Below are 144,179 nucleotides of genomic sequence, written 5' to 3' on the forward strand. Positions count from 1 at the left end.
ATTATCCTATTAATTTTTACCATCTTTATAAGCAGTAATTATAATTTTTCCATGTATTTATGGCTATATGTGTTATTATTTTGTGAAATGCTTATCTACCTTGATTTCACAACTGCCTGTGTTTTCATTTAATGGGAAAAACTATTAATAACAAGTAAACTGTTTTTAACCTAAGTTTCTCCCTATTTTGCTCTCGAAACAAGACTAGAAAAGGGCTATCCATGTGCTTCTCCAAAACAATCTTTTGTTCAGCCACTATTAATGAGCACCACCATGTATTAGGTACAATGTTAGGCACTAGGGTAAACTAATGAACTATAAATAAAGCGCACAAACAAAGAAACACAAATTCAACCTTTACAGAACAGTTAATATTCTAGCTTATTTTAAACTACCAAACAGCTTATAGAATGATGTGGTTTATCTCTGTGTCCTCACCTAAATCTCATGTTGAATTGTAATACCCAGCGTTCCGGGAGGGGCTTGGTGGGAGGAGACTGAATCACGAGGGCGGATTTTCCCCCTGCTGTTCTCGCGATACTTACCGAGTTCTCACAGGATCTAATGGTTGAAAAGTGTGTGGCACCTCCCCGCTCGGCTTCCCACTTCTCTCTCTCCTGCCACCATGTGAAGAAGGTACTTGCTCCCCCTTCACCTTCTGCCGTAATTGTAAGTTTCCCAAGGCCTCCCAGTCCTGCTTTCTGTTAATCCTGCAGAACCGTGAGTCAATTAAACCGCTTTTCTTCGTAAATTACCCAGTCACAGGTAGTTCTTTATAGCGGTGTGGAAACAGAATAATACTTAGACTGTGCAATCATATGTTAAGTGCTAAAAATAGAAATATACCTCCACACTTGCCTGTCCCTCAGTTCTGTTTTAATAATTGTGTAAACTAACTGTACTCCCTGCCTCCTCCCAACCAAACTCTTCTTCTTTTTGAGAATGATAAAGTACTTATTAAACAATTAATTCTGGAGAGACTATGTTAAGGTAAAATATTTTTAATTCCCCAAACTCACCATTGATTTATAGCCTGCGGTATTCACTTATATCTAAGAATTTTGCATCAAATACTGCATTTAACTGGGCATACATTTAACTGTAACTGCGACAAATAAAACTTGCCCTGCAAGTCTTGGAAAGCGAATGCAATGCTGAACTGTTTCCTAGTATTCATCAAAGCCCAAGCCAAACAAATAATATGTATGGAGCTGTTTCTCCCTCCTTTTCTTTTCTCTTCCTTCTTCTCCATCCTCCTTTTTCTTGATTAATGTGGTATACTACACCCGATTTTGTATATTTTTGTGCTTAAGTGTGTATGTGTGGAGATACATATCTCTATTGTTTTGTGTAGTGTTTTTTTCTTTGATTTTATGTAGGTCTTCTTGTATTTTGAAAAGTGCTTTTTAGTGCTTTGTAATAAAATTTTAGTATTATCTTTCTTGTGTTTGTAAGACATCTGTATACTTTTGTCAGTGAATTAGTCACTTTAAAAGATGCCCTTTAACTTCAAGATTTTGCATATGGGGCAATAAAGATTATTTCAATATCCAAATTTATTTCTCTTTTTATTATTTTCACTTAATTTCTTTTAACATTGTAAGATACATAACATTTATGGCCCATCTTATTATTCTTATTTTTACCTTGATTTTTATATTGGTTCTTCCATTATAAAATGAGAAATTCTCACTACAGTGTTTTCCCAGGCATTTTCCAGTTACTTCTTAGTTTACTGCAGTTTTTCTTCAAAAAGACTTCATATGTAAAATGTATGTTGCTATTCTATATTGAATACTGTTTTGTTGGTATTCTTTATACTTGGAAGACAGTTTGTTGAGTATAAGATCCTTGTATCACTTTTCCCTCCCGTAAGTCCTTTTGTAGATGTTGATCTATTGTCTTCCTGAAATGAACATTGCGGCCAGACTGATTATTTGGCCTTTCATTTTTAATCTGACTATCTGAATTTCTTTTCTTTATAAGTGATATTATCTTTTCACCCAGAAACCAAGCAGATTGTTTCCTTATAAATCCAATAGCTCTACGAGAATATGTTTTAGTGCATTTCTAGTCCCTTGCTTTGGTTTTCTCCTTCAAAACTCAACTTTACATAAACTGTGTCTTTGGCTCCTGTATTTTCGGTCACTAACTGTTCACTGATTATTTTAATTTGGTTTTCTTTACTTTGTTTTATTATTTCAGTACTCTATGTGCCTTACTGTACAGTTTCCCTTCTTATTGATCCGTCTATTAATTGGCCATTTTCCCCTGAGTTTCTATTGCTTTTCATAAAAAGTTGTGATTTAACCGTTAATATTTTTGTATTACTGTTGGAATATTTCGTTAAAATATTTATCTGCTTCTAGGTCTGAGTTTTCTTATATGTGTTATTCTTCTAGTGTGGAATTTTGTTGATGCCCCTCCCCCTATACATTTTCTTACATTAATATTATATGGATGCTTTGACTGTTTCTCTCTCTCTCAGCAGAATTTGATTTCAGTGGTATGCTCTGACAAAAAATTAGCAGGAGATAACAATGGCCATTATGTAATTTTTAAGTATTGCTTCTTAATATTATTTATCTAATTTCTTTTTAGATGTGTATCATTTTTATTGTTAATTATTAATATATATTATGCATTTTTTGTTATTGATTATTGATGGTAAAGGTCATTTTGTAAACAAATCAGCAACTATTTTGTTATATGCCTAATAATATTTTAATAGGTATAGTAATTTTTTACAAGTAGTATTATTTTATATGTCTTTAAGTCCTCAGTCACTGAAATTATAATCTTTTGTCATTGATGATTCAGATAGCCTAAGCCTCTTTAAACGTTGCAAACAGTATGGAGTTTAACACAGGAAATTAAATGCTTACAAATTCATTGAAAGGAGTGATGAGGAAAGGTCAAGGAATGCCACCAATATATCTCAGGTTTGTTGCTAGCTTTTGGGAAATCATAAAGTTGCTATTTTCAACCCAGCTCAAATAGTACAGGAAATTATTGCTGATGGTTACTGCAGTGCTGGCTGCAGCACCAAAATGAGTGATTCTTAGGGCAATAGACAATGGACACTAAAAAGTCTCACATCTATCCCATCTATGTGTCTGCCTGTTGTTGCAAGAGAAAGAATGATAACTGTGTTTCACTTCTGCCTTCCACATCTAACAAGAATCTCTTACATTATAATCTAATCGAAGTCCTGCCAGATGCATTCTGGAAAACTTATTTCCCAGACATCAGTTTCTAAGTTAAGAACAAAGCATAGAAGGGGTGAAAATGCTTCTAAGCACCAATAATCAATCTGGCACAGTCCTCCCTTTTGGTTCATCCATATCAATAGATAACCTTCTATCATGCTTGTCTGCAAAACAACAATGACAGCAACATCATATGACTACTTAACATGATGCGACTAACAAAAATGTCTTTCCTCTCTTCGCCAAATTCCCATCAGTCACTGCATGCAGAACTAGATAGTGTTTATTCTTTTTCTAATTCAATCACAAGTCTACTTCTACGTCTGGTAACAAAAGATTGAATAATAAAATTCACTTCTATCAAATCACTTTATATGTAGTTATGTGGAAAAAAGAAAGGCAATTGGTAAAATGCAAAACAATGAAGAAAATATGCATATTACTGTAATTCTTATTTAGTAATTGACATTTATTTATTTTAAAATGTGCAGTGCATTGTTGTTTATTATAGTTCCCATTCTGTTTAATTGATCACTAAAGCTTATACTTGGTGTCTAACTGAAATTTTGTTCATATATCCCCTTTCCCCATCTAATCTCCTCTCTCAACCTCTGCTAACTACCATTCTACTGTCTACTCCTATGAGTACAATTTTTTTTTTTTTAGATTCCACATATAAGTGAGATCATGTAGTAATTGTCTTTTTGTTTCTGGCTTATTTCACTTAGTATAACGTCCTCCAGATTCATCAAGTTGCATCATGTTGCAAATGACAGAATTTCCTTCTTTAAAGCTGAATATTATCTGTGTTTGTATATGTATGTTTGTGTACATATATGTACATATCATATATATATCACATATATATCACACATATATATGTGATATATATGTGTGTGTATATATATATCACACTAAAAAATCCATCCATATGATGATGGACACTTAGGTTGATTCCGTGTCTTAGCGATTGTGAATACTGTAATGAACATGGTAGTACATGTATCTTCTTAGCATACGGATTTCAGTCCCTTTGGATATATACCCAGAGGTAAGATTGCAGGATCATAAGGTAATAATATCTTTAGTTTTCCTAGAAAACTTCATATTGTTTTCCATAATAATTGTATTAATTTACATCCCTGTTTACAGTGTACGAGGAATCCCTTTTCTCCACACCCTAATCACTATGTGTTATTGTTTTGGTAATTGCCATTGTAATGTGTATGGGATCTTATCTCATTGTGGTTTTAATTTGCATTTTCATTATGGTGAGTGATGATGAGCATTTTTTTCTGTATACCTGTTGACCATCTGTGTATCTTCTTTTGAGTAATGTCTAGTTAGGTTCTGTGCTCATTTTTCAGTTGGATTGTTTGTTTTCTTGCTTTTGAGCTGTTGGAATTCCTTAAATATTTTAGATATTAACAACTTTTCAGATATACAGTTTACAAATATTTTCTCCCATTCCATGAGTTGTCTCTCCATTCTGTTGATTTTTTCCTTGCTGTGCTCAAGCTTTTTAGTTTGATGCAATCCTATTTGTGTATTTTCACTTTTGTTACCCGTGTTTTTGAGGTAATATCCAAGAAATCCTTGCCTAGGCAAATGTCCTGGAATATTTGCCCTCTATTTACTTCCAGTAGTATTACAGTTTCAGATCTTATGTGTAAGTCTTTTTTTTTTTTTTTTTTTGAGACGGAGGAGTCTCGCTCTGTCGCCCAGGCTGCAGTGCAGTGGCGCGATCTCGGCTCACTGCAAGCTCCGCCTCCCGGGTTTACGCCATTCTCCTGCCTCAGCCTCCCGAGTAGCTGGGACTACAGGCGCCCGCCATCTCGCCCGGCTAGTTTTTTGTATTTTATAGTAGAGACGGGGTTTCACTGTGTAGACCAGGATGGTCTCGATCTCCTGACCTCGTGATCCGCCCGTCTCGGCCTCCCAAAGTGCTGGGATTACAGGCTTGAGCCACCGCGCCCGGCCCTGTGTAAGTCTTTAATCCATTTGGGTTGATTTTGTATATGGTGAGAGATGTGGGTCTAATTTATTTTTCTGTTTGTGGATATCTAGTTTTCTCAATGCTGTCTATTGAAGTCTGTCCTTTTTTCTATTGTGTGTTCTTGGAATTTTATAAAAAATCAATTAACCATAAATGTGTGAGTTTATATCTGAGCTCTCTATCATGTTCCATTGGCCAATGTGTCTGGTTTTTTTTTTCTTCAAATGTATTCATTTTAAAACTGACATAAACAATGTATTTATAGCATACAACATGATGTTTTGCAATATTTACACATTGTAGAATGATTACATCTACCTAATTATCAAATGCACTACCTCACATAATTATCATCTTTGTGATAAGAACACTTAACATCCACTGTCTTAGCATTTTTCGATAATACAGTATGTCATTATTAATTATAACATCATCATACTGTACAATAGATCTCTTGAAGTTATTACTTTTATTTAACTGTAAAGATGTATTATTTACTCAACCATTGGTCAATGTGTCTGTTTTTATGACAGCACCATGCTCTTTTGATTACCATAGCTTTGTAATGGATTTTGAAGTAAGGTAGTGTGATGCTTTCAGCTTTGTTGTTTTTGCTCATGATTACTTTGTGTATTCAGGGTCTTTTGTGGTTCCATATGAGTTTGGTGATTGTCATTTATATTTCCATAAAAAGAAGCATTGGAACTTTGATAGAAATTATATTGAATCTCTAGCTTATTTGGGGGTAGTATGGACATTTTAACAATATTCATTATCTCAATTTATGATCATGGAATTTCACCTTTCCATTGGATTGTGTTGTATTCCATTTCTTTGTTGTCTGCATATTTTAATATACAGATCTTCCACTCCTTGGTTAAATTTCACTACTAAGTATTCTTCTAAACTGTTGTGAATGAGACTGATTCTTTAATTTCTTTTCCAGATAGCACATTGATAGTGTAAATAAATTATGAATTTTGCAGCTTGATTTTAAGTCCTGCAACTTTACTCAATTCTTTTATGAATTTTATCATATTTTGTTGGCCTGTAAGGGTTTTGTGTGTACAAGAAAGAACATGTCATCAGCAAATAGAGAAAATTTCACTTTGTTCTTCCCATTTGACTTCCTTTTCCCCCTTTTTCTTGTCTAATTGCACTAACTTGAACTTCCAATACTATATTGAATAAAATTTCCACCCTTCTGTGATTCATTTGTTCAGAGGTTTTATTATGAAATAACGTTGAATTTTTTCCAATGCTTTTTCTAAATCTGTTGAGGTAATAATAAGGCTTTTGTCCTTCATTTCCTTAATATGATGTATCACATTTATTGATTTGCATATGTTGAAACTTCCTTGCATCCTAAAGATAAATCACACTTGATTATGGTGAGTGATACTTTTAATGTGCTGTTAAATTCAATTTGCCAGTATTTTGTCAAGCATTTTTGCATCTACGTTCAACAAGTATATTATCCTGTAATTTTCTGTTCTTGTAGCATCTTTATCTGGCTTTGGTATTAGGTGTAATGCTGACCTTGTAAAATGAGTTTGGACATATTCTTTCTTCAATTTTTTGGAAGTGTTTGTGAAGGATTTCTATGAATTATTCTTTAAATGTTTGGTAAAATTCTACCGAGAAGCCATCTGGTCCTAAGCTTTTCTTTAATGAGAATTTTTTAATATTATGATCAGTTTAATCTCTTTACTAATTATTGGTCAGTTGAGATTTCTATTTCTTCTTGATGTATTCTTACTAAGTTATACGTTTCTAGGAATTTATCCACCTCTAGTTTACCCAGTTTGTAGGCGTATAATTGTTCATAATAGTCACTCATGATCCTTTGTAATTTTGTGATATCAGTAGTAATTTCTCCTATTTCATTTCTGATTTTATTTACTTGAATCTTCTCTCTTCGTAGTTAATCTGGCTAACGATTTGTCAATTATGTTTATCTTTTCAAAGAACCAATTCCTTTTATTGTTGATCTTTCTATTGTTTTTCTACTCCCTATTTCATTCATCTTTATGCACTCCTTCTAATGATTTTGAGTATGATTTGTCTTCATTTTCTAGTTCCTGGAGGTGTAATAGTAAATTGCTTATTTGAGATTTCTTTTCTTTTTTTATGTAGGCATTTATTGCTGTATACTTCCTTCTAAGAACTGCTATTGTTGCATCTCAAAAGCTTTGGTATGCTGTGTATATATTTTTGTTTGTCTCAGGATTTTTTCATGTCCCTTTCAATTTCTTCTTTCACCTTTGGTGTTTCAGAAGCGTGTTGGTTTATTTCCATATATTTGTAAACTTTCTAATATTTCTCCTGTTACTGACTTCTAGTTTCATTTCATTAGAGTCAGAAAAAAAATACTTGGTATGATCTTAATATTCTTACATGTGTTAAGACTTGTTTTGTGGCCTAATATATAACCTATCGTAGAAAATATTCCATGGGTGGTTGAAAAAAGATGTATTCTGTTGCAGTTGGATGGAACATTCTATGTATGTCAATTAGGTCTATGTCTAAAGTGTTATTCAGGTCCACTATTTTTCCAAAGATTCTCTGTCTGGTTGATCTATACAGTGTTTGATGTGGAGTATTGAAGTCTCTTACTATGGTCTGTTTAGATTTCTATTTCTTCTTGATGTATTCTATTATGTATTCTGTCTATGTATAATATTATTACATTGCAGTCTAACCATTCAGATCTATTAGTACTTGCTTTATATGTATAGGTGATCTGATGTAAGTGCATATATATTAAAAACTCCTTTTGCTAAATTGACTCCTTTATCATTAAATATTGACTTTCCTTGTCTCTGTTTACTGTTTCTGACTTAAAGTCTGTTTTTTCTAAGTGTAGCCACACCTGCTCTCTTTGGATTATCATTTGCCTAGAATATGTTTTTCCATACCTTCATTCTCAATCTATGTTTATGATTAGAACAAATATTTTTAAGAGATTGGATCTTGCTATATTGTCTGGGCTGGAGTTCAGTAGCATGTTTAGAGCTTACTGTAGCCTCAAACTTCTGGGATCAAGTTATCCTCTTGCCTCTAACTCCTGAGTAGTGGGGACTATAGGCATGCATAACCATGGCTGGCTAACTTAAATTTTTTTTGTGTGGAGATGGGGTCTTATTATGTTGCCCACACTAGTCTCAAACTCCTGGCCTCAAGCAATCCTCCTCTCTCAGTATCTCCAAATGCTGGGGTTATAGGCATAAGCCACTGCACCTGGCCTTATGTTTCTTCTAACGGCTAACGTGAGTCTCTTGTAGGCAGTGTTTTGATAGGTCTTTGGTTTTTCATTTTTTTAAATGTTTTATCCATTCAGCTTTTCTGTGGCTTTTAAATTGAGAATTTAATTCATTTACATTTAGACTAAATGTTTTGAAATTCTTTTGTTCCTTTATTTCACTCCTGCTGTATTTCTTTATTATTTGTTTTATTCCTGATGTGGTATAATTTCTTTCTTTCTCTGTATTTTGTGTATTTAGTAGTTTTGTTTGTTTGTTTGTTTGTTTTTGTTTTTTGAGACAGGGTCTCGTTCTGTCACTCAGTCTGGAGTGCTGTGGCACTATCCTGGCTCATTGCAACCTCCGCCTCCCGGTTTCAAGTGATTGTCCTGCCTCAGCCTCCTGAGTAGCTCGTATTGCAGGCGCACGCACCATGCCTGGCTGATTTTTGTATTTTAAGTAGAGACGGGGTTTTACCATATTGGTCAGGCTGGTCTCAAACTCCTGACCTCGTGATCCTCCCGTCTCGGCCTCCCAAAGTGCTGGGATTACAGGTGTGAGCCATCTCGCCCTGCCAAAGTTGTTGCTTTATGGTTACGCTGAGGACTACATAAAACACCGTCATATTATAATACCCGAATTTAAACTGACAGTGCCTTAACTTCAATTGCATATGAGACACTGCACTCTTAATTCTCCTCCTCCACAGGCTATGCTATTGATGTTGTATTTTACTTTAACATTTTATGCTATTAATGTCATGCCATTGATGTATCTGTTAACCAATCATAGTTTTTCTTAAAATTAATTTTGTTTTTAACTCTTATTCTAAAGAGTGATTTACAAACTATGTTTACAATATTAGAGTATTCAGAATTTGACTATATATTTACCTTTGCCGGTGAATTCTGTACTTTCATATGCTTCATATTGTTGCTTCTCATTATTTTGTCTTAATGTGAAAACTTCTTTTAGCATTTCTCATAAGAGTAGTCTCATGGTGATGAACTCCTTCAGTTTTTTGCTTGTTTTGATTTTTTTTTAACCTCTCCTTCATTTCAAAAGGACAGTTTTGCCAAGGATAACTTTCTTTTTTGTCTTCTCTTTTTTCTTTTAGCACTTCAAATATGTCATCCTATTTTCTCTTGGCTTGAAAGGTTTTTGTTGAAGATCTGCTGATGGCCTTATGAAAGATCTGTTACATGTGACAAGTTTCTTCTCTCTTGTTCTTTTGAAATTCTTTTTGACTTTTGGCAGTTTGATTATAATGTGTCTTGGAGTATTCTGTTTTTGATTTGATCTTGCTTACCATGCTTTGGACCTCCTGAATCTGCATGTCCATGTCATTTCCAAAAGTTTAGAAGATCTCAGACAATATTTCTTAGAATAAGCTTTCTTTCCCTTTCTATTTCTCTTCTCTTTCTAGTACTACAATAATTTATATACTTGTACATTTAATTATGTTCTGTAGGCCCATTTTTTTTTATGATTTGTATATCTTTTTTTCTTTTTGTTGCTGTAATTGGCTAATTTCAAATGACCTGTTTCTGAATTCACTAATTCTTTCTTCCACACTTTTGAGCCTGCTGTTGAAATTCTCTATTGAATTTTTCAGTTCTGTCATTGATTTTTTAGCTCAAGGGATTCTTCTGTTTTTTTTTTTTTTTCCTTGGGGATAAGGGGTTGGTTTCTATTTAATTATTAAACTTCTTATTTTGTTCATGCATTATTTTCTAATTTTATTTAGTTGTCTATATATTCTTGCATCTCATTGAGCTTCATTAAGATGATTATTTTGATTTTTTTTCCTGACAATTTGTTTATCTTCATTTCTTTGGAAATGATCATTGGAGCTTTATTGGTTTTCTTTGGTGATAATATGTTTGCTTGATTCTTTGTTTTCCATATAGTCTTGCACTGATATCTGTATATTGGAAGTAGCAAACCCTTCTTTCATTTCACAGACTGGTTTCAGCAAGGTAAAATAATCTCCTATTAGGTCTCTGGGCTGATGGGATTGCCTGTGGGATAGCAGTTGAGTGGGACTGCATCTGGGTCTCATGGCTGATGCTGTGTCTGCAATGGAGAATGCAGTGAGCAGGTCTGTTACCAGGGGCTCTATTGCATGTGGGACCTATCTGGTCCCTGGGTAGACTGAACTTTCTCCAGTCCTTTGGTCTATGGACCTGTGCTATAATTAAGTCCCACTTCAGGGTTTGCGAATGGCAGGTCTGTCACCACATGCATGATGGATGTGGTTATCACCTGGTCTCTGGAAGGGCTCCTGTTATATCACTGGATGAATCCTTGGGCTGGTTGTACTTTTCAAGTTGCTGGCTAAAATGGGCTGGAACTGAGACACGAGTTTCTGTGAGGCCATAGCTGAGACCGAAATCTTTAGGCCTGTCTCTGAGGGCATTAATAGGGTGTCTCCCAGTAGTTTCCCGAGTGAGCAGACCTGCTTTCATACTGCTGTTGAGAGTGATAGAGCCGATTTCCAGGGCCACCTTAGGATTCACAGTGGGACTGTGCCTCCTTCTGGGTCTCCAGGTGGACAGAACTGCTCTAAGTCTACAAACAAGAGGGCCTGGGACTGCAATCCAAGGTATTTGAGGATCTGCTGTGGGACAAATTGCCAAGCCTTCCACAGGAACTCAGGCATATCTCCAAGTAGGATTCTTCCTGGGCAAAACTACTCTCAGATTACAGTTGAAAGATGGTTAAAACTGAGCCTCTGGGTTATTTCAGAATTTTCTGTGGGACCAAAATTGGCAAGCCCAGCTCGTGTTACTGGTGGGCAAGACTCCTAGCATATCTCTACGTGGGCAGGATTCTCCCAGATTGCAGCTGTAAGGAGATGGAACTGAAATTCAGGGCCTTTTAGAATCTAATATGGAGTGAGGTTTGGCAAACCTGAGCAGGAGTCTCCCAGCAATTACCTGTATAGGCAGGATATTAGTTAGTATTTAAAACTTTTTTTCTTTTACTTTCCATTCTATTTGATGTTCCATTTGTCCACGATTAACTCCCCCCAAATTTACAATACATTGCTTAGTACAGTGACTCAATTTTTTATTCCCAAAGTGTTTGATCTTACCTGTATTTGATTGTTGTTATTTATTGTTGTTTATCACTAGATATGGAAATACTGAAAAACACCTCAGAGAAACCACTGGCTTAAAAACATAATCTTTTCAGACTCTATTGACTAACAGAAATCCTGCTGCTTCTTTATGAATTAGAATTAGAATTATGACTGTAAACAATTAATACATCTTCTTTTACCTATTGGTTCTGTTGTATTAGGAACTCATAATGGTGAGGTAGTTTTCCCAATTTCCAGTTAACTGAAATGCTCATTGTGCCCTTGTAAAAGGTTTTTTTTTTTTTCTCCCCCCACCTTAGGAACAAAGATCTCATAATCATCAAAACAGTAAATTATAGGAATGGGAATTTTAAAATTTTGGAGGGAAGTTTTCAGAGTTATAATAAAAGAAGTCATTCTCATTTTCAACAATCCATTTCCCAATCTTTTTGTTTTGTTTTGTTTTTTGTTTTTTGGCTAGAAGAGAAATAAGCACTTTTTTGTGTTTTTTTTGGCATCAGAGCATAAACTAAAATTTACAGAACATTTCTCCAAACTCACCACGTGTTGTTATATGGAAAATGCCATATGTAAGTCTTCTATAAGCTGTCCCACTGTATTATTAGGCTCACTTCTTCTTCTTTTCTTTCCTTTTTCTTTTTTTTTTGGAGAAGGAATGTCACTCTATCACCCAAACTGAAGTGCAGTGGCATGATCTCGGCTCACTGCAACCTCTACCTCTTGGGTTCAAGCAATTCTCCTGTCTCAGCCTCCCAAGTAGCTGGGACTACAGGTACTTGCCTTGACGCCCGGCTAATTTTTGTATTTTTAGTAGAGGTGGGGTTTCACCATATTGGTCAGACTGGTCTTGAACTCCTGACCTCAGGTAATCCACCTGCCTCGGCCTCCAAAATTGCTGGGATTACAGGCGTGAGCCACTGTGCCCCGCTATGCTCCCTTCTGGATGATGGGGTACAGAGTGATGTGAGTGATTCCGCTGAGTAGGAATCTATTGTTTCACTCCCTTGCTATACAGTGAATACCTTTGTATAAGCAACATAGGTTATCATAGCAGTGAATAATTCATTTTGTGAATTCATAGATGGGAATGAGGTCCAAGAATTGCAGACAGAGAAGTGGCGATACCAGTGGGGACAAGTTGTTGCCACCCCTGTGACTGAAAAGTGAAAGTTTATTAAACTGACACCAGAACTTACTGCTATACTTTCCTTCAGGAATATCAGGAATATATACCATATGAAGGGCTCCTCTTTGATTCTCGCTATGGGCATTTTGGTCATTAAGCAGTGGAGGTAGCCAGATTTACGTTGGTGAGGAGAAGCCTATGGACTTGAGGGTACACCACTTCTACACCAGTATTCATTCTCAGTTTGTTAATGAGCCCAGTGAGTAAGGTAAAGGTGACAGGTAAAGAGATTGATGGGCATTCACTGAATGAGAAATCTTTTCTATGTGTTTATTGCAGATTTCTTTCACAGCATTTGCTTTTGAAAATATTTACACAGACACTATATATCTTTACCTACTTTGTTAATTCTTGAGTTTTTTCTTAATCTACAGTAAACTTTCTCCCAGTCTTATACTTGTACAGCTTCTAAGGTATTTGTCATCTGCATAAATTATTAATCAACACATCTGATTTTAGTATGGATGAATTAAGGTTCAGATGAATTATTGGAACCTCTGGGCAATTCTTTTCTCAGATGAAGCGAACAGATGCCATACTCAATGGTCTGCCCCCGAGGGGATTTCCCTTCACTGTTATATTTTATGTTTATGATGGTCAATTTTATGAGTGAACTTGACTGGACAGCAGGGTGCCAAACTATTTGTCCTAACATTATTCTGGTCATGTCTATAACGGTGTTTTAAATGAGACTAACATTTGAATTGGTAGAATAAGTAAAGCAGATTGTCCTCCTTAATGTAGGTGGCCCTCATCTCATCAGTTGAAGGCCAGAAGAGAAGAAAAAGGCTCATCCTCCCCCGTTTAAGAGGAAACTCCTCCCACCTGACTGCCTAAGCTGAAACATCTGCTTTTCTTGCCTTTGGACTTGAACTAAAACTCAGCTGTTTTGGCTCTTGAGCTTGCCTATTTGTGGGCTAAAGGACCAAAACTTTCATCATTGGCTTTCCTGGTTCTCCAGCTTGCTGACTGCAAATTTGAGACTTCTCAGTCTCCCTCTCAATCAGTTTAGGTTGCTATAACAGAATACCATAGATTAGATGGCTTAAACAAGAAATATTTATTTCTCACAACTCTGAAAGCTGGAATTTCTAGACTAAGGTTTCAGAGTGGTTGGGTTCTTGGTGGCAACCCTCTTCCTTCCAAATTATGCCCTCACATGGCCTTGTCTGATGAATGCATGCTGAGACGGGGGGTGGGGTGGGTAAGGGGGATAGAGGAGAAAGGAAGAAAGAGAGAGTGAGATAGAGAAAGGGAGGAGGGGAGAGGGAGAGGGGGACAAAAAGAGAGAGAGAGAAAGGGAGAAGGGGAGAGAGAGAGCGCTCATCTACTTCACTTGTAATAAGGGTATTAATCCCATCATGAGGATTCCACCCTCAGAACCTAACCACATTTTAATTACATTTCAAAGGCCCTTCCACCAAATAAGATTACACTGTGGTTTGGAGTTTCAAGATATAAATGTAGGGGTTGGAGCACAAATATTTGGTCCATAGCAGCCTCTATAACCCCCCCGTAAGCCAATTTCTATCAGAATGGAATTTGTTTTCTTTACCAGTCAATTGTTTTTTATGAAATCCCCTGTGAGGCCATTGGATATGGATTGAAAGAGGTGGAAATTCAGGCAAAATAGGTCTCATGAGAGTCTGAAATATCTGATCATAAAACTATTTGTGGTATCAGAATCTGTAAAAGCCCCACTCTAGGGGTTTATGGATCTGAAAATAGCTAATTGTGATCATGTTGGATAGCTCAGACCATATGGTTACTAGGTAAGATGTCCCAGCAAATCTCTACTGTGGGTTTAAGAGCAAAATTGAAGTCTTGTTTTTTTTTTAAGGAGTTGTTATTTGTAGAAAAAGACATGGCTTTTCTCTCAAACCTAGACGTTGGCCAGGTTTTTATTCCCTGTATGAATTTGTACAGACATTGTATGTATGGTTGGATGTACTGAATCATAAACTAGCACTTCAGTCTTATTTTGTTATAGACACCAACAAAAATAGCAACCTATGTAATTCTTATGACATAGGTTAGATAATGATAATGTTTTATTTATTTATTTTGCTATTCTCCAACATGACAACTCAAATAAAGTCTCCAGATAGAGGATTTTATGACTTTTTTCTAAACATTACATAGCATGTTGGTATATTGGTTCATCTATTTCAGTTCTAGAGTCTTCATGATCAATTTGATACTTCCAAAGATACCCAATGTGAAAGCTATTAATACTGCTGTTTCAGTACTGCTGCCCATTTCAGTAGCCACATTGACTATTAAGTCAGTGTCTGTTAAGTGCTATAATTCGGCTTTTTCTACTATGGGACACTGGTATGCCTATTGACATCAAGGAGCCCAGTCCTTGTTTGTTAATCCATGCCTGATGAATGCATTCAATTCAGAATCCTTCAAGGGCACTGGTATTTCCCTCACAAATATATTTTCTATGTTTTCATGACATGAATGTCCTGTGAGGATCTTCCAAGAGATAACAGAGATAATAAACCCACTTAAACATCCCTATATTTTTTAGCTTTGGCATTTGTTTAGGGACATTTTATTAAGAAAGTTATACTACCTCAAATTCCTTTAACATAGGATACCATTTAGGTTGGATTTTGGTTATCCAATCAAGCACAATAAGACAATTAATACGTTTATTCCAGAATCCCTAGTTAGTGTGTTCATACTATTACATTCATCCATTTTAAATGCATTTTTCTTTCCTAATAGCTTTTCCACTTTAAGAATTTATTTACACACATATTCCCCCATATTCTGCTTGATATGAAGTGTCAAAACCTTGCACTTTGGGTGCAAATGCTCTCTCTTCCAAGTAGATTTTGTGCCCATTTCTTTCAGCCATGCTGAAATCTAACTCTAATTACAGTTCTGGAAGTAACAAGAAGGGATGAAATTGGCCGGGCGCGGTGGCTCAAGCCTGTAATCCCAGCACTTTGGGAGGCCGAGACGGGCGGATCACGAGGTCAGGAGATCGAGACCATCCTGGCTAACACGGTGAAACCCCGTCTCTACTAAAAAATACAAAAAACTAGCTGGGCGAGGTGGCGGGCGCCTGTAGTCCCAGCTACTCGGGAGGCTGAGGCAGGAGAATGGCGTAAACCTGGGAGGCGGAGCTTGCAGTGAGCTGAGATCCGGCCACTGCACTCCAGCCTGGGCGACAGAGCCAGACTCCGTCTCAATAAGAGAAAAAATAAGAAAATAAAAAAAAAAAGAAGGGATGAAATTAATATCATGAAGAATAGTGACTGCTTCTTGTGAGAAAGGTACAGGATCTTCAAATGAAAGGATTGTAGCCTCCTCATACAGAAGAAAAAATGGGTTAGGTAGGATCATTGAATTTAGGCATTCGGCATACTCATGTTCGCATAAGTCCTCTCAAATGTCCCCCGTATGATATTCAGGTTATTGCTATTTCCCTTTTAATGAAACATCTGGAGCAGATCTGAATTTAACTTGTTTGTAAATCTGTTATGCAAAATCATACTTTAGATCTGGTTTCAGAAACAGAATTTTTAAAATAAGAGATAAAGCATGCTTTCTGATAAACCACAGAAACATGGTGTCTGACTATGCCTTTAACTAAGTATTTAAAAGCCTAAACTTGTCATTTTATTTCTATTGTTAATGTTCCAGTATAGTCAGAAAAATCTAGTGTATCTATAGTCATCATTCCTCCCACAGCAATCTAGGGCAGCAGTTATTTGGTGTCTTGAGGCATTGTCTTTCATAGGCACATCATTTCTGGTCACTGCCAGTTGAGGTAACTTTTGTCATGACACTCCAGAGACCACCAGCATCCCATATTATATAAGAGATGACAGATTCTTATTACATTAAGATCCACAAATATCAGATAGCATAAAAACATTGAACACACACACACACATATACATAAAATTATATAAAATTATATATTTTCTTATTCATCATTCCAAGGAATACCAGTGCTTATAACTGCTTTTGATATTTCAATCCTAATCCAATAAATGCCACTAAGGATTATAGAAATAATAAATTAGGACTGTTTAATTTTACAGGTAAAACTATGTCAAGAGTTGACTGTTTTTATTAGGTTGCATTTGCTTTTAAGGCAGTAGTGTCAACAGTTCAAAAAATACAGGAAAGTTATTGTAAAGAAACACACACAGCAAGACTCAGGAAAAGTGGAATCCAGGGCAATTGTGAGGGTTTCAGCCCAAGAAATGCTTAGACCTTCACTGTGGTATTTTGCTAACAGTGAGATCTTAGCTACAATTTACTAAATCAGTACGTTAATACTCTTTAGTTCAACTTCCCAAATGAGATAACTATATTGTTTGTTGTATAGCATTTAAATAATTTTCCATGGGCCAGGGTGTCACATTTGAAACAATAAGCTATGATTGTGGAAAAAGAGGATCATGAGGTGTGACAGTGATCTCAGACCCACTTTTTAAATCAGGTGGTACACGTAGGTTTCAATTCCAGAAGAATAGATTATGGACTGAAACAGCAAAACAAAATGTATTTCATATACATTTTTTCCTCCTCCTCCCCCTCCTCCTCTTGCTCCTCCTCCTCCTCTTTCTTCTTCTCCTTCTCCTTCTTCTTCTTCTTCTTTCTTTCTCCTCCTTCTCCCTCTCCTTCTCCTTTTTCTTCTCTTTTTTTTTTTTGGAGCTACTTTGTTTAACATTCCCTAGGTTACTATAGTAAAAAATGAACATGATACAAATTGCTATGGCAGAAAATTCCATAAAACAGACTAATCCAGCAATGCGGTTTTGGGCACATGGCCCCAGCCGAAACTACACCACCAAGTGAATATGGAGCGGAAGTTAGGTGAGGAGACTAGAGTTCTTTTTGAGAAACAGAATGATTCCAAAATTCCTACAGGATTTCCTGGTGACTTCATGGGAATCTCAGGATAAGAAAAAACAGAATGAATTGTAGCCCATTAAAGCTTCCAAAAATTTCTGGAACTAACTCACCCATTTGATTGACCTCTAAATTTATTCCATAGTATTATTTATTCTTAACGACTACACAGGAGTGACTTGGAACAAGTGTGGTTCACCTGATACGTTATAAGTGGTGTGTTTCTGAAATAAACACTGAGGCTTGTGGTACTGGAGGGACCTTTGTACAAGGTGGCTAAGATTGATTAAAGGCCAGTGGTGTTGTGATACTCGGTAGCATATTATACCCACATACGCTATTTTTATTTGGTTTAACATGCCCAAAAGATGCAAAAATTTTTTACTCAGATTTACGTCCAGATATATATGATTTCCCCAGGTTTTGAATCTTATAGAATTTTATGTTTACTTAAAACTCAAATCTACTCTATACAGATTTATAATAATTTTTGAACTTTTTTATCATGAGGGGAATATTATGTCTTATTCACAATTGTATCTTTCATAGCATTTTTTATATAATGCTTTGTATATATTATGTCGACAAGATAGTTCCATTTACACTAATTGATGTATAAATATTAAATTTTCTGACAAAAGACATAATTCATTATCTTTCCCCTTTAAGAAAAAAAGTCATGTATTCTCGCAAATAATAATTAATTACAGTAAAAAATTATGCTATACCTACATATTTCTTCCCATAAGAGGTGTATGCAAACCAATCTGTTCATCAGTCCGTCTTAGGTTTTCAGTTCCCATCATCAATTCTGTTAGCATTACAAAAGGGACCTATATCTTAAAAGAAACCCTCATTAAGGAACAACATTCCTGCAAGTAGTTACTGTAGGTAGCACCATGGAAAGAATATCCTCTCATTCTCTGAAAGTCATACCTGTATCATTTTCCTACTAAAAGTTACCAGTCTTTCCCTACTGTCACAGGGAGTTTTGATTTATGTCGCTCACTGTGAGGATTCAGTGAATAAGTTGTGTACACATATAATAGTTTGTCTGCTACTGTCATTTCCCTTTTACATGACATTCCAAAATGACAAAAACCATTGGCGATCATACACACACACACACACACACACGATCAAGACATATTGATCTAGATCAGAAAGAATAAAAATGTAAAAATCTAATGCACTATAAAGAGTCAGTGATCAAATTATGCTTAATGAATCTTTAATTCATTTAATTTCCCCTACCCACAATTCTCCTAAATTGTACTTTTGTTGTAATTAGTTTAGAACATGGAAATTTGCAATGTATTTTTATTTTGAACTTACTGTCTAAGTTGGAACTTTCCAAAATTTGTCAAGAATCAAAATAAAGAGAAACATCTTGTGAGTTTCAAATATCTCTTCTAATAATACATGCTCAAAAAATAGATAATAAGATTACTTAACTGTATATGCACACACACATATCACTCACTATGAGGATTCAGTAAAGAAGTTATTGCATGTTCTTCTATACTCTCTGGTACATACAATAAAAAGTTTTCAACACAGACAATTTTTGTTAAAAAATTATCTTTGGGTGGTGGGGGGCAAGGGTAGGGAGAGTATTAGAACAAATGCCTACTGCATGCAGGGCTTAAACCCTAGATGACAGGCTGATAGGTGCAGCAAACTACCATGGCACACGTATATACCTGTGTAACAAACCTGCACATTCTGCACATGTATCCCAGAACTTAAAGTAAAATTTAAAAACATTATCATTTCTAAATATGCATAAACATGTAACTACCCAATGGATTAGATGGACATTTAAAACCAAATGACTACTATTTCTAGTAACATTGTCACAGGATCCTTGGGGTGTTGGTTTTCTGGCCAGAAATCTCTGTGGCTGGTGGCACCTTTTCCTGAGTTTTGCTGAGGCCCACTGGGCTCATTCTCAGTCTGGCAAGCTGACCTTGGCTTATGCTACTGGCCCGTTTCCCATGCCTGTCAAGGGCGAGCCAAGTGTGGAGTGGCCAGGGGTTGTGAGCGAGTGAGCATGGGGACTGGTCACTGTGTGCAGCCGGGCATGCCAGCTGTGGTGGGGTGGGCAGCTCCAGGTGCCATCATGGGGCTGGCTCCTACAAGGCTGCAGCTGGACCAGGCACAAGCAACTTCTATGACTGCCATCAGGGAACGTGGTTGCGCCCAGAACCTTAGAGACACCGGGAACCACAGAGCCCCAAAGACGGTGTCACAGCCCTGGCTCAGGGAGCTCCCAGCTCTGGGCTCCCTGAATGGCCGCAGCTCTTCTCTATTTCCCTCTTATCTCCTCCTTGTCGCCTGCAATGTGGCAAGCAAGGGGCATGTTTCAGCCCTGTTACAGTTCTTTCAGTCCCAGCATTTGATGGGTCGTGTGTTCTTGTCCTGTGTCCAGGAAGAATAAAGTATGTGGGCAGGTGGAGAGTAAGGCAAAGAATTGCTTTACTTAGTGACAGAACAGCTCAGAGGAGACCTATGGGGGTAACTCCTCTTCACGGTCAGGTGGTCCCAATGAGTGTCCAGCTCTCTGCAGAGAGGAGACCCACGGTGGGTAGCTCCTCTCCACAGGCAGACTACCCCGTCATCTGCCCGAGTCTAAATGAGTCCAGGGTGTTTTATGGGCTTCACAGGGGAGGAGGTGCATGCCTGGTTGGTCCGTGGGTGGCCATGGGCCGGCCCCAAAAAAGCACCATAAGTTTTCACTCTGGTCCACGGAACAGGCAGCCTGGAGCCCAGGTGTCGGGCCCTCCCTGGCTTGAAGGTGGGGTTTCACCAGGGACTTGACCCTTTCCACCCAGCATCCTGTTTGCTTCCTGCCACCATTAACCTGCCATCCACAGTGCCCCTGGCACCCAGGCTGTTGCTGCAGGGAGCCTACAGGTCCACGCCAAGCTGCCCCCTCTGCCTCCCTCCCATGCTTATTGGTGCCCAAAGTCCAAAAGGCACCAAGGTGGCAAGGAGCTGGCATTTCAGTGCTGCCCAGGCACGTGCACACCCCTCCAGGTTGTAACAGTACCTGGGCTCAGCCACAACTTTGCTCTGAAATGGGAGTGAGGACTGGGAGTGGGGAGAAACCAGGCAGTAGGAGCAGGCACTTCTGTGGCTGCAGGGGCAGAGGGCTTCGTTCACCTCCCACACCCACAAGGTGCAGGGATACACAGGTCCACAGCCAGGACTAAGCGGATGCAGCTGTGCCTGTGAGGGCGGGGCTCCCACCCCTCCCACTTGGAAGAGGGTGGGGCTACCACCTGTTCCCGGCTCCTGCCAGCTCCATGGAGCCGCAGTCCCAGCTGCACCTCCCTCACAGAGGTAGCGTCATGGCAGCGGCCACTCCAGACAGGCTGCTGCTGCCATCAACATCTCATTTTGACAAAATGCTTTATGTTGGTTAACCATGTGAGCTCTCCAACAGCCCGTTGCTTCTGAATCCTCGATATGTCACACACAAAATGCGGGAGCTTGGACTAATTAACATGATTCGAACTCAGTTTTTGTGTTTTTTTAAATGGGGTAATCAGAGTAACTACTTCATAAGATTGTTGTGAAGATTAGGCATCAGTGCCTGTACTGGCAGGCATTTAATAAATGTAAGCTATTGTTATCGTAAGTTTCCACAAATGGAAAATAGAGAATACGTAAATATCTGGCATAAAATAGTGGATTTGTTGAATTATTTCCTTCAATAATTCACAAACATGTTTCCAATTACTGCCTTCTTATGACACACAAGGATGAAAATATATCATGTTTGAATTTCCTGGCAGAGGAAGAGTATGTATTTCCGTCCGCAGATATGGGCTTGGTCATGTGATTTGCTTTGACCAATCTAAAGTAAATTAGTCAGAAGCTATTCAAGAAATATGAACCACACCAGCTGTTTGAACAGAGATATTTTCATACAAACTAATCTTAATAATTAGATACTGGTGACAACTTAATTAAAAAGCAAAAGGAAACACTGCATTTTCATGGAGTAGCTGTGGAAAGCACTTGCCATCCCCAAGGCTGGAGGTTAAAAAGGGAAGAGGCCAAAACTGTCAATAATATAAGTTTGGAGCAGAGACCTCATTAAAATGGAACCTGGACTCCTGATAAGGTTGGTACTTGTACCTGAAGGCCTGTGAAGAAAAATTCTGTAGAACTTGGTTGCAGAACTTGAGGAAAGGGCACAATTCATTTCATAATGATGCCCTAGGTCTGAAAGAGGGACTTTATTAAGAGTAGGAAATAAAATTCTGAGAAAGAGGCTTTGACCAGCTAGTGCTGGATCTTCTGAGTAGACACAATGAGAATGGTTTGGGGAATTTCAGAAAAACTACAAGCCACTCTATTTATTTATTTATTTATTTATTTATTTATTTATTTGAGACAGAGTCTTGCTCTGTCACCCAGGCTGGTGGGCAGTGGCATGATCTCAGCTCACTGCAACCTCTGCCTCCCAGGTTCAAGCAATTCTCCTGCCTCAGCCTCCCGAGTAGCTGGGATTACAGGCGCATGCCACCATACTGGGCTAAGTTTTTTGTTTTTTTTTTTTGTATTTTTAGTAGAGATGGGATTTCACCATGTTGGCCAGGCTGGTGTCAAACTCCTGACTTCATGATCCGCCTGCCTTGGCCTCCAAAAACGTGCCGGGATTACAGACATGAGCCACCGCACCCGGCCTCAACTGTCACTTTCAGGGTAAGGAAGTTTTACTAGGGTTATACACATGAGGAAGAAATAAGTCTCTTCTGCTTACTTCTGATTTTCAGTCACTTTTTTCTTTCTTCAGACTTTCATATTTCCCTAGATTTCTAGAGACTTCTATTGCTGTATCTCCAGTTGCCCAGCAGATTTTTTTTTTCTTTTTACCCCTGGTCCTCCTTATGCCCAGCATATATAAGATGGCATTTAATCTATCCACATAGATACTATCAAGAGAAACTAATGTTTTCCCTTTATCATTTAACATCTTAGCTTATGACCTTTCAAAAGTATAGCTCATGGTTATAAAATTCTGTCTTTGTTAAAACAGATTAGCTTTGTGACTTTTGACATTTTTATTAATCTATTTCTACTGCATATTTCTCTAGATGACCCTTGAATATAAAAGCAAGAATCTGATGACACATAATTCATGTACGGCACTGAGTTTTGGAACGGCTTGTTATTCAGTAAGAGCTAACTGATACAAGTGGATAGGTAAGCAGTTAGGTCCATGGATAGGTAGATAGATAAATAGATGCCCGTGAGGACGAGGCTTTCATTCGTCTTAGCACTACATCCTCCTCTTCTATTGGAATACTGCCTGATAAATTTTGATTAGTAAAATAGTCACTAAATGAATGAATATATTGATTATAAAGTTTTAAATCCAGCATATTTTACTTAACTTTCTCTATAAACAGTTTACAATGTCATTAAAAAATCCTTGCAAAATTTTTCCCAGGTGCTGCCTATGGATATATCATACTCTCCCTTACCGTCTCTTGGCAAGAAACATGATTTGGTGTCTAATTTGATTTTATTATAATGGTACTGTGGTTAATATTCTTATCCCTGCATGAAATCCTGAATCTCTAAATAATTTTATTTGGAATTTGTTAATAAAGGATAAATTTTAGGTCAAAGGTTCTACACACACACACATACACACTCCACACATACATAAAAAATTCCTACGATATCACCTATATATTCTTTTACTACAAATATTTCATGTCATGTATACAAAAGAGGGCATTCAATCTTTTCATGTAAGTATCATCTGGAACAACTTATATTTTCATGTATGATTTAACATCTTAACTGATATCCTTGTAAAACTATAGCGCATGATCATAAAATTCTTTCTTTAGTACAGATTAACTGTGATTTTGAGCATTTTAATTCATTTATTTCCTCTAGAGATTTATTCACCTACAAAATAAGGATGACAGTAATAATACTTATTTCATGGTTTTCTTTTATGATTAAATGTGTTAACTGATCTAAGGTGCTGAGCATAGTGACTGAAACATAATATTAGTTTTATTAATCAAGGGTTGAAATTTGAAACAGTAGTTTTAATAAACATGGGATAATATTCTTGTATTAGTCCATTTTCACGCTGCTTATAAAGACATACCCGAGACTGGGCAATTTACAAAAGAAAGAGGTTTAATTGGACTTACAGTTCCACGTGGCTGGGGAAGGTCTCACAATCATGGTGGAGGGTGAAAAGCACTTCTTACATGGCAGTGGCAAGAGAGAATGAGAAGGAGGCAAAGTGGAAACCAGTGATAAACCCGTCAGATCTTGTGAGACTTTTCCACTATCATAAGAATAGCGTGGGAAAGACCAGCCCCCATCACTCAGTTACCTCCCACTGCGACCTTCCCACAACACATGGGAATTCTGGGAGATAAAATTCATGTTGAGATTTGGGCAGGGACAGAACCAAGCCATATCATTCCACCACGGCCCCTCCCAAATCTCATGTCCTCACATTTCAATGCCAATCATGCCTTCCTGACAGTTCCCCAAAGTCTCAACTGAGACAATGCAAGTCCCTTCTGCCTAAGAGCCTGTAAAATCAAAAGCAAGTTAGTTACTTCCTAGATACAATGTGGGTACAGACATTTGGTAAATACAGCTATTCCAAATGGAAAAAATTGGCCAAAACAAAGGGGCTACAAGCCCCACTGAAGTATGAAATACTGCAGGGTAGTAAAATTTTAGAGTTCCAGGATGATCTCCTTTGACTCCATGTCTCGCATCCAGGTCATGCTGATGCAAGAGGTGGATTAATCCCTTAGATTAATGGTCTTGGGCAGCTCCACCCCTGTGGCTTTGCAGGGCTCCGCCTCTCTCTTGGCTGCTTTCACAGCTGGGCGTTGAGTGTCTGTGACTTTTCCAGGTGCACAGTGTAAGCTGTCGGTGGCTCTACCAATCTGCGGTCTGGAGGATGATTGTCCTCTTCTCACAGCTCCACTAGGCTGTGCCCCATTAGGGACTTGGTATGGGGACTCTGACTCCACATTTCCCTTCCGCACTGCCCTAGCAGGGGTTCTACATGAGGGCCCCACTCCTGCAGCTTTGCGTGGGCATCTAGGTGCTTCCATACATCTGAAATCTAGGAGGAAATCCCAAACCTCAATTCTCGACTTCTGTGCACTTACAGGCTCAGCACCACGGGGAAGCTGCCAAGGCTTGGGTCTTGCACCCTCTGAAGCCATGGCCTAAGTTCTATGTTGGCCCCTTTCAACCATGGCTGGAGTGGCTGAGACACAGGGCACCAAGTCCCTAGGTTGCACACAGCACAGGGACCCTTGGTCCGGCCCACAAAGCCACCTTTTCCTCCGGGGTCTCTAGGACTGCGATGGGAGGGGCTGCTGGGAAGGTCTCTGACATGGCCTGGAGACATTTTCCCCATGGTGTAAGGGATTAACATGAGGCTCCTTGCTACTTAGGCAAATTTCTGCAGCCATCTTGAATTTCTCCCCAGAAAGTGCGTTTTTCTTTTCTGCCGCATCATCAGACTGCAACTTTTTTGAACTTTAGTGCTCTGTATCCTGTTTAAAATAGAACGCTTTTAACAACACCCAAGTCACCTCTTGAATGCTTTGCTGCTTAGAAATTTCTTGCACCAGATACCCTAAATTATCTCTCTCAAGTTTCTCAAGTTCAAATTTCAACAAATCTCTAGGGCAGGGGCAAAATGGCACCAGTCTCTTTGCTAAAACATAACAAGAGTCAAGTTTGCTCCAGTTCCCAACAAGTTCCTCATCTTCATCTGAGACCACCTCAGCCTGGACCTTATTGTTCATATCGCTATCAGCATTTTGGGCAAAGCCGTTCAACAAATCTCTGGGGAGTTCCAAACTTTCCCATATTTTCCTGTCTTCTTCTGAGCCCTCCAAACTGTTCCAGCCTTTGCCTGTTACCCATTTCCAAAGTTGTTTCCACATTTTTGGGTATCTTTTCAGCAACATCCCACTCTACTGGTACCAGTTTACTGTATTAGTCCATTTTCAAACTGCTGATAAAGACATACCCAGGCCTGGGAAATTTAAAAAAGAAAGAGGTTTAATTGAACTTACAGTTCCACGTGATGGGGGACGGTCTCACGATCATGGTGGAAGGCTAAAGGCACTTCTTACATGGAGGCAGCAAGAGAGAATGAATAAGAAGGAAGCGAAAGCAGAAACCCCTGATAAAGCATCAGATCTAGTGAGACTTTTTCAGCATCACAAGAATAGCATGGGAAAGGCTGGCACCCATGATTCAGTTACCACCCACTGGGTCCCTCCCACAGCACGTGGGAATTCTGGGGAATACAATTCAAGTTGAGATTTGTGTGTAATACAGCCAAATCACATGAATTCTAACAATATAAAACATAATGTTTTATAGTTCTCATTTAATATTAAGTTTATTTCCATTACAAAGACTGTTAAAATTTACTTAAAATTTTTAGAGAAAAATCATGAGTAACAAATAGATTATTTAGATGATTTGTTAGCTATTTTCACTGTTAATAATAAGAAAATTTACTTAAAAGTGCATTTTTATATTCTTGCATCTTTTACTGAGAATAAAATTTCTCAATTCAACACATAAAATTGTAGGTGTTACAACTGGAAGAAACATCAAATATCTTTGTTCTGGAAAGATTTAGACTCAGATTTCTGGGTCGGGCACTGTGGCTTACACCTACAATCCCAGCACTTTGGGAGGCCAAGGCGAGTGGTCAAGAATTCAAGACCAGCCTGGCCAAAATGGTGAAACCCCATCTTAACTAAAAATACAAAAAATTAGCTGGGCATGATGGTGGGTGCCTGTAATCCCAGCCACTTGGGAGGTTGAGGCAGGAGAAACACTTGAACCTGGGAGGTGGAAGTTGCAGTGAGCCAAGATTATGCCATTGCACTCCAGCCTGGGCAACAACAGCAAAACTCCATCTCAGGAAAGAAAAAAAAAAAAAAAAAAAAAAAAGATATAGACTCAGATTTCTAAAGGTATCAAAGAATCTGAGCTGGGGGAAAGTGGGGAACCTCACTGGCCTCATAGTTTAAGCTATATTCTATCCTACAGTGTTGCTTTGTTGACGGATGCAAAGATAGGTGGTTAGCAACAAGTCTCTTTTACTTGGCCTCCCTGAGGCCCATTACCATTGCTCAAGCAGTTTATAGCCCATACATTTTGGCCTTCATTTGGCACATTTGTCAAGCAAATTTGAAACCTAATCTCATTCACTAAACAATACTTATTTATCAGACAGTGGGAAATAAAGCAAGAGTGAAATTTTGTTCATAAGCCTCCCTTAGTCTGCAAATTTTCACGCAGGCTGTCCTTTCAGAGTTTAAAGGAAGAGATGAATGGTATGACCAACTGAATGGTATGACCAATATGATGTGTCTGAGTGAGTTGAATTTTTACCTGTGTTGTACCACAGATAGATAGTATTGAGGATCACACAGAGTTCGTGTCTTGGTACTCCATATACATTTATATTGCCAGCAACTGACATTTACATCTTCCTCTGTTTTTTTTTTACAATATCTCTGTTTTTGATAGTGCTAGAAACAACTCCATCTTAAAAAAAAAAATGAAAAAATTAACTCGGCTTTTCCTGCCCAACACAAGTATTTACTGACCCAAATATGGAAATTATGATTGTGTCAACTTGTGACAAGATGATGGACATAGTTATTAATTTACAGTAGCACAGTTTTTACTGTATTATTCAACACATTCCTTCTATCACTATTCATTACAACTGGAAGGCCAGAATCATTTGCCAGGGACTATAGAAGAATGCTAAATTCTGCTTATGAGAGGAAAAGCCAAAGATTTTGATGTAAATTGGAGGAAATTTGAATGTTAATAGATTCTGGGAAAAATTAATGTTTGTATTGGCCTCAAATATGAAAAGAGCTAAAAATGGGGAGGCACAAAATTAGAGACAAGGAAACAGGTATAAGATATAAGATGGCACATTTTTGACAAAAGATTAACTTCATCTTACTGATAAGAACTGAATTGGGGACAGAAAGAAAAAAACAAATAAATTTTAGTGTCCCATAACTAAAGAAGTTTGGGGACAATTAGAAAAGGCAACAATAACATGTCATTTCCAGACTGAAGTTTGATTGCAGCAGCCTCAAAAATTATACCAGAAATAAGTGCTGAGGTTTCAGCATAGATGCTATTAACAAGAAATTAAGAATGTAAAAAGAATATTTGCTGCAACTGAGCCTATTTTTATTTTTAAACCCCTACTAATCTTGTCACAGATAACTTAATCTAGATATTTTCAAGTAAATCCATTATCAATTCATACTAATTTAATTATTTATGTCAGCTAAATTCAACATTCGCAAATCATTTCTAGTCCAATTTGCAAACACATTCTAAGCTTTTTTTGTTTGTTTTGTTTTGTTTTGTTTTAACTGCTACTTCAGGTCTCTTGTGAGCATAAATAGAGTAGATTGTTGGTGGCAGAAGGCACTCGGAAACAAGAGGAGCTCTTGAGCTCACCAAGAGTCCCATGGCCTAGTGAATAATGAAAAGTATGTACAAGTTTCTGATGTCCTTAGAAACATACTCATGAATAACTTGAAGAATGAAAATCAGGCAAACATCAGGAGTCTAACTGGAAGGGCAAAAATGTCCAACTATGACAAGAGAAATACAACAATATTTCCACGTTACCATTCATTCTATGTGATAATGTAGGCAAATGTACCACCATCAGAGCTACCACTGAGAATTACTTGTGTCAAGAGACAGTTTAGGAGAACATCAGCAGCTAAAGACAACAGGAACACAAAATTGAGCTTTGCTCTCTGTTTCTTTGTCTTTAACAGGATCAAATGATGTTAATGGCACCTCCACTATCCCTAGCTACCTTCTACTATTTGCACATATGCAGGACCTCATGCAGTGGTTGAACAACAACCAAAATTTAGAGGTGTTTGCAGGCTGCACTGGAACTGTGCTGTGAATCTTGAATTTGCAGAAATACATAATTTGATTTAATCAAATTGATATGAAGATATCTAGATTTAGTTACTTGGAAATACTAGGTACACTGAGGAACAAGATTGTCTACTTGCAAAATAAAATTTTTTTTTATATCCTTGATCTCAAGTTAACATCATTTATATCAAGACTGAAATCATTGATTTTGCCAGTTTTAAAATGTGCCATATTAGATGGTACTATTTAGAAAGTCAATTCATTTTTGAAGGACATTTTGCATCTGCCTCCTTATGGTAGACCCATCATATGGTCAAGTTCCATTGAATCTGGCAAGCTAAAGAGCCCATATAAATTGCATTTATTTCTTTTGTCTTTTTTTAGTGGTAAGAGGCCAGTATTATTAGAAGCCCTTATAGTTGTCTAGGCCCAGACCTTCTCTCCCATGATTTATGGCCAAGTTATTTGAGGTCTAGAACAGATCATTTCTCTACTTAAAATAGTTTATCTTCTTTGCAGGACCCTCAAACTTATGATGTGTCTTGCTGCTATGATCTCACTTAGTATAAATGAATAAATCAATCAATCGCTTTTTTCCTTTATTATCAAAACCATCTCACTTTACTGACTGTGAATCTGTGTATTGTCTCAGTGAACACTACATGTTCTCAGTGGAAAATGAAGGACTTCGTTTTAAATTCCAGTTTCTGGGGAAGATCCTATTAAGACAATTTATATTTTAAGTCATTTATTCACTAATGACTCTAAGTTTTGTGGGCTATATCATATGCTAAGATTGAAATAGTTACAGTTCTTAATACCTTTGATTTATCTCTCTCAAATTTTGACTGCACATAGTTCCATAGCTTTTTCAATCTGTTGTTGAAGGTAGCAAATACATTATAATGTAATGCTATTTCAAATGGAATCTTGCAAGAAAGGTTTGTGGAATTAACAAGAGTTGAGTTTTCACCATTCCCAGTGAAATCGCACATTTCACTTTATCGAACCATGAGTGTCATGTACCCCATTGTGTTTCCTCAGGTATTTGGCTTTTAAAAATCCCAAAGAAACCTTAATTTTAAATCACATATAAGTGGAGCTGGATTAAAAAATTGACTTAGCAGTTGGCAGCAGAATTTCTCTAAAAAAGCTAACTGTCTCTGTTCTAGGAAAGTGTTCCCTAAATGTTAATATTTTATAAATTTTTACAATGTTTTGCCATGAATTCATCATTCCTCTATTATTTTTACCTAGTATTTTGTAAATTGACTCATTTTCATTAAATTACTTTTATTTTAAAATAAAAATTTAATTTACCACAAATAAAAAGACACTCAAACAGAAACAATCAAGAACTTCATTTCATGAGATATATTTGCCTTTTAGAGCCCTTATCTGAAGCTTGTATTTTTGTTGTTAATAAGTTATTAGCTAATGTTAGAAAATGTATAAGACATAATAACCACAAACTGATAATTTCCTTCTGGGTTGAAAAGAAATATTGAAAGGAAGAAATTTCCAGTGATTGGATTTAATGCTAATTAATGTTTTAACATGGTATTGCCAAACATTCTGTTCTTTACCACCAGAAACGATACCAGTGCTATTGGAAAATGTTGTTAGCAAGAGTTGGTTATCATTAAGTGCTAAAAGTTCTGTAACAGAAATGCACTGTTGGGGGTGTGGTGAAGTTGCTAAGATGCCATGTGTCAAAGGCAGCAATAAGAGAGGGACTGACTGAATTTTGTGTCTGACTTTCCATTTAAGTTTGGATTGGTATGATAGTAGCCCCATTTCTCTCCACCAAAACTCAGTGAAGCTGTCCATACACACAAAGTTTATGTAGGCAAGAACATAGGTAATTTATTTAGGTATGCAAATCAGGACTGAGTACCATATCTGGATTGATATGGTACGGAAAAAGAATTGCACATTCATGCATGTGAGCCAACCCGTAAAGTGAACAGATTTGGAAGAGCGAATATCTCTGAAATAATGATGAAAATGAGAGGCTATGTTAACTATGAATTTATAAAGTATAGGAAAAACATTAGACTTTCCATAAATAGTGGCATAGATATTTCAGAAAACATTTTATAAATCTTAGCGAGCAGGATTGATTTAGTTTACACTTGGATTACCTATGCTAGAGTCAATTTTTAAAATGTTTTTCCTTCTTTCATATTTTTTTAACGTTTAAATTTTCCTGAACCTTTCAGTTAGTGTATATGTATTCGAGTCAAGTTTATTGACTTGAAAGAATTATATTTATCCCCAAGTCTTGGAGAGGAAATCCAAGAATGAAAATTTGATATTACTTTAAACAAATGAATACACCCCGTAAGTATATTATATTCCTGGAAATTTAATGTATAATTGTCACATATTTAGTTTTTTAATGAAAATTTTTCTACACCTTGTTTTACAGATTTTTAAAACTTTTTAGTTGTTAAGAACAATATACTATTCTTTTATATTTTAGAAATATTAGGGAATTATTATTAACACATATATAATTAAACAATTGCTATAACATCTCCACACTGGGGGAAATAGATTTAAACAAATTTTTAATTGAGTTCTAAGCTTACTTAGCTTAATGTGTTTGCATATATTTTAGAATACCTTCAAACTGTATTGCGTTTAAATATCAGTTTATCTCATAGTGTTGCCACACTATATCTAGCCTTTGTGTTTTGTTAGCTTATCTTCTGTTTTGTTAATTATTTATGCAAAGATCATCTAAACGTGCTTGGATATAAATCTTTCTCCCAGTTGATGTGACTTGGCAATATTTAAAACTTGAAAGCAAACAAAAGTTGTTTGTTTGGAAAATAAACAAGGTTTTGGAAATTTTTTGAAAGGTTCATTATTTTACAAAATTGCAGGACTCCTATTTTCCTTGATTAGTAACCGAAATTTTTGGCATTCTCTGCTGTTAACGTTTTGGGCAAAAATGCTGTATGTTAATTTATCATATTTAACTCAGCTGAATTTTTAGAATCTGGAACTCCAGAATATTGTATTTTTGTTTGTGTTTGTGTGTTTGACTACAAATGCATACATCGCTAAATAAATATTTTACATGGTTTTTGTTGAATCCATGTAAGTGCAATGGAAAGAAAAAAAAGGGTAGAATTTTTGCTTAGCCCCCAGAAACCAGTTTTACATATTCAAGGAAAAAGATGATTCACTGCATATACTTCTACTCCATCATATTGACACACCTAGAGCCTGGTTGCCTTTTCACATTCCACAGCATCCTTATACACCAAAAAGCAGAACATCTAAATAATTTACCTTCATTTATTTAGGGAAAAAAAGTGAAGAGATCATTATATTTTATTTTAAAATCTTCACCTTTCCATTTTGTGCCTTGTTCCAGAGAAAGTGTTTTATAAATAATTAAAAGCAAGGACTTTGAATCTGCCAGATAAAGGATCAAATCTGGGTTCTATCCTTTACTGAGTAAATTTGGAAAATACAAACAACGTTTCTGAACCTCATTTTTATTAACTGCAAAAATGACAATTATAAAAACAGTATCATAACATTACTATTAATATTTAATAAATTCATATACTTCACTTGGCACAGAGTTGGCACTCAACAAATTATAACTCATTATTTTATTTGTGACCTCCCATGTGATTTATTTTTTAAAAAAATTCTTCTCCCTGTCTCTGAAAGTTACAACTATTTTATGAATCTTTCATTGCTGTGGAAAATTATGTTCTTTTGCTTTACTGAAGTTTCCAAGTCCATTAACCGAATGGTTTAATTGCTTTTCTTTTTAATTTAAACTTATATTGAACATCACTTTTGGAACTAACAGCAAAGAAATGGAATGGATACGTTTAAGGGAGGAATCAAAATTATTCTTCTTCCTATCTTTGGTTCAATGGCTGGGTCTTGCACATTTGATTGACAGGTTGAAGGAGCAGCAATATGGCTGAATATGTGCACAGCACTTGCCTCCTCCAGAAGGAAGACCAAAAGTATCGCCTGACTGGATATCATACATTAAATGTAGTCTCTAAAAGAGAACTCTGGAATTCAGCAAAGGAGTGATGAAGAACCTCTCAGGGATGGAAATAAAGAGAAGCAAAGCAGCCAACCCATTTGGAAACAGCATGGAACTAAGAGAAACTCCCTGGTGTAGGGACAAATAAAAGCAAAAGATCCCCAGTTGTCAACATTGCCACTGCTGACTCTTACCATCCTAGCCACAGGAGAGCTTCTTGTCCTTTGCAGGCCCTGAGACTAACATTGGGAATTGCCTAGAATTCACTCAATGGCATTGTTTCAGAGAGGCAGTTCATACTGGGTTCCACCCCCCACCACCACAAGATCCAAGCAGTTGTAGCATGGTGCCAATTTGAAAACCCTGACCCCAGCAGATTACATCCTGCCCTAGGTCTGAGAAGCCTCTGAATCTCCACATCCCTGGAGCTTCACTGACATTTCCTCACATCCACACAAAGGGCTGCTCTATCATAATGCTGACTGGATCCAGTGACTTGACCTAGTGATCAGATCCCTAGCACTGTAGCACACGCAGTGAGGAACAGGTGACACAGTGCACCGAAGAGGCTGCCCTAGGACAAAGGGAGCTGGAGAACATGCTACTCAGAGCCTGAGAACTGCCTTCCATGGACCATTGTCACTGATGGCAGCCATCCCCCAGCAGCAGGACCATCTACATGCATGTAACTTCGGGGGGTCTGGATGCTGGTCCATCTAGACATCTTCCTGCAGCCTAGTATAGACCCAACCAGTCCACCACCACTGCCACTGTCATCAAGGGGACTGGCTATAGGACAGTTCTCCCCAGCACCACTGTTGTGCTGTGCCCATGTGCATGACCTGGGGACCTGAGGACAGGGTGGCCTTGCCCACTGCCATCAATGCACCTGCATGCACCATCTAGGGGCCTGGGGAATGACCCACCACACCTGTCCCCGTAGGCACCCATGCTTATTGTCTGGGGATCTAAGGAGAGGTCTGCCCCACCCGCCACTATCCCCAGGCAATACTGATCTGTCTGGGGGTCTGGTGCTTGACCCATCCTACCAGACTCAGCCTATACCCAGGCACATGATCAGAGTGACTGAGGGCAGGCTCAATTTTGCCTGGTGCAACCCCTGCCAGTGCCTGTTTGTGTTGTCCAGGAGCCTGGGGATCAAACTGCCCTATATCACTGCCTCTGGTACTGTGTGTACCATTGTAGGGACGTGAAGACAGGTCTTCCCTACTGTTCACTGCTGGCACTCACAGATGCCCTCTGAGTGAGGAAGGGCCTATCCAGATTGCTTCTGTCACCTTCACTGGCATCCATGTGAAGGTGTCATCTGGAAGCCTGGGAATTGGTTTGCTTAGCCTGCCACTGCCACCACTGTGCATGCATATGCAACTTAAGGGCCCAAGCGTTGACCTGCAAACCGTAACTCCCCTTACCCATGCAACACATGCCATCCAGTGACCTGAGAACCCACCTGACCACTCATCCCACCACTGCCACTGCCAACACTTAAGCAAGTGACCTGGGGGCCTGAAGATCAGCCTGTCCAAAGCTACATAATTTGTGCTTATGTATGCACCACAGGAGCCCAAGGACCAGCAAGAAAGGTCTACTACCTCCACCACAGATGCCCAATGACCAACCTACTTAGTGCTCCCATCCCCAGCAAATCTTCACCAGAGCCTCCTAATAACTGCAGCCTAAGCCACTGAAGAGCTCACAAACACACTGACACTGATTACAGCCAAAGAAATCATAAAGAGACGACACTACTTTTTCCACCCAGAATCAAGGCAAAACATCCTACCCAATCAAAACTACAGATACATCAACAGGAAAAAGTCTTTCTCAAGGAAAGTCAATCCATAAAATTGGAAGAAGTGATTGTTACAACAGATGTGCAGATATCAACATAAAAACACAAAAAATATGAAAAAGAAAGAAAATGTGATGCCTCAAAAGGGAGACAATCATTCTCTAGCAAGTTTCTCATGCAAAGGAAATCTATGAAATGCTTGTAAAAGAATTCAAAATAATAATATTAAAGATAGTCAGTGAGGGAGTCACTTCCAAGATGGCTGAATACGAACAGCTCCAGTTTGCAGCTCCCAGCGAGATCGACGCAGAAGACGGGTGATTTCTGCTTTTCCAACTGAGGTACCTGGTTCACCTCATTGGGACTGGTTGGACAGTGGGTGCAGCCGATGGAGGGTGAGTTGAAGCAGTGCGGGGCGTCACCTCAGCCAGGAAGCACAAGGGGTTGGGGGATTTCCCTTTCCTAGTTAAGGGAAGCCGTGACAGACTGTATCTGGACAAACAGTTCATGCCTGAATTCACAAATACTGTGCTATTCTCACAGTCTTCATGACTGGCAGATGAGGAGACACCCTCCCATGCCTGGTTCGGTGGGTCCCATGCCCACAGAGCCTTGCTCACTGCTAGTGCAGTAGTCTGAGATCCACCTGCCATGTTGCAGCTGGATGGAGGGAGGGGTGTCTGCCATTGCTGAGGCTTGAGTAGCTCACAGTGTAAACAAAGAGGCCTGGAAGCATGAACTGGGTAGAGCCCACCGCAGTTCAGCAAGTTCTACTGCCTCTATAGATTTCACCTCTGGGGGCAGGGCATAGTAGAACAAAAGGCAGCAGACAGCTTCTGCAGACTTAAACATCCCTGTATGACAGCTCTGAAGAGAGCAGTGGTTCTCTCAGCACTGTGTTTGAGCTCCAAAAATGGACAGACTTCCTCCTCAAGTGGATCCATGACCCCCATGTAGACTGACTTGCAAACACCTCTCAGTAGGGGCCAACAGACTTGTCAAACAGGCAGGTGCCACTCTGGGACGACACTTCCAGAGGAAGGATCAGGCAGCAATATTTGCTGTTCTGCAACCTCCACTGGTGATACCCAGGCAAACAGTGTCTGGAGTGGACCTCCAGCAAACTCAAACAGACTTGCAGCTGAGGGGTCTGACTGTTAGAAGGAAAACTAACAGAAAGGAATAGCATCAACATCAACAAAAAGGATATCCACACCAAAATCCCATCTGGAGATGACCAACATCAAAGACCAAAGGTAGATAAAACCACAAAGATGGGGAGAAACCAGAGCAGAAAAGCTGAAATTTCCACAAAATAGCACATCCCTTCTCCTCCAAAGGATCACAGATCCTCGCCAGCAAGGGAGCAAGACTGGATGGAGAATGAGTTTGAAGAGTTGAAAGAAGTAGGCTTCAGAAGGTTGGTAATAACAAACTTCTCTGAGCTAAAGTGCCATGTTCTGACCCATCGCAGGGAAGTTAAAACCTTGAAAAACGGTTAGAAAAATGGCTAACTAGAATAAACAGTGTAGAGAAGACCTTAAATGACCTGATGGAGCTGAAAACCATGGCATTGGAAATTTGTGACGCATGCACAAGCTTCAATAATTGATTCGATCAAGTGGAAGAAAGGATAACAGTGATTGAAGATCAAATTAATGAAATAAAGTGAGAAGACAAGCTTAGTAAAAAGAAATGAACAAAGACTCGAAAAAATACGGGACTATGGGAAAAGAGCAACTATATGTTTGATTGGTGTACCAGAAAGTGATGGGGAGAATGGAACCAAGTTAGAAAATACTCTTAGGTTATTATCTAGGAGAACTTCCCTAACCTAGCAAAGCAGGCCAACATTCGAATTCAGGAAATACAGAGAACACCACAAAGATAATCCTCAAGAAGAGCAACCCCAAGACACATAATTGACAGATTCACCAAGGTTGACATGAAGGAAAAAATATTAAGGGTAGCCAGAGAGAAAGGCTGGGTTACCCACAAAGGGAAGGCCATCAGACTAACAGTGGATCTCTAGGCAGAAATCCTACAAGTCAGAAGAGAGTGGGGGCCAATATTCAACATTCTTAAAGAAAAGAATTTTCAACCCAGAATCACATATCCAGCCAAACTAAGCTTCATGAGTGAAGGAGAAATAAAATCCTTTACAGAGAAGCAAATACTGAGAGATTCTGTCACCACCAAGTCTATACTGAGTCAATCAATATTGTAAAATAGAGAGCCTGAATTTGAAGGCTCAGTCATACCATCTATGAATGGGTTTGAAGTCTTAACTTTTTTCAGCTTCAGTGAAATTGTGATGTTATGGTTATATGTGTCTGACAAGATTAGGGTGAAGATTAAATGAGATAGTTAGTTAAGCAGCCCTTGCTAAATGATAAACATGTACTAACTTTTACTGCTATTGAAAAAGTAGTAATAGGAGATAAAATTTTCAAATCAAGTAATCATAATAGCATGTAGATTATTCAAAATGGAGGGGTATAAAAAGTTCAGGAAGAATCTATAATGTCTAAAAATGAAGGCTACTTTAACATGTTGTGACAGTTTTATAAAGGGAACGTAATTGAGGCATTACAAAGAATGAGGCAGATCTTTTCATACCAACATAGAAGTATTATGAAGGAAAATTAAGTTTTCTGTATTAAGGAAAATACAGAATTGTATGTGTAATATATGGTCTTCTTTGAGATGGCTCTATGTCTGTTTGTAAGTATATGTTTACTTGTATATGCATGTTTTGAAGAATATGTAAGGAATTGATTGTATATGTATAATATATATATTTTATTCTGGGCAAAAACATGGTTGGTTAGAAAAGGAGGAAAGAATAAGAATTTCTTTTACTATATATTTTGAACTTGTACACTGTTGTCTAGAGGTTAGCTATACATAATGCTGAATAACAAACCACCCCTAAATTTAATGGCTTAAATCAATGATCATTTATTCTATTTCAGGTACCTCTGGTTTGGCTGAAGTTCAATTGATCTAAGCTGGGCAGAGTCAGGCTTGAGTCCAAGATTCAGGTTGGGTTAAAGTGTATTCCCCATTTTTTTATTTTTTGTAGACAACCAGGCTAGTCAGCACATTATCTGCCTATGATGATGCCAGAAACATGAATCAATACCTCATCATGCCAGTATGCTGCAAGTGTTTGCTTGTGCCACACCAGTAAATATGTATTTGATTAAAGCAAGTGATGTGACAAAGCCTAAAATTTAGGAGATTTAATCTACTCACCATAACACAAAATAAAGTTACGTGGCCAAAACCAGCACCTGTTGGGAGGAGAAATATAGTCCTACTCTTTTCATGTGGAGGAGGGAATGATTAGTAACCTAAGCAATCATCTACTATATTTATGACTGCATCACCTATTCAAAATATATGTAAATGAGAATTCACAAGAAAACAAAACAAAAGGGGTGGAAAAGTGTGCATCTACAGGTTAAGCACAAGAAAGAGAATACACCTAATGGCAGCAGTATCAGAATAAAGATTCATTACGTAGTTTTTTCCAGAGATGAGAAAAGCATATTATTTAACAAACTCACCATATATGGACATTATCCAAGTATCGAGTATAACCTAAAGAGAAAATTAAAAAAAGAAGGGATTTTAACTTTGAAGATCCATTGTTTTCTTCCTCTGATCTTATAGAGAAAATTAACTCTCACTAATACACAGCTACAGAATGATTTTCGTCCTTATTTCTTTAGCATATCATTTATTATGTAAACCATTTTCAGCCTGTTTTTTGTAGGGCGTTCGTTTATTTATTTCATGTTTCTACAGGTGGACATTGTTCTAATGCCCAAATTTGCATTTGTTTGTTTCTGTTCTGTTTGCAATTAAAAACAAAGCAAGAACAATAGAGACACCCTGCAGTTTCCAGACCATTTTGTGTTATTTTCCTTCCACTGTGTTTTTATTAATCTTTATTAAAGATTAAACAAATAATGGATTCATTTCAAAGGTATCTTGATTTTCAGTATTTTAAAGTGTATATATTAGAATTAAAAAATCAGTCAATTACATCAATACCATTATAGTATTTACCATCAGTCTGGGAAATTTGTTTTCCCTGAAGGGAATTTGAACAAATTTTCTCCTGAAACCATGTTATGCTGAAGGAGCTCTCTCCTCCATAGCAACTCTATCAGAGGGGACAGAAAATTACTTTGTTTAAAGATGCAGAATACCACACATGAGGCTAATCTTTGCTCTATTTTGACCAAGTCACTTAGGTTATCTTTTCTGCAGCATCGTCTGCTAAATGAAGATAAGAAACTTTGTGTCCCTTCCCTAATTTTATATAAAATTATTTTTTAAAATGTGGTATATCCAGAAGGGAGTCCATATGGTAACCACTTTACCACAGTACATGACCCAGATTTAAAGTGTTAAATAGATAAGTAGGAGAGAAAAGGTACACCATGCTACCCATTGTGCAGCACAAATTTGTTGGCAAAATCTGGTGGCCATATGGACTTCTGTAAAGCTGTCAAAAGTATAAGTAGAAGATAAAAAAGAGTCACTATGCCCATGATATAGGCACAAATCATTCAAAACCTGTTGACCTCATAAATAGAAAGGACTAAAGAATAAATAGACTACCTTTTGGAGTTTGAATATACTAGATCCAATTTAAAAAATACACTAGATTCAATATACTAGATCCAATCTGTAGTCCCTCAGTATATCTGCCTATTCCCATATCAGCCAACAAGATGAAAATAGTCGCCTGTAATGGAAATTTACAGGAGGGATGTATCAAATACAAATTTTATCAGAGAGAGCGCAGAGGCAAGGAAGACTTTATTCAAGACTATTGCAATAGAGGAGAGAGATTGAACTCAACTCTGCAGAAACAAAAGACAGGAGGTTTTTAATCAATATGTAATCTGGTAGAAAAATACTGGAAAATTTTAATGGGAGGTTGGTCAATGTGTTTAGGCTGTGTTTGCAATTTTCCTTTATAGAATTTAGGTTCCTCCCCTCCCCTCCTGCTGAGACTAGGAGATGGGTATTATCTTTCTTGATCATTGCATTTCAAAGGAATGGCTTGAGGAAGGTCCTTCAGAAAGACATTCCTGGGTTGTAAAATTGTCAAGAGTCTGGGAGAAGATTTACATCTCAAAGAAGCAGAGATAGAATTAATAATTACAAGTTTTGTGAAGTAGATGCTCTAAAAAAGCAGATCAGGGACCTACAGTCAGGAACAAAAAAACTCTATGAAGTTCAGACAAGCTAAAGAGAATATTAAGGCTGTCTTGGTCAGATGATAGGGTTAGTTTGATTAATAAAATAGGATGGAAGAAATCAAGGAAGACTGAGGGTAAAGAACAGAATTAACTCATTTGATTATTTATTTATTTTTATTATACTTTACGTTCTAGGGTACATGTGCACAATGTGCAGATTTGATACATAGGTATACATGTGCCATATTGGTTTGCTGCACCCATCAAGTAATTGTTTACTTTAGGTGTTTCTCCTAATGCTATCCCTCCCCCAGACCCCCACCCACCAACTGGCCCTGGTGTGTGATGTTCCCTGCCCTGTGTCCAAGTGATCTCGTTGTTCAGTTCACATCTATGAGTGAGAACATGCAGTGTTTGGTTTTCTGTCCTTGTGATAGTTTGCTGAGAATGATGGTTTCCAGCTTCATCCATGTCCCTGAAAAGGACATGAACTCATCCTTCTTTATGGCTGTATAGTATTCCACGGTGTATATGCGCCACATTTTCTTAATCCAGTCTATCATTGATGGACATTTGGGTTGGTTCCAAGTCTTTGCTATTGTGAATAGTGCCGCAATAAACATACGTGTGCATGTGTCTTTATAGTAGCATCATTTATAACCCTTTGGGTATATACACAGTAGTGGGATTGCTGGGTCAAATGGTAATTCTAGTTCTAGATGTTCGAGGAATCACCACATTGTCTTCCACAATGGCAGAACTAGTTTACACTCCCACCAACAGTGTAAAAGCATTCCTATTTCTCCACATCCTCCTCAATATGTGTTGTTTCCTGTCTTTTTAATGATTGTCATTCTAGCTAGCATGAGATAGTATCTCAGTGTGGATTTGATTTGCATTTCTCTGATAACGAGTGATGATGAGCATTTTTTCATGTGTCTGTTGGATTCATAGACATCTTCTTTTGAGATACGTCTGTTCATATCATTTGCCCAATTTTTGTTGGGATTGTCTGTTTGTTTCTTGTAAATGTGTATGAGTTCTTTGTAGATTCTGGATACTGGCCATTTGTCAGATGGGTAGATTGCAAATTTTTTCTCCCATTCTGTAGGTTGACTGTTCACTCTGATGATAGTTTCTTTCGCTATGCAGAAGCTCCTTAGTTTAATTAGATCCCATTTGTCAATTTTGGCTTTTGTTACCAACACTTTTGGTGTTTTAGTCATGAAGTCCTTCCCCGTGCCTATGTCCTGAATGGTATTGCCTAGGTTTTCTTCTATGGTTTTTTTATGGTTTTAGGTCTAACATTTAAGTCTTTAATCCATCTTGAGTTAATTTTTGTATAAGGTGTAAAGAAGGGATGAAGTCAACTTGTTCGTGGTGGATAAGCTTTTTGATGTGCAGCTGGATTCAGTTTGCCAGTATTTTATTGAGGATTTTCGCATCGATGCTTATCAGGGATATTGGTCTAAAATTCTCTCTCTCTCTCCCTCTCTTTTTTTTTTTTTTTTTTTTTGTTTTTGTTTTTGTGTCTCTGCTAGCGTTTCCTATCAGGATGATGTTGGCCTCATAAAATGAGTTAGGGAGGATTCCCTCTTTTTCTATTGATTGGAATAGTTTCAGAAGGCATGGTACCAGCTCCTCTTTGTATCTCTGGTAGAATTCAGCTGTTAATCTGTCTGTTCCTGGTCTTTTTTTGGTTGTTAGGCTATTAGCTATTGCCTCTATTTCAGAACCTGTTATTGGCCTATTCAAAGATTCAACTTCTTCCTGGTTTAGCCTTGGTATGTGTATGTGTCCAGGGATTTATCCTTTTCTTCTAGATTTTCTAGTTTATTTGCATAGAGGTGTTTATAATATTCTCTGATGAGAGTTTGTATTTCTGTGGGATCAGTGGTGATATCCCTTTATTATTTTTTATTGTGTCTATTTGATTCCTCTCTCTTTTCTTCTTTATTAATCTTGCTAGTGGTCTATCAATTTTGTTTATCTTTTCAAATAACCAGCTCCCTGGTTTCATTGATATTTTGAAGGGCTTTTTTTGGGTCTCTATCTCTTTCAGTTCTGCTCTGGTCTTAGTTACTTCTTTCCTTTTGCTAGCTTTTGAATTTGTTTGCTCTTGCTTCTCTAGTTCTTTTAATTAGGATGTTAAGGTATCAATTTTAGATATTTCCTCTTTTCTCTTGTGGGCATTTAGTGCTATAAATTTCCCTCTACAAACTGCTTTATATGTGTCCCAGAGATTCTGGTATGTTGTGTCTTTTTTCTCATTGGTTTCAAAGAACATCTTTATTTCTGCTTTCATTTCATTTTCTACCCAGTAGTCATTTAGGAGCAAGTTGTTCAGTTTGCATATACTTGTGTGGTTTTGAGACAGTTTATTAATACTGAGTTCCAATTTGATTGTACTGTGGTCTGATAGACAGGTTGTTGTGATCTCTGTTCTTTTACGTTTGCTGAGGAGTGCTTTACTTCCAATTTTTTGGTCAATTTTAGAATAAGTGCTATGTGGTGCTGAGAAGAATGAAGATTCTGTTGATTTGGGGTGGAGAGTTCTGTAGATGTCTATTAGGTCTGCTTGTTGCAGAGCTGAGTTCAGGTCCTGGATATCCTTGTTAACCTTCTATCTCATTGATCTGTCTAATATGGACAGTGGGGTGTTAAAGTCTCCCATTATTATTTTGTGGGACTCTAAGTCTCTTTGTAGGTCTCTAAGGACTTGCTTTATTAATCTGGGTACTCCTTACTGGTTGCATATATATTTAGATAGCTAGCTCTTCTCATTGAATTATTCCCTTTACCATTATGTAATGACTTTCTTTGACTCTTTTGATCTTTGTTGGTTTAAAGTCTGTTTTATCAGAGACTAGGATTGCAACCTCTGCTTTTTGTGCTTTCCATTTGCCTGGTAGATCTTCCTCCATCTCTTTATTTTGAGCCTGTGTGTTTCTTTGCGCATGAGATGGGGCTCCTGAATACAGCACACTGATGGGTCTTGACTCTTTATCCAATTTGCCAGTCTGTGTCTTTTCACTGGGGCATTTAGCACATTTACATTTAAGGTTAATATTGTTATGTGTGAATTTGATCCTGTCATTATGATGTTTGCTGGTTATTTTGCCTATTAATTGATGCAGTTTCTTCATAGCATTGATGGTCTTTACAATCTCGTATGTTTTTGCAGTGGCTGGTATCAGTTTTTTCTTTCCATGTTTAGTGTTTCCTTCAGGAACCCTTTTAAGGAAGGCCTCGCGATGACAAAGTCTCTCAGCTTGTCTGTAATGATTGCTTGCTTGTCTGTAAATGATTTCATTTCTCCTTCACTTATGAAGCTTAGTTTGGCTGGATATGAAATTCTGGGTTGAAAATTCTTTTCTTTAAGGATGTTGAGTATTGGCCCCCACTCTCTTCTGGCTTGTAAGGTTTCTACCGATAGAGCCGCTGTTAGTTTAATGGGCTTCCTTTTGTGGGTAACTCGACCTTTCTCTCTGGCTGCCTTTAACACTTTTTCCTTCATTTCAACCTTGGTGAATCTGTCAATTATGTATCTTGGGACTGCTCTTCTTGAGGAGTATCTTTGTGATGTTCTCTGTATTTCATGAATTTGAATGTTGGTCTGCCTTGCTACGTTGGGGAAGTTCTGGATAATATTCTGAAGAGTGTTTTCCAGCTTGGTTCCATTCTCCCCATCACCACTCAAACCTAGATTTGATCTTTTCCCATAGTCCCATATTTCTTGAAGGGTTTGTTCATTTCTTTTCACTCTTTTTAATCTAACCTTGTTTTCTCACTTTATTTCATTAATTTGATCTTCAATCACTGATACCCTTTCTTCCACTTGATCAAACCGGATATGGAAGCTTGTGCATGCATCACGACACTCTCATGTCATGGTTTCAGCTCCATCAGGTCATTTCAGGTCTTCTCTACACTGTTTATTCTAGTTATCCTTTCATCTAATCTTTCTTCAAGATTTTTAGCTTCCTTGCGATGGGTTCATACATCCTCCTTTGGCTCGAAGAAATTCGTTGTTACCGAACTTCTGAAGCCTACTTCTGTCAACTCTTCAAAGTCATTCTCTGTCCAGGTTTGTTCCATTGCTGGTGAGGAGCTGCAATCCTTTGGAGGAGAAGAGATGCTCTGATTTTTAGAATTTTCAGCTTTTCTGCTCTGGTTTCTCCCCATCTTTGTGGTTTTATCTACCTTTGGTCTTTGATGTTGGTGACCTACAGATGGGGTTTTGGTGTAGATGACCTTTTTGTTGATGTTGATGCTATTCCTATCTGTTTGTTAATTTTCCTTCTAACAGTCAGGTCCCTCAGCTGCAGGTCTGTTGGAGTTTGCTGGAGTTCCACTCCAGACCGTTTGCCTGGGTATCACCAGTGGAGGCTGCACAACAGCAAATATTGCAGAATAGCAAATATTGCAGAATAGCAACTATTGCTGCCTGATCCTTCCTCTGGAAGCTTTGTCACAGAGGGGCAACTGCCTATACGAGGTGTCTGTCGGCCCCTACTGGCAGGTGTCTCCCAGTTAGGCTACACGGGGGTCAGGGACCCACTTGAGGCAGTCTGTCTGTTCTCAGAGCTCAAATGCCCTGTTGGGAGAATTACTGCTGTCTCCAGAGCTGTCAGACAGGGATGCTTAAGTCTGCAGAAGTTGCCTACTTCTTTTGTTCTGCTTTGCCCTTCTCACAGAGGTGGAGTCTAGAGGCAGTTGGCCTTGTTGAGCTGTGGTGGGCTCCGCCCAGTTTGAGCTTCAAGGCCACGTTGTTTATCTACTCTAGCCTCAGCAATGGCAGATGTCCCTCCCCTGTGTTGCAGATTGATCTTTGATTGCTGCACTAGCAGTGAGCAAGGCTCTGTGAGTGTGGAACCCACCAAGCCAGGGACTGGAGAGAATCACCTTGTCTGCTGATTGCTAAAAGTGCAGCATTTGGGTGAGAGTGCTCTGTTTTTAAAGGTAGTCTGTCATAGCTTCCCTTGGCTAGGAAAGGGAATTCCCACAACTCCTTGTACTTCCCAGGTGCTGCAATGCCTTGTCCTGCTTCAGCTTGCCTTCTGGGGGCTGCAACCACTGTCCAACCAGTCCCAATGAGATGAACCAGGTACCTGAGTTGGAAATGCAGAAATCACCCTTCTTCTGCATTGATCACGCTGGGAGCTGCAGACTGGAGCTGTTCCTGTTTGGCCATCTTGAAACACCCAGCAAAACTCATTTGATTTTTGAAATTCATTCTACGAAATAAAATTACTCAAAACTTAATTTGCTATGTACTTGTGTCATGCATTATAAAATACAATTGGATAAAGGAGAAGTGGTTCTCGTCTTTTTGGACTTTACTTCATAAAAAATGTGATACATGCACACACACACACATACACACACACACACACACACACCATACACCCCTATAACTTTAAAACCAGGTAAAACTGTAAAACTGAGTAAGAATTCTCCCACAAAATGATACAGAAGTAAAGGAATAATGGTTTTCAAGATCATTTCATGAAGTTGGGTAGATTTTTTATAAAACTGATTTGAACTTGGTGGTAAAAATGTAGGTTAGAGTTTCCAAAAGAACTAAATTACCTTCTACAAATATTTTTGAGAGTGAAACTTTTTTAAAAAGAAAAATTTTGAATGCAGTTTCAAAAATTAAGTGTCTATGCCAGGCATGGTGACTCAGGCCTGTAATCCCAGCACTTTGGCAGGCCTAGGCGGGTGGATCAACTCAGTTTGGGGAGTTTGAGACCAATCTAGCCAACATAGAGAAACCCTGTCTCTACCAAAAATACAAAATTAGCCAGGTGTGATGGTAAACACCTGTAATCCCAGCTACTCAGGAGGCTGAGGCAGGAGAATCACTTGAACCCGGGAGGTGGAGATGGCAGTGAGTCGAGATTGTGCCATCGCACTTCAGTGTGGGCAACAAGAGTGGAACTCCATCTCAAAAAAAAAAAAAAAGTGTCTATGAGGAAAATTTATTTTGGTGTCATCTTTTGATTTATTTATGTTTAAAAGTTCCTTGGAGTACCACGTGTTATGTATCTGTTATCCATTGTGTATTCAAAGATAAATACTACACTATCTCCTCAAAGTACTCATGGGTGCAAGTGATAACAGGCAAATGAACAAAAAATTACAAGAGAAAATGGTAGTTGTTTTGATAATGGTGAAAATCACAAGTAGTAACACATAAAAGGAGAGATCAGATGCCTTTGTATTACAGAAAGCTTCAAAGAAGTTAAAACATTCAGAGAAGGACAAAAGTGATTTTGTAGCACTGTGCTGACAAAGCAAACTAGCTAAGGATGAAATTCTGTTACTGCTCCATCCTAAACCATTCTGTGACTTTCCATTGTATTTAAAAATTTAAAAATTATTTTGTTGGTCTGCAGGTTCTCTGTTTCTCAACCATCCTACTATAACTCTTTTCTTCCATGCTACAAATTTCAAATTCACTGGCCTGCCCTCAGTTTCTAGAATGTGTCACACATATACCCTTGTCTGCTTTCTACACAACTGGATTTTTCTCATCCCTCCTCTCACGTGATTCATGTCATAATCCCTAAGGTATCTTTCCAGAACATCCTATCCAGGTATCTCCATCACTCATTATTCTCAGTAACAACAAAGTAACGTCTCTGTTCAACTTATCATCATTTATCTTTATTTTAGTTATTATTTAATTTTAACCATTAATTACTCCTTCTTCTGAAAGAGGACAGTTTTCAGTCTTTAATGGAGATTTCAGGAATAAATAAATATACAGCTTTGTGTGGTGTCCACAGGGGAAACAAAAATAAGAAGCAGAGTATTGAATATAATATAGTAACATTTGTGTTTATATTTGTGAAAAACAAAACAAAACAAAACTGGAAAACCAAAATGAAAACTAATAAAAACGTTTGTTTATACAGGTGGCAGGGAACAGAGGGAGAGGATAATAATGAAAGTAAGATGTTTCTGAACATATGTTGTTATTAATTCTGACTTAAGACATGCAAGATTTGTGTATATTAAAAATAAATTACATAAAAGTGCAAGTCTTAAAAATTGAGGACAAACTAAAACAAATGAACATATCAAGTTGGTGATGTAACCACACGGGCAAAAATGATTAATTTCCACAAGATTCAGAACATAGTATTGTGGCAGTACATCCTTAAAGGGGAAGGTACAAAGAAAACCTTAGGCCAACTTTATTCAGTTTTATTGCTCTAGTTAGGATATCACTATGGTTATTTAAATGTTATTTTAAGTGTTGTAGAATAAAGCAAACAAAAGTTTGTATTTTCAGAATTTTTCTTGTAGGAGAAAGGAGGTAAAAGTATAAAATTTTAAAAAGTTAAGGAAAAACTATAATATTGAATTTAATGTTAAGTATAAATTCATAGTTTGTTGTTGTTGTTGTTAAAATTTTTTCCCAATCTCTGTCCATTGAAAACGCATTGGCAACTCAGTAGCTCTGAGCACTCACCTGTACACATCATGTTCTCTAAATATTATTCCTTACTAAAAGTATTCAGGGCTGCTTGGAAAAATAACTTGTTTTCGGTCTAGGGCAGGATATGTGCAAAAAGATTGTAGAATAGTTTGCTGTGCTGGAAGTCAAGAAAGCTATCATAAGCTAGTGTTGTGCTAAAAAATCACTGTGACAACTTTAAGGGGATCTTGCTGCCAAAGATGGAATCATTTAAAAATAAAAAATAATAATAACTGTAAATAATTTTAATAACAATAAGTGGTAATTATTAATTATATATTTTATATCCACATAGCTGAAACTAATTTTCAATAATATAAAAAACTGAAAATGGCGAATCTCTTCTATCATTATTGAGGATAGCGAGTGCATTAGTTACTTTACTTAGAAGATCAGTAATGAAGAAAAAAAATTAAATGTTTTCCTCCTTTTTCCTCCAATAGGTGTATTTTAACTAACAGAATATCCTCGTTTGATAAAAAAGTTCTTTTTTATATTTGATTCAAGTTATTATTAGTACATATATGGGAAATACAGAAAGTCACTATTTTGGCACCACTACTTAATGATTATATTAAACAAGAATAATAAAGTACTTAAGGAAAACATTATTGTAAAAAGTTGATAGGGGGTGCTTACTCTCAAAGATGATAAGTTTCAGCCCAAGGATTATTTATAGATTTCAATATTTAAACCAACACCAACCAACCAACCAACCATGAGTTCACAATGGAGGGAACAAGCTGCCACTTCCTGAAATATGTGGTCAATCACTAATAATGTGACAGCCAGACACCATGTGTCTCGTGACGATGCAATGTGCTACCTAGAAGACCACCTCAAAAATGATTCTGCTAGAATGCTAATGTAAATCTAATCAGCCTTTAGAGCTTAAAGGCTTAAAAAGACTAAAGAAAGGTAACAGCCAAATACAATATGTAGAACTTATATGGAGCCTGATTTGAACATCAAGTATGAAGAGAGATTTTTGAGAAAACTGAGAAATTTTAAAACATGAAATTGGTATTATATGATATTGAAGACTGCTGTTTTTTCAAAACATGTCCTCAAATTTATTTTGCATTCCTTCCATACTCACTCCTCTCCTTGCATGTAGACTGACTTGTGGCTGCTTTCATCAATAGTGACTTCTGAAGTTAGGTCATTAAAAGTTAAGCATTCTTTGCCTAGTAGTCTTGGGTTACTCAGTCACAAGAGGACGAGCTCTATCTAGGAAGTTCAAATACTCGAGACTGTCATGCTGGTGAGGATACATGTAGACACTCCATTTGACAATCCAGATCGTCCCACCTAAGGCAGGGTGCATATAAGTCAGTCTTGAATAATCTAGACTGGCTCATCACCAGGTGAGTACCATTGAGTAACAATACAGAGCAAAATAATCACCTAGCAGAGCACTGCCCAAATTTCTGACCCAGAGATCCATGAACATAACCTGGCATTTGTTTCATAACGTGAAATATGGAATGCCTGTAATCCCAGCACTTTGGGAGGCTGAGATGGGCAGATCACGAGGTCAGGAGATCTAGACCATCCTGGCTAACACGGTGAAACCCTGTCTCTACAAAAAAAATACAAAAAAACTAGCTGGGCGAGGTGGCGGGCGCCTGTAGTCCCAGCTACTCAGGAGGCTGAGGCAGGAGAATGGCGTAAACCTGGGAGGCGGAGCTTGCAGTGAGCAGAGATCCGGCCACTGCACTCCAGCCTGGGTGACAGAGCAAGACTCCGTCTCAAAAAAAAAAAAAGAAAGAAATATGGAATGGATGTTTTAATGGAGTATAGATGACTGGAAAAAATAATTGTAAAATTTTTTGTAGGTGGGTAATGGTATTAGAGCTAGGAGAATGTATTTATTTGTGAGAAATGCAAATAATGTATTTAGGAGTAAAATAATGCCTGGGATTTGGATGAAGCATATAAAACTAAATAATTATAATTGCTAAATCTATGTATGTGCATAGAATAATTTATTGTATTATACTCTACTCTTTTTTGTTTGAAAAGTTTCTTTTTTGTTGTTTGAAGGACTCACAGGGACATGAGTAAAGATTTCTGTTAGAAAATTAAAGTGAGTGGGGGAAGGCTATAGCTTCCTGTAATTTTAATCCAAATCCTAGAAGAAAGCAAGAATTAACATAGGATTTGAAAAAAAAGTTAAAAGATAGATTTGGGAAGAATAAAAGGTAGACTGAAAACGAGGAGATCAAAGAACCTTGACAGATAAGATAAAATCACTTTGTACTGTAAATCTCTGTTTTATGTGGTGGTTCCTCCCACCACTTTGTAAAATCATTTTGGGCAAGGACATTATCTTCACCTCGTCCTCCTAGAGGCCAGCAGATTGCCTGGCATAATTTGGACACTCAGTAAAAGTCACATAAAGGAAATATAACGTTGGTGGAAATTGGAATTTTAAAAACTGTACCTATTAGTTCAAAACCTCAATACTGAATCTATGGGGGAAGATCTATCATGTGTAAATGTCTGTAATCAGGGCTCTGGCGCTGGCCTGTTGGCGTGGACACTATGGAGATTCTGGATGTGGCATTCATACTGTATAATGTGTAACTGGAAAGGAGAAATAGGGAGAGAAATAAACATTGTAAATTAAAGTAACCTCAGCTGTCATTTAAAACAAATACAAAATATATTTAAGCATATAATCACTTCTTAGCATTTTTTAAAAAAACAAATATTAAGAGATCATTTTAGCCCTCAGAATAAACAGTGAAAGATGAATCATGATAATTATAGTCATCAACAATGACAATACCATTATTTTTTGAATATCAGATACTTTATAATCATTGTTGCTAATATATGCAACATCCTCTGTAAGGGAAGTATTATTGTTTTTATTTTCCAGATAAGGAAATGAAAAGGGAAATGAAAAGTCAGAGATTTAAGCATCATGTGAAAAACCTCACATGCAATAAATAGGTCCGAAATGTGATAGGAACTACAGAGCTAACAACAGTCAGCAAAAACAAAGTTAATATTATCTCTATTTCTCCATGAGAAAAATGAGATACAGAATCATGCAGTTTATAAGTGGCCAGGATATGAGGTCTGCCTAATTTGCAAATACTTGTCAATAAAGTCAAATGTGTAACCCTATCTGTGTTACCAGATTGAAAGATACTCATTTAAATATACATGCTCATAGTTGCAAATATTCATGAAAAAGTCCCAGGAAAAGTGTGTCAAAGGAACTGATAGTACTTTTATACAAGGGAAAACAAAGGTTGTAAACTATAACCTGAAAGATGGTGGCTTTCCTGAACCTGCTATGGTAATAGCTGAAATTAATTTCTCAAAAGTTGCGAAATTTGGTAGAGTCTTTTAGAGGTTGAGAATATCCCTATGAGAACAAGAGGAAATTAAAAAATATAAGAGAGAGGATCAAGGGTAGAGAATCCCTTCTCACCTTTCCAGATGTCACAAAGTGGTGGTTCATGTTTAAAAAATGATATAGGCCGGGCGCGGTGGCTCAAGCCTGTAATCCCAGCACTTTGGGAGGCCGAGGCGGGTGGATCACGAGGTCAGGAGATCGAGACCATCCTGGCTAACACGGTGAAACCCCGTCTCTACTAAAAAATACAAAAACCTAGCCGGGCGAGGTGGCGGGCGCCCGTAGTCCCAGCTACTCGGGAGGCTGAGGCAGGAGAATGGCGTGAACCCGGGGGGCGGAGCTTGCAGTGAGCTGAGATCTGGCCACTGCACTCCAGCCTGGGCAACAGAGCGGGACTCTGTCTCAAAAAAAAAAAAAAAAAAAAAAAAAATGATATAAAGAACAGTCCCCAGGGAAGGAAGCAAGCCAACAGCTTTAAAGAGCAGAACAGCCTCAGAGACAGAAAACCAGGGTGAAGACTTGGATGTAGAAATCTATACAGAAAGAACAGGTCTGTAAAGATAGTCAGGGTGATGAGTGAAGAGAGAGGAAGCCAGACAAAAGTAAAAGCACTTCCCACAGACACCTGAGGTTGCACAAGGAAACAAGACAGAATAAAGAGCAAAAAAGGCACAGGCTAAGTTGGCACTAAAGAAAAACAATGGCAATGCTTGTGTTGTCTGAATAATGAAAGTGATATTTATAAAAGAACTTCAGAAACAAGAAAGGAGAAGAAACTGCGCTGATGCAGGGTGCCAACAAAAGAATAAGAAAGTGACTTATTGGAAATGATCACAGCTCAAGTAGCGAGGAACTCAAAGAAGAAATTGCTCTAATGACATATTGCAGTCAAATTAAGCACATTCTTAGATATTAATTATGACAATATTTGAAAATACTCATTACAGTGGAATTTCTAGTTGGTTATTTTTTAAGAATTGAAAAATGTGTTTTAAAAGTTGGAAATCTTTGAAAGTAGAAATTGATGTCAAGATTTTTTGAAGCATAGCATAGAAGACATGTGATAGGTATTGTGGCAGGAGGGAAAAAAGCTTAAGGAGGCTAAAGAGACAACATGATGAAGGAGGAAAGTGGGAAGAACATTAATTTTGTTGCAATGAAGCAAATGTTTGATCAGAAAAACAACAACACAAACAGTTTCTCTTCAAGACCATCTGTCTGAACATTATTGAAATATGTGAAGACATTTCCCAACACCACCATCCGCAGCCCATACTCAGTGGTGGGAGAAAGTGTGGAAGACTGTGTTCTTCAAGGTACCGGAGAAATAATACAAAACTACTTTTCTAGCTTCTCTGTGTGTGTATGATCTGAAAACTCTTTCTATGAAGATATTTATTTTATTATTATTATTATTTTGAGATAGGGTCTTGCTCTGTCACTCAGACTGGATTGCAGTGGTGCTCCCTCCCAGGCTCAAGCAATCCTCATGCCTCGGCCTACCGAGAAGCTGGGACTACAGATGCATGCCACAATACCTGGTTTTATTTATTTATTTATTTATTTTTGAGATGGAGTCTCTGTCACACAGGCTGGAGTGCAGTGGTGTGATCTTGGCTCACTGCAACCTCTGCCTCCTGGGTTCAGTGATTCTGCTGCCTCAAGCTCCTGAGTAACTGGGACTACAGGCATAGTTAGTCCCATCTACTAACTGGGACTTAGTAGCTGGGGCTAACCATGCCTGGTTAATTTTTGTATTTTTAGAAGAAACGAGGTTTCACCATATTGGCCAGGCTGGCCTCAAACTCCTAACCTCAAATAATCCACCTCTCTCAACCTCCCAAAATGCTGAGATAACAGGTGTGAGCCACTGTGCCCTGCCTTATTTTTTATTTTTTACTTTTTAATTTAAATGTTTTAAAATTAATTTTTAGAGACAGGGTCTTGCTGTGTTGCCTTGACTAGTCTCAACTCCTGTCCTTAAGTGACCCTCCCAGCTTGGCCTCTCAAACTGTTGAGATTACAGGTGTGAGCCACCACACCCAGCCCTAATTTTTTTTTTTTTTTTTTTTTTCTGTGTTGCCCAGGCTGCCTTCAAACTCCTGGGCTCAAGTCATCCTCCTGCCTCAGCCTCATGAGTACCTGGGACCACAGGCTCATGTCGTCATGTCTGGCTAAATACTTTTTATAAGGAGATTCTTAGGAACTTTCAGGGAAGTAAAATACAAAAATGAAAACAGGATGCTAACATTGAGTGTGAAATCAATTTTATTTTGTGCAGATGACACCACTCTTTGAATTATAGGAAGAGCACAAGGATGTACATAAACATAACTAATGTTCTCCAGAGACCTGAAGAAGAACATTTAAACCGATCAAAGCAGCAAAATCATAAACATAGGCACCAGATGCAAAAGTGGCACTATGACATGTAGAATTCAGAAGAGAGCTCAAGGAGAATTATTGGCCTGCACTTTATAAAGGAGACAATTATGCAAAATAAAATAAGATACAGAAAAGGAAAAGAAAAATCAGTGAAGAAACTAAGGAGAAAGTTGGTATTGGAAAATAACATTAGGCTGAGTGTATGGCTTCCAGTAACAGCTTTTGTACCTTATTTCTATAGGCTTACCTCACAGGTATATGGCACTTCTGGCACTGGATTTTTCAGATTCCATTGGAAAAGTGGGAAGGAGTTAAAAAAGGGCTCATATATCTGACTGAGGAAGAACTACACAATTTACTATTGTGTTTCTGTGTTTTAAAGTGAACAGTAACAATACAGTGCTTTGGGAAATAAACTTCAAATTCTACCAGCTCATGTGAAGGAATGAGGGAGTGGGGGTGCTTTACTAAAGATAAAATATTTTTGAAGGAAGAAAAGGGCAAATTATGAAAAGGATATAGTGAAGTACATGACAGTGTAGAGTATAAAGCCTAAGACTTAAAAAGGAAAACTAGGAAAGGTATCACACTTAGAAATATCAAAGGCGATCTATATGTATAAAATAGAAATTGATGATCTTGAGGATGAAGATGTTAAAAAAGGTTTTTAAACATCTAAAGGAAGTAGTGGAACTGGGTCAAGGTAAAGATGTCTTTTTGGAATGAAGCAAACTTCTGGCTAAAATACATATAAAGTTCTTCCCAAGAGAACTAGGTATAGAAGAGGCCAACAAACACATATTCACTAACTATCAAAGGCTTGGGAGTCAGATGGCTCAGGTTATACAAATGATAGTCATATTAATGGCATATACATACATATATGCATACACATGCATGTAAATATACATATGTAGGTGAACTACATACATCTTCTTTCACATATTGAATTAGTCCATTTTCATGCTGCTGATAAAGACTCACCCAAGCCTGGGTAATTTACAAAAGAAAGAGGTTTAATTGGACTTACAGTTCCACATGGCTGGGTAGGCCTCACAATCATGGCGGAAGGCAAGGAGGTGCAAGTCACATCTTACGTGGATGGTGGCAGCAAAAAGAGAGGGCTTGTGCAGAGAAACTACCGTATTTAAAACTATCAGCTCTCGTGAGACCCAATCACTGTCATGATAACAGCACAGGAAAGACCCACCCCTATAATTCAGTCATCTCCTACCAAGTCTTTCCCACAATGCATGGGATTATGGGAGTTACAAGATGAGATTTGGGTAGGGACACAGAGCCAAATTATATTGCATGTGTTGTTTGGTGTTTACATTAATCCTTCAGGCTGGAAAGACGATTACTTTAATTTCCATTTTGCACGTGAAAACACTGAGTTTCCATGTTATGTATCAACATTTCTAAGAAACAAAATAGCTATAATCCTCTACCTTATTAGCTTTGCCTACTTGCTGGCTTAGTCTCCCTATTCCCCAGGGAAAAGCAAATCTGGGAGTGTATTAACCCAGTAATCACACTTGAGTGATACTCTGGGGGTGTGTGTGCCCACAAAGCTGCAGCTCTTTCCTGTAACCTTTCCTAGGTTGATGAGTCTGTATTTGGGCCTCAGTCCCAGCTCTAATTTTCTCTCCAGTTCTGTGATGAGCCTAGATCCTGCTTGGCTGGGTGCCTGCTCCCTTATCCGGGTATGGATGGCTTCTTATCTTTTGAGGGCTGGGTCTTGCACCTGTCTACAAACTATTGTTTGAGGTTCTCTTTAACCAAGACAGAGTGCTTAGAACAAAGACGCTGGAACACAACTGACAGGGAGTACTGCTGGTCACCCAGTAGGCTGCACATTTTCATAGGGTCTACATTTGCCATGCCCTCTTGAACATAGCACATACATTTTGAGTTGCTGTCCTTGAGAGGAAGACAGTTCATCACCTTCCCCATAAATAGCCCATGAGTACAGTTTATTCTGTGCCTTGCTAAGTAAATGTCATTTATACTACAAATATGAGATAGAGACAATTGTAGTGGCAGTGGAGGGAAAAAATGGACAAGCAACCATGGTAGAAGAACGACTTGGATACTTTATTGAGAGAGAAAGATATATAGAGAAAATGATGTGGTGGGAACAAAGAATCCACAAGAAAGCAGGAATGCTAAAACAATGCTACTCAAAGTGGGGTTAGTGGGACCATGCTTGTTTGCTGTTTGTTACGGTTCATCAACTGGATAAGAAATTGAGAGTAAGTATTTAGAAATCAGTCAATCAAACTTAGATTGACTAAGTAAACAAGCAAAAGTAAATTCATTTGTTGCATTTAAACTTGAAAAGCTAGGCAATACCATTCAGGACAGAGGCACGAGCAAAGATTTCATGAGGAAAATGCCAAAAGCAATTGCAACACAAGTAGAAATTGACAAGTGGGATCTAATTAAACGAAAGAGCTTCTCCATAGCAAAAGAAACTATCATCCGAGTGAACAGACGTCCTACAGAATTGGAGGAAATTTTTGCAATCTATCCACCTGACAAAGGTCTAATATCCAGAATCTACAAGGAACTTAAACAAATTTACAAGAAAAAAACAAAAAACCCCATTAAAAAGTGGGCAAAGGACATGAACAGACACTTCTAAAAGAAGACATGCATGTGACCAATGAACACATGAAAAAAAGCTCAACATCACTGATCATTAGAGAAATGCAAATCAACACCACAATGAGATACCATCTCATGCCAGTCAGAATGGTGGTTACTAAAAGGTTCAGAAACAATAGATGCTGACAAGGTTGCAGAGAAAAAGGAATGCATTTTCACTGTTGGTAGGAGTGTAAATTAGTTCAACCATTGTGGAAGACAGTGTGGCAATTCTGTAAAGATCTAGAAGCAGAAATACCATATAAGTGGGTATAAACCCGAAGGAATAGAAATCATTCTATTATAAAGATAAATGCACATGCAGCACCATTCACAATAGCAAAACATGGAATCAACCCAAATGTCCATCAGTGATAGACTGGATAAAGAAAAATGTGGTACATATACACCTTGGAATATTATGCAGTGATAAAAAGGAACTAGATCATGTCCTTTGCAGGGACATGGATGGAGCTGGAAGTCATTAACCTCAGCAAACTAACACAGGAACAGAAAACCGGACACCACATGTTCTCACTTATAAGTGGGAACTGAACCATGAGAACACATGGACATATGGGGGTGAACAACACACATGGGCCTGTTGGGCATGGGGGTGGTGGGAGAGCATCAAGAAGAATGACTAATGGATGCTGGGCTTAATGCCTTGGTGATGGGATGATCTGCACAGCAAATCACCAAGACACGTTTACCTATGTAACAAACCTGCACATCCTGCAAATGTATCCCTGAACTTAAAATAAAAGTTGAAGAAGAAAAGATATTATATATGGATCTATATGGTGCTTGTTCAAAGTGTGAACAATATGCAAACTTATAACTCTTGGTTTAGTAAAAGTGGGAATCACGTTATGAGTATAATAATGGTTCTTTCAAATGAAGAAATTTTGCAAACTTTATAATTATTTTCTTTTTCCTAATGTTTGATATGATATTTATGGGAATGGATTTTGTGGTTTTAAATGAAATAGAAAAAGTTTGGGTTTGTATTTGGTATGTCTTTTTTAATATTCCTTTTTGTTTGTTTGTTTGTTTGTTTTGAGATGGAGTTTCTCTCTTGTCGCCCAGGCTGGAGTGCAATGGGACCATCTCTGCTCACCGCACACCCTGGCTCCCGGGTTCAAGCAATTCTCCTGCTTCAACCTCCCAAGTAGCTCGGATTACAGGCATGTGCCACCACGCCTGGCTAATATTATATTTTCAGTAGAGACGAGGTTTCTCCATGTTGGTCAGGCTGGTCTCAAACTCTCGACCTCAGGTGATCCGCCCGTATTGGCCTCCCAAAGTGCTGGGATTACAGGCATGAGCCACCGTGCCCAACCTAATATTCCTTTTTCTAATGATTAATTCTTACTATAATTTATGGAAGTATTGATCTACAATTAAATATAAATCTAGAGATAAAACAAACTTGTTCTTTACCACTGTATTGGGAGGCACTGAATTAGAATACAGATCTCGTAGGAGGAGGATTAATAAGAGAAGTAACTTACATTGTAAAAAGAGAATAAGTCAATTGGACACGGTGGTGTGAGTCTGTAATGCCAGCTACTTGGGAGGTTGGGACAGGAGGATCATTTGAGCACAGGAGTTCTAGGCAAGCCTGGGCAACAATAGTGAGACCCTGTCTCTAATAAATGAACAAACAAACAGACGATAGATAGATAAATAGAGAGAGAGAGAGAGGGATAGAAAGAAAGAACAGTAATAGGGAAAATGATGAAACTGGAGAGTATGAAATTTACAGCAGTACACAATTTTTAACATGTTTATAGAAGTATAATATACATATAATGTTCAAAACATTTTTTATGAGATGACAATGAGATATTGTACAGGCAGATCCAATTTATTGTAGATGTCTATTTTCTATATCACACCACTGCTGATGCTATGGCAAACATCATGAGAAACGTGAAACAATGAGATCATCTGTGTTTTCAGAAGTGAATAAAAGGAAGGGGATATCATACACAGATCAGAGGGTTTAGCTATAGCTAACCTGTGCATTTTTCATTTAGTTATTTCATCACTCTTTTATTAACTCACAACTTCTTTCAACAAATAATTGATATATTTAGTAATATTATATCTACTTATAAAAATTATCCATCATATTTATAGGTTTAGATGAAACAAAGAAAAACACAAAAAAGAATCAAATTTTCAATACCTCAGAGATAAATTGTGTTAACGTTTTTGTGTACCTTATTGCAGTTTTCTACACACACACACACACACACACGAATGTTGGTATATTATAATTTAAGAGGCTTTTTGCCAATTTATAATCATGAACAATTTCCTGATCATTTAATCATGCTCTATAATGCCATTTTAGTGGCTGCATATTTTTTTTCAGTGGATATGTGTGTGTTATCTGACACAAGCGTAAGTAATCTGATCATTTTTTCTTTGTTGGATATTTACATCGCTGACAATATATCATTATTTTGAAAATGCTGTGCTCGATATACTTGAGGTGAATATGAACATATCTGTAAATATTTCTTCAAATTAATTTCTGAAAGTCTAGTATTTTGCACAGTTTGCAGGTTTCTAATATGTATTTCTATTTATAATGCTAAATTGTAGTTGAGAAAAAAGTTTGAAACATTTTTTCCTGCTCAGCTGTTATAAATGAGTGTCCATTTCTTCATACACTTGTGAACAATGGGCACTATTAAATTGATTTATACAAGAACAAAGCAAAGACTAAAAACTCAAGGAGAATGCATGTGCGTACTTTTCAATCGTATTCTCACGGGCACTTTTCTCTCTCTCTCAGCATATTAGCTGCTATGTTCCGGGTGCTGGGCTCTGGTCTTTTGGGTACTCCTGGCCACTAGACTTTTCTGCAGTTGTCTTGGGGATTGAACAGAAGGTATTTCTGGGAAGAAAACGTTGGGGGTGAGGATAAGAGTACAGGATCCTGCAGGTAGAGATGATCTAGGAGGAAGGCTGGTGGAGAAGTCTGAGGAGGTGGCAAGTTTGGAAGATCACAGGCAGAGGTCAGAAACTGAGAGTCTGTGGTTGCTAGAAAGCCTTCTGTAGAAAGGGGAATTGGATGAGGAACAAGCAGTTGCAGACAAGTGGTCCTGAAGGCAGCAATACTGAAAACAAGTTTCCTAGCAGAACTCCTTGAACTTGAAGGTAACTAGGGCAAGAAAACAACTTCTGTATCTGCTTGTGTATTGTTGTTTATAGCATGGAGCAGTGCTTGGAATTTTATGAAGAGAAAATCTACCATGGCCAGCATGTACCTTATTTTCCAGTATAAATGAACAGAAACGGTGTGGGGATATTAATCAATCACCTATTGATGCAAATAAATGTGTGCCTGTTGCTTTTTTTTCTGATAAGAGATATAAAATAATTTAGTCTTAAAAAAGAGAAATTGTAATTTGGTCTGGGTTTACAATTCTTTGGGATATGGATTACACTGGAATATCAGAGTTCCTCTTTCTTGTTCCGAAAATAGAGACCTGAGGAAATATATTGGACATAGGGGAAGGAAAACACCAACATTTGTAAGAGGATTAGGGACTGGGTCTGGTATTGCCAGGTTGACATACCTTATTTCCAAATAAGGTTTTGCCTGAGGTTGTGACTTAGCAGAAAATGAGAAGACAACAGCATCCTCCTTAAACTCTCTGGACCGCTACTCCTACCACTCGAACTTCAGGTTATGACCTTTACCACATTAATTTCACTATAAATCATTTACATGATCTTTTTGGTGAAGGCTTAGTCTCTACCATTTGTAATAAGCATTCTATGGAAAAACACCTTCAAACATCACATCAACAGATACATTTTGTCTGTCCTTGCTATTTACAAATAGCAGTTCTAGTTATTAATGGCATTATAGGGAAAACAATTTAAAAGTCTCTTCCAATAAACAAGAAATTTTCAGTCTAACTTAGTGGCAGACGCCATTATAATACAACGCATACTAAAACATGGTGGGGATTTATAGGGGCAGGGAACACCAGAAAAAACTGTGAATACACTGGTTCACAAATCAAATCTCAGGATACCATTTCACCAAAAACTAGTGTCTAAAGTATTTGTGTATGATTTGAAAAATAGGACCCAACACTAATTCAGGGTTTAACTATTTTTATTGGAAGAATACAAATAAGTCATCTATTTTTTCAGCCATTACCAAATAATTAATTATTTAACTGAGAGGCATGACTAAGGATCATATTTAGATCATGTTCACACAAAGGTGTAGAAATTACCTATTTGCAAACAAGTCCAAGGTTCTTTCAACACACCACACACACACACACACAAACACACTTCCATTTTCTAACCACTTTCTTTGCCATTGGCTACAGCTGTTTTGAGAAATAATTTCTTAAAGTGAGTATCTTTCTAAAATGGGTTAAAAACGGAGGGATGATGCCGGAGGGGAATGACACGGATGAGCAATTATTTGAGAAGGGAGGCTTTGGCACTGTAAGTAGACACATACAATGCAGGGAAAGTAAAAATTTCAATGTCCTTTTGGAAAGAACATTTTTCATTTTGTGGTGTTTCCTTCACTGTGATCTTTATCCCTCCCTAAAGACTAAACCTATAAATAGATTCACAGGATGGTGGTTTCTGCACCAGCATCAAACTAAGTATGGGTTCTTTGTAATGACTTCAGAGCCACTGGTTATGATCCTCTCTATGTATGTGTGCATGTGTATCTGTCTGTGTGCTAGAGAGAGAGAAAGAGAAAGAGGCAGAAAGAGACAGGGAGATGGAGATGGAAAGAATGAGATTGTTTTGTTTATAAACTTGGAAGCAGTGGGTCTCTGGGCCCTAACATTTTATTGTTGTTTTATTTTTCTTCTTTGCCATATCACATTGTTTAATTGCTTCTTTTTTTGTCTGTGATACCTATAATACATGCCAGCATATCTATTAACACTTATTCATTTTCAAAGGTGGCAAAATTACTAAATAGGCAAGGTCTCATAGCTTAGATAGCAGCTGGCTTGTACTGCATCCAGCAAATTGACCTACACACCTGTGAGTACTGAATAGACTCTTTTCCCCCTAGATTTAAAAATCATTCCATACTAAAATATTTGGTATTTGGAAACTCATTTTAAGGTTACCCCTGAAAATCATGGAATCTATATGCATCACCTTCTGAATAAAATAAGCCAGGATGATTTATCATTTCTGTTAAAGTGGAAATCCCTAAGAAATAAAACATTTAAGATTTCCTTCTGTAAAACTGATTCATTGAAATTCTTGGGCTGAGTTTGCATGATTTAATTTCTTTATAGATAGACAAATAGATATTTATAATGATCCTCCTCTTTCAACTTCCCTATCTAAGGGGGAAAACTTTCCAGACAAGCATGTAAGCATATTGGTCAACCTGGCTTGATTGCTTTCCTCCAGCAACGGGCAATTTTAATTTCCTATCACATTTATAGTCATCATGTTTGAGAAAGGGCAAAATAGGTTAATGAAATCATTATAATTTCATTCAAATGATATATATTTTAAAAGCTCAATTAAAGAAACAGATACCAGGGTACCACATTTTATTTTGCCTTATGGAGACCATTGCTCTGTAGCACCTGTAAAGATACAGAAAAAACACATTTCCCAATGCTAAAATGAATGTAAAGTCATTACCATCACTGAACATATCTATGAAGTAAATTTATTATGAAGACAAATGATGTTTTATTGAAAATTCATTGCTTCCTTCTTTATTTAATGCATTTTTAAAATCAAATTTCTGACAGTTTTGAGGTAACATTACAAATGGTTACTGAAGAGTACTGTAATTCGACTGAAATATTACCAGTTACTTGGTTTTGAATAAACTAATAAACCTCTTTAATCAGTGCTTTCCTCATCTGTAAGGTGAACATAACGATATTACTAGCCCCACCATGATGGGGCAAATAAGTAATATAAAATCACACTGACTGACATCTATAATAAGACGTTAATACATTTTCTCTATTATCATTATTACTACTGTTACTATTATTATTATGTCATATCCTTTAGAAAAATGGAGCATTCTGGGAGGCTGAGGCGGGCAGATCACGAGGTCAGGAGATTGAGACCATCCTGGCTAACATGGTGAAACCCAGTCTCTACTAAAAACACACACACACAAAAATGAGCCGGGCGTGGTGGCGGCGCCTGTGGTCCCAGCTACTCGGGAGGCTGAGGCACGAAAATGGCGGGAACCCGGGGGGCCGAGCTTGCAGGGAGCCAAGATCGCGCCACTCACTCCAGCCTGGGCGACAGGGCGAGACTCCGTCTGAAAAAAAAAAAAAATTATGGAACATTCTGATATGAGTAAGACACTTACTTCTTAATTCCTTGGAGTCCAGGTGGGAAAACCCGTAAGACTATGTTAACATTGTACCAATCTGATCTGGTTCTAAACATTTTATCTATATTAACTCACATACTGTCAATGATTATGTTAGGTAGGTTTCACGAGTATTCCTGATGAGGAAACCTATCTAACATAATCATTGACAGTATAAATGAGGAAATACAATGTATAAATGACAGTATAAATGAGGAAGTACAAATGAGGAAATAGTGGCTTCATAGGATAAAGGGTTGCTCATCGTTACATGGCCAGCTAGAGTTTTGCTGGGACATGACTCCAGGCAGTTTTGTTCCAGAGTCATTTCTTTTTTCTTTTCTACGGCTCTACAAGTGTATAAACACTTCTAAAGAATATTTAAATCCTTGAACAAAATGCCACCTAAGAAAATACGAAATATTTCCATCTGTCTGTCAGTGCTCGCTTCCGGTCTAGAAACTTTCAGGTGAGGAACACGATTCCAGAAATGGTTGCCCTCAACTATGTTCAATTCTTTTCCCCCAGTAATAATTCAGGCATTAGGACATCTTCCTCTGTGTGCAAAACCTCTCATATTTTTCAGTGTGATAAGCAATTTCTTCACCTTGAACAATTATTCCAGTATTCTTTACCCAGGAGAAGCAAAATTACTGATAGCATTCAGCTATCATCTTTTCACAAAATGCTATTGTTCTTTTATGCTCCCACACAAATGAACCATATTCTTCTTCTAAGTCATTTATGGAACATCTACTTTGGGTTTAGCATCAGGTAAGATAAGAAGAGAAATTCAGTGCTACTGTCACTGCTATCAGGAAGTTTACAACCTTTTAAACAAATATGCAACCATAGTGTATGGCCCTTTTATGGAATTTTGGAAGATGAATAATATCTGTATATGAATAATGTCTGTAATGTATGTACATACATTTTTGTATACAGAAATATGTGTATACACACATATATATACACACACACATATAAATATATGATGTATATGTTTGTTTTGGAGACAGACATTATTCATCTTCCAAAATTCCATAAAAAGTTTATACATTATGTATGTACATTATGTGTATATTCACATACACACAATTATAATATTTGGTTATACATATAGTAAAGAATGCTATCCATTTTAAAATTATCTTCTGCCTTCCAGTCAATGATAAGAATCCAGACATATTCATTAAAATGAGGGGAAAGGGACACTTATAATTCCTATTTCACCTTGATGGATACAATGTATTTCTTTGGAATTGCCATGGGAAACAAAGTAAAGAAGAATGACACCCAAGAATCAAAAAACGTGAGAGTAAGACCCATCAAGATTATAGACAGATACATTCCTAAAATTAAACATTAAGCAGAATAAAAATAATCCCAGATTATATGGTATGACATGCCAGAAGAAATACAAAACTAAGGAATTAGTTAAAAACTGTGCAAAAAAAAAAAAAAAAAAATCCAACAACAACAAAAACCTATGACTAGAAAAAGCACTATTACTAGTAAAAATAATGTTAATGAACTCTGGTGTCTAAAATATTGAACCTAATACTTAACAATAGCATAGCATATACATCAAGAGAGAGTGATTGGGATTTACAGGTTCTTAATCCTGCTAATGTCAGGAGTAAGGTAGAGATAATGTTAGCAGAGATTTTGATAAATACGTACATTAAAATCTGGAGGATAATCACGGAAACCAAAACGGTGGATATAATTTATCAAATAATAGCAAACAAATCAAGTGAAAAATTACCAAATTAAGGCTAGACACTGTGACTCACACCTGTAATCCCAACAATTTGGGAGACCGAGGTGGGCGGATCTCCTGACGTCAGGAGTTTGGAACCAGTCTGGTCAACACGGTGAAACATCATCTCTACGAAAAATACAAAAATTAGCCAGGCGTGGTGGTGGGTGCCTGTAATCCCAGCGACTCGGATGACTGAGGCAGGAGAATCGCTTGCACCCAGGAGGCAAAGGTTGCAGTGAGCCAGGATGGTGCCACTGCACTCCTGCCTAGGAGACAAGAACGAAACTCTATCTCAAAAAAATAACAACAACAAAAAAAAAAATCAAACTATTCCATAAAAGGCTAGAGAGCATGAAAAACAAAAGAGAAAAAAAAATTAGCATTCAGCTATCCGAAGTTTGGGTCTAAAGTAAATAAATCTGTTAAATCCAGTAGTCAGACTCCCCAAACTTTGGCCTGCCTCTCACAGATGAGATTATACCAAAACCATCCTAATTATTACTAAATTATTCGGTCAATTTGGAATTGAAAGGAGGAGGAAGAAAACACAACTAAATGGAATTGTACACCCAACATTATACACTAAAGTCAATTGTAGTTTGGGATAAAGAAAAATCTAAAAAATGAAACTGTACAAGTTTTAGAAGTCATTTCATGGGGATATATTTATAATTTAAAGACAGCAAAAAAAAAAAAAAAAAAATTGACACGAAACAAACAAAAAAGAAAACCTCTACTATATGAGAATATAAATTAAAAGTTATTGTTTATCAAGGACCATGAAAAACAAAAACAAGAATTTCGAATTGTGAGAAATTATTTTCAGTGCATAAAAATGACAAGTGAGTATTATTCAACATGTATAACAAAAGCTTCACGACTACTAAGGGAAAGAAAAATATTATAAAACACAAACAAAGGTTTAAACTGCAGTTAACAGAAGAGGAAATTTGAATTTTTATCAAAAAACTAAAAATTACACTCAAATGTAATAGCAATATGAAAATACAAATTAAAATCATAATGTGGCACCATTTTGTAAGTAACCACATTGTTATAAAAATTCATAGCCTTCAAATATCAAATATTGGTGTGTGAAATGACAGAACTTTCATATATTACTCACAGGCGGGACTCCAAATAAGTACAAACACTTTGGAAAATTACTGATATTACCTTAAAAAGTTGATAACATATATGTACGAGGACCAGAAATTCTAATCTTCAGTCTTTATCTGGAAGAACCTCATGTATATGTATTCCAAGACATACATATTTTCATAGGAGTATGTATCAGCCCATTCTTACACTGTTATAAAAAGAAATACCTGAGTATGGGTAATTTATAAGGAAAAGAGATTTCACTGCCTCACGGTTCCACATGCTGTACAGAAAGCATGATGCTGGCATCTGCTTAGGTTCTTGGGGGGCCCTCGGGAAATACAATCATGGTGGAAGATGAAGAAAGGAGAAGCAAACACGTTTTATATGGCTGAGGCAGGAACAAGGAGAGGGGGAAGATGCTACACGTTTTTAAACAATTAGATCTCATGAGAGCTCATTCACTATCATGAGAACAGCACAAAGGGGGAAATCCTCTCCCATTATCCAATCATCTCCCACCAGGCCCCCCCTCCAACACTGGGGATTACAATTTGACATAAGATTTGGGCAGAGGCACAAATCCAAACCGTATCAGAGTACTTTTTGCAATAGCAAAAAATCCAAGAAAAATCTTAAATGTCCATCAGCAATAGAATAAACAAATGAATTGTGTTACAACCATACAATATAATACTCTAGCAATATAGATGAAGACTCAGCTACCTGTAATAACATCAAGGAGAGAACCTAAAGGTTAAGAAGCTTAAGTGGAGCTAAAAAAGCAAATTTCAGGTAAATATATACAATTTATTCTGTTTTAATAAATTTTAGAAGCATGGGAAATAAATGATTAGTTGTTTAAACACTTAAAATGAATAATAACATTTTTCTAAAGCGAATAAAAAATACATTCAAAACTTAAAATAGATGTTACCCATGAAGAGGAACGTGAAGAGATAAGGGGAGGAGGATTAGAAGAAAGATGTTAAAATCTATGAGACCCATCTTTCTCTTAAACTAAGTAATTTACATGTAGGAGTTTATTAGTATTCTTTGTACTTTGTTCCTCATTTTTTAATGAAGATGGCTTAAATAATACAAATTCACTTTAAAAATGACTATTTTCAAGTGACTAAAAAGAGAAAATAAAAAATGCCCTAAATGAAAAAGAAAATCTTTATATTTCAAGATTTAATACATTTAATGTAAAATATTATATAACTAAATTTATATATTTAATTTATACAGATGATCAATTCTACTACATTGACTGCCGAAATGCTACACAGCTATGAGAATGTATATATTTATTTGAAAGTTAATTTATGCAAATTCTGATAATGCATTTTTTATTACGTCTGTGTGCAAAAAGGAACTGCCAGCCTTTTTAGATTTTAGCTTAAGAAATACAAATTTTAGATAATGCCTAGCTTGAATCTGATTAACCTGGTTTTCAAAGACATTATGCCTCATTCCATGTAAACATTTCTAATACAGACGTTCTCATAATTTGTATAAAATTTAATATAATGCCCACTCTCAGAATTCTGAAATATCCAGGGTCAGAGCAATAATTTAAATTGTTACTGCTATAGCAACTGATTCGTTTTCTGACTGAACCGCAGCGCTGGGTGAAATCCCACTTGTAGATTTCATTTTCTCTAGTATTTCTCTACAGATGAACTAGTCTCAGTTTGAAATTTCTATCTTTCTCTCTGGTTATAACTCCATGAGAACAGGCTCTTTGCTGTTCTATTCACTCAGGGTCTAGCACAGTGTCTGAGAAGTAGTGGATATTTGAGAACTGCTTATTAAAGGAATAAACAGATCACTGATCACAAGTTAGTGTACAGAAAAAAGGCAAAGATAAAGGACAGCATTTCAAAAGTCATATAAAGTACTGATTATTTCTACTATTTAATGCTTAAGTGCCCACATGCTTTCAGTAAGATTCATTTATTTTGATTAAATTGAATTTTATTTTTTCTTTGATAGTATATTTACATGAGTCAAATCTCAGTAAAATTATACATTTAGAAAACTTGATTGTGCCCATTTCCTTCTCTACCAAATTTCTCCCCTGCTATTCCCTAAAATGATTTCTTTCCTGATGCATAAGAGTCTTCCAGTGTTTCATGAAACCAATATGAAAATATACTTTTTATTATCTCCCTTTAGATATGTAAAATTAGATATTCTATTTACACTCTTCCACTCCTTACTTTCATCTCTTAAAAATATACCCTGGGCATGGTGTGCACCTCTAGTCTCATCTGCTGGGGGACTGAGGCAGGAGGATAGCTTGAGCCCAGGAGGTCAAGGCTCTAGTGTGCCTGTGAATAGTCACTATACCTCAGCCTGGGCAATAGGCTTTGGAGATTGCTCCATATTGGCACAGTGAAAGCTACCTTAATTATTTTTATAAATATATAGCATTCCCTTGTGTGAATTTACAGCACCTAATTGAATTCATCCCTTTGTGTTTTTTCCAATCTTAAACTCTTAACAATGTTCTGGTGATATGCAACCTCATCCATACATCATTTTGGATGTGTGCAGACATGTCTAGCCGATAGGCCCCCAGAGGTGGAATTGCTGTGCCAAAGGGTATATGCATTAGCAATTTTGAATGATCCCACTCCACAGCAGTTGTACCATTTTGTGTGTCCACAGTGTGTTATTAATCCAAGTCTTCCAAGAAACAATTACCAAGATGGTATTAAACATGAAACGATTTTATTTGGTTACACACCTGAAAGTAAATACAGAGGGCACCAGCTAAGACTGAAAAAGTCTTCAGTGATACAAATTTTACCACACTGAAAGACAGAGAGGAAAAGTTCAAGTGGAAGCTCCTACTCAACCATGCTGTCTAAGGAAGATTTGGCAAAACCATCAGAATATGCTTGAGCCAAAGTCAGTCAACAGAAATCCCAGCTTTCTCCAAAGAATGGATCTGCTTTACTATCTTGCTTGATCTTGTAGGTAGGAAGCAGCCAGGGGAAACCAAAGAGCAGTAGCAGTAGAATGTCACTGGGTTCCTCCTGGTTGGAAGTGTGCTCTGTGTGTAAGACAAAGGCCAAGATAAAATCAAAGGCTTAATTCTTCCTGTTGAAAATGGGAGAAGAGGCTTCCCTCCTCTGCTTTTTCTTTTACAACATTATCTCCTTGGATGACTTTTAATTATAAATATTTTCCAATTTATTTGAAATGTATATAAATATTTTCAAAGACTATATTGACTTGTTTTGGCTTTGTGACCTAGTAATATCTTTCTCAAGTGCATGAAACATCTCAGAAATGTAAACATCAAGGAAGATAGTAATCCTTTCTTCCAGTTTCTGTGTGAGGGTAACAGCCTGACTTTGGTGGTGATCTTGCTCCAAATTATAGAACTACAACCTGTCATGAAGAGAAGTTTGTCTTCTCAGTAAAGCCAAGTAGCTAACAGAGATGGCCGCCCCAATTACCAGGTAAAGTTAGTATGAATAATGTGTGGCAAATGGTGTTGTCAAGTCCTCTTACTTGAAGACTAGTTATTGTTTATCTTGAAAACATGTCTGTAATTCATTGTATCTTCTTGGCTTAGGGTGAAATTTGTTTCTGTCTCTGCAATCACTTAGTGGACCGCCTGTGATGCACATCACATTCTGTTTTCATGCCTTCTCAATAGCGAAAGTGTTTTCTTTCTCTACTGCCTTTGTGGAATAGATTTCTGGGTAGAGAGATTTTACTTTCAATTATATTTCCTCAATAGATACAACAGGCAGGTATTGGTGTCAGTTTACCTGCAGAATCATGAAAGTGTGTTGTCAAACTTTTCACTTAACTGTTCTAAGTGCTCAGTTTTCTTCCCATTAGATGGGCAGAATTATACTTGAATGCTGACCTACAACATTGTGTGCTGTGGAGAGGCTTTGAAAATCAAACAACTTTGAAAATACAAAGCACTGCGTGGATGTAAGTTCATTAATTTTTGTTTTCATCAACATTCAGTTGAAGGTATCACTTCAGAAACATTATAAGATTTATTATTATCAATGCTCAGAATAGCATGAAATATACCGGAGAGATTTATATACGATAAGTTTAGCACACTATGTTTACAACATACTCCGAAGAAAGCACACTTGATAGCACTTCAATTTAACATGAATGGAATTTGCATGAATAGATCGGGGGAAGTATTGAGTCCCTAGTAGCAGAGAAATACCAGGAAAAATATTAGTGATTTTGAGCAGCTAAAGAGCTTTGCATGAATTAATAAATAAGCTATTTGGTGATGGTAATTATAGCATTGCTCTCTACCTTTGTATGATACAAATATATCTGGGAAGAGCAAACAGACATGAGTTGGAGAAACACAGTATTAATATAACATATCATGTAATAGATCTTAGCTGAAGGATTGCATTCACTTTAAAGAGGGCAAGTAGAAAATTATGAATTCCATAACTCTAAAACCTTTTTCTTTGCCCATTTGCCGAGTCCCAGTTTTGACATAAAACATTTTTCTTCTCGTTGAATTTACTTTCTTCACTTTGCCACGCTTAAACCAGCTTTAATGAAAACTATTTCCTATGATGTGACATAGGAGCTCTAGCAGAAGCTTGTTCACTTGTATGTAACATGAGTGTTGTGCCGAGCAAACACCATTTAGATACTACCATTATTAAAAGGCTCATTTAGATACTAGCACTACTAGGCTTAGCAATCAAATAAACATTTACCTAGAGTAGAGGCACTAAAATACATATTCACAATGGAAAATTCTCCATTCAAATTAACGCACAGCTTAAAGACCAAACCTGGCATTGCATTCTATATATCTAGACTGAGATGTGTGCCATTATCTTTATGCCTTTCCTGTTGTGTGTTTCCCTAGGGGTGCATTTACCTATTCTGCATTCTATCTTGGTTACTTTCTTTGACCTTTTCTTGCTTTCATTTTGCTTCTTTTGACTTACAAATCCCTTTCAATCTATAGTAAATGCAATGGATAAATAGCACGATTTTAACTTCTCACCCCTTTATTTTAAATACACTCTTTCTGCAAACTGTGGTAGTATTTATAGCAACACACCAATATTCTACTTTTCTATGAGTTAACAGCCAACACTTTTGAAATTTTTCATTTTTTCCAATTCTACACAAAGGAAAACTACTTTGATTTCCATTGAGTAGGAAAAATTCAAATGATAAGCATGTATATACAAACTTCTAAGACACTAAAATCATTTGTATTAATCGAGACAATTGAAACATGTTAATTATTATATGTGTAAAGGTTTCCTTGATTTCTAAAGAAATGCATTTCTAGAAGTTTTATGCTCTAAGGATGCTGGATGCGTAGTTTGACCAATTATGGCTCTTGATATCGACTGAAGTGGTCACTTGATTCCTATTAGCATAAGTGTCTGCAAAGACACTTTGTAAAGAAAAGCCTTAATTTGAAAACAACAACACAATAACGATGAATATCTGTCTAATATAGAAGTCTGCACATCAGAAAACAAAACTGTGTATGTATGTGTTGATTTACGAGGATCTGATAAAATAAACCACTTAATTCCAATTGTATTCCAATTCCTTCCTCCCTAAGAGAATGTTGAAAACATGACACTTACTGGTAAGTGACAGGTCTCCTCTCTGTCTTGGTTTAGATTCTATGCTTTTCATGCAACAGCTGAAGTGTTCCTCATCTGGAGAAACAGGATCTCTTGTGATGAGGCTTTTTTGTATCACGGGTCATATTTCACACTTTTTGTTTGTCAAATATTTTTCACAGTTTATGATGCTCAAACTTTATATTTTTAAAAATATTACGAGCACTACTTACTTGACTTTTTTGGTGTTTTCAGTTGGAAAGACATTTTATCCTTTTTTTTTTTTTTTAGACGGAGTCTCCCTCTGTCTCCCAGGCTGGAGTGAGTGGCGCCATCTTGGCTCACTGCAAGCTCCGCCCCCCGGGTTCCCGCCATTCTCCTGCCTCAGCCTCTCGAGTAACTGGGACTACAGGCGCCGCCACCACGCCGGGCTAATTTTTGTATTTTTAGTAGAGAAGGGGTTTCACCATGTTGGCCAGGATGGTCTCCATCTCTTGATCTCGTGATCCGCCAGCCTCAGCCTCCCAAAGTGCCTTGATTATAGGCCTGAGCCACCGCGCCCGGCCAGAAAGACGTATTTACCTACCGCTTCCTCTCAGGTCATGGTGAGCAAACCGCAGGCGTAAAGTCAGAGTTTGACGTTGCTCCTCCTGAGGAGGGGCGAGCTGGAGTTCAGGAAGCCTCTTTAGAGCTAACGCTGCTTTCTCATTCTGTGCCTTGGTATTAGGAACCTGATTCAGCCCCATATATATTATTTAATAGCAATTCTATCTGGTCTCCATATGACAATGACTTTGCTTTGTCTCGCAACTGGTTCAGTGTTTGGGTTTAATTATTGTCAGAGGCAATATTATTGGTACACCCTAAAGGTATCAGCTCAATGTATTTGCTGCATTCCCATTTAATACAACATGTTTGAAAAGTGCCTATTGCCAGTTACTTAATACAAGTAATATACTCTCTAATATTTTACAGTCCAAAAAAATTGTTTAGTCTTAATTTCATGGGGGGGGGGGGGCTTTCTGTTTAGACTACTGTGTAAATAATTTGATAATAAGTCAACATATTTTTAGTTTTGGTTTTTATGTTGAGACAGAGTCTCACTCTGTCGCTCAGGCTGGAGTGGTGCTATCTTGATTCACTGCATTCTCTGCCTCCCGGGTGCAAGCAATTCAGCCTCCAAGTAGCCGAGATCACAGGTGCGCACCACCACACCCTGCTAATTTTTGCATTTTTAGTAGAGATGGGGTTTCACCATGTTGGCCAGGCTAGTCTCCAACTCCTGGCCTCAAGTGATCTGCCTGCCTCAGCCTCCCAAAGTTCTGGATTACAGGCGTTAGTCATTGCGCCCAGCCTAGTAAACATATTTTTAAAATAAAAATGTTATTTTATCATTTACATAATATCAAAATCATGTCTATTGGATTCCACCAGCCAAATTCTTAGACTCTACATTCTATTTTCCTCCAATTTGACTCTACTCACTTGCTATTAGGCTCTGGATGAGTTTGATTCCAACTAGTTCAAAAGAAAAATGGAGCATCCTAGAAGAACATAAAACTAATAAAAATCAACTTGTTTATGAATCTAAAATGATAAAAAGTCATACATTTAAAATAAAGGTTACTTTAAAACATGATTTCATGTCTCCATTTTTCCAACTACTTGGAGATTTTTCTAACATTAACATGCCGTTATTATTAGGCTTGACTGCCTGCTGTGAACCACTGTGAAGCCCACAGAAGAATCGCACTACAGGCAAATGCAAATGCTGAGATTTTAATGGCTGTTAAGTAAATTTGAACTTAAAAATAAACAACAGGCTTAATAGAGCCTTAATTATTGTCAGATGCAGTATTTAAAAAAAAATCAAAAACAAAAAAAACAAAATTGATCTCCCTACCTGTCACGAAAATATATTTCTTCTGGGAGGAAAATCTTATTTGTATTTTAAAATATGAGACCTGCCAGGCAAGCAGGTACTTCTCTGTTTAATTATTGATTACTTTCCTTTAGATATAAGATCCGTCTTGTAGATGGGATAAAATTAGACCATCAAATTACAAAAACGTAACATTCAGACATACTCCTCTTTGTCATACACACTCATGTGTCCAGCTTCTTCTGACACTTAATTTAAAATATTGGTTGATTTAGAACTTGATTTTTGCCTTTATTCTATTTGCTTTGGTTTTTTACTTATTCCTAATCTTGTTAGCTTGCTTTTTTAGAACTAAGCTGCTGGATTTTTATTGATTATAATTTCTTATTGATGTGTCTTGAGTACATGTACAAAGACATAAACACATGAAAGAGCATAAATACCTTGTTTCACATTACTGTTTGATCGGTCTCTCTATATCTCTATCTATCCGTCCATCTAGCTATGTATATTGTCATGTGTATGTCTATGTATCTGTCATCTATGTATCTAGCCATGTAGATATGTATATAGGTATCTGTGTATGTGTGTATAAATGCGTCTGTGTATCTATGTCTCTGTCTGCTGTCTAGCTTGCTAGCTGTGCATGCACGTATGTACCTATCTATGTATGCATCTATCTACCTATCATCTTTCTAAATTACAATTGGCAAGAAAGACACTGAATTGGCAGAAAATAAATCTTAGTAGTTATTTCTCTCAATTTCATCAGTTTACAAATGAGGAAAACGAGGCACGAAGATATTAATAAACAGATGGTTTGTGATGTAACTACAGCCAAATGGAAGGTTTCCCAGTTCTAAGGATATGAAATCCTTACATTTTATCTTCCGCATAATGACCTCTGATGCCCAAATCAGAAGTTGCTTACCATTCTGGTGAGCATTATTTCCATGTAGCGCTAGGCAAAGCCAGAAGTTAGGGCAGATATCTCACTGCTGTAGTGTGCTAGGTATCTTCATTAGACCTTTCATCCATATTTTCCTTACCATTGTCTTTAAAGAAAATCCTCTTTTAAACATTTATTATAAAATACATACACAAAAGTGAACACGTTATAATCATTCAGCTTGGTAAATATTTGCAAAGTGAATACACCTGCATAGTCATCACTCAAATCAAGATATGGAAGATTATCACCACTTTTAATTGTATCTAACTTTGCATATGCTATGTTATATAAATAAATGTCATATAAATTAAAACACACTAATTTTTTTCATGTTTGACATTTTTTGCTAAGCATTATTGTGAGTTTATCCACATTATTGGATGTTTATTTTAATTTCATCATATAAATATGCCGCAGTTTACTCACTGATCCTACTGTTGATGGATATTTGGGTTGTTTCTGCTTTTGACTTTCGTAAATAGTGTTGTTATCAGTATTCTGTACAAATCATTTCTACACAAAATAGCACATTTCTCTATATATTGTTTGGCCTTAGGTTGTACCAGATAGGGTAGAATATAACAAAGTCATATATCAATTGGCACTCTGGAAAGTAGTATGTGACAGTTTAGACTACTTGATTTCCTTACCAATATCTGATCATATCAAGTTTTTGTTTTTGTTTCACTGTTTCTGGGTTTTTAAAAGCCATTCTAATGGTGTATGTTAAAATTGTGTCCGGAATTGGTGGGTTCTTGGTCTCGCTGACTTCAAGAAGGAAGCCACAGACCCTCGTGGTCAGTGTTACAGTTCTTAAAGATGGTGTGTCTGGCGTTTGTTCCTTCAGACGTTCAGATGTGTCTGGAGCTTCTTCCTTCTGGTGGGTTCATGGTCTCGCTGACAGGAGTGAAGCTGCAGACCTTCGCCGTGAGTGTTACAGCTGTTAAGGTGGCGTGTTTGGAATTGTTCCTTCCTCCCCTCTGGAACTGTTCATTCCTCCCTGTGGGTTCATGGTCTCGCTGGCCTCAGGAGTGAAGCTGCAGGCCTTCGTGATGAGTGTGACAGCTCATAAAGTCATCGTGGACCCAAAGAGTTAGCAGCAGCAAGATTTACCGTAAAGAGCGAAAGAATAAAGCTTCCACAGTGTGGAAGATGACCCAAGCGGTTGCCACTGCTGGCCCGGGCAGCCTGCTTTTATTCCCTTAGCCGACCCCATCCACATCCTGCTGATTGGTCCATTTTACAGAGAGCTGATTGGTCCATTTTGACAGAGTGCTGATTGGTGAGTTTACAATCCTTTAGCTAGACACAAAGTGCTAGGCAGAAAAGTTCTCCAAGTCCCCACTAGGTTAGCTAGACACAGAGTACTGATTGGTGTATTTACAAACCCTGAGCTAGACACAGAGTGCTGGACGCCGAGGCCGGGGAGGCACCAAGAGTGAGGGCTGCTAGCATATTGTCACCTCTCACAATGTTATATTCTTTAAAATATTTATTTCCTTGAGGACTATGTTGAATGCCCTTTCATTTTATATGCATATATATTTATGTGTGTATATGTGTGTGTATATATACTCAACCCTATCGAGATCTATTCTGTTACTCTCCATCCAGTTGTAGGTCCCTGCAGAATGCTCTATATAGCATAAATTTATATAACATAACATGTGTTAAGTTATGTAATGTAATATTGTTTTGAGTGGTGACTATGCAGTGGTGTGCTCTATGTTGTACTGACTATACCAGTAGACTCTCTTGTCTTCTGGGTTCCATCACTGAGGACCCTTTGCAGGGAATGAAAGGAAGGAAAGGAGATAATTAAATCAACATTTCCTCTCTCTACTCTCTCGGCTCTGCTGCAGTCTGTCTGACCTTCCACAGAATGACCTCATCTTCCGCAAGCAGGCTTGCCTCACGGCCCCCTGTCTGTAGTTTCCAGGTCAGTGTTGCCTCTCTCCCTCCAAACACCTAGAGTTGCTGTGGGAGCCATTCTAGCCCCAGAGATTTCACTGTGTTTTGTGGGTTTGCTATTCCTCGCTACAACTATGCGTATGGTTCTTTTACTAAGCCTCTTCAGTTTATTTAAATTTGAATGTGCTATCTCTTTCCTGGTGGAAAGCTATATAATATGCATGGTTATATCTGAATTGTACTGAATATGTGTGGAAAGATGGTATTTGCGAGAGATGGAAATTTTAAAATTGAGCGAAGGGTATTTAGTAGTAAACACAGTGTTTTAAAGCAGACTTCTCATCAGGACCTTAAGTGGTGAATGTAGTTTGCCAAGGTATCTTGCAATATTTTAGCAAATGGAAAGATAGTCTGTTACACTGACATCTAAGGTCAAATCCTTAAGAGATTCTGGTTGCTTTTAAGATTTCATCTTTGTTTTGTAGCAACAACAAAATTGTATTTCATACATATTGTGTGATCTCAAATGTGTGCACACCAGATTTGCCTAATAATCTTACCAGAGTGCCTTCTAGTTCTATTTATTACTTATCCATTTGTAATAAAGTAGGAAATCTGACATTTTGTAATATTATCTTCTGAAAGAGGTGTACCGTTGTCTTTTTATGTACTTTTAAGGCTTCCATCAGATACTATTAAATACATTGAAATCTGAGTGAAGTAAAATTCTTCCTTTTCATGAATAATAGCTTCCACTGTAAGTATCAAAATGGTATACAAAAACCAAACCATTCACATAGAGGAGAGGAATTACAGAGATTAAAGTTTACACATTTCCAGGAAGCGTGAGAGAAATAGTTGTAATTTCAGTTTTAAATATCTTTAAGCCAGGAGATTGATCCCTTTTAAGCATTTGTTTAAAATGGGGCCCATAGTTATGAAAAAAACACTGCCTAACAGCAGTGCCAACTTGGAGCCAACTCAAGATGAAGTATAAGAAAGTACTCCCATGATATAGTTTAACAGATCTAATACACAAGATAACAAGTGGAGACAATTCCATGAGCTCATGCGTTCTTCACCATTCAGTTTAATTCCCCTACCCAGTGTAATTTAGTGTCTGCCTAAATATTCCTCCAAAAAATGCTCAAAAAGTCCACAGTGATTTTTTTTAACAGTGACGTCCTCTCCAAATGTCTGTAGCAATTTTTAGTGTAAATCATTTCACTCATTAAACTCAATAGTACAAAATCTAGTCCCTTAATTCTGCTTTCTCCTTTCTGGCCACTCTTTTTTCCTTCTTCCCTGGTGTACCTTTCACTAACTACCTCTTAAATAATTGTGTAATGCAGGGTTCAGTTTTTGGAACTTATCTCTGCTCATTCGATATGATTTTAGAGGGCTAAGTTAAGCCCTTCATAAGAGGGATCTTTTATTCCAGTGAATTTAAAAAATCTGTATTTATAATAACCCCCAATCATATAACCTGTGTTGTAATATAACCTGTATTGTAAAATGGTTACAAGGTATGTTTTACATAGACTTTAGTTTCAATACATACAGGCCAAAGTCCTTATGGAGAGGCCTTTCCTCTCCAAAATCGCTCTTTCCTCTTTAGTTTTCCTTTTAGTTAACGAAATCACTATTCAGCGAGTCACCCAAGCTAGGAAACCTCATTATGATCCTCAACTTATTCATTTATCTCATCTCTCACATTCAATCAGTCAGTACATTGTGTTAATTCCATCTGCTGAATAGCTTTGGAATCTGTCTTCTACCTTTCATGCCCACAACTACCTTTCTTGTTTATAGGTTCATCATCCCCTTTTTAGCTTCTAACCATGGCATCCTAACGAACTTCCCCAACTCCTATGATTGGCTTATGATGTCCTGAACTTCCACTGACCTTTGGCATTACTACAACTGTATAATTCTGAAAAATAAATAAATCATATCCAACTCCTACTTTAAAAGCTTCAGTTACAGAATTAAATACATGCTTATATGGGATCTGCCTTAGGATAAGCCAGAATTCCAAATGGTAATATGCTCTTTCAAAAGAAAATATAAGAGAAAGTTTCCTTTCACAGAACATAGAACATGCATAAAGAGAAGTATCCTTATTAATTTTTAATACAGTGTTGAATTTTATGGCTTTTAAAATTATACATTGTTTATATTTAACCCTCAAGGATACAATACAAATTAATTACACTTATTGTTCACTAATGATTTTCTCTTTAAATAAAATTATTTCATGGTCTCTTTCTCTCTCTCCCTCTCACACGCACACGCACACACCTTTATAATTTATACAATATGTAAATATCTACACATGTGTATATACTGCTTAAGCAACAATCTCAGAGAAACAATATTTATGAATTCATAAAATATATGAGTTCATTTAAAATGATTCTAAACCATCTAACTAGAAACATTTTTTTTTAGAAAGAAAGAACTCTTGGGGTGCATGGAAAAAATGAAAATTGTTTCTAATCAGCACTTTTCCCCTTAATGAACAGGGCCAATGAGTTGGTATTAAAATGTGCATTTATAAATAGGATTCTGCAAGCATGTGATATTACACACCTGCCCGATAGCTTTAAATTGCAAATGCAGTTTTTTCTTATCTTTTTCTATTTTGTATTTATTTATAGTAATTGATCAGATTATTTTTCTAGGTGATAAAACTTCTGTTACTTCCTGTTATTTAACATTCCCCGTGCTCTGCTTAGTAGCAGTGTGCTGGCTAGTTTTTGTTATTAATAAATTATATCAAATAAAAAGAACATGGTAACTTGCAACCTTATGAATTATTATTCCACTATATGTCTAGAAAATGCTTTGATTTAAAGAATCTGTTATTGCTAGAAAAGTTGCCTTTGCTCCTCTTTTTCTTTGTAAAATATTATAGTAATTTTAGGTTTCTGAATTATGCTTCTAGAGAGGCTGAAAACTCAAGAAATGTGGACTAAGTGTGTGGGCAAGTGTGTCACTGCTGACTAAAACTATGAACAGTTTTGTTTACCATGATTCCCTTCTGTTAGGCAGCAATGTGTTGCAAATTAAAAACTGCACGATTGATAATTACGAAATAAAATAACCGATAGTATTTTTTTTTTCAGTGTCCTCCTTTTCTTTGACTCTATCAATAAAAGGAAGACTATTTTGAAGTTCTAAAGAAAAGTTTTGTAGCATCTCATACCTAAGAATGCAGCATCCTTATGATTATCAGTTGACTCTCAGAGTAATAGGAACTAGAACATGAACATATTATTTGATACATTTTTGATTTTGAAATTGACAATCAAAGTATAAAGATCTCACTACAATGACTAAAATACAATCTAAAATCAGTGCTTTAAATTATCATAATCAATGAACAATAATCCTTAGATATGTGTTTAAACTAATGAATGGAAATGGGTAGATACTTTTATTTTGACATAGTTATAGATAATGCTTAGAAACTTAGAAGGGTTTTTCTGACTTTTTCAAGAACACAAAATGAAGTAACATACAGCCAAAATCACAGTTCAGGTAACCAGTGTCTCATTTCTGCATTTGTTCTATGAGGGCCTGAATCTGGCCAAATCTAGTGATGTTTATCAACTTAAGAGCTTCCGTGATGGAGGAGATGAAAAATTCTTCATAACATTACATTGAAGAATAAACCTTAGAACATATTTTTACTTGCAGCCAAAGGGAAATACACTGCTCCACTTGGCATAGTTTATAGACCCAACATTTAATTACTATCTATGGCTGAGCTTAATTTAAAGTCTAAGATAACCAGAATGTTTGCCCAACATTCCAAAATCAAGGAGTATTATAGATTCGTGGGTAATAAATGGTTCTGCAATAATGGGATGCCCATCTCACATAATGCACAAAAAACAATTTCAGGTAGAATTTATGTTCACCAAAAGACACTTAGAAAATGTGAACGTTTGTCAACAATCCAAAAGAAGAGCTTACAACACATAAAGTTAACATAGCATGTATCCACAATAGCTAATGAATAATTCTTATGATCAATAGTTCATTATTGATCAATTCTTTGACTCTATCAATAAAAGGAAGACTCTTTTGAAGTTTTAAAGAATACTTTTGTAGTATTCCACACATCAGAATGCAACAGTCTTATGGGTATCAGTTGGCTCCTAGAGTGACAGAAACTAGAACAGAAGGATATTATTTGATAATTTTTTGGCTTGGAAGCTGACAGCCATAGTATACAGATCTTCTAACTGTAATGACTAAAATACAATCTAAAATTAATGCTTCAGATTATAATAAATGAAATGATGAATAACATAATTTCATAAATTTCACTGAAAAAGCAGCACAACTAGCCCACAAAATTTATAAAAAGATGTTAAGTTAATGAAGAGTCAAGGAAATGAAAATTAAAACCACACTGATTTTGGTGTGGTTTTTGTACTCAGCAGATGGGCAAAGTCAACTAATATCATGTTTGACATGGCTATTGGCTGGTGGGAATTGTTTACTATTTTAGCTACCTTGGAAATCAGTTTAGTGTGACCTAGTAGAGAAGAATATGTATGCATATATTCTATAATTAGCAATCCTACTCATAGTTAATCCTCCAGAAAAATTCTTGCACATGTATATTAAGATATATTTACAAAACTTTATCAGCTTTGTAAAAAACTGTTTTGTACAAAACTCTCCTCAAGACCTACAGATGGTATGATAATTTACAGTATATTTGTACAATCACTTAACCCAGCAGTGAAAACAAAGACCTGGAGCCATACACATCAAAATAGATAAATGTAAAATCTAAATTTTGAGCTAAAAGAAGCACCTCACAAAAAAATTCAAAATAATATTGTATGTCTTGGCCTAAATGATGGCTACTCAGGTATTTTTAAAGACGTTTTTGCCTATGCTCTTATGCCCACTTCTTATGTATGTTATATTTTAGATTTTAAGAAATCCAGTGTCCACAAATGCAATACTGTTTATGAAGGAGAAGAAAGCATAAAAAGGGAAAGCATTTGGGAGACTTTTTTCATGGAGTTTATTTTTAACTTCCTTCCAGCACCCTAGAATTTTGCTTTCTTTTCATGTCTAACTTACAAAGCCCTCTATTACCTTAGATCTCTTTCATATAGCTGTGAAAGTTTTAATAAAATAATTAGGAAAAGCAGGAATGCTAGTTCTTTATCATCTCCTTGGAAAATTGAGCTTATAAGGTATCAGTGTTATTAATATTGGTAATCGTGTGTGAACTGTTGATAGGAAGGCAATATCAGCAACGTTGACCTGACTGATATTGGTGGAGGACCGAGTGGTGACAGAAATAAGCTAAACCTTGAAAATAAGTAACTCTAACTGAAGAAGCAATGCTGTTGATGGTTACTGTTGGTAAGGCTGATAACATAAAATAGATGTATGGTGAGAAAAGGAGAAAAATAGCAGATAGTCTAGAGTAGATACTACATAAAACATTTTAGGATTATTTCTTAAGGCCCAAGTAAAACAGTTCTTGGGGACTCCCAGTACAATAAGAAATTTGAAATTGTTTTGTTAAAAACAAACTGGATGGAGTAGCATCAGGTTTGGGAGGAGCTGCTGCTAATGATTATATATATATATATTTGTTAAATGTATGTATTTTCTTACTACTTATAGATTGCTTACATCCAAGTCACCATAGTCTTAGAAATATAACTTATAACAATTTAGAAAGATAAATGCATTTCCAGAGTAAACGTGTTATAATGGTTTGGCTCCATATAGCCAAATAATATTGTTCGAAAGTTTTGACATTGGCTTGATTCTATATATATAATTATAATGTTGTTATCAGAAATAATGCATTTTGGGCATTAACTAAATTTATGAATGAACATTTTGAAATATACCATATTTACAAATTGGGAGATGACCATACATGAACATGGAAATTTACCTAGGGTATAATTTGTTGATAAACATTAAATAGAAAACTGGTGAAGCAGTAATGCATTGTAGCAGGACACAAAAATAAAGCAATGTGCTGGTTGAATGGAGCTTGTCATAGTCAGTTTGGGCTGCTATAATAAAGTATCATAAACTTGGTAACTTATAAACAACAGATTTATTCCTCACATTTCGGGAGACTGGAAGTCCAAGATTATGGTTGCAACTGCTAACTTCTTGTTATATCCTCATATGAGAGAAAGAAAGTGAGGCAACTCTCTGGTTCTTTTATAAGGTCACTAATCCCATTAATAAGGGCTCTGATATGGTTTGGCTCTGTGTGCCCATGCAACTCTCATGTCAAATTATAATCTCCACATGCTGAAGGTGGGGTCTGGTGGGAAGTGATTGGATCCCAGGGGTGGTCTCTAATGATTTAGTGCCACCACCCTGGTGCTGTCTTGTGATAGAGTTCTCGCAAGATCTGATGGTTAAAAAGTGTGGCACCTCCCCCCTTGCTCTTTCTCTCTCCTGACATCATTTAAGATATGCTTTGCTTCCGCTTTGCTTTCTGCTGTGATTATAAGTTTCCTGAGGCCTCTCAGTCATGATTCCTGTCAAGCCTGCAGAACTGTGGTCAATTAAACATCTTTTCTTCATAAATTATTCAGTCTCAGGTAGTTCTTTATAGCAGTGTGAGAATGGATTACTACAGAAAATTGGTACTGGAAGAGTGGGGCACTGTTATACAGATAACTGAAAATGTGGAAGCAACTTTGGAACTGGATAACAGGGCAGTGGTTGGGACAGTTTGGAGGGCTCAGAAGAAGACAGGAGGATGTAGGAAAGTTTGGAACTTCCTAGAGACTTGTTGAATCATTTTGACCAAAATGCTGATAGTGATATGGACAATGAAGTACAGGCTCAGATGGTCTCAGATGGAGAAGAGGAAATTATTGGGGCCTGGGGCAAATCTTGCTATGCTTTAGCAAAAAGACTGGCAGCATTGTGCCCCTGCTCTAGAGATCTGTGGAATTTTGAACTTGAGAGACATGACTTAGGGTATCTGGTGGAAGAAATTTCTAAGCAGCAAAGTGTTCAAGATGGAGCCTGGCCACTCCTAACAGTGTACAGTCACATGTGTTCAAAAATTTATGATCTGAAACTGAAACTTATGTTTAAAAGGAAGCAGAGCCTAAACGTTTGGAAAATTTGCACTCTGACCATGTGGTAGAAAAGAAAAACCTATTTTGTGGGAAGAAATTCAAGCCAGCTGCAGAAATTTGCATAAGTAATGAGGAACCAAATGTTAATAGCCAAGAAGATGGAGAAAATGTCTCCAGGACACTTCAGAGTTCTCTGAAGCAGCCCCTCCTATCACAGGCCCAGAGGCCTAGGAGGAAATAATGGTTTTGTGGGCCAAGCCCAGGGCCCTGCTTCTCTGTGCAGCCTCAAGACATGGCACCTTGTGTCTCAGCCACTCCAGCTCCAGCTGTGGCTAAAAGGCACCAAGGTATAACACAGGACATTGCCTCAGAGGATGCAAGCCTCAATCCTTGGCAACTTTCATGTGGTGTTGGGCCTGTGGGTGTGTAGAAGGCAAGAGTTTGGGAACCTCTGCCAAGATTTCAGAAGATCTGTGGAAATGGATGAATGTCCAGGTAGAAATCTGCTGTAGGGGTAGAGCCCTCATGGAGTACCTCTACTAGGGCAATGCAGAGGGAAAATGTGGGGTTGGAGTCCCCACAGAGTCCCCACTAGGGCACTGCCTAGTGGAGCTGTGAGAAGAGGGCCACAATCCTTCAGACACCAGAATGGTAAATCCACTGACAGCTTGCACCATCTTACTGGAAAAGACATAGGCACTCAATGGCAGGCAGCCTGTGAAAACAGCTGTGGGGGTTGTACCCTGTAGAGCCACAGGGGCGGAGCTGCCCAAAACCTTGGAAGCCCACTCCTTGGATCAGTGTGGACTGGATGTGAGGCATGGAGTCAAAGGAGCTTATTTTGGAGCCATAAAATTTAATGACTGCCTTGCTGGGTTTTGGACTTGTAACCCAGGAACCTGTAGCCCTTCTGTTTTGGCCAATCCCTCCCATATGAAATGGGAGCGTTTACCCAATGTTTATCTCTCCCATTGTATCTTGGAGGTAACTAACTCATTTTTGATTTTACAAGCTCATAGGCAGAAGGGACTTGCCTTGTCTCAGATGGGAATTTGGACTTGGACTTTTGGGTTAATGCTGGAATAAGTTAAGGCTTTAGGGAACTGTTGGGAAGGCATGATTCTGTTTTGAAATGTCAGAAGAACTTGAGATTTTGGAGGGGCCGGGGCAGAATAATACAGTCTGACTTTCTGCCCCCATCCAAATCTTATGTCAAATTGTAATCCCCATGTGTTGAAGGTGTGGCCTGGGGGGAGGTGATTGGATCATGGGGGTGGTTTCCAATGGTTTAGTACTATCTCCCTAGTGCTGTCTCAAGACAGAGTTCTCACAAGATCTGATGGTTTAAAAATGTGACCCTTGCCCCCTTGCTCTCTCTCTTTTGCTGCAATGTAAGATGAATCTTGCTTCCCCTTTGCCTTCTGCCATGATTGTAAGTTTCCTGAAACCTCCAAGCCATGCTTCCTACTAATCCTGCAGAAGTATGAGTTATTTAATCCTCTTTTCTTCATAAATTACCAAGTCTTAGGTCATTCTTTATACCAGTGTGCAAATGAACTAACACTGGCTCCAACCTCATGACCTAATTTCCTCCCAATGGTTGGGGATCAGGATATCAACATATAAATTTGGAGGGGGATGATAGACAGACCAATATTCAGTCCTCAACAGCACACCTTCTGAGGAATGGAAGTGATTGCCTCCCATTAAAAAGGGGAAAAATGAGACATTTACCTAAAAAGGGAGAAGAAGATGTGCTGGATGTTGTAAACTTTCCACCCCCAGATGAGATGAGGAAGTGTTCACTGACACAAGTCCTGGATTCAGAAAGAGAGACTCAAAACCAGGAAGCTAAGGCAGTATAGAACCCACAAATGCTGAAACAGCAACAATTAAAAAATCAGTAGTGATTCTGAGAGATATTAACTGTGATGAAAGCTTTGTTGCTTATTTTTCTTTTCTTCTTGTTTATTTGTTTTTATTTTAAAGAAGTCTAAAATAATTTCTCACATAACCAACAATGGTTAACTTCACATTTTATAGACTCTCGTAAGATTAGGTACTTGACAAAATGACAGCAGTTAGCTTTGCCAGTTTCATAAATGCAAGTCACTGAAAACACGTTGCTTCTGTTAATTAAGTTTATTAATACAATTTCATGGTAAGAATACCTGTTCTGAATTTCAGATTTCTATCACTACCAGAGAGATAGAGGGTTTTAGAAAGTAAAAAGATATGCCAATTTGGCAATGTTTCATGAAACTAAATGCCTGTGTAAATGCAGGAAAATAATATACTAACACAGGAATGATCTATGTAGACACATTAAAATTCAAGAAACATATTAGCACAATTACATAGGACTAATTAATAAGCATCACACAAATACAGAGAATAGAAGTGAAATTAAAATAGTATTTACTATGGCTCTTATGCATAATCTTACAATATTAAAATATTCATATTTAAAAGTTAATATGGTTATGTTATCCAAATATTTTTAGTTTCCTAAACAGCAACAAAATAAGCTACTTCTTTTAAACTATCTTCATTTAAATGGTATTGATTATGAAGCAGTTTTATCTCATAATTTATTATTTACTTTGTAAAACAAGTATGTCTGTATCATATAGATTTTAATGTAGATCAGAATTCAGATTTATATTATTTGTGGTTAGTTTTTATTTATTTATTTATTTTTGAAACGGAGTCTTGCTCTGTCCCCCAGGCTGGAGTGAGTGGCACGATCTCCGCTCACTGCAAGCTCCACCTTCCCGGTTCACGCCATTCTCCCGCCTCAGCCTCCCGAGTAGCTGGGACTACAGGCGCCGCCACCACGCCCGGCTGATTTTTTTGTATTTTTAGTAGAGACGGGGTTTCACTGTGTTAGCTAGGATGGTCTCGATCTCCTGACCTCATGATCCGCCCATCTCGGCCTCTGTGGTTAGTTTTTTAATATAACTGTGAATGTACATTTGTTAACAAAATTATTTCTACACGTTTATTCCACAAGTGTATACGTAAAATCAGACATGATTTTGTATGTTCATGATAGAGTAGTGAATGAAATAAATTCCCTCCCTTGTATATTTTATACTCTATTTTAAAATTTTTCTTAACTTGTATTTTCTTAAATTTGTAGTCTTCTATAGTGTTTAAAAATTGCAAGTAACAAATCACCATCTATAACAAGGAAAAGTACAGAAATGTTATTTTTCATTGTTAGCATTAACATAAAGAATAGCAATCACAATTTGCTCTTACATAGTCACTTTTATTCATGACTCTCAAATAATAACATTTTATGGCACCCAAGAGAGACAGGGAGGTATTATTTCAATTTTACAAATGATGAAAATGTGTCATGAAAGCTGAATTCAGAGTTTCCTCCATACCTCAACAGAGCTCTTAAGAAACCACATAGCTATGACAAGGTTTCAGTTTATGTATTGTTGTGTATCTCTGTGGCTATGGCACTGTTTTCATTGCTCAAGGTAGACATTCTTAGGTAAATAAAACAGAGCAAATCTTTATGGGAACTGGGTTTTCGAACAGTGGTATACAGTTGATGGAACCTTCCCAGCAAATTGTATAGTAAAGGTGGACTGACCCATGCTCATTTCTTATGTCATTTCCACATAGAAATGTAAAGCCAGATATACATTTGGTTCAGAGAAAACAAGATCATTTTGCCCATGACCTTCTGATTTCATAACTTGGAAAACCCAAATAAGATTTTAAATACAATTTCCTCAACACAACACAAAATGATAAATAGCAACCAACAAAAGAACAAATAAGCAAAAACAACTAAACATTTTTTACAATAAACAAATACTTGCTCTATCCTAAAGAATATACTAATGCTCAATTAACTCATAGTATAAAAAGGTAACCAATTATATTAGTGAGCAGACAGAGACTTCAAAACAAACAGGCAACAAATAAACATACCAGGTGATTCAATAAAGAGACTATTGTAGCAACTATTATAATAATGTTAGAACCGCTGAAACCAACCACGTAGGATGGAGAGGCAAGCAGAAGTCATTGAAAGAAGCCACTAAATCAAGCTCTGGAGGGATGCTGGGAGGAGGTTGTATAAAAAGCCTGAGCTGGCAGGCTGAAGCCATGGAAGAGACACAGCCAGTGCTGTTTGGTAACAATTCAAATAGGACACAAATAGCTTCATACTCTGTCCTCTTTCTGAGAGGTCAAAAACAAATGCTTCTCCAGATCTCCTTGACACAAATCTTCTAACTGGGTTTCTCCAAGTTCCTCACAAATTAACCAAACGATTAGCCAAATCACATGAATAAGTACTATGGAATATGTTTCCTTTCATGCCAGATAAACAACTAGATGTGTTGTTGAAATTTCACCTCGCTGGGAGAATTTTCTTTTAGGGACACATTGATTGGGTTATTGAAATACGGTTTCAACTATGAACTGGTTTTCTCCAGATGGTGCCTCATATGTCATTTTTCCTCCTTGATTTTGCTTTGTATCCTTTCACTGTATATGTCTTTCCTGTTTTTACCTCTTTGTCTTATTCTCCACATGACAGCCAGAGTCATCATTTTAGGACATAAACTATATCATGACAGTCCTGTGCTCACAACTCCAGAGAAGTTCCCACTTAATTAAAAAAAAAAAAAAAAAAAAAAAAAGCCCGAATCCTGACATGGTCAAAAGACCACTTGTAATCTCACCTTTCACTATCACTGAACAGTCTCGTAGCACAGGCATACCTTGGAAATATTGCAGGTTTGGTCCCAGACCACCACAACGAAGTGAGTGTTATCACAAAGTGAGTCACATCATATTTTTTTTGTTTGCTTGTACATATAAAAGTTATGTTTATACTACACTATAGTCTAGTATAGCAGTCCCCAACATTTTGTTACCAGAAACTAGTTTTGTGGAAAACAATTTTTCCATGGATGGTGCAAGGGGGATGGTTTTGGGGTGAAACTGTTCCACGTCAGATCATCAGGCACTGGATTCTCATAAGGAGCACACAACCTAGATTCCTCGCATGTGTAGTTCATGGTATGGTTTGCTCTCTTTTGATAGTCTAATGTCGTGGCTGATATGACAGGAGGCAGAGCTCAGGTGATAATGCTTGCTGGCCTGTGGCTCACCTCCTGCTGTTGAGGCCCAGCTCCTATTAGGCCACAGACCAGTACCCATCTGCTGCCCAAGGGTTGGGGACCCCTGCTCTGTTAGGTGTGTAATAACATTATGTCTAAAAAAGAATGTACATACCTTAATTAAACAAACTTTGTTGCTAAAAAACACTAGCAATCTTCTATGCCTTCAGTATGTCATCATCTTGTTGCTGGTAAAGTGTCTTGCCTCCAAGTGGATGACTGCTGACTGATCAAGGTGGTGGTTGCTGAAGATCTGGGTGGTTATGGCAATTTCTGAAAACAAGAACGATGATGAAGTTTGTCACACCAGTGGACTCTTCCTTTCACAAAAGACTTCTCTTTAAAATTTGATGCTGTTTAGTAGCATTTTACCCACTGTAGAACTTCTTTTCAAGTCCATCCTTTAAAGCCTTGCTGCTGCTTCAGCAACTAAGTTTATGTAATAGTCTAAATCCTTTGTTGTCCTTTCAACAATGTTCACAGTATCTGCACCAGGAGTAGATTCTGTCTCAAGATACCACTTTTTTGGTCCCTCATAAGAAACAACTCCTTATCCATTCAAATTTTATCATGAGATTATAGCAGTCACATCTTCAGATTCTGCTTCTAAATCTAGTCCTTATGCTATTTCCACCACATCTATAGTGACCTCCCCCATTGAAGCCTTGAACCCTTCAAAGTCATCCATGAGGTTTGAAATCAACTTCCCCCTAATTCCTATTAATGTTGACATTCGGATCTCCTCCCCCATGAAACATAAAAGTTCTTAATGGCATCTGGAAGGATGAAATATTTCCAGAAGGTTTTCAATTTACTTTGCCCAGGTCTATCAAGAAAATCACTATCTATGGCAGACATAGCCTTGCAACTTTTATTTTTTAAATAACAGACTTCAAAATAGAAATTTTTCCCAGATCCTTGGGCTGCAGAAGGGATGCTGTGTTATCAGGCATAAAAAGGACATTAATCTCCTTCTACATCTCCCTCAGAGTTCTTAAGTGATGAGGTCATTGTCAATGAGCAGTAATATTTCAAAAGAAATATTTCTTTCAGAGCAATAATTCTCAAGGGTGGGCTTAAAATATTTAGTAAGCCATGCAGTAAACAGATGTGCTATCCCCAGGCTTTGTTGTTGTATTTATAGAGCACAGGCAGAGTACATTTGACATAATTTTTAAGGACACTAGCATTTGTGAAATGGCAAATGACCATTTGCTTTAACTTAAAGTCAACAGCTTCATTAGCTGCTAATAAGAGAGACACCTTTTCCTTTGAAGATTTGAAGCTGGATGTTGACTTCTCCTCTCTAGCTATGAAAGTCATAGATGGCATCTTCTTCAAATAGAAGGCTGTTATATTTGTTTTTAGTGTAGCAGTGTTCATTAATAATCTTAGCTACATCTACTAGATAACTTGTGACAGCTTCAACATCAGCAATTGCTGCCTCATCTTGCACTTTTATGTTACAGAGACATTTTTTTTTTCCTTAAAACTCATGAAGGATCCTCTGCTAGCTTCAAACTTTCCTTCTGCAACTTCTTCACCTCTCTCAGCCTGCATAGAATTAAAGAGAGCTAAGGCCTTCCTTGGATAAGTCTTTGACTTAAGTGAATGCAACTTCTTTAATTTTCTATCCTCACCATTAAAGCTTTTCCCATATCAGCAATAAGCCTTTTTCACTTTCTTATCATTTGTGTGTTCACCAGAGTAGCATTTTCAATTTTCCTAAAGTTTCTGCCTTTGTATTCACAACTTAGCTAACCGTTTGGCTCAAGAGATGTAGCTTTCAGCCCATCTTGGCTGTTGACATGGCTTTCTTACTAAGCTTAATCATTTCTAGCTTTTGTTTTAAAAGTGAGAGACCTGCAACTCTTCCTATTACTCAAACAGTTAGAGGTGATTTTGGGGTTATTGATTGGCTTAATCTCAATATTTTTGTTTTATAGAGAATAGGGAGCCTAAAAAGAGAAAGTGAAATGATAGAAAGGCTGGAGAGGGGAGCAGTCAGAGCACACAGCACTTACTGATTACGTTTGCTGTCTTAAATGGGTATGGTTTGTTTTTTCGCACCCAAACAATTAAAATAATGACATTAATCACTGATCATAGATTGCCATAACAGATATAATAATAATAAAAAGTTTGAAATATTGCGAGAATTATCAAAATGTGACCCAGAGACATGGCAATCGTGTGCTGTCAGAAAAAACGGCACCAATAAATTTGCCAAATGCAGGGTTGCTGCAAACCTCAATTTGCAAAAAATACAAAATTTGTGAAGCACAAGAAAACAAAGTATGCCTGTACTGTCAAAGTAAAACTTGAACTGGACAAAGTTAAATAGACAAGGAAGATTTATTTTATCTTATTTTATTTATTTTTTTTGAGACAGAGGCTCGCTTTGTCACCCAGGCTGAAGTGCAGTGGTGTGATATCTGCTCACTGCAACCTCTGCCTCCCTGACTCAAGCGATCCCCAACCTCAGCCTCCCAAGTAGCTGGTGATACAGGCTCACATGGCCATGCCTGGCTAATTTTTGTATTTTGGGCAGAGATGGAGTTTTGCCATATTGCTCAGGCTGGTCTCAAACTAAGCTCAAGTGATCCACCCACCTCGACTTCCCAAAGTGTTGGGATTACAGGCATGAGCCACCGTGCCTGTCTGGAAGACTTTATTTAACACTCCTGCAATAGGTGACAGTGAACTCTGCTGAAACAAAGGTCTGTAGAATTTTTAAGAGCTGAGGTAGGTGGAATCAGAGACTACCTGTGCTTACTGATTAGCCTTACCCAAAGGAAAAGTAAACCTTCATCTATTTTCACGACAGGAGGTAGTTTTACAATTTGGAGTAATGTGCCTGCCCACTGCAGTTAAGCCCCTGTTCTTCCACAGAAACTCAGAAGTAGAAGTGTTGCACCCTTCTAAGTTGACACATCAATGAGATGGCTCCCAGGTCCTTGACAAAGACATTTCTTGGGTTTTAAAACTGGCAAGATGCTGGATGAAGGTTTACCTACATTTCAAAGGGGCAGAAAAAGAATGTACAACTGCATGTTGTTTTAGAAAGAAATGCTCTAAGAAAAGTCAGGGGCCTTATGTCGGAAAGAAGCCTGCCTAAAATTTAGTCACGTTGAGAGGAACATTAAGGTTGTATCTTGATCAGTTCTTACTGTTTTTATAACTTCAGACTCAGAAACATTAGTTTCCTTCCTGTTCCTCAAAGACACCAAGTATATTTCTGCTCTATAATCTTTGCATTTGTTGGACTCTCTGGAACAATATTCTGCCAGCTTACTACATGTTTTATTCTCCTATTTTCTTCTGATGTATACTCAAATGTCAACTTACCACCAGAGTGGTATTTCATGACCACCCTATTTAAAAGAGCAACCTTTCTTGCCCTCCCTATATCCATTACTATGCTTTATTTTTCTATATATCATTCAATAACATCTGATATAATATATATAATTGAAGTGCTAAGAACCTAATGATATAGCCTGAATTATTTTCTCATATATTACTAGAACTAGCATATCATAGGTGCTCATGGTAGGTGCTTGATATGGTGTGGCTGTATCCCCATCCAATTCTCACCTTGAATTGCAATAATCCCTGCATGACATGGGTGGGGCTAGGTGGAGATAATTGAATGATGGGGGCAGTTCCTCCATACTGTTCTTGTGGTAGTGAATAAATCTCACAAAATCTGATGGTTCTATAAGTGGGAGTCCCCTTTCACAAGCTCTTTCTTGCCTGCTGCCATGTAAGACATGTCTTTGCTTCTCTTTTGACTTCCACTATGATTGTGAAGCCTCCCCAACCATGTAGAACTGTGAGTCCATTAAACCTCTTTCCTTTATAAATTACCCCGTCTTGGGTATGTCTTTATTAGCACCATGAGAACAAAGTAATACAGTGCTCAATAAATTTGTGGTAAATACATGAATTAATGAAGTAGTTACATTTCAGTTTTCAAAATGAAGAAAGTGAGGCATAAATATATTAAAGTACTTAGGTTCATAGAGGCATTCAGTGTCAGAGTTATGTATTAATCTACACCAACTTTGCTGACCTTAAATCTAAATATGTAGCTAGCAATTAAAAGACATATTAGGAGTTGTAGTTTTTGAACAAATTCATGGAAATGATTTAAATGTGTGCAAAGCAGAGTGGCCATTCAGCCCAAATGTGATTTTTGCATTGTTTCAACAAATTATCCATAGCACCCACTACAGTGCCTAGCCCACGATTAAAACTATGTAAATAGTCAATGAATGAATGAATAAATCAATGACTGGAGTTAGCAGTCTAGATTTTTGACAATGGTTATGTAAATTGAGATATTTGACTATTTTTTTAAGCCTGAAAATTATTATTGGCAAATTGAGAATAGGCTAGACTGTCTCCTTAGTACTGATGACATGCTAGCCACCACAATCATACTCCCTCTTTCACACAGAGAGAGTTGTTGCTGAGAAGTAGCTACCAATCAGAGACAATATTTTCCATATTTGCATCTAGGGCACGTTCCATTACAATATAGTTGAAAGTCAGTTACATCACTTCTGAGCTGAAGTTCAAGAAGAAAATGTGTCCCTTCCACATTTCCTTTATTTATTTGCTGGATGAATTTAGAGAACTTCAAGGCTGTAGTGGGGAATACAGCTAAAAGATGAAAACAGCTCATTTCTCTGAATTACCATGTGGAAGAAAGCCACTCACCCACCAGCAACAAACACCTAAGCAGTTATTTACCTGAGTGTATAATAGTAATCTGTGGTATATAGTCCATAAAACAGTTGAGTTTAATTATTATAGCAGCTAACAATAGCCTTAATGTTATAACCACAAATGTTTATTTTAAATACAAAATTCCATGTTCTACACTCATATCAAATTAGTAATTTTTTTCAGACATTAAACATAATTTCCCAGATATAAGGCAGAGAACAATAGTAATGTACTAATTATTTTCCGTTTTCAGGGCTATAACCCTAATTCTATTCTTAGTTAGCTAACACTTTTAATGACCATATCTTTTCCAAGTGGTCTGCTTTCTTCTATTTTATTCTCCTTCAAATGATCATTATAAATGTTGTTTCATAGTTATTTTTCATTCATTCATATATTGACCTTTTTATATAATATAAACTCAAATGTTCACTTCTGGCTTTTAATCTTTTTCTAAAATTCCTATCTAGGGTTTATCTTCTAGTGGTACCCAATGTAAATCTGCTTTAACCGGATCTCTAGCCCACACCTCTTTCCATCAATTATGCTTAGTTGAGTCTCTAAACTTTTACCATTCTTTCCCCTGGGTCACTTTGTGTTTATCTGTATTACTAATCTTTTAAGATCTATCCAGAAGTTATTTTTCTTGAAAACTTCACTTTTCCTTCTGTCAGATTAATGTTAATTTCATGTGTGTACACTTTGGTTCTTAATATTTTATGTCAGGAATGGAAGATGCTTAACTTATTTTGTCGCCTTAGACCTAATCCTGTTTCTGTAATTATATTGTAACAATCTTTCCCAGTCATTTTATAAAAACACTTTGCACAGGAAGGGTTCAGGATGAAGACTTTAATTAGATCAATTGACCCTTTCTTGTTTTGAAATACAAGCTTATATCATTTAATTATATTAAATTTTCTTTCATATATATGTACACACACATATACAAAATAGTTCTATTAGACTACAATATTATTAAGAAAAGTAGTTTCTATAATTGGGCAAAACACAGAGTAGGGTTTTTATTTTTAGCTCTTAGTGATGGTTAATATTAAAGAATAATCCCTCAACATCTGAAAACAAACACGAAGTAGAATGTAAGAGTCCAAATTTGCAAATTACAGCTCTAATAGTAAAATGTTCAAAACAAATCAGCCTGGCAGCAATGTGGTATAGCATTTTATGTTCTCTGTACTGTGCAGCATAAAAGTAAAAGATTTGAAGTTTACATTTAGAGGCAATACATTTGTCAAAAAGATGCAGAAGTTCCTGTTAAATGTTCACAATATAGAAAACATGTTTTTACTTTGGTTCTATTTAGTATGAAATTTTTAAAACAGAGAAGGCAGAGCAGAGGAAAATTATGATATTAGGGTAATGTTATTTATATTTTTATTTTAGAAAAGCAAGATAGGTGATGTTTAAGTGAAGCAAAAATAATAAATTATAATGTTTAAGAAATGCTAATGGCATTCATGATCACTTTGGGGGCTGAGGTGGGTGGAGCGTTTGAGGCCAGGAGTTCCAGACCAGCCTGGCCAACATGGTGAAACCCCGTCTCTACTAAAAACACCAAAATTAGCCAGCTGTGGTGGTGTGTACCTGTAATACCAGCTACTCAGGAGGCTGAGGCAGGAGAATTGCTTGAACCCAGGAGGCGGAGGTTGCATTGAGCCAAGATGGTGCCACTGCACTCCAGTCTGGATGATGGAATAAGGCTCTGACTTTGTTTAAAAAAAAAAAAAAAAAAAAAAAGAGAGAGAGAGAGAAATTGGGTGGTAAATAAAAGAGGAAGTAAATTATAAATCAAGAGTAATTTCTAAAGTTTGGCAAATTTCTTCAGGCATAGGCAAAATAAAAGTTCCTACAAAGTTCATTGACATTTCCTCTCAGTTACACCATAACAAGGCAGTATTTCTTTCAACAAAATAATCTTAAGAAGTTAGAAAGAAATGGTTATTAGGTTATGGCTTCTTTCTTACATTTCTTCAAATTTGTTTGATGCAACAATTTTTGCATAATTTGATAGAGGAGTCTAAAATTACGGATAAGCAATGTATGTGACAAAAACTAAGCAATACAAAACTATTCATTATTATAAACATAAAACATAAATTTCAAATCTTTTTTGTGTTAAATTTTCAAATATGTAATATATATTTTTAAAACCCTGTTACTAACATTATCTATTCAATTATTAAGAAAAATAAATACAGTTGGTTTAGCATAAAGGTTTGAATTTTTTAATGAAAGCTTTTCAAACTAATATTTGAAATTAAATAAAAAACTAGCCTTTATTATTTACATAAAAAAATTATTCAGTGATTTAAATTTTTCTCTTCTAAACATGTACAGAAATGCCAACAGCAGATAAAGGTATAAATACAGTTTATTTAGTGTTTATCTTTTCAGGCAAGTTCAAGTATTCTGTCAATTAGAACTTAAACGAATTCCAGACATCTGCATAGTATGTTCTTATTGGTGCTGTAAGAGGAATCAGGGTTGATAGATTCAGGAACATAGTGGCAGGATAAAAATCAGTTATGCGACCAGGTGGTATGCAAGAACGCTAGGCTTAAATTGGGAAATTTCCGAGATGTTTTAGTTATATAGATGGCTATGATTAAAGATTTGCATTAGAAGAGTAATTTGTAATAATATGGCCTGGAAGAGGCCTGCGACTTGAAATAAAGACAATACCTACCAGTGGAAACACTCATCTATTCTCACTGGTCTCCTTCAGACTCACTTGTTTACAAAGCTACTGGTTGGGGAGGGGTAGAGTAGACTGTTTAAAATGTAAATAGCTCCTCCAACAAATTGGGGAGATTTCCATTACTTGCAAATTGTTCTAGTTCCCTGGAGTTGGCAGGGAGCCAGAGCAGCAGGTTGAGGAGCCTGTTATATAGTCACTTCCTTAGTTGCTGCAGCTGCTGAGTGCAGATCCGGTCTATTTACCTGGTCCCCATGGGATTCTCCCTCTTGCTTACCCACCTGGCCAACAACAAACCAATGAATCCTAGCCTCCATTTCAAGACTTTTCTAGGGCTGCAAAGAATTAATACCTCTCTGAAAGTACTTTATATTCAGGGAACACCTCATTAAATCATGAGGGTCAAGCATAATATATGAGATGGTCCATTTGGAAGGACCAGATCACCACAGACATATCTAGGGATGGGAGTTCTAAAAGGTTATGCCTATCAGAGCGTGCCTTGAGTGTGATTAAATGTGTCTAACTAAAGGGAGAGGGGTCAGCACACCCTATTGGCCTTTGCTCTCTGAATTCCATTAGTCTTGAGGTCAGCAACTGGACTACCTGTACATCTCTATTATGCATATGTGATGTGGTTATATTCCAGGCAGCCAAGAAAAGCTAATCTGAGACCAATGTAGATATATTATCCTGACTTCCACTACTCCTTTTGTATTTACCCAGAAAACTTTTCTCTTAAATAATAAAATATAAAATTTCAAGGTTGTCCTTGAAAGAAGGAATGGAGTAGGTAATGCCCACTCTTAGTTTTTATTGTCCTTAATGTCTTCCCTCATCACAGAAGTTACATAAAATTTATCTTGTTTCAGGTATTGTGCTGTGACTTGCTTTTTTTTTTTTTTCATTCAACATTCTGCATTTAAGCATATTCATGTTGGCTTATAGAGAGTCTACATGGCTTCTTTTAAATGCTCTGTAGTATTCCATTGTATAAATAGACCACAGTTTATGTATCTATTTCTCGACTGATGGAGATGTTTGGATTAGTTTCAATTTTTCGCTCCAAAAATTATGTCAGGGCTTATAGCTCTGCATGTGTTCTTTGTAGGAGAGACTTTCAGTAGGGTATATAATAAAAGTGTAATGGTTCCATCACAGACTATGCATGTGTTCAATTATCCTATAAAGATTGAGACTTTTATCCCAAATGATTTTACTAATATACCATTCAACAAAAGGTGTATGGGAGTTTTCTTTTCCCAACGTCTAACAAATGCTTAATGTTGCCAGATTCATTTTTATTTTGGTAATCACCTGAATATGAAAAGAATCTAATTATTCAAAATTTGCATTTCCCTACAGAAATGCAAAATGGTTGCGAGCCTTTTCATATGTTTATTGGCCATTGTGCTTCCTTGTTTATTAATTCCTGTTTATAACCTTTGCACATATTTCCTTTTGAGCTATTTATTTCATTATTGATTTGTAATAGTTACTTACATTTTCTCAGTACTTTTTCACTTATTATAAATGTTCAAGTAATGTCCTCCAAGTCTATGGCTAGTACTCTAGTTTTATTTGCAGTATACTTGTCAAATGGAAAAATTTTAATGCCATCATATTTAACCAGTCTTCTGGTTTTGCTTTGTATGTTTTGTATCTTGTAGAGTGCTACAGACTGAATTGTTTTATCTTCAAATTCATATTTTAAACCCCTAACCTTTAATGTGACTGACTATATTAAGACATAGAAGGACCTCTGGGAGGTAATTAAGATTAAATGAGGTGAAAACAGTAGTGGTTTAATCTGCTCAGGCTGCTATAACAAAATAACACAGACCTGGTGGTTTAAACAACAAAAGTTTATCAGAATTCTGGAAGCTGGAAAGCCCAAGATCAAGGGGATGTCAAGATAAGGTACATTCCGATGCTTATCCTCTTGGCTTGCAGTGATAAAGACTTTTTGCTTGTCCACATTTTAATCAGTCTTCTGAGCTTCTCCTAGGTCCACCTTTGCACTTCCTTGTACAATTCAGTTTTAGCAAAGAACCCTGCTAAAATAGTTCAGCTAGAGTCCCATATCCTCAGTCTCTGATTAGGTTCCTTATCCTCCACTATCATCCCAGATGATGTGTGATTACCCTGGCCTGTCTTTGGCAAGAATCCTGTTAGGTTGGTTTAGCCAGAATCCAGCTCACCCCTGATATTTCCTCTTAGCAATTTCCCATTTACTGGCACCCACATGGTTCTTTGACCATAAATTCCCATTTGCCAATACTATATTCAGAGTTGGGCCTAATCTTTCCCACATCCCATTGCAGTGGTCTCTGTACCTATTGTGATGGTCATGAATTAAGTCTTCTTTACCGTGTTTTAACAAGTACCACTGAATATTTTGTTTTTCCTCTAACGGTAGGTGGCTTACATCTCACTGTGCGCTCCTCATATGACCTCTTGTTCACAGGCAGAGAGAGGTCGAGCTCTCTGATGTCACTTCTAAGGACTCTGTTAGATTAGGGTCCAGCTCTTATGGCCTCATTTAATCTTAACTATTTTTGTAAATGCCCTATCTACAAATAAAAGTCACTGTTATTTGGTGGTAAGGACTTCAACATATGAATTTTGAGAAGAAAAAAAATTCAGTCTATAGCAGGTGGGACCATAATTTGATAGGATCAGTGACCTTATAATAAGAGGAAAAGACCTTTCTGTCTCTCTCTCTCTCCCTACATGGGCTAAGAGGAAAGGTCGTGTGAGGCCAAAGAGACTGTGTGGAAGCCAGGAAGACAGCCCTCATCAAAAAACTGAATCAACTGAAACTTTGATCTTGGACCTCTTGCCTACTGTACCATGAGAAAAGAAATTTCTATTGTCTAAGCCACCCAATATATGGTATTTTGTTATGGCATCCTGAGTTGAGTAAGACATATAGTAATCTCGCCTTCTACAAAGCTCATAAATAATTGCCATTATTTATGTAATTACTTATAATATGGCATTTGACCCGTCTGGTATATATAAAAATATATGCATATATGAAATGAAAATGCATTGGCCCAAAAACATTTATTCAATGGATGACTCTGTCACCACAGATTTGTAATGCTTCAACATTACATTGGGTGGGTGTGTCCCCACCTAAACCTCATCTTGAATTATAGCTCCCATAATTCCCATGGGTTGTGGGAGGGACTCTGTGGGAGATGTTTGAATCATGGGTGCAGTTTCTCCCATACCATCCTTGTGGTATTGAAAAAGTCTCATAAGGTCTGATGAGTTTATAAGGGGTTTCCCCTTTCACTTGGCTCTCATTCTGTCTTGTCTGCCACCATGTAAGACGGACCTTTCACCTTCTACCATGATCTTGAAGGCTCCCAACCTTGTGGAACTGTGAGTCCATGAAACCTATTTTTCTTTATAAGTCACCCGGTCTCGGGTATGTATTTATCAGCAGCGTGAAAAGGGACTATATGGCCGGGCGCGGTGGCTCAAGCCTGTAATCCCAGCACTTTGGGAGGCCGAGATGGGCAGATCACGAGTTCAGGAGATCGAGACCATCCTGGCTAACACGGTGAAACCCCGTCTCTTCCAAAAAATACAAAAAACTAGCCGGGCGAGGTGGCGGCGCCTGTAGTCCCAGCTACTCGGAGGCTGAGGTAGGAGAATGGCATAAACCTGGGAGGCGGAGCTTGCAGTGAGCTGAGATCCGGCCACTGCACTCCGGCCCAGGCGACAGAGCTAGACTCCGTCTCAAAAAAAAAAAAAAAAAAAAAAAAAAAAAAAAAAAAGAAAAGGGACTATATGTAAAATACCGTTATTCTAATTGTCTATTTTGGTCAATTTGTCTGTTTTGGTTTATTGATCATCTATGTAGTGTATCAAGGCCACTTTGCCTTGGCTGCCATCCAGGTAATAGTGAGTCTTGATATCTGGTAGGTCAAGGGTCCTCCTTTTGTTTTTGTTTTTTTTTGAGAGTGTTTTAAAGGTACCTGTGATCTAGGTGATTTAGTAGGTCTGGAATGGAACCTAGATTTTGCATTTTATTTACAGCATGCAGATTTTGACACTGAACAACAGGCTTTTAGTAATAAGTTTGTAACAAGTTTTGTTGAATAAAAATAAAGTTGGAAGGCTAATGTAAATGCAATAATTCATGAAATAATCTGTTAAGAATTAATTGTGATTTAAAATATAAAGTCCTCCCATAATAGAACATAGTACTTTTTTCAGATATTTATGTCCTTCAACAATGTGTTTTAATTTTCTTTATAAAAGGGCACTCTATGTTAGGTTTCTACCCAGAGAGCCTAAACTTTATATTGCCTTTATAAATGGTATTCTTTTTCCCTGTTCAATACTGAAATAGAGAAAATTGGTGGTATATGTGAAAGCTGTTCATTTTTATATGCTGATCTTGTATTCAGCAACCCCAGTGCATTATCTCATCAGTTCTAGTAGTGAGATAGATAAAATTTGCTTTCTTTAAAAATAGCTTGCCTGAGTTAGGATGGAGCACACAGGGTCCTTACATTCCGTTTTTTCTATTTTCTCCAAGTTTTGGGTTGCCTGTTCTTGATAGATTGGTAACATTTATCTAGATGCAGTGTATTCCCTGTCCCCGTTCCTTTTGTGGGTGGGATTGGCCCCAGGTTTTAATTGCTGACTTTGTCCTTTAATGGTGACAGATTTAGTAATGTTTTCTATTTTTTCTTGATTCAGATTTGTTTCTATTTTTTATAAAAGATCTTGTCTCAAATTGTGGTCCAGAAACTCCTGTGGTTCCTGGAAAAACTTTCAGAGAGTTTATGAAGTAAAAAATATTTGTATAATTGCACTATACTGAAATATTATTGTTTTTACTCTCACTCCTTCACAAGTGTACAGTGAAATTTTTCAGAATTTCAAGGATTAAGGTGTGGTATTGTAGTAGATTTAATGTAATATCAAGTGAAATTTTAAAGAAACAAGACACTATTCTACTTTTTTGTTTGTTTTGTTATAGTTATCTCGTGTAGTTTATATTTATATTAGCATGCAATGAGCTTATTATTGTTATATTTTAAAATGTATCAATAAATGCATATTTTGAAATTGCTTTAATTTTTAAGTGATAAATGTTGATGTATAAACCTTTATAAATACAAGCTCTTTGAGGTCCTCAATTTTTAAAAGCATAGAGTTCCTGAAACCAAAATGTTTGAAAACTACTATTCTAGAAAACTTTTTATTTTATCTAAAGTGTCAAAGTCATTGATATAAGAGTGTTCATCACTTACACATCTTTTAAAAATATTGATGTACTAATGTATGTTTATACTGAATTCCATTTAAAAATTTGTTTATTTTCTTACAACTTTCAAATAATCATATCTAAATGCTTATTTTTTTCATTCTTCTGTTTATTGAATATTAACATTTGCTGTTTCTGTATTCTCTTCTTTTTGTGCACCTTTGGCTTACTTTTATGTCATTAATCTAGTTCTTGAATAGTTGCCAAATAAGCAATCTTTTTTTAAAGAAAGACTGCAAATATATATTTTTTAAGTATCACTTAAACCTTGTGTCACAAGTTCTCTGATGCAGAATTTGCTTATTACTTAATTCTAAGCATTTAAAATTTGTCATTCTTTTAAAATTCCATTTTTACAAGCTTTTAATTGTCGGAAAATTATTACATGGACATTCAGTGCAGTATGCATGGTTTTAATTCATTTAGTTTTGTTTTAAATTTTCTATGCATCCTAGTATGTGGCTAATATTTGTAAATATCCAGATGCACTTCAATATTGTTGATTACATGAGTACATAACCATGAACATGTACAGTAGCTTTGGCTATCTTTGAATTTTTTTGATTAATCATTAGCAAGTATTAATCAGCTTGATCTATCAGTTTCTGAGATGTGTACATTTAAGTTTTATTATTGATAATTTATCTGTTTCTTCTTGATACTCTGTCAGTATTTTCAGTATATATTTCAAGGCTATATTATTGAGTGCATGTATGTGTATTATTGCAATGTATTATTGACTGGTTGTGTCAAGAATTGTAAAGCAACTAAAATTTACTGTACATGCAAGCTCAAAAGTTATTGTTGTTGAAATCCAGAAGACACAAGACTCCTGGTTTAGAGCAAACAGACAGTTTGTTATTCACAACAATAGCAGCAGTCATAACATTTTCATATTCTTGTGCCTGTTCTCAGATCTCAAATTCCCATACAGTGATGTTACAAGGGCCCAATAATGCCTACATGAGCAGTAAAATGTGTTATAAGAGAATTTTAAACTTAAGAGACCCTAGTCTTTTATAATGTGCTGCAATCAAATAAGTCCAAATTCTTCTGTAGAGGGAGGTATTATTTTTCATTCTACTTAGCAGTAAACAAACCTACCTCTGCTCTGGAAAAATTAAGCCTATCTCTATTTTCCAAACCTGTTTTCTATGCAAACTTCTTTAAAAAGATAGTTGAGAAAAAATGCTCTGAGAAAAAATACCTCTGTCCGTAGTTGTGCAAAAATTCAAGAGACCCTTGGTGAATTGTCTTCTAATAGGTTGTTTTTATTTATCATTAGAAACAATCTAATTTGTTACTAGGAATATTTTTATTTATTAACTAAAGGTAATGAATATTGCATAATTGTTATTGGTAACAATTACATCATTGGTATAATTGTTATTGGTAACAATTATGTATTGGTAACCAATAATTTGTAATAATTGCATAATATTCATTCTTTTTAGGTAATAAATATTATAATGTGGTGTGAATATTTCCATACCAGCATTAATTGTTAAGTGGTTGACAGATATACTTTTTCAAAACTTTTATATTATTTTCAACTTGACTTTTTATTTAGATTTGAAGGTAGAAGTGTATGAATTTTAAAAATCCAATTAGAAATATTTGAATTTTCACAGCAAAAAATTATACACAATATTAAAATATAAAGTACAGTTTCTGCTGTACTTTGAATGTGTCCCCTACAGTTTGTGTGTTGGCAAGTTAATCCCCAATTTAACAATGTTCATAAGTGGGACATCTAAGAAGTGATTAAGTCATTAGGGCTCTGCCCTTATAAATGAATTAATGCCTTTTTTTTTTTTTTTTTTTATGGGAGTGGGTGAGTTTTCATGGAAATGTGTTCCTGATAAAAGATGAATTTGGTCCTCTTCCCCCTTGCCCTTTTACCTTCCACCATGGGATGACACAGCAACAAGGCTATTGCCAGATGCTAACACCTTGATATTAGACTTCCTGGTGTCCAAAACTTGATAAATACATTTCTTTTTGATAATAACTTACCCAGTTGTGGTACTCTGTTATAGCAACACAAAATGCACTAAGTCAGTTCTTGTGTATTGTATACAGTTGTCCCTCTGTATCCATGGGTTCTCATTCATGGATTTAACTGAACATGAACTGAAAATACTGGAAATAAATTGTGTCTCTACTGAATGCCTACAAAGTTTTTCTTCTTGTAATTATTCCCTAAGCAATGCAGTATAACAACTATTTACATAGCATTTACATTGTACTAGAAATTATTAGTAACATAATGGTACTTTAAAGTATATGGGAGGATGTGCATTGGTTATATGCAAATGCTAAGCCATTTTATTTCAGGGACTTGAGCATCAACAAATTTTGGTATCCAAGTGAGGTCCTGAAACCAATCACTCGTGGATACCAAGGGATGATGACTGTACGATATTTATATTTATTTTTATCATTTAAATTTAATTTTATGTTTTCCCTCCTTTGTCTTTAATTTTTTGCCATTCAATAATGACATTTTAAATGGCCCTTCTATCTGTAGTTGGTTTCAAAAAATATATTTTCATATGTCAATTCATATGTCAATAAGACTTTCTTTTTTTCTCCAAATCTACTTAACTGTGCTTCCTTAGACAAACGATAACTCAGGAAATCAAAACTCTATCTCCTTACCTCCTCGTGGGTAGTGATGTTAACGTTATTCGCCTTGGTTTTATGAAGTGGTTCTCTTTGGTGATCATCCAAGGGAACTATTTGGGTGCCATTATCCTAATGGAGGAAAATTCTTAGCTACCTCTTCATTTCCAATTTCAGGTCTCATAAGTCTCATGAGAAGTTAAAAATCTTATAAAAAATCAGTGAAATCTGGAAGAGTTATCACTGGATGTGTAGTTATTGTTGTCATAGACCAGGGAATGCCAAGGAGATAAGGTTTCTGAAGGGCAAACCTCAATCAGCCTCCCCTTCTTAATTCATAACTCAAGTTGTCATGATTTTTGAATAATTAAAGTGAGCAGAGGAAACAGAATGGGGTGGATGATAAAATTGAAAATGGAGACTGCACTTAGTTATAAATATTTTCTGATTTCTTTTTCCTTTGGTCAGGCTTGACATAGAGTTAAGCTTGCTTGTTAAGATTAGGCTACATGAGATTAAAAAAATTCTATACAATTTGGGAGGCCAAATCGATTTTTTTTGCTTTATTATTTTGACAAAATTCTAAATGGCTGTAACTATTGAGAGGAGGGTTTTGCTGCTTCAGTAAGTATTATAGTATCTTGGCCATTGCTGATTTTATTTTATTAATAGACATTTAATCACAACTGGTGACAACAGAGACATTAGAAATAAATTTTAAAGCACACTTTAGAAAAATGAGATTAGTCAAGTTATGTCTTACCAGAAAAAAAATGTTTTTTTTTTCTAATAAAACTAGCATCATCATTAGATTTTCTATTCAGCAAATGTGTCAAAAGCATCCAGAAATGCACTGGCAGGGTGCTATATATCTTCAGAGAAGTAGAAAAATCACTTTTAGTTTGAAACCATCTGTGATAGACAGACTTGTAATATGGCCTACAGTGATCCTCCACCTCCTAGTTTTCAAACCATTCTGTAATTCCTTCTCCTTCAATGTGGCCTGAATATCGTGACTTTCTTCCAACCAACATACGATAGCGAAGGTGATGAGATGCTACTTTGATGATTGCTACAAAGATGGTGACTTCTACCTTGTTAGCAAGACTGTCCCTTGCTGGCTTTGATAATGCAAGCTACTATATTTGAGAAGCACATGTGGTAATTGTCTGAGGGCTACTTTTGGCCAATAACTACTAGCAAAAAGATTTTCCATTCAACATCCACTGAAAAACTGAATACTACCAACAGCCACCTAAATTAGCATGGAAGGAGACCTGTACCCAATGAAGCCTTGAGATGACTCCCCATCCCTGGCAACATAGACATGCACATTCATTGCAGTCTTTTAAGAAACCTTGAAGTAAAAGACTCAACAGGGCAGTACCCCGATTTCTGATCTGTAGGAATGGTGAGAGAATAAATGTGTGTTGTTTTCAGTATTAAGGTTTAGGTTTAGGGTAATGTTTTGCACATTAATAGATAACTAATATAAATTCTATGAACTTCAACATAAACATCATATTGTTTTCTTATGAGTGCTACAGGGCTATTTATTTATAATACTAGTATAACTCTTGTCATATAATATTATGTCCCCAGAGTACTCAAGTTGAAGTCCTGGAGACTTGATTAACATCCCAGCAGCACAGCCCTAAATCTAGCAAAAGTTTTATTCAGATTTTGGATCCATTCTCCTCTTTATTTGGGAGAGGAGATACATATGAATCAGTCTGGGTTCTATATGTAAAGATGATTGCTATAACCTAGACTAGTACCCAGGATAAATATCTATTAAGCCGTATTTCCTTTCATAAATTTATATATGAATTATGTAATAAACACGAGTTTCACTTGATTGTCACTGTTGGTTGGTTGGTTAGTTTTTGTTTTTGTGGTGCTTTTGAGATTTTGGCCTTAATTTTTCCTGATCAGCTTTATAGGGATTCTTATTTTTTCTGTGTCATTACTTCTTGGGAATATGTTAAGCCACAGAAGGAAAAAACTCTTTAAAAATGATTAAAATATAGTTTCCACCAAGATACCAACTTTATACATTATTTAGGCATTTCTATTCTGGCTTCAATTAGTTGATTGTGCCAGAATCACAGTCAACTTTTAAATCACAGTTTTATAAATGACATTCCTGTATCTAACAATTTGTGATTAATTTTTTTCTGTGACAGAAACTGAAGCCTGAAACTACTCCCTGTGGTTCCCTTTATTTGTTACTCCATGATTCTGTCAGTGATGGGTACACAGAATTGAAAATGTTCTAAGCTAACTAAACCTGACTCAGCAGGGTCTGGGGAATCTAGCCATGAGGGATAAAAGGGAAAAAGCTGGAGACTCTGTATGCCTATAGGAAAACACCTGTTTGAATGTCTCTTCTTAACTGACTTTGTCTGGTTTTATACAATAATGAAAGCCATTTGAATGCAAAAATCCTAGCCTAAAAAGCAAAGAGAAGAAATTCCTGAGACTGTCTTATTTGATTTTAAATAAATAATACAAGCAAACTCTCTGAACTAGAAAAAAGTGAGATCCATGAAAATGAGGCCAGTTGTGGGTTACAATTTGTTTTCTTTTACACACAGTGTTGGAAACTTCGAGAAACAGGATCTTGGAGACAGTGTTCACTTCATCTGTTTCTCTAATACTAGATGAATCCACAAGCAAATCTACATGTTTATTTTACATTCAACACCAAAGTTGTCACATGATTCCAGGTGATTTGCTCTAATAACAATTACCTATTTTCAGCTACAGAGACTTTTTTTCTGTTGCTTTTTCATCTTTTAATGCCTTCATCTTCAATTTATGCTTTCTGCCACAGGTGGCGGCAGAGTCTCATGGGTACAGGATAGTGAGCATGCTGATGTGAGATCCAAATTTATCAACTCAGCTCAAACTTATTTTTAAACACACTTTAATTTCATTTCATTTTACCTTTAAACTTGGTTTTAAATTGTGAAAGTAACACATAATATAAATATTCATTTAGAACAGCAATTGGTGGTAAGTAGAAATTACTTCACAATGGCACTAGCAGCATCATAAGACCATTCCCTGAATGTAAATACTTTAAAACGATTTCTTAAGCATCTTTTCAGATAATTTATTTGCACGTATCAAGGTTTCCCAAATAAATGAGATTATATTGTCATACTGTTGTGCAACTTGATTTTAAAAATTAGCAGCATATTAAATGCTACCTCTTTTTCCATAATATGGTTAATACCTAATATATTTAACCATTCTCCTATTATTTTAACTTTCCTTCTTCTCTTCCTTTTTCATTCTTCGTCTCCTTTTATTTATTAAAAGAACTATGTAATGAGTATCACTTCCCATGTATCTTTGTGTATATGTTTGAATTTATGGGTGGATGAATTTCCAAATATGAAGTTGCTAACTCTTACGGCACATGCTTTTAAAATTTTCATAGAAAGAAAAGATTGAACAAATTTAAACTTCCACAAAAATGTTTGTGAGTGCTTAATTCTTCTAGAGTATTGTCAACATAGGTTATAAACTCTAGCTTATTTGGTTAGTGTTTCAAAAAATGCGTATATATCTCATTGCTATTTTAATTTGAATTTTGTAAAGTGAGTAAAGTTGAGCATATATTCCTCTGTTAACTGGCCATTTTATTTCTCTTTGAACTTGGAGTTTGAAATAATATAAATCAGCTTTTACTGTGGTAACAAACAATCCCACATCTCAGTATTTTCTGATGAAACACATTTGTTTCTTGCTCATGTTATACAAATACATGGTCTACTCTGGCTTTGTTGGGCTCAACTCTGTAAGTTTTCTCATTTTGAAACACAGGTAACAGGCACAGTCACTATCTAGAATTTCCAGTTCTCATGATTGGGGAGCAGAGCAAGAAGATACCTGTCAAGATATACAATAATATCTAAAGCTTCTGTTGTGACAATATATCCTTTTACATTAGATTGAAAAAACGGGTCACATAGCCAAGACCAAGTTCAATGGTGTATAAAAGCATGGAAGAAACATGGAGAGAAAAAAATTACTGTGAAAACATAATGAAACTTACAATTATGGTCTTGACTTATTTCTCTATTGGTTAATTTTCTTGCTTATGTATTTATTAAAAACAATATTTGTATATTGAGGAAACCATTCCATTGTTGTATTTGTAACAAATGTTTTCGGATGCAAATTTTCACATGCGTTTGGCTTCTAAAGTTATTTTTATGCTATAAATGTTTAGAATATTACATATATTTATTATATACAATAAATGTATAATATAAATAAAATTCCATAGATATATATATTTTATATAAAACATATATGAACTTTATATATAATAGTTATTTATAATATTGTTATCTATTATATATAAATTATATATATAATTTATAAAATATAAACTTTATTTAACACTTACTTTCATGGCTTATGGTCCTATATTATGTTAGAAAGAAAATCTCTACTCCATGACTATAAGAAACAGCAAAATGATGAAGTGTTAAGTAAAATAAATCTACACACACAAAAAAAATCTACACAAAATATATCTTGATTACAATTTGTGCAGAATTTTTTTTTTGGAAAGCATTTAAACCCAAGTAATTTCTATCTCTCTATTACATCTGAACTAAACTAATTAGAGAAAAAGTTTCTCTCTAATCCTCATTTGTTAAGATGACTTAATCAAGTTTAATAAATGTTATTTTCTAGACTTTTATATCTGTTTCTCTGCGTCGATATGTTTCTTGTTTTTTTTTCTATAGAAGTTTAATACGATTCCTAAACATGCTATAAAGTTGAAATACCTAAGTCACTCCATTTGATTTATTTTCAACAAATCTCTTCTTGACATTTTCTATTTTCCAGAAAAATCATATTTCCTTTTTTCCCCTGGATCTGTACATATATGTATGTAAAAGCATATATATGAAGAGGTAGATAGATATTCATATCCACATTATTAATCACATGTTTAACATTCTAAAACTGAAGTACTATGGTTGACTTGATTCACATAGAATAGTTCAATGATGTTTGACAAAGTCATTCACGTCCACGTACTTTCATCTAGCATAATTCAAGAGAAGTTTAAATCATGTCCTCACATGGAAAGGGCTTATAATTGAATTCAGGTAACAAGTACATATATCAACAATTAGTGAATTATATAGAGCTTTAAATAACAAAATCATATTATTATATAAAATGGAATGTAATAAGGATATGAGAATCAAAACCAGCACAGATTAGAACTGTCAATCGAAGCTTTGCTGGAGGAAAAGGCCCAATTTTAAAGATGGATGAGATCTAGGTAGATGTTAAAATGGGAGAAGACTAAATATAAACATTGGGCAGAAGGATAGGATAAGCAAAGGTAAGGTAACGCGACAAAGTTTAGTCTTTTAGATACAATAAATAATGTCCACACTAACTTTGCCTACTAATGTCTGCTGCTTGCTGAAGACTGGAAATGTATAATATTAAGAAACAGTAGATACAGACCAACTTCTGGCATGATGACGTGAGGCGTTCTGTGGACCTTCTCCCTAGTGAAACTGATAAAAAATATTTTTTAAAAAGATATAACAATTTAAAGCCGTGGACATGATTGTAAAAGCATACAATAAATGAAGAAACATCTAGTCAAGAAAATTAACAAAAATTTGGTAAGAAAATCAGAACCAATGGTATTTAAAACAAAATTACTTCTTCCCAATCCCCACCCGCAGCTGATAACGCCACCCCTGACCACTGCATTGGAGATCACAGTGCTTTCTTTATACCCTGCTCCCCATCAGAGTTTTTTTTTTTTTTTTTTTTCCCCTCCCTGGGAAGAGCAGGATGTCAGCATTTCTCATCCTTCCCCAGTGCCTGCTCAGTCTGAGTTTCGGGAAAGAGCACTTGAAAAGTGGGGGCTCCTTTCCTGTAACTCTCCCTCCCTCTATCTTGGGCACAATATCACGAAGAATACTGGGGCTGAAACTGCTTTTGACAAAATTATAACAGTGAGAGAAATTTAACATAACACTTTACTGTTCTTCAAAACTCGCAGGTTGACCACCGTGCTCATTGCTGTACGCAGACCAAGCTAACTATGGGCGGAATTTGGTTTCTAGTTTAATTTTAAAACAAATGTAGTAATTAAATTATTTATCCTCAAAACTAGTCCCTTCCTTGCTTTAGGACTGAAACTGTCTATATAGTATTAATGAAAGCCCACAAAGCTAGAATTGTGGTAAAGGCCTGAATTTTGTTAAGACATAGACAGAAGTTTAGCGATAACCAGCCGTTGTTTGTTTGCTTTTCCATAATTGCTTACAGCTCAGAAAGTCACCTACCTAGGGGTTTCAAGATTGATAACTTCTCCAAATTATGGATGGCATCAGTGTTGCGAAAGCTAAGACTGGTGTTCAGGTTATTTTTCAGACCTTGCATTCTGATGAACCAACTGACACCCACCAGACTTGTGACCCACACCACGAAACTCACTCAACTGGTCCTGTGAACCCCACCCAGAAACTGACTCAGTGTACAAAGACAGGTTTGACACCCCTGTGATTTTCTCTACGACCCAACCAGTCAGCATTCCCCATTCCCTAGCCTGTCAAAATATCCTTTAAAGAAAACTTAGGAAGGCAGATTTGAGAACTATCTCTCATGTTCTCATTTAGCTGAATCTGCAATTATTAAACTTTTTCTTTACTGCAAACACCTGCTGTCTCTGTGTATTGGGTAATTCTGTGCAGTGGGCAAGAAGAACCCATCAGGCTATAACAGGGCCCTGATGATGCTTTTCCTTGCTTGTGAAGTGGTGAATCTATGCCAGGAGAAGCAAAAAGAGAAGACCTCAGACTTCTGCCTGCCCCTAGTGAGTGCCCAACTCCTGAAGCATGGGTATCGCTTAGACTGAAGAGTGGCATTGTCCCCACCCTCAGCTCTAGGGCCCTGAATGAAAGGTTTTGCCTGGGGTAAGAAGCAGGACCTAAAACAGATAACCGCTAACTTCTTTCCAAAGTCCTGACTTCATTTGCAGCAAGATGTAAAGGTCAAGCCAATGGGTACTCTTAAGAACAGTGGACATTGAGGTTGAGCACCACTGAAAAGTGATTCGTAGATTTGGTGAAGATATGGTCTAAATTTGTGCCAACAGTTTGCAAGAGAGAGTGGGAAAAACCTACTGGGAGAAGTCCTTCTAGGGAGAGCACAAATATCAAATGTGGACCTATAGAGTTGTTCCTTCAAAGGAGTGTAAATTTGATTGAATTTGTATCTAGAGCAATTTAGGCTTTAGAAAATTCTTGAAAACAATAAAACAATCACTCAGCAATTAGTGGAGCTTCACAGCTGGTTGCAGTCAGGGAAAGCGGCAAAAAGAGCCCTGCCAAAAAATGGTCATTTCAGGGTGACTAAGCTGCAGTTTCCCGAAGAGCATCATCCCAGGTTAAACATAGCCATGGTAGGCAGTGGGGGGGGGGGGGGGGGGAGGTAAGGGGGAAGAGATAATAGACCAGTTCAGCCAGTCACTAAACAGACAAACATACAGCAATAACAAGCCACCCCTCTCAGTGGGGTGAGGGCATTCCAAGTGTTGGTGCAGTATAATATCTAAAAAGCCTACTTTCCAACACAAAATTATGAGACATGCAATAAAACCAGAAAATATAATAATACATTTAGAAAAAGCAGGAGATATTAGCTGTTGGTGAGAGCAACCAGATGTGGGATTTAACAGGAAGAGACATCTAGCCATTATAAATATTTTCAAATAACTAAAACTAAAAAAATAATGATTAAAGAAGCAAAGGAAGATATAATGACTATGTTGCCTCAGATAGAAAATAAAAAGAGAGGCCGGGCGTGGTGGCTTATGCCTGTAATCCCAGCACTTTGGGAGACCGAGGCGGGCGGATAACCTGAGGTCTGGAGTTCGAGACCAGTCTGACCAACATTGAGAAACCCCGTCTCTACTAAAAGTACAAAATTAGCTGGGTGTGGTGGCGCATGCCTGTAAACTCAGCTACTCGGGAGGCTGAGGCAGGAGAATCACTTGAACCCAGGAGGCAGAGGCTGTGGTGAGCCGAGATTGTGCCATCGCACTCCAGTCTGGATGACAAGAACAAAACTCCATCTCAAAAAAAAGAAAATATAAAGAGAGAGAAATTATTGGAAAAACATCTGGAGTTGAAAGTATAGCTAAAATAAAATATTTACTAGTTTTGATTAATAAATAATGGGAACTGGTGGAAGAAAGAACTAGCAAAATTGAAGATAGATCAATAGAAATTATGTAATCCAAAGAATGGAGATAAAACAGAATGGAGGAAAATGGACAGAGCCTCAGAGAATCCTTTAAATGCTCCAACATACATAATATAGTTTGGCTGTGCCCTCACCCATATCTCATCTTGAATTGTAACTCCCACCATTCCCGTTCCCGTGTGTCATGGGAGGAGCGCCACGAGAGGTGAATGAATTATGGGGGCAGGTCTTTCCCACGCTATTCTCATCATAGTGAATGAGTCTCTCAAGATCTGGTGATTTTAAAAAGTGGAGTTCCCCTACAAAAACTCTCTTTGCCTGCCACCATTCACATAAGATGTGACTTGCTCCTCCTTGCCTTCTGCCATGATTTTGAGACCTCCCCAGCAATGTAGAACTGTGAGTACAATTAAACCTCTTTCTCTCGTAAATTTTCCAGTCTCTAGTATGTCTTTATCATCAGCATGAAAATGGACTAATACAACACACATAATAGCAGTACCAGAAAGAGAGAAAAATGAACAGAGAAAAAAAATGTGAAAAAGTAATGGCTGAAAATTTCCCAAAGATAAATTAGACAATATTTTGATATAAATAAAACTGAAGACACAACATGTCAAAATGTATCAAATACAATCACAGCAATACTTAGAGGGAAATTGATAGTTACAACTAATTATATGCAGAAAAAGGAAAGATCTGAAATCAATAATCTAAATGTCTACCTTAAGGCACAGGAAAAAGAAGAGAAAACTAAATTGAAAGCAATTGGAAGAAAGAAAACAATAAATATTAGAGCAGAATTTAATGAAATAGATAATAGAAAAACAGACAAAAAATCAATGAAACCAAAGTTGTTTCTTTTAAATGATCAATTAAAATAAACCTTTAACAGGATTGACTAAAACAAACAAAATGAGAGAAGGCACTTAAAGTACTGACATGAGAAAGAAAATTGGGAGAGACATTATTACAGACATTACCCAAATATTATGAATACTGTATATGTTGAAAAATTAGATAATTTAGATGGATTGGACATATTCCTGGGAACCTGCAAACTGTAAAACTGACTTGAGAAAACACAATCTGAATAAAAGTAAAACAAATAAAGTGTTTGAATCAGTAATAAAAGGATTACCCACAAAGAAAAGACCAGGCCCAGATCCTTCATTGTGAAATTATTCCAAATATGTAAAGCAGACTGAATATCAATTCTTCAAAAAATATGTAAAGCAGACTGAATACCAATTCTTCAAGAAATCTTTCATAATAGAAGGAGAGGAAAAAGTTTTAATCCTTTCTGAGGCTAGACATACCGAAATCATAAAAAGACTTGGCAAGAAAAAAACCATTCAGACCAATATTTCTTATAAATATGGACATAAAAGTCTTCAACAAAATAATAGCAAATCAAATCCAGCTACAAACAGAAAAGATTATACCTCATGATGTGAACCAAAAGTATCTGAGAGAGCTCTCGATCAATGTAGAAAGTTTATTTTGCCAAGGTTAAGGACAAACCTGTGACAGCCTCAGGAAGTCCTGAGGACATGTGCCCAAGGTAGCTGGGGCACAGCTTGGTTTTATACGTTTTAGGGAAACAGGAAACATTAATCAATATGTGTAAGATGTACATTGGTTCTGTCCAGAAAGATGAGACAACACGACTCAAAGTGGGGGAGAGGTGACAGGGGCAGGACTTCACTTCATAGGTAGATAAGAGACAAATGGTTGCATTCTTTTGAGTCTCTGAATAGCCTTTCGCCGAAAATACAATTTACATATGAGGAAGGTAGAGGAATAATCACTTATGCCTTAGTCTGGCTTAGTGAATCTGCATTTTTACATAAACAAGAGGGCAGAGGAAGCAATCAAGCATATATTTGTCTGGGTGAGCAGAGGGATGACTTTGAGTTCTGTCTTTGTCCTGTACCTGTGAAGATAAGCTATCAAATTACGTTGCCAAGGGGAAATTTAACAGATCTGTTTTAGGGTAAAGTTTTTGAGCCCCCCAAAGAATTTCCTTCTTGACAAATTGTGAGGGAGATATGGTAGCTTATTAATTTTTATAGCTGTCTCGTTTAGAAATAAAATGGGAGGCAGATTTGCCGGAGGCAGGTCCCAGATTGACATTTCCCTTTGGTTTAGTGATTTGAGAGTCCTGAGATTTGTTTTCCTTTCACAATGACTAAGTTGGATTTATCTAAGGAATGCAAGGTTGGCTTATCTAGGAATCAAGTAATGCAACATATATCAACAGATTAAAAAGCAAAACAAAACAAAACAAAAACCTGCGTGATTTTCTCAATGAACGTAGGAAAAGTATTTGATAAAATCAAACACTCTTTCATGAAAAAACTTAGCATAGAAGAGACTTTTCTCAACATGGAAAAAGGCAGATACAAAAAGTCTGTAGCTAACATCATGCTTAATGGTGAAAGCTGGATGCTTTTTTTTTTTTTTTTTAAATAAGAGCAGGAGCAGGATAAGGATATTTGCTCTCAGTAGTTACACTTAACAGTACTGCAAGTTCTAACCAGGGACAGGGCAATTAGGCAATGAAAAAAGTCATTCAGATTAGAAAGGAAGGAAGCAGAACTATCACTATTTGCAGATAATGTGGTATTTTATATAGAGAAACCTAGGAAATTCACTAAAAGTTTTTAGAATTAATAAATGAGTTCAGCAAAAGAGTAGCATACAAAATCAATATGCAAATAAATAGCATTTTTAAATTGTGATGACTGATTTTATGTGTCAACTTGACTGGGGCATGGGATTCCCAGATATCTGGTTAGACATTATTTCTTGGTTGTCCCTGAGGCTATTTTCAGAGGACACTAGCATTTGAATTGGTACTGAGTGAGGCAGGTGGCCCCCCCAGTGTAAACGGACACAACCCGATCTATATGAGGACCCAAGTAAATCCAAAAAGTTGAATTTTCTCTGCCTAACTGCTTGAACTGGGATCAGTCTCGTGTCCTAAGTGCTCCTGGTTCCAGGCTTCAGACTCAGACTGAAATCTATACCATCAGCTTGCTGGCTCTCAGGTCTTCTAAATATACCACAGACTTTTCTAGGTCTCCACCTTGTATATGGCAGATTATGGGACTCTTCAGCCTTTGTAACTGTGTGAGCCAACACCTTATAAAAAATATCTTCATCTGTCTTTCTCAATTTATTATCATCCACAGAAACCACTGTACTCATCAATTGCTACCTTTGACCAACTCAAAATCTGCATTTTAATAAATGGACAAATTTCCATTTCTTTGGAATTTTTGTTTACTCTTTTGTAGGTATTATATTTGTATAATTTATTGAGGGCATATTAAAAGTCTTTTAAATTAATATAATTATATAAGAAACTTTTAATAAACAGCGTTATAGCATACACTACTTGACTTGAAAATTGCTCCTGTGTATCACTGGCCACTTTTAGTTGCCTAGAGCTAACTGAACAGTTATTAAAAATTCCCAAAAGAAATGAGCTATAGCAAGGAATGCGTTCCTTTATTTCCAGCTATTGTTTTCTGTTTGTATTGGTATAGGGATTCGTTTATTTTTGTCAAGGATATTCTAGGTATGTTTGTCCACCTCATTAAGCTTAGGAGGTAAGACATCTACTCATTTACCACCTAGTGCACTCTGACTACATGAAGTAGGAGCTCTTTCCTTCCCCCTCTCCCAGTCTACTTAGGAATTCGAAATGTGAATCAGGAAGCATCATGTATTTTCAAAAAAAAAGAGCCTGGTTTATCAAAGAAGATATTAAAGATGAAGATGTGTAGTTTAGAGTTTCATTCCATCAGTGTGGACTGAGCAGCTATTTGAAGAATATCGTCAATTACTTTCATTTTTTTTTATTGACAAAGTGATTCTAAAAACAGTTTTGAAACAATTGTGGACAGATAAAGAATCACTGGATCGTTTATCTAAGTAAACCTATGCATGGCATGCCATTGTATTTCATTTAATCTTAAAATGTGTTTATTTGACTGGTAGACTTGGGTTGTGTCAGTACCTTATGTCAAGCTCAATTCTTCTCCAGACACAGACAATAAATAAAGTTTAAAATATTTGGTGGGAAAAAAGATTAATTTTATACAACTTGATTGAATATTTGATATTTGATATTCTTTTTTTTTTTCTTTTTCTTTTTTTTTTTGAGTTGGAGTCTCGCTGTGTTGCCCAGGCTGGAGTGCAGTGGTGCAATCTCAGCATGCCTCCTCAGCCTCCCAAAGTGGTGGGAATACAACCGTAAGCCACCATGCCTGGCACTAGTATTCTTTATTAAAAAAAAACCTCATAGCTCTTTGGGAGGTGGTTGTATAGGTAGGTATGTTTATGAGTGTTAAGACACTCTAAGACAAATGTTCAAGTGGTAATTGAGAAGGAACTTAAAGTGGCAGCACATTTTACCTTCTGTTAAGTGAGTATTCATTATCTGTGATGGAATAAGTTCGTAATAGTCACTTTACTGGGTATATAAATGGTGCTTGATACTATTTTGTTTAAGTGAAATTACAGCCAGCAAATATCCCTTGTATGTTAATTTTTATTAATTTACACTTAGCTTATATTTCTACATTTGAAAAGTAGATTTTTTGTTTTTTACTATGTCTATAAATTATAAGGTGAAAATATGAAATGTAGTAAATAAAATAAGCTCCAAAAAATAACATTTTTGATATGACAGATATAACGACAAGGGTTTTTAAATTATCTGCTATTTCTTTAACTACTTATAAAATAGCCTATGCCTAAGATTAATTTGAACCTACTGAGACTTATAAAATAACTGAATGTGCAACCGACTTTTTAAAGGTTACAGAGAATTGAAAGGAATAGATGAGTAAGATGGTTAAATGCCTTTTTTTTTTTTTTTTTTTCCTGAAGTATGAGTTTTTCTGTAAAGCCTTAGAGAGACCTTTGGCCCAGAAAGTAGTTGAGTAGGGATTAAGTTCTTGCAGGAGAAAAAAAGAAAGTTTGTTCCCTGAAGGTATTAGAAGGATCCCAGCTGTTGGGCTACATACTCCCTGGTTATGATTGACACTGAAATGTCAAAGCTCAAAATCCCAAGCCACTAAATTGTCTGCTTTAATCAGTCAAGGCCTGTCTACCCCCCACAGCTCCGCATCAGCCAAAAGCTGCCTATCTTCGTTTCTTACAATCTTTTGACTGAGGAGACACCTCCCCATGCCCCTTCAATTATGTTTCCCTTTTTTTCCCAAAGATAATTTTTTTCTACTATACTCCTTTAACATATTGTTTGACTTATAAAACATTTACTTATACAAATTATAAAACTCTTTTACTTGTTAGCTACATAGAGAATAAGAAAATGATACACGGCCATTGAATCATTCATTTAAAGAATATAATTTGATTTTAGGTATCTAGATTTGTCAGAGGACACATATCTAGATGCATAATAATTTAATAGTGATTAGTAATAATAATAGTTTTGTATAATGTAAATATATTAATTTCATATAGACATATATCCTTACACAAAATAAAAGTGTGTGTATACATATAGAGGTATGTGTGTATATATATACACCCATATATGTATGCATGTGTGTATATATGCGTGCATATATATGTGTATAGACAAAAACAAAGCCAGAGAGAGAATTCATAACATTGCAGGAAGCCCTTGAAAGGTATTTACATGGAATGTCTTTCTTGTTCGAGTTGATTCCTCACTAAGCAGATATGTTTTACATTTCTAAAAGTTTTGGTCTTTACAGGCAGTCTGTCCTGTCATTAAAAAGAAAAACAAAGAAACAGCTTCACCAATTAATTCCGATGATATCTTAAGACTTTTTATTCAGTTCTATAACAGTAAAAATTCTTCTAAATACTTCGCACGTATCAGTCTATTGAATGACCTGGAATCAAAAGTTGGCATGAAAATAAATAATCCTACTCTTTCTTACCACTGTTATATAAACCAGAGCACTTTAATGTGCACTGCCTGGGGAAGCTGTTAAAATTTATATTCTGATCCAGGAGACCCAGAAAGGCCCCAAGATTCTCTAGTCCTAAGAAGTTCCTGGGTGCTGCTGCTATTGCTGTGTCAACCATACTTTGAGGAACAAAGTCATAAAGAAGCGCTTCAAATTATTCTTCCTTGCCCCTTGTATATAGATACAACCCTTGCAGCTCTCCCTGTTTTTCTGGTAAATTTTAGGTTTTAAAAAGCTTAGTCAAGTTCAAAGCAATTTCTCACTTGAGTAAGCAGTTTTTCTCACAAAGCCCAGTTCTGAGTCAGCCTCAGAAACTTGAAGTGAGAGGGCTGAAGAGGACTTCCATGGCAGCTTCCTCAGTCAGGTTCAACAGTCACAGACAACAGTGTGGGGAAACAACAGAAGAATGCCTTCAAGACAATAGACGGGGAGAAAAGGAACTAGAAAAAAAATGCTTACTTGACATAACATATGATATTGGCACCCATTTGTGTGTCAGCTGTCTAAATATTAATTCCACTGAAGGCTTTTCAAAAAACCTAATCATTGAGAAATTTCATTTCTAGTTTCTCGATGAGGCTACTTGTATCCCTTGGTTATTTACTAACTGACTTGTTTTTCAAGCCATAGTTTTAAGCATTCTATTGTGGCCACTTTGTTCCTACGGGAAGTGTCTTTCAAGATAACCTAGGACAGACACCCTTCTGCAAAATCTGCACCGTCTATGGGGAAAATCAACATTTGCCCTACTTATGCTCATGGTGTGCCATGTCCATGCAGCCTGCCTCCTTTTCTGTCCCCGGGTAGGCACCTCAAGCCTGTTTCTCATGGTTAGCCTTTCTAGGCATGAGTGTGTCAAGTACCCGTCCTTGCATCCCACATATTGAGCTATTTGAGTAGTTTTCTTGAAGCGACCCTATATCTAGAAGTTCCCCGAAGTTGGCAGAAAAAAAAAAAATATACATAACTTTCTGAAGAAATCTTTATGCTTTAATCTTATTCTGTTCAATCTTTAAACCTCTTCTCATATACTTTAAAATGCGAGCTATGGGCAGAAAAATATTTTTCTTAGTTTATTTATATCATATTTTATATAGATGCTTTGGCATTTTGCTTTAAAGTGTGGATGTGATTAGTATTCATTGTTTCTGGCTTTATGTTTTGAGCTAAACCTTGCCAGAGATAGTACAGTCCTATTACAGAAACTTACTCCATATGTATTATCTCATTTAATCTTAACCCTGTGAGATACGGCTATTATTATTCCTATTTTAGGGATGAGAAAGTAAGGCACAGAAATAAAACCTATAAATCCAAGTATAGCTATGTGTTTTGGCCCCTTTTTCATCATACACATTCATTTACCTTGTAAGTGTTGTATCCCATCTGGTGCTTGGGTGATGCCATTATTCAATAATGTCAGGGGCTCTGGTTGATGGACAGCATGATACGACTAGTGAATCCAATTGACATCAATCCACAGCCTTCTTTCTTTTTCCGAGCAGTAAAAGTTGTATTGGAAGTCATGGTGTGTGAGTTATTATGGCAGTGTATATAGCATTCAGTTCGTATGTGGATAGTGTTAGCAGAGAGGGAGGGAAAGAAAATCTGAATGTAGATAAATTATCACTTTCAATGATCATACATCTCCATCTCCTTCACGAAGGAAAGAGATCGGGCTTTTTCAGAAGCAGATCTCAAAACAAGGATTCAAAGCACATCGTGTATTTGAAAAGGCAGGGCACATAAATATAGAACTAGGAAAATGATGCATGCAAAACAGGGCAACCAGGAGAAACTGGACTTCATCCCACAGGGACACCTGGGGAAACTGCAACAAGAATGTCTCAAAATTATTCCACCAGAAAAGTGAAATAAGTGAGCATTCATATATGAAATCCTAAGAACTGTTAGTTAAGAATTTCCATGGAGTATTCATTTCTTCGGTACTTCTGGTGTGCAAAGGCAGGCCAAGCAACGCAATTGGGAGTGGCAGCTGGGGTGGTGGTGGTGGAAACACTCAGTAACAAAGATATACACACTACCAATTGCACCTCTGTCAGAGCATACTGGAAAGTTGGAGAAACATGAATGGAACACTGGTAACAGCTCTCCAGAAAAGTATGTAAGGATGGCTGGGAACTTTTTTTTCTGTTTTCAGAAAAAAAAATATTTATTTATTTTTTAGCAGTTCTTGCATGCCAAATGTATAGCTAGAGTAGTCAGGCAGTTAGAAGACAGGTACAAATTTCAAAGATAATTTTTCCCAAGAGGTGACAAGTAATATCAGGAGGAGCAGTGTACCTTTCTGTGGACTTCAGAGTCATGAAATCACCCTCTTGCAATGGTAATGATGCACTTACACTCTGTCAGGAATCTCCATGGAGGTAAATTATTAGAGGCATTACTTACATTATACATACAAGTATTTTTTGCCAAATCAATTATTTTCCATCAGTCATTGTCACTTTACAGATCCAAAATAATCAACCTGCTCCTGTCAGAATAATGCTTCCACATAAATATGCTCAGAGATTGTGAGTATTCTTGGAAAAATTCAGTAATCTTCAGTGCAACAGCTATAACTCACTTGGTTAGATTATATTGTTAAACTCTTGCATAGTGTTTATTCCTGGTATCATGGCCATTATGTTTAGGAGACCATGGAGGAAAGAAATTCAGGGTACCTAAGATAAAAGTCTGACTGATATCTGCAGCACAATTCATCTGAACTCCACGCTTCTGCAATGAGCTCCTTTTGAGGTTCATGTTGAATGTGGAATACAATTTTCTCATGCTCTCTGCCCCTCTGAAATATCCAACCTCAACCTTCATTACCCCAAATGCCTACAGGACTATTTACTAACTGGTTGCCAAACTTGCTGCTTCTTCACAGGCTCTGCACCATCTTGGCAGACAACTGGCAACTATAAAACCTCATGTAGTTCGTGGACTCTAGTTTAAGAGTTTCGTCTTCCCAATGGATCAGCAATGGGCCTATCAAACAGTTTGAATACTTATCCTAAATGGACCTATTGAATCACAGCTCTATATATCAATGAATTCAGGATGCTTTAAAATTATGCCTTACTCAACTTTGTTAAGCGTCTTTCATATTCATTTCTACAAATTTGACACATATGTTTTAATGGCAAATTCCCTTGATTCTTTTTGTGTGTAACATTTTATTGCTTGCTCTAATTATAAATTTTAGCATAATCTCTTACTCCACTCAAGCCATGTTGAATTTATATTGCTTTTACTTGTCTTTCGGTATCCAACCACTGGACCAGATGGACTTTAGTTTTCTTTTTTTAATCTAAGGACAACTTCTTCAGGCAAGGATGATACTGAATTTCTAAAAGACATGCACAGTAAGTCATGTTTCATTGGAAGTTTGGGGGTTGACCTATTTCATGTCTTTAATTAATCTGTAGTATCTTCTTAGCAATTAGTAAGAGTCTAGTCTTTTACGATCAATGTCCTAACATTCACTTAAAAGAATGGTCAAGCTGTAAATCAACTGGTATAGTCATTCTGCAAGCTGCAGAGTCAATATCTGAATTTGGTCTTCAGTGGTTTTGGTTGTCAGCAATATCTTATTTTTTCAACTAGGTCATGAGAAATCTTTGAAGGTTGTTTCATTCCTTAGGAGAACATTTAGGAATTTGATTTGCCCTTTATTTTGATTCGTTTATCAAATACTGTTTGAAGTGTCCATCTGACCCAAGACACAGTGATTTTAATTTCTTTATAGTAGGGGCAATCTGGTTTCCCAGAATTTCATCCTGACTAATAGACAGTTGCTGTTTGCTTTTCTAGCATTCATTCCCTTCTTTTGTCCTTTCCTAAATGTACCAACAATTTAATTTCCCTTTATGTCCCCTTTCTCTAGAGAAAGGCCATGACTTCCTTTAGGTAATCAGTATGTTTTATCCCCCTGGCAAAAATCATGAGTGGATATGTAACCTAGTTTGTCCATTTAGGCTGAATTTGAAGATTGACTTTAGAACATTGTAAAAATGATATATTCATAGGAAGTTTAGAACTGCTCCATTCTCTCTCTCTCTCTCTCTTTTTTTTTTTTTAACAATGAGAGAAGCCACAGTAAGAAAAAAGGCTACATATAGGGTAGGACTAAGAAGAAAAAACAATCAGAAAATTCGAATAAATGGCACCTGGAGGCCAAGCAAACCACACATATGATTTTTCTGCTACTTTTGGTCTTTACAGTTGCAATCCCTCACCCCACTCCAAAATACAAATTATTAGGGTAGTTGGAGTTGGAGGTTTTGTTACTTAGAGAAGAAAGATGTCTTACTGCCACATCCTCTGTGAGTACTTTGCTCTAGGTAATCAGGAGGAATAACTTCATCTGCAGTTTTATCTCAGAATCTCATGGACAGCCAGAAACTTACTCTATAATATGAATGGAGATCTTATTTTCTTTCATTCCAACTTAGCCTAATGAGGTATTTTAAATACTATATATTTTCCTAATTTGTATGTTCTAGTTCATTTACTAGTGCCAATTGCTGTGTTTTTTTTCCAGTACTTTTTATGTTGCAAGTATAGGAAACCTAGTTAAAATGGTTTCAGGAAATTGTAATTATATATTATGAAAGTTCAAAATCGAGCTTTCAGTATGCATAATTTTGTGCCTATCTTAAACATAAATAGGTCCAGAAGTTCAGCTGATGTCACTAGTTTTTCTCTCTCTTTTTTTCATCTCTACCACCTTTCAGTCTTCCACTTTTCTTTGTCTAATTTTATCTTAACTAGGCTTTCTTCTTGAGTTGGCTACATGGTGACTAGTGTCTTCATGTTTATAGTCAATCACGGGAGCCAGGAAGTTGAATTATCCTGACCAAATGGGCAGTGTATACATGCACTACTGAAGTAAAAGATTGAGGAAAAGTGACCCCAAAACCACATGTACTGAAATTCAGGAAGTAACTGTTTACTTAAGGGAAATCAGAGTGCTGATACCTTAAACAGTGTTATGCTATTCAAATTCTGATTGTTTTGTTGTGTTCCAAATGTTCTGTGTATGTATTTCTTAAATTACTTTTAAAATGAAAAAGCTTATTTTAATTAAATTAAAATAAATAGCTATATGGCTTTATCCTACTTTTTTTGGTTTATTTTGAGTCAGAGTCTCACTCTGGTGCTCAAGCAGGAGTGAGGGGGCCTTATTATGGCTCACGGTAGCCTTGACCTCCCAGGCTTGGCTTTCTCCTGCTCTTTGCATCTGTTTCTTAAAAGATGTTTCCCTGGATAATAACTCTGCAAGAAACACTCTACACAGAGGTGAGGCTTACAAATTGACAGACTGTTTTAAGATGCAGTCTACTGGCAGTCAATGATCAGACTGGACCTTCCTCGTCCTCATATCCTTTGTAAGGAATTTGAGAAACTGATTAATTTGGGAATTGAGTTGAGGGCTAATCAAGGACAAAGACATGACCACAAGGTGACAGCAGCACACAAAAGCCTTATTGGGGTCACCTTTTCACAGTTTTGCATGCAGGGGTAGTCCCTCACAGCATGAGCATGTCCAGAGGCTATGGTGAAAGGTTGGTCATTCAGAAGGGGAGAAAGCCAAGGAAGCTGGAGAGGGTGAGAGGACTCAGAGAGAGGACTTACATGTTTAGGGGATGTGACTCAGCAGCATGGTGGGGAGTATCTGGGTCAGTAGGCTGGGGTCTTTATAGCCCTGAGATTAATTTTACCTATGGCTAATACATCTTGGGCAGTTTTGAGGGTTATGCAACGTAGGCAGGCTCTAAGTGGCTAAAAATATGCTTATTTAAGACTATGTTTGAAACAAATGAGTGTGTAAAAACTTGCATTCCTGATGGGATGGCTTTTGAGCTAACTGGCCTCAGCATGTTTTGAAGAAGTAAACAACCTAGGAGGCAATGTACAGAGGCCATCTTTGGTTCATTTACATAACACCCACTGAATGCCAGTATAACGGGAGTGTTTTTCTTGTTGTCAAAATCAAGGTAGAATTCTTTGATCTCATCAGATGTTTTATCAAATTCACTTGGAGGAAGTAATTATTTTGCAGCCCCAGTACTGTATTCTGAGTAGCTGCTTGTTTTCACTGATTTCTTTCTTTCTTGGAATCCCCTCCAATAACTTCTTTTACAAGCAGTTGCCTTTTTGTATTTCTGTGTGTTGTTTTTTTAACCTGTGTACTTGGGAAAGTAAAAAGCAAATATAAAAACACAATCTACTCATCTACTAACTTGGACAAACACTAAATACTTTCAACAAATATTTATTGAATGTTACCATGTGTACAGCAGTAATCAAAATACATAAAAACCCCTATTTCATCAGGGTTTCATTCTAGTGAATTCCAAAGTGGTTAGCCTGGATTTCAATAAGGGGATCACAATATCTCTAAATCTCAGACAATTACATGTACTGAATGAATGGAGACATTTTTAAAATAAACCCTCTAGCATATCTGAACTCAATAAGGAACTCATCAATTAGACTACAGTATGTTTTGTGAATCCTCTTCAATTTTTTATTAGAATCATTTGTGGGTTTTATAGTCAGAAATTAATTCTTTATGTTAGTAACCCATTCTTGAGCCATATTCCCATTAAGATCGGTTTTATTGAGGTTTTTTTTAAATTTATTAAGCTTATTGTACATTTAAAAGTGCTGCTTTGGTGAAGTATAATAAATTATAGGATAACATTCACTTTTGTCCAATGTTTCTGTTATATCAATGTAACAGTTAACTATTTCATTGTTGGTTAATGTTAAATTAAGAATAGAATTTCATTTTATTGTATTCTTGAGTAGTCAGCAAAGTTAGTACTTATCAGAAACTATGATTTTTGTATAAATAAAGTTGTATGACTTATGGATAATTTTAAACCTTATTATACTCTGTATTTCCCATGTAAACATATTTAGAACTCAAGCAAAGTAGCTTCTCTCTGTAACTTCTTTGTGATTGGCCATCCATATGTTGTCACACAGGTGATGCTTCTATTTCTATGTAACAAAAAATCTGGCTCAATTAGCCTTGATCAGTGAAAACTAATTCATTATTTCACATAATAAGAAAGTAGAGATATAACATGGACTGCATTCATAGTAGGATCAGAAATCTGTGGTCATTTTTCTATCATTCTCTAAGCTATACTCTCTCTTTGCTTGTCAGCTTACCTACAGGGTAGCTTCCTTCATGGTCTCAAAATAGCAATATCTAAGGCAACAGGTTTCTTCATTTATATGTTATATGTATTTCTCCTTCAAACACAGAATGGAAGCTATTTGTTCAGTGTTACCAGGTTAACTTACATTTTATACCCAGCATTTAACCAATAATCATTGCCTGGGGAATTATTGGTCTCTGGCTGTGTTATAGAAGTATTTACTTGTAAAGCAAAGTATTACCATGATTGATTTAGAAAAGTAGATGAGGTTGGTACAATAAATACTGTCTTAGTTCTATATTGCTGTGTAACAAATGAGCACAGAGTTAGTGGCTTAAAACAATAGCCATTTAGTATATCATAGTTTCTGTAGGTCAGAAGTCTGGGAAGAGATAACTGAATTCTCTGTTCACATTCTTCAAGAGTTGATGTCAAGCAGATTGTGTTCTTATCTGGAACACGGGATTCTCTTTGAATCTATTAAGCTCATTTAGTTTACTGCCAGAATTCCCTTCCTTGCAGGTGCGAGCAGAAGATCCTGTTCTCCTGCTATCATCAGCTAGAAACTGTTCTGAGCTGCTGGAGGCTACCCACATTCCTTCCCATGTGGCCTCCTCCATTCAAAAACTGCAGTGGAGAATCTTCTTCACATTGGATTCTTCTCAGATTTGGACTCTCTTTCTTCTAGAACATCACAGCCCCTTTAAAGGGCTCATCAGATTAGGTCAGACCACATAGAATAAGCTCCCTTTCTTAAGGGCACCTGTGCCATTTAATGTAATGTAATCACAAAGGTTATTTCCCATTATATTCATAAGTCCTGGTCAGACCTGGGGGGAAGAAATTATGTAAGACATATGCATCAGGGGTTGACGGTTCTGGAGGCCATCATAGAATTCTGCTTACCATAAGTATGCACTAGACAATAAATGTTGTAATACTCAGTGGTTTGTGGATGTGCATGGCTGAAAGAGGTGAAATAAACATTGATACGGTTTGGAGTTTTGTCCCCTCCACTTCTGTTGGATGATTTGTTGCCTCCAAATCTCATGCTGAAGTGTGAGCTCCACTGTTAGAGGTGGGCGTAGTGTTCCTAGTGGGAGGTGGTTGGATTATGGGGGCAGATCCCTCATGAATGGCTTCATGCTGTTCCTGTGAGAATGAGTGAGTTTTTCCTCTGTGAGTTCACCTGAGATCTAGTTGTTTAAAGGAGGCCAGAACCTCCTTCTTTCTTGCTTCCTCTTTTGCGATGTAACATGCTGACTCCTCTTCACCTTCCACGATGATTATAAGCTTTCGGAGGCCTTTACCAGAAGTAGATACTGCATTATGCTTCATGTACAGCCTGGAGAACAGTGGGCCAAATAAATATCTTTTCTTCATAAACTAGCTAGTCAAAGATATTCCTTTATAGCAATGCAAACAGACTAATATAAGCATGTAGAATGATTCTTTGATTTCTAAAATGTATCTGGCTTTATTCTTATTTCCAAAAATGAAATTAGGTAAAAATATGAAGAAGTAGAGGTTATAGGCAAAATTGTGAGTTTAATTTGAACTTTTGTGCTTGAGATATTTTCAAGGATTTTAAACACCTCACGGCTAATATAGGAAAATATTAGGGATAATCAGCTGTCTGCATGTACTTTGAGGGCCTAGCTAACTTGCACAGTCTTTGTCTCATTACAAATAACGTTGGGAAGCCCTGATAAAAGCCTTGAAATATAGCACATTTAAAACTCTGTATTTTTTGAGAATTTACAAGTTCTTGAAAATAATCCCAGTTAGCAATTTATTCCCCATCTCTCATAGACATACCTACTGCCATTGACCATGATATGCATTGATTTCAGTTGAACTCCTGAGATCTTGGACTAGAAGCTCCTGTTAATAGAAGTTTTATTTGTTTATTACTGTTCACTCCACCTACACCAATCTTCCGGTTTCCAATCTACTTTTAGATACAAAGCCCTACATTACTCTTTTTGGAATAATTGAACTTTACTTCTAGTATTTTCCAATCCCCAGTCTTCTGAATTTTTACCTGCTAAGTCACTTTTGAAATTTGGTCTTTGTCTTGACTCCCAGGATATTCACAACACAAATAAATGATAAATGTTTGTGATGACAGATATGCTACTTACCCAGATCAGATAACTGATTTGTTTTTCTAAGACCACCAGAGTGGGCACAAAAGAACCAGCGAGTAGGCAAGGCTAAAAGCAAAACTGCAAATTTATTCTTTTGGTCATCTAGCTTCAGGGACCGGAGCTGGGGGTGGGGGGGAGTTTCTAATACAGTCCCGACAAGAGTGGGGGCTGAGAAAGCCCACCCCCGGCGCATCTGCTGGGAGCGACTTTTCTAGGAGTGGAAGGGCAATAGGTGGGGCACGGGCGTGTCGCTCTGCAGGTGCCACCAGGTAAATCTTGGTCTCCTCGGATTGACATCACCTGGTGCATGCCTGATTAATCTGCACCTTCCCGGGCGTCAGCTGCATTCTCACACACATGGGAAGAGTTGGTGGTGAAGAACCCGGAAATGCACCATCCTGCCTCCGCTAGTCCAAACAGTCCAAACTTTTATTGATAATAGTGATAAAGGGGCGCCGTGGTCTGTCTGGCTACTTCCTGCTGTTAAGGGGCGGTCATTAAGGTCGGGGCCCAAGGTTGGTATTTGGACGTATGGATGAAGAATAAAATAAGGCACAGTATTAGTATAGGAATGAGGAATGAAAGCATTTGTTGGAATATGGGCAAAACCCAGAAGGAAGGTCCTGGCAAGGTTGGGGAGTATGAGATAGTTAAGAAAATTTAGTAAGTTTGAGGCGAGTGGGGGAAAGCCAAACTGATTTCCACTGATTGCTTTCCGTAGGGGCCCTTTTTAGCTGGGAATGAGGAAGGAGTGCGCAAAATAGTTGTTGGCTAGGCAGCAATTAAGGAGTGGAGTTTTTCGTGGAGTGGATGGCTTTCCGCTTACTCCTACTACAGAGATATTGGATGGAAGACTAGGTCCAGAGAAGGACGGCAAAACAGAATAGGTAGCCTCGCTGTCGATTAAAAAATTGTCTTACCCGCTACCAGGAGAGTTACCCGCGGCTCGGCGAGGGTGATGGGGGTCCCCGAGTTTCGGCACCTTCAGTTGTCGTTGTCCAGATGTAGGAGCTGGAAGGAGCTCCCAGGATCCTGGGAAAGGGGGTCACGTGGAGATGCAGCACCTGTTCTCAGGGTGGGGCAATCAGACTTCCAGTGTCCTCCCTGCTGGCAAGCAGGGCAGGGGGTTGCTGGTGGACGAAGGTTAGGACATTCACTGGCCTAATGTCCTGATGCCTTGCACTTATAGCAAGGCTGCGTTGGGGCTCAGGGACCCTGTGGACACCTGTTGGCATAGTGTCCTGCCTTGCCGCATATAGCAGGCTCTTTTTGCAGCCTTGGAGTCTGTGGGGTGTGTGCTCTCTGGTCTGGGGTTATGACTGGGCTGTAAAGCCGCTGCTAGGAGCTGCAACTTCTGTTTGAGGCGAGCCTGCCGTCTGCTCTCTGGAGTTATAGACCTTAAAGGCTAATTTAACTAGGTCTTATATTGGTGTCTGAGGACCATCCTCTACCTTTTGAAGTTTTTTTTTTAACGAATGTCAGGAGCTGATTGAGAAATGAAATAAGATGCCAAAATGGTGGCCCCTGTGGGGGAGGCCGGATCTAACCGGGTATATTGGGTTAGAACCTCAGTCAGTTTAGGGTAGAGGTTAGGATAACCTGGAGGTCATGCCAAGTTAAGTCATAGGCCTGACAAAGGTGTCTAAATTCCTTTATGTATATGGTAGGATTAGCTGAGAAATCACCTAAACGCTTCTCAATTTTGGAAAGATCGGCCAATGAAAAAGGGACATGTACTCTGACTACCCCCTCTGCCCCAGCCACCTCTCGCAAAGGTGCTAACACTGTAGGAGGGTGTGGGCAGAGATAGGGGACTCAAGACAGCCAGTTGGGGGCCCCAAAGGAGGCATGGGACCGAGTGGATTACTAGTAGATAAGGAGGAGGAAGGAGGAGTCTGGACAGGAAGGGAGGGGATGGAGAGAAGGAGGAGTAGGGCGAGAGCTTAAGGCCCAAAAGCCTCGTATGTAATTAATTTCGGACTACTTGCCTAGCCGCTGGCAGAAATTGCTGAGGTCGATCAGGCCACAGTGGAAAGGAAAATTAACCGCTTCCTCCTAAGGTCTTGTTCGAGCTGTAAGGTTTTTAAATTGGCTAGGAGGCACCCTAAGGGGGTGCTCTTTGGAAATTTGGACTGGGGGTTTCCCATTTGTTTCCTCTGTACTTACACAATGGACACAATGGAAATGGAAGTGGATCTCTGCCTGGCTTCAAAGCGTCCTTTGGAACCAGCAGAGACAGACTGGAGGCTCTTGAAGCCAAAGTGGAGATTACCTTCAGGCTGACGTCTCCGTCCTGAACAGGGTCTCCCAAGCCACTTAGTGGCTCAAAATGGACCTCGGACCTGCGCAGGATTTCTGGCCGAGGGAGGTAAAGAGGAGACAAGGGCACTTACCCCAGAGAGGCCGTGAGAGTGAGGGAAGCGGGTCTCAGGTCCTGGTCCGTCTGCGGCGTGGGAGCAGGAGCAGGTTCCTCAATCCCTAGAGGCCTGAGGAGGGGACTCCTCCCGGGTCTTCAGCACCAACTGATTTGTTTTTCTAAGACCACCAGAGTGGGCACAAAAGAACCAGCGAGTAGGCAAGGCTAAAAGCAAAACTGCAAATTTATTCTTTTGGTCATCTAGCTTCAGGGACCGGAGCTGGGGGTGGGGGGGAGTTTCTAATACAGTCCCGACAAGAGTGGGGGCTGAGAAAGCCCACCCCCGGCGCATCTGCTGGGAGCGACTTTTCTAGGAGTGGAAGGGCAATAGGTGGGGCACGGGCATGTCGCTCCGCAGGTGCCACCAGGTAAATCTTGGTCTCTTCGGATTGACATCACCTGGTGCATGCCTGATTAATCTGCACCTTCCCGGGCGTCAGCTGCATTCTCACACACACAGGAAGAGTTGGTGGCGAAGAAGAACCCGGAAGTGCACCATCCTGCCTCCGCTAGTCCAAACAATAACCATACATGATATATATCAACACATCACTATGTATCATATAAATATGTATGATTATTATATGTTTTCTTAGTCTGTTCTCACACTACTAATAAGGAAATAACTGAGATTAGGTAATTTATAAAGAAAAAGAGGTTTAATGGACTCACAGTTCCATATGGCTGGGGAGGCCTCACAATTGTGGCAGAAGATGAAGGAAGAGCAAAGGGACGTCTTACATGGTGGCAGGCAAGAGGGCTTGTGTAGGAGAACTCCCCTTTATAAAAACTATAGAATCTCGTGACTTATTCACTATCATGAGAACAACAAGGGAAGAAACCTGTGCCCATGATTCAATTACCTCTCTCTGGGTCCCTCCCATGAGAGGTTATTACAATTCAAGGTGAAATTTGGGTGGGTACACAGCATCAAACCATATGACAATGAAAATTTTTAATTTATTTATTTTTTTAAATTGTGGGTATATTTGGTGGGGTAGATACAAGAGGTATATGATGCAGACAAACAATGGATAATAATTACATCAGAATAAATGATGTATCCCATTTACACCTCAAATATTTATCCTTTGTGTTACAAAAATCCAATTATACTCTTGGTTACTTTTAAATGTATAATAAATTATTATTGACCGTAGTCACCCTGTTGTGCTATCAAATGCTAAATCTTATTCTAACTGCATTTTGTACCATCCCCACTTCCATCCCTACCCCACTACTCTCCCGGGCCTCTGATAACCATCATTCTTTCTCTATCTGCATGAGCTTGTTTTAATTTTTAGCTCCCACAAAGTTGAAAACATGGGAAGTTTGTTTTTCTGTGCCTGGCATATTTCACTTAACATAATGACCCCCAATTCCATCCATGTTGTTACAACTGACAGCATCTAATTTTTTAAATGGCTGAACAGGTCTCCATTGTGTATAAGTACCACATTTTCTTTATCCATATATTTGTTGGTAGACACTTAGTTTGCTTCCAAATCTTGACTGTTGTGAATTGTGTTGCAATAAACATGGGAGTGCAGCTACCTCTATAATATACTAATTTTCTTTCTTTTGGATATACACCCAGTGGTGGGGTTGCTGGATCACATGGTAGCTCTATTTTTAGTTTTTGAAGGAACTTCCAAACTGTTCTCTATAGTAGCTGTACCAATTTACTTTCTCACCAATAGTGTATGAGGGTTCCATTTTCTCTACATCCTCTCCAGCGTTTGTTATTGCCTGTCTTTTGGATAAAAGCCATTTTAACTGTAATGAGATGATATCTCATTGTATATTGATTTGCAGTTCTCTGGTGATCAATGATGTTGAAAACCTTTTCATATACTTGTTTGCCATTTTATATCTTCTTTTGAGAAACATCTATTCAAATATTTTGCCTATTTTTAATTGGGTTATTAGATTTTTTATATAGAGTTGTTTGAACACTTTGCATATTCTGGTTATTAATCCCTTGTCAGAAGGATAGTTTTCAACAATGTTCTGCCATTCTGTGGGTAGTCTGTTCACTTTGTTGATTATTTCTTTTGTGGTGAAGAAGCTTTTTAGCTTGATCTTGTTTGTCCATTTTTGCTTTGGTTACCCATGCCTGTGGGGTCTTATTCAAGAAATCTTTGCTCAGTCCAATGTCCTGGAGACTTTCCTCAATGTTTTCTTATAGTAGTTTCATAGTTTGAGGTCTTAGATTTAAGTATGTTATCCATTTTGATTTGATTATTGCATATGGTGAGAGATAAAGGTCTATTTTCATTCTTCTGCATATCTATTTTTCCCAACACCATTTATTAAAGAGACTGTCCTTTCCCTGATGTATATTCTTGGCACCTTTTTCAAAAATGAGTTCACTGTAGGTGTGTGGACCTGTTCCATTGGTCTACCTGTCTGTTTTTATGCCAGTACCACACTGGTTTGGTTACTATAGCTCTGTAGCATAACTTGAAGTCAGGTAATGTGATTCCTCTAGTTTTGCTCTTTTTGCTCAGGATAGCTTTGGCTATTCTGAGTTTTTTGTGGTTCTGTATAAATCTTAGGATGGTTTTTGTATTTCTTTGAAAAATGTCATTGATATTTTAATAGGAATTACATTGAATCTGTAGATTAATTTGAGTAGTATGGACTTTTTAATAATATTGATCCTTCCAATCCATGAACACAGACAAACTTTCCATTTTTTGATGTCTTCTTCCATTTTTTGCATCAATGTTTTATAGTTTTAATTGTAGAGATCTTTCACTTCTTTGGTTAAGTTTATCCCTAGATATTTTATTTTATTTGTAGCTATTGTAAATGGAATTATTTTTTATTTCTGTTTCAGATTGTTTGCTGTTGGCATAGAGACATGCTACTGGTTTTTATATGTTGATATTGTGTCCTGCAACTTTGTTTATCAGTTCTAACAGTTTTCTTGTGAAGTCTTTATTTTTCTTCAAATATAAGATCATATCATCTGCAAACAAGAATCATTTGACTTCTTCCTTTCCAATTTGAATATATTTTATTTCTTTCTCTTGTATAATTGCTCTAGCTAGGACTCCCAGTACCATGTCAAATAACAGTGGTAAAAGTGTGCATTCTTATCTGTGTTCCAGATCTTAGAGGAAAGGCTTTTGTTTTTTTCCCATGCAGTATAATGCTAGTTGTGGGTCTGTCGTATATATGCAAATTTTATTGTGTCTAGGGATGTTCCTTTTACACCCGATTTTTTGATTTTTTTTATTATGAAGATATATTGAATTCAATCAAATGCTTTTTCAACATCAATTGAATTATATGGTTTTTGTTCTTCATTTTGTTGATATGATGTATTACATTGATTTGTGTATGTTGAACCATCCTTACATCACTGGGATAAATCCCACCTGGTCAGGAAGAATAATCTTTATAATGTAATGTTGAATTTGTTTTCCTAGAATTTTGCTGAGAAATTTTGCATCAATGCTCATCAAGGATATTGGCTTATAGGTTCCTCTTTTTTTAAATTTAAATTTTTTTTTTTTTATGAGTCTGTCTGGTTTTGGTATCACAGCAAATACAAACCTTATAGAATGAGTTTTGAAATATTGCCTCCTCCTCTATTTTTCAGGATAGTTTGAGTAGGATTGGTATAAATTCTTTAAATATTTGGTAAAATTTAGCAGTGAAAAGCAGTGAGGCTTTTCTTTGTGGGGAGACTTTCTATTACAGCTTTGACCTTGTTACTTTTCATTGATCTGTTTAGGTTGTGGATTTCTTCATGGTTCAATTTTGGTAGGTTACATATGTCTAGGATTTTTTTCCACTTATTGGCATGTAGTTGCTAATAGTGGCCACTAAAGATTGTTTGAATTTCTTCAGTGTTGGTAATAATGTCTCCTTTCTCACTTTAATTCTATTTATTTGGTTCTTCTCTCATTTTCTTAATCTGGCTGAAGGTTTGTCAATTTTGCTACGTTTTCAGAAGAATGAACTTTTTTTTTTTAAAGACAGTGTTTCTTTCTGTCACCCAGGTTGTGTGCAGTGATGTGATTACAGCTCGCTTCAGCCTTGACCTCCTGGGCTCAAGTGATTATCTCACATCAGTCTTCCAAATAGCTGGGACTATAGGTGTATCCCACCATGTCTGGCTAGTTTTTTATTTTTTTAATTTTTCGTAGAGACAGAGTCTCTCTTTGTTGCCCAGTTTGGCCTTGAACTCTGGAGCTGAAGCAATCTTCCTACCTTAGCGTGCAAATTGTTGAGATTACTTGTGTGAGCCACCTTGCTGGTGCCCAGTTTTTTATTTGATTTTGTATTTTCTATTTTTATACTTGTTTCAATTTCATTTATTTCTGCTTTGATCTTTATTATTTCTTTCCTTCTACTAATTTTGGGTATTATTTTCTCTTGCTTTTCTAGATTCTTAAAATGAATTATTAGTATATTTATTTGAAGTTTTTCTAATTTTTATATAGGTGTTTATAGCTATATACTTCCCTCTTACTATTGCTTTCACTATATCTCATAGGTTTTAATATATTGTATTTACGTTATAATTTGCTTTGGGAAAATTTTAAATTTCCTTCTTAATTTCTTCATTGACCCATTGTTTATTCAGGAGCATATTATTAAACTTCTATGTGGTTCTGAGGCTTCCAAAATTCCTCTTGTTATTGATTTATAGTTTTATTCCATTGCAATAAGAGAAGATAGATATAATTTCATTTGTTTTGAATTTTTAAGACTCGTTTTGTGGCTAACATATGGTCTGTCCTTAAGAATGATCCATGTGCTGAGGAGAAGAATGTGTATTTTGCAGCCATTGGATGAAATGTTCTATAAGTATCTGTTAGATCATTTGGTCTACAATGCAGAGTAAGTATGATGTTTGTTGATTTTTTTTCTCTGGATGATCTCTCCAATGCTTGAAGTGACTGTTGAATTATCCAGCTATTATTTTGTTGGGGTCTACTTCTTTCTTTAACTCTAATAATATTTGCTTTTTACACTTCGGTGCCTCAATGTTGGGTGCATATATATTTACAATTGTTATATCCTATTGCTGAATGAATTGATTTCTTTATCATTATATAATTATAGTATCTTTTGTTATAGTACTTTCCCCTGAAATATATTTTATCTGATATAAGTGTAGCTATTCTTCCTCTTTTCTTTTGTTTTTTATTTGCATGGAATATTTTTTTACATCCCTTTATTTACAGTCTCTGGGTATCTTTATAAGTGAAGTATTTTCTTGTAGGCAAAAGATCATTAATTTTTTTTTTTTTTTTTTGCCATTCAGCTTTTCTTTTTTTTTTTTTTTTTTTGGGGGGGGGGGGGGGGGGGGAGATGGAGTCTCACTCTGTCACCCAGGCTGGAGTCCAGTGGCATGATCTTGGCTCACTGGAAACCTTTGCCTTCCAGGTCCAAGTGATTCTACTGCCTCAGCCTCCAAAAGTAGCTGGGACTACAGGTGTGCACCATCATGCCTAGTAAATTTTTGTATTTTTAGTAGAGAAAGAGTTTCACCATGTTGACCAGGCTGGTCATGAACTCCTGACCTTAGGTGATGCACCCGCCTCGGCCTCCCAAAATGCTGGGATTACAGGTGTTAGCCACTGCACCCAACCCACTCTATGTCTTTTGATTGGACAGTTTTGCCTATTTTTCATTCAATGTTATTATTAATAAGTAAAGATTTACTTACTCCTGTCATTTTGCTGTCTGCTTTCTGGTTGTTTTGTAGTCTTTTTTCATTCTTTCCTTCCTTCCTGTCTTCCTCTTAGTAAGGTGATTTATCTGGTTGTAGTTTTAATTTCTTGATTTTTATTTTTTGTGTTGCTGTTGTATGTTTTTGTATTGGTACACCAAGTTTCCAAATATTATCTTACAATTCTTTATTTTAAACTGATGACAACCTAACATTGATTGCATAAACAAAGAAACAACAATCAGAGAAAAGCCTAATAAAAAAATTTAAAATACCCGATCCTCAACAAAAATGGATGTTAACTTCTCCTGCGACCTTAAAAAAATTGCATGTTTTTGTTTTGTGTTTAGATATTGAAGATGATACACTTATTTATAGGTATCTTTTGGCTATACCGCTCATTCAGACATGTACAGAAGATATTAGTAGTTGGGGAAGTTTATATGTACAGTCTTAGTATTTATTAGATATTACTGGTAGTGTAAACACAAAGAAATATTTCAATTTAATGTACTCTAAAATTTTAGCTCTCTGGACTCTTAAGATTCATGGGATTTGGTGATTTGAAAGGTGTCAGTGATTTCGAGAGTAGAGTTTGAGTAATGTACTGAATGCAGAAGCCAGAGAGCCAAAGGTTAAGGATAGACATTATTTCTAGAGTGATCTTTGACAAAGTAACTGGTTAATCTCTGATAATTTTGAACATCCATATTTATTGGAATGGGAAAAGATAAGGTCTTTATTATGTGTCAAAGCCACAAGTAAATATAGGGTGAGTTGCTGCAATCCATTTATTTGTAGGCCTGTGACATTCCAGTGGCGTTGCTCATTCATCCAACTCAAAATAAGGCAGTGAGGCACGCTTTCTTTCACTGGAAATATTTTTTAAAATGAAAATTTCCTTATTTTCTTCTTGGGCTGAAGATTTACAAAACGCTGATTAGAAAGTGAACTGATTTACAAAACACTGATTGTTATTATTTATATGATTTAATTTACATTTGTATCCTTGTGTGAATATAATACCTGGTATATGAAAATGAATTAATTTTAGGGCCCACCTCCTCATACAGTTTTGCACTTGTGGAGTCAAGAAAAATGGCTGGATTCATTAAGATTATTTTAGTAAAGTAGATTTGATGTAAACATAGTCATCAATTATTTATGAAGAACTTTCCCACTCGATTTTATTTTCATTTTTCCTAATTTGTGTTTATTTGCCAATTGGTGGTTCACACAGAAAGAAAGAGATACTGGACAAACTTATTTGACTTTTTAAATGTTGATGTTTTCCATTTAGAAAAATATGTTGAGATCTTACTGAAATATCAGTTCTCTGGCTCTACCATTTTAATTTTTGAATCACTTTAGGGTTGTAGAAAGCCATGACAGAAATAGGATGCTGAAACATTTTCTCTAAACTACAGAAGACAGAATGGACAGCATTTGTTTAGATTATTTGTATTAGATTATAACTACTAATTATAACATATTATTTATATTATAGTTAAGTCTAGTTATAATATTGATGTATATACCTTAGTCAATGTTATTGTGCTTTTATTGTTATATGTAGTCGATTTTTTATAAGTAGTAAGGGGAGAGTTTTATAATCATATAATAAATGCTGTCATCAATGTGTTTCAGAATTATAAAGTCTTGATTGGGTTCTCTGAAAGCAGGGCCTGAGAAAAGAAATTTCTGTTTATGTGGTTTCAAAAGGAAAATGTGGGGAAGCAAGATAAGATTGGGGGAAAAGCTAGAGTATGATCTCAGAGATCAGTTTCCGGGTGACCTCACAGGACCATCTGGAGCATAAATTTCATCATAGATTTAGTCCCATCTGAAAGCAAGGAGGCCTGTCTTGTTAACCCTAATGTCAGTCATCAAAAGGCTGAGATGTAGAGAAAGAAAAATACAAAGCTAGCCAGAAAAGTGAAGTCTCTTTTCATATTATGGGCTTCTCTCTTCATACAAAGAGAATGAAAAGATGTTCTGCCAATGCCTAATGGGAGAATATTTTTTAATTTCTTCTCACTACGATCTTTCTGGGTTATCTCTGAATATGGTTGTTAGGCAATCTGGTGGTCCATTTTCATATTGCGTTACATACAAAGCAGATTAACTAAACACTGAGTATTTTTTTCTCTCTGTTAGCTAATCCTAGTGAATCCTTCATGAGGCCCTTGTTCTGAATGGAAGAAGAGAGATATATGCAATAGGAAAAGGTGACATGGAATCCATGAAAGTCCCATGTTTATGTAGCATATTATACCTACTGTATCTATTCAGGTGAATCTCAAATTTTCTACTTCTATTTTAGAATGTATTGCTGCTGAACCTTGGTGCATATAATGGTATTTAGCTTATTCAGAACAGTTCTGATTCCATGACCATATGGTATTACAGTATAAAATGCTCCATACGTATCTGAGCTCAGTAGCATACTAGTTGTTTGAATAACCTATAGTCCTCTGATAAGAACAGTTTCACAATGCTATAGAACTTTAGAGTTCTGCACTGTGACTTTTACTAGGGCTTGGCAGAAGCACCCTATCTTTCTCTAACACAGTTATCTCTAATACTGTGGAATTCTCCAAGTGATATGGCCCAATCAGGCTTGCTTCTATAGCAGTCTGAACCTACTTTAGAGTTCTTTCTTATTCTGGATGTTACTCAAAACTAGGAGCCACACACATCATCCAACAAATTTATCTGAATGTTAGTTGCGAGTGGAGGATACGATGCCTCCCAAACCCAGGGGACTTTCTTAGTGACAGGTGTTGCAAGGTGCAATAAATTATCTTCTAATTTTCTGGTATATTACAGAACACTAGACCCCAGAAAAACCTTTATTAATGTGGTAGGGTCAGAAACTGTGTAGTTTTATTTCCCATTCAATGGGCTGCATGTGTTTTACCAAGGAATCCAGAAAACTTTCCGCTTCTTATCCAACAAAATTGACTTATAAGATACCATCAACAAAGGGAGAAATGTGATTTATTTTTTAGAATATCCCAGTGGTCCAAGTCCCTTCTGACTATACTACAGCAAAGAAAGGGAGAATTATTATATCCATGGGACCAGACAGTGAATGTGTGTTGTAGTTCATCGCATATAAACACAAACCACTTTTGATCCTGATGGATATGGAAAAGAATGCATTCACCAGATTAACAGTCGCATATTCCTTTAACATATCTGAGTTTGGGTTGTTCTGCTCTTTCAAAAATACTACATCTTGTGTAATAGCTCCAACTGGCATTTCTACTTGGTTAAAGTTTGCAGTAGACCACTGTCGTTTATTAGGATTAATACAATTTTGTAGGAGTCAGACAGGTTAATAGAATGGGGAATATGATGGAGAACACCATCACTGCTTCTTACAAGTCTCTGAGAATTGCGTCTCTACCATATCCTTCAAAATACAATAGATATACACAGTTGGCCCTCCATATCCCTGGCTTCTGCATCCATGGATTCAACCAACCTCAACTTGAAGGTATTTTAAAAGAAAAAACAATAAAAATATCAATACAATAATAAAAAATAAAAATAATAGGCTATAACACTTTACATAGCATTTACATTGTATTATGTATTATAACTAATTTAGAGATGATTTAAAGTATACACAAGGATGTGCATAGGTTATATTAAAATATTATGCCATTTTATATAAAAGATTATCCACAAACTCTGGTATCCACCAGGCGTTCTAGATACTAACCCCAGTGGATATTGAGGGACTATTTTATGTTCTTCATCGGTGGTAATGGTAATGAGTATTTACTAGATACCACTTAGCCTTTTTTAACATTATATTTTACATTTAACAAGCCAAGGAACTAATGTGAGGGTTCTGCTCACTGGTAAGTATGTCCATACCAAATATACATTAGGAAATAGAAATAAAAATTTGAAGACAAATATAAATGGCTACTAGTTGAGGTCATGGGCCCAGTGTACACAAAATAAGAAAAACCTAGGCTAGCATTCCATGTTACCCATATTAGATTCCTGTTGCTGCTGGAGCAAGTGACAACATACTTAGAGGCCTAAAGCAATGCAAATGTGTTATCTTACAGTTTTGGAGGTCAGAAATACGTTATATGTTTCACTGGGATAAAATTAAAGTGGCATGGTCTGCTTCCTTCTGGAGGTTCTAGGAAAGAATCTGTTTCCCTGTCTTTTACAGATTCTAGTGGCCAGTGTGGCTTGTGGTCCCTCCCTCTGTCTTCAGAGTGAATCACTCCAGTTGTTGCTTCTGTCATCACATTGTTTTCTCCTCCGATTGACTTCTCCTGAGCTCACATTTCAACCCTCTTTACAGTAATTATGCCAAATTAGCATCTCATAATTAAATAACTGGGGTACGTCCTGTAATCCTCATCTCATGTCTCAGAATCCCACTCCATTTCTATCAGAGTTCTTATTTTGACATAGAAGATTTGATCCCCATATGAATTCTGCATTCTCTAAAGTTTTGGCACACGTAGAATTAAGGTTTGTGATTGATATTTAGGTGCATCTGACCTATCTATCTGCCGCAGTAAGGGAGTCCTCTTTACTACCCAGGTGTTGAATAATCTGACTAAAGACCTAATTCTTAAAAACCTGCTTCCTATGATGACTTCTATTACCACCTATTTTACATCAGGTTATCCAAAAGCAGAGCCCAGGATGTGAGATCGTTTTCAAATGATATATTGGGGGAGTGCTCTCGATCAACAGAAGTATGGGAAGCATGATAGGGTATAGTAGAAAAGCTAACTTAAATTCCTGTCTCCACTGAAGAACCAGCTGCAGTTTGATCTCAGAGAAAAGCCCTGGAGCACAAAACGTGCCACAGAGGTAGTCCATCCCGAGGTAAGGAAATGTGTCTTATAACCTCTTATCAGGCAGCCACTGGTCAAGGTGGTTAGGAGATGGGTTGGAAAGCTATAGATTCTGGGGGAAATAACTCCAGTCTGTTTACAACAATTTTCTGGAGAAGGCAGCAGTTGCAAGCCATTGTTGACCAAGACTCCCAGCTTCTGGGAAAATGGGTACACTGACTGGAAAAGGGGAACTGGATGTAGCAAGAACAGCATTCTTGACATAAAATCCTACAAGTATAAATTAATTTGACTTCAGATATCCCAGATGTATATAACTACAGCAATTGAGGCACTTCAGGTGAGCAAAAGACATCCTACGTAACCTTGTTTGGTTTCCGTTGTTCAGATAGAATATCAACACTATAAATTACCAGATGATTGTCAATACCCACTTCGGGCTGTGAAATCCTATACGCTAGCTTTGTTCCTATTACTCTGTGTGAAATGACGGTGTGGCTATTATCCTCTTATTTGGATCATCCAGGGCAGATAACTTGGACCCTAAATTGGCTTTTCTTTTCTTACTTGAATCGATCAATTTACCTGCTTAAATTTGTAAAAGCTAGCTTACAGCTTCAGTAGATTGGTCTGTACCTGAGTGGGATAGGTTTTCTGCATGACACTAAACAGTTTGGATGAAAAGCTAAAAATCAGGTGGCTCAGAAAAAATCAGTGTGGCAGCCCACTGTCCATACAAGACCAAACAAGTGATTTTTGTTTGTGATTCCCAAGTTGTGATGAATAACGAAATCGTGTTTTCATTTAATCGCTGTGGTTTCGGCTCACTTAAAGGTAGTTAATCTGATTTGACAGTGCTTCCCTCATCCAGGGAAATGTGATTACCTTTTGCTTCTGGGGAGTAGTGACATGTCAGAGTTAGATATTGAAAATATATTAAAGCTGATTTTTTTCTTTAATTTTTAAATTTACTTTGGGATCCCATACTCTGCTGAAGATCTATATTTTAAAATATGGAGATTTGGATCACTGATCCAAACTACCATTTAAAAAAATAGTACATTATCTTGGGCTGTAAAGAAAATAAGCCAATTCATAGAACCAAGGCATTTCTATATGGCACTGGGCCATCAGGTCTCCATGTTCCTATTTAATAGATTAATGCATTAAAATTTCCATTTAGTATTTCAGAAAAGTGATTATCTGTCCCTTAAATTTTTATTTGGGAGATGAGAATTTTATTACTAAGAAAAACATTCCCTTAGTGCTTTTGAAGGCTTTTCACATTCTAGATGATAATAGGTTAATCTGTTCATTAATAATTTAAAAATATATTTTGTGAGGCTTTTAATGAAAACTATATTTAAAATTTAACCTCTTTGCTTCTGAATTTTATACTTAATGTCACATTATGAAGCATTTTGAAATTTTTCCAAGACTTCAGAAAATCTTATTTTGTTTTGTCTAAATTACACTTGTATCTTCAATTTCCAGAGAAAAAAATAAAAAGAATTCTGTAAAGAAATATCTATGTGGCACTTAAGACTACTTTAAACATTAAACATTTATACTAGGGCAAAAACACATTTTATGTATTGCCTAACTGTGCTTCAGATACTCAAGCCTCACTCTTGAGTATTTGCACAATAACACACATCATCACTGATATCTTTGAAAGCGTGTATCTTTCTAAGGGAAATTTACTATGCAAGTATTATGGACTGAATCTTAATCCTTAAAATTCTTATGTTGAAGCCCTAACCCGCAATGTGACTGTACTTGGACATAAGGCTTTTGGAGAGAGAATTAATGTTAAGTGAAATCATAAACGTAGAGCCCTACTTGATAGGACTGGTGTACTTATAAGAAGAGGAAGTTACACCAGGAATCTCCCTCTCCCCAACTACAGAGGAAAGACTTTGAAGACACACACAAAAAAATGACTATCTGCAAGCCAGACGGAAAGACCCCACCAGAAACTGAATTTGCCAGTACCTTAATCTTGGACTTCTAACCTCCAAAGCTGTGAGAAAATAAATTTCTGTTGTTGAAGGCACCTAGCCTGTCGTATTTATTATGGCAGTCTGAGAAGCAAGTAAGTAGTGACAGAATCCAGACATCTCAAGACGTAGATTTAGTATATATTAGATCATTTTCTTCTTCTAATTTGCTATAGATTGGTAGAAAATATCCATTTGGACTAAAATTAATGATTGACTTGTATTTGGTGACACTAAGAGTGATGGTTAATCTATTGATTCTGATATGGAAAATGTGGTTCTAATGTTATTGATAAAATACTTTGTAGGTAGAACTAACTCTGCAAGCACTGATTTTTCTTGTTGGCTTTCACTCTCTAAATATGAGATACTTGATGCTTAATATACACAAATGATATTTATTGAATATATTCTATATATCATGAATATTCTATGTATAGTAGGATTATTTACCCAACAGTATTGACCTATGTTACAAATGAGATCTTTTTCTCCACTGCACAGAGAACCAGTTATGAAACATTTACCAGTCCATCACTCATGAATACATATTGTATTCTAATCCAACCTGGAAGCAATGGGGGAGTGCAAAAAACATGTGACATGGCTCTCACTTTTGAAATTTTATTCTGAAAAAGAAAATAAAATTCATATGCTTGACTAGCCTACTCTACATTTATTATAATATTATGTTTATTGATTCATGCAGCCACTCATTCATTTGTATGATATTTTACTGTGAAATACAGCAAAATGCTGATGTTTACACAACCATGCACAATTTAATGAGCAATTATAAGTAAAGAATTGTGTAACCACCTCCGAAGATAAAAGTTAACATTGTCATTACCTTAGAGATCTTCATCTGCCCTGTGTTTCTCTCATATGGATACCATTGAAAAGACCTTGAAGGACTTCAGGCTGTATTTTGGGATATTAAAGACCAATCTCTGGTTTCAGGGGTCCTCCTATTACATCCCACTGTCTCCTACCAAACCCTATTTTTATATAATCATTTTTACAGTCTTTTTTTGTAATTTTTCCCTTTAATCAACATTATGTCGGGCCATTCTTCCGCACTGTTTATGTGGCTGTGGTTCATTCGTTTACACTATTATGAAGTAAAGATTTACCTCAGTTAAATTGCTTTATTCTTTTAAACAGCAGACATAAAATTCATCCTTTTAAAGTGTACTTAAGCATTCTTTAGTATATTCACAAAGAAGTAGTGCAACCATTACCACTGCCTAATTCCAAAACATTTTAATCCCCCCAAAAGAAACTCCATATCCATTCAGTCACAAGTAATTACCTCCCCACTCTACCTAGATCTAATCCTAGATCTCACATGTATCCACTCTGTCTCTATGGATTTGTCTATTCTAAACATTTTATGTAAATGGAATCATGCAATATGTGGCCTTGTGGTTTGGCTTCTTTACGTTAGTATCACAGTCTCAAAATTCACCCATGTTGTGACTTGAATCAGTACTTTATACCTCTTTATTGCCAAATATTCGATTGATTGGCTATATCATATTTTGTTTATTCATCTGATGGACGTTTGAGTTGTTGCAATTTTCTTTACTATTATAAATAATGCTGCTGTCAACATGTATGTATGTTTTTACTGAGACGTATGTTTTCATTTTCTTGGGCATATATCTAAATGTGGAGTTACTGAGTCTTATGATAAAGCTGTGCTTTCCTAGTGTAGGAACTGCCAAAGTTTTCCAAACTGGCTATATCACTTTCTAACAAAGTTTGAAGATTGCAATTTCTCCATATCCTCACCAACATTTATTATTTTCTGTCTTCTTGATTATAACCATTTTAGGGGAGTGAAGTGTTATTTCATTGTGATTTTGATTTGCATTTACATGATAGTTAATGATGTTGAGCATTTAAAAATGTGCTTAGTGGTCTTCTGTGAAGAAATGTCTTTTCAAATCCTTTGACCATTTATAATTGTCTTTTTATTGTTAAGTTTAAGAGTTATTTGTATTTTCTAGATACTGGTTCAATATCAAATACGGAATTTGCAAATATATTCTCCCATTTTAGTTTTTTTCCACTTTTTTGATAGCATCTTTTGAAGCACAGAATATTATTATTTTGATAAAGTACAATATCTATTTTTTCTTTTATTGCTTTTTTGGGGGTGTCATATTTTAAGAAATCATTGCCTAATCCATGGTCAGGCAGTGTTATGCCTACATTGTCTTTTAAGATTTTTTTTTTTTTTTTTTTTGAGACAGAGTCTTGCTTTGTCCCCCAAGCTGGGGTGCAGTGGCACAATCTTGGCTCACTGTAACCTCCACCTCCTGGGCTCAAGCCATTCGCATGCCTCAGCTTCCCGAATAGCTGAGATTACTGGCCTGTGCCACCATGCCCAGCTAATATTTGTATTTTTAGTACAGATTGGATTTTGCCATGTTGGCCAGGCTGGTCTCGAGCTCCTGGCCTCAAGGGATTTGCCTCCCTCGGCCTCCCAAGTTGTTGGGATTACAAGCGTGAGCCACTGTCTGTGCCTGGTCCCTTTTAATATATATTTTTTTAAAGTGGGAGGGTTTCATATAAATTATGATAAACCTATAGATAAATATTAAATCTTTTAATCCAGCAACATAGACTGCCATTACATTCATTTACTTCTTTAATTTTGCTCAACAATGTTTTGCAGTTTTCACTATACATGACTTACACTTTTTTTGTTAAATTTAATATTAAGAATTTTATTTTTAAGCTGTTGTAAATGAAATTATTTTCTTAATTTCACTTTCAGATTGTGTATTGTTAATGTAAAGAAATACAGTTGATTTCTGATAATAATTTTGGATCCTACAATATTGATGAGCTTGTTTGTCAACTCTAACAGTTTTTTATTTGTTTG

Source organism: Piliocolobus tephrosceles, chromosome 2 (assembly GCF_002776525.5).
Source record: "Piliocolobus tephrosceles isolate RC106 chromosome 2, ASM277652v3, whole genome shotgun sequence".
In the NCBI taxonomy this organism is placed as follows: domain Eukaryota; kingdom Metazoa; phylum Chordata; class Mammalia; order Primates; family Cercopithecidae; genus Piliocolobus; species Piliocolobus tephrosceles.